The 127,089-nt window shown below is 42.7% G+C and overlaps 13 non-coding genes and 1 pseudogene across 13 annotated transcripts; 7 read left to right on the top strand and 7 right to left on the bottom strand.

Moving 5' to 3' along the window:
* The first annotated feature begins 11,822 nt into the window (after positions 1-11,822).
* LOC140276076 (U2 spliceosomal RNA) lies at positions 11,823-12,013 on the top strand. The gene has a single exon (XR_011908763.1). It is a non-coding gene; the product is annotated as a U2 spliceosomal RNA (small nuclear RNA).
* A 401-nt stretch (positions 12,014-12,414) lies between these two features.
* LOC140275844 (U5 spliceosomal RNA) lies at positions 12,415-12,528 on the top strand. Its single transcript, XR_011908554.1, has one exon. It is a non-coding gene; the product is annotated as a U5 spliceosomal RNA (small nuclear RNA).
* A 275-nt stretch (positions 12,529-12,803) lies between these two features.
* Positions 12,804-12,994, top strand: LOC140275894 (U2 spliceosomal RNA). The gene has a single exon (XR_011908598.1). It is a non-coding gene; the product is annotated as a U2 spliceosomal RNA (small nuclear RNA).
* A 13,940-nt stretch (positions 12,995-26,934) lies between these two features.
* LOC140276062 (U2 spliceosomal RNA) lies at positions 26,935-27,122 on the bottom strand. The gene has a single exon (XR_011908751.1). It is a non-coding gene; the product is annotated as a U2 spliceosomal RNA (small nuclear RNA).
* A 298-nt stretch (positions 27,123-27,420) lies between these two features.
* Positions 27,421-27,534, bottom strand: LOC140276415 (U5 spliceosomal RNA). The gene has a single exon (XR_011909011.1). It is a non-coding gene; the product is annotated as a U5 spliceosomal RNA (small nuclear RNA).
* Positions 27,535-27,945: 411 nt separating this feature from the next.
* LOC140276187 (U2 spliceosomal RNA) lies at positions 27,946-28,136 on the bottom strand. The gene has a single exon (XR_011908861.1). It is a non-coding gene; the product is annotated as a U2 spliceosomal RNA (small nuclear RNA).
* A 24,886-nt stretch (positions 28,137-53,022) lies between these two features.
* LOC140275901 (U2 spliceosomal RNA) lies at positions 53,023-53,213 on the top strand. The gene has a single exon (XR_011908604.1). It is a non-coding gene; the product is annotated as a U2 spliceosomal RNA (small nuclear RNA).
* Positions 53,214-61,494: 8,281 nt separating this feature from the next.
* On the bottom strand, positions 61,495-61,685 carry LOC140275771 (U2 spliceosomal RNA). The gene has a single exon (XR_011908488.1). It is a non-coding gene; the product is annotated as a U2 spliceosomal RNA (small nuclear RNA).
* An 8,454-nt stretch (positions 61,686-70,139) lies between these two features.
* Positions 70,140-70,332, top strand: LOC140276200 (U2 spliceosomal RNA). Its single transcript, XR_011908870.1, has one exon. It is a non-coding gene; the product is annotated as a U2 spliceosomal RNA (small nuclear RNA).
* A 388-nt stretch (positions 70,333-70,720) lies between these two features.
* LOC140276326 (U5 spliceosomal RNA) lies at positions 70,721-70,834 on the top strand. Its single transcript, XR_011908929.1, has one exon. It is a non-coding gene; the product is annotated as a U5 spliceosomal RNA (small nuclear RNA).
* A 298-nt stretch (positions 70,835-71,132) lies between these two features.
* On the top strand, positions 71,133-71,320 carry LOC140276159 (U2 spliceosomal RNA). The gene has a single exon (XR_011908839.1). It is a non-coding gene; the product is annotated as a U2 spliceosomal RNA (small nuclear RNA).
* A 26,509-nt stretch (positions 71,321-97,829) lies between these two features.
* On the bottom strand, positions 97,830-98,018 carry LOC140276256 (U2 spliceosomal RNA). The gene has a single exon (XR_011908887.1). It is a non-coding gene; the product is annotated as a U2 spliceosomal RNA (small nuclear RNA).
* A 4,847-nt stretch (positions 98,019-102,865) lies between these two features.
* Positions 102,866-103,040, bottom strand: LOC140276283 (U2 spliceosomal RNA; annotated as a pseudogene).
* Positions 103,041-120,606: 17,566 nt separating this feature from the next.
* LOC140275851 (U2 spliceosomal RNA) lies at positions 120,607-120,797 on the bottom strand. The gene has a single exon (XR_011908561.1). It is a non-coding gene; the product is annotated as a U2 spliceosomal RNA (small nuclear RNA).
* Between the last annotated feature and the right edge of the window lie 6,292 nt (positions 120,798-127,089).

The following is a 127,089-nucleotide window of genomic DNA, read 5'->3' as shown; positions in this document are numbered from 1 at the left end:
CAAAACGTGAAAAATCACAAATGTTTCAAAAGCATTAACATCAGCACCTCTCTGACAGCCTGGTGGGAATTTCTTAAAATAACAAAGTCTTCACTTGTCCCGTGTAAGCTTACACCCATCTGGAACAATCCTGACATCCTGCAAAACAAAAAAATGCTAAACTTTACTCTGTGGAAGATCAAAGGAATCAAACATCTGGAACATATAATCCAAAATGGACATTTTATTTCATTTGATGAGCTCATATCACAACATGAGATAGGCAGCAATAAATTCCTAGAATATCAACAACTTAAGTCTATAATAACAAAGAAATATATCCTCCACCAACCAGACTTACAACTCCCGATTAGGGAAGCAGAATTTCTAAGCATCTGCACCCCAAAACTACTATCAAAAATATATAAATTATTGTCTAAGATAGATGACACAATGTCTCTACCGTCCTCAAAATGGGAGGCAGATTTATCCATCAGTTCTAGTCATAGCTTCTGGCCACAAATATGTTTGAACACCTTCAGAATGACTCGAAATCCTAATTTACAGCTCATACAATACAAAATTCTTCATAGAACACACTATACAGGACAAAGGATGTTCAGGATGGGTCTAACACACTCAAACATCTGCTCACATTGCACAGATGATTATGCACACGCTTTGTGGTTTTGTGCGCCTGTTCAGAAGTTCTGGCTTGAAGTCTGTGCGGACCTATCAACATGGCTAAAGTGTAGCATTCCTGCATGCCCCACACTGTGCATACTGGGTGACTTAGACAACATCAACGTGGAATTTAGCTTAGCACACATGATCCTCACAGTGTTATGTATAGCAAAGAAAACTATTCTCATGAACTGGAAAGCGAAGAACAATCTGTGTATTAACCAGTTTAGAAATTTTCTTTTAGATTATATTAGCATGGAAACAATGTCTGCCTCCTCAAAACATCAATTGGCTGAATTTAATTCTCTCTGGTCCCCTCTGATTAGCTTGATCACATAGTGTTGGTGGTGGGTTGCTGTCCCGTCGCTCTGGGCGGTTGGTCATTGCTGGGGGGACTGTGTGTCGGGCTTGGAGGGCAGTTTTGGGGGCTTGCGGGTGGGGCTGTCTTGCGGTGTGGGGCGGGGTCCCTTAGGGGCCTTGGGGTGGTGGCTGCTGGCTCTGTACCGGGTGACGGGGCCGCTCTGGCGTGGGTGGTGGAGCTGGGCCTGGACCTGGTGGCTTGCCGCTGCCTTGTGCCCGGGGCGGGTCCCTGCCTGTGCCTGGGGGGTCTGGGTTGCCCTGGACATGCCACAGCATGCGTGGGTTGGTGCAGGTCCTGGTGCCGGCCTTGTTGCTCTGGGAACTCCAAGGTGTCCGCAGGTGGTTATTTTTTTTAGGGTGTTGGGGCGTGCGGTGAGGAGGAGGGGGTCTGTATGGGGGTGTGCTTTTCCCCTGTTGGGGGGGGCCTGGGGGGGCCTGGGTGATGGTGGGTCTCAGGCCCGGGCTGCTGCGACTGGTGTAACCGGGTGATTTGTTTGTTTGTTTGTTTGATTTTTGTTGTTGTTTGTTTGTTTTTGTAGAGGTCCTCCGGGGTGGGGTTGGGTTGAGTGGGGTGGGGCGGGATGGGTTCCTTCTGGGGGTACAGTAGCTCCCGGAATATGGTGACTGCAGGCCCCGAGCCTGGTGGACATCAGGCCCTCCTGCCCTGTGTTGGGTCCCAGGTAGCGGGGATGCCTATTGCAGCCAGTCTCTGGCTGCCCTCTCCGGGGTGGGAGGGACCAGGAGGATGAATTAATTATTCTGCTAGTTTATATATTGTAAACATAAACAATAAACAATTATAAAACTTCCCTTGGCAAAGCAAATATGTTTGGCATAAAGGTATTCAGACTACAATTCTGCTGCCATAATGCACAATTCCGGATTTTGATATAAAATGAATTCCTTCACTCAAACCAAGTTAAAACTGCTTTTCCTTCATATTTATCCATGTCTAAATAGCTTTAAACAAAAAAGAACGTTGTACTTTGCAGGATAGGAAACAACAACACTAAACCTTTAGGAATCCGAGAATAAGCTTATTTTCACGAGTTCTACACAATTTTTGATTTTGATATAAAATGAATTCCTTCACTCAAACTAAGTTAAAACTGCTTTGTCCTTCATATTTATCCATGTCCAAATAGCTTTAAACAAAAAAGAACGTTGTACTTTGCAGGATAGGAAAGAACAACACTAAACCTTTTCAGGAATCCGAGAATAAGCGTCGTTTGACGAGTTCTACACAATATCGGATTTTGATATAAAATTAATTCCTTCACTCAAACCAAGTTAAAACTGCTTTGTCCTTCATATTTATCCATGTCTAAATAGCTTTAAACAAAAAAGAACGTTGTACTTTGCAGGATAGGAAAGAACAACACTGAACCTTTAGGAATCCGAGAATAAGCTTATTTTCACGAGTTCTACACAATTTCAGATTTTGTTATAAAATGAATTCCTTCACTCAAACCAAGTTAAAACTGCTTTGTCCTTCATATTTTTGCATGTCTAAATAGGTTTCAGGCATAAAATTCTTCATATTACCCTGTATGTGAAAGAAGCATACTTGTGATGGAGCAATACACTCCTTTTGGGTAACCTAAACTGATGGTTGGGGAGGAAAGTTAGAAGAACAATCAACTATCAACCAAAGACAGATGACGTGATGAGCGGGCAATATAACTGTGTGTTTTTGCTTCAGTGGTCAGAGCAACTCTGTATTCTGTACTGTGTTGTTCTCTCTTTCAAGATATTATTATTAAAGCCTCTTATCTCCTCAGAAGAAAATAACTGACTCTGTGCGTTACTAAATTTCCACCACAATTTTGGCGTCACGAACAGGATCCCTCGACTGGTGTCTCTGGACCGGATCGCAGTGCATGGCCAGCCTGGACTGAAGTAGCTGTTCCAGCCTCATACCTCCAAGGCCTTTTCTGAGAGAGAGGACTGGCAGGTCCTTTTCTTGAATACCAGCGCTGGGATCATTTTTGAAATATGATAGTCTGAGACGATAGGACTGCTTTTTAGTTTTTATTTGAATAAAAGAGGGTTTCCCGGTTGTGTCATTAGTGAGACAGAGATTTCATGGGTAAGTGAAACTTTTGAAGCAGTCCGAAGAAGTGTGAAGTACTCCGAAGAAGTGTGAGTACAGATTAAGGTCCTCATTGGAGACGTCCTTTGAGTGAAGGAATATATTTCCCCATTCCAAGTCTGAGAATTGGAAACAGTAGGTCTCAGACTTTTGACCCTACCGGGGGACCTAAGCATGATGAAATGAAAAAGACATATGGTCCAGAGGTTTTCCACCAGAAGGTTCTTTTAGTATGTTAGAAATAAGAAAATTAGAAGAAAAATTTTGCAAATATGAGAAAGAGATGAAGCAAAAAAAAAGAAAATTAAGTTTAAGTAAGAAGTAAGAAAGGTATAGAATTTTGGAAAAAATAAAGTGTATTAAGAGAAAGAAAGGAAAATGTTAAACAAATGCCATGACAGAATGATGATAATAATTTAGTATTAGCTGTGCCGGATCCAGACCTGGACTCCTGCCCTCCAAGACGCCTGCAACAACAACAGCCAGCCCTGCCACAAGCCTCTGGCTCTCGGGAAGAAGGGACTTCTTCCATCCTCCCTCGGGAAGAAATTCCATCATTCTCACAACATCAGCTACATAGGTCTGATGATGAGGAAAAGGAAGACGTTTGGTTCTCCAGCGTACCTGCCCAAGAACTTTTAACGCAAGTGACAAAAATCCTTTACCCACAATCTGGACTTCAGAGATCTAAACGTGAGAAAAAACAAAACCAGATTCAAACCATGCCTCTGGTTAAAGTTGCAGTTCCCACTGGACCATTACTGGTTTATCGACCCTGGACTGAGACTGACATCATGGAAGCATAACAATGCTTACCAGATCCAGAGATTTCTGGACCCCATTTTGCTGACGAGTTGCGAGATTTCTGCGCACAATTCTGCCCGACTGGGGTTGAATTGCGTCGCATATTGGCAAAAAAGTTCAAACCGTCCGACCTCTGCAAAATAGAGGCCAGTATGCTACAACTGGATTTGCGACCTACCAACAGTGAACGAGGACATAATGATAACGCTCAATATGAAGCAGCCAACCAAAGACTGTGTCAAGCCATCACCACTCAATTTCCAACCAAAATCAATATGTCCCACATTTACACCTGCAAACAGAAACCCGGTGAAGGGACTGATGATTTTGTACACCGCATCCTTGAGGAAGTCAGCAAGCACAGCGGTCATCAGAGACCAAGGGATTTGGGTAATGAATCAGCACCATGGGAGAGTATTGCATGCAATGCAATAATTAAAGGCCTCATGCCAGATGTCGCCACTGAAGTAAAGAACATTTACGTGGGATGGTGTGAGGGTCCTCGTTTGGCTGACGTTCGCCGATATGCTCGCCATGCTCATAACCAAGTTGAGACGCGTAAGACAACCAAAAGGGACAAGTGTGAAAAGGAGCTGCATTTGGCAGCCATGACCATGTATTACGCAGTTGGTGTAAACAGAGGACGAGGCCGAAATCGAAGACGTGGACGTGTGGGATCAGAGCTATGATCCGAATATTTGTTTTTACTGTGGCCAGACTGGACACTGGAAGGACTGTCCACAGCTGAAAAGTGATGAAATTGGGCAAAAGGCTGACTGAGGGTGGGAGGCAGGTTCTGGACGTCACGCGGCAGCGGAGCCTCCACTAATGGGTGATAGCACAAACACACTCACACATTTTTCCTGCTCTGTGTAGTGAAGAAACGCTTGCCGACTGTGATTCACGTAGTAAAGTTTTGCATGCTATTTCCGTCCTAGAGCAAAGATATTTCTCTCAGAATATGGGAACTTATGTTCATCAGTAGTGACGTCAGGGGAGTTTTATTGTCCTCCAAAGTTAAGTGGAAACCATGTTTACTGTATGTCTGCCTCAGGCCAGGTTGTGAAGGAGAAAATTACAATGCCCATTGCGTGTTGTCACTCCCGATGAGCTCTCCTTCAAACACTCATTTTTGTTATCAGAGTTGTGTCCCATTAACCTGATGGGCTGTGATCTCATGTGTAAATTAGGCATTATTTTAACTTCTACACCAGAGGGTGTTAAGGTTATGTTACAGCCTGACAAAGTTTTCACAGCAGTGCAGTTTGATTCATTGGCACTTACATATGCTTATGAGTGGAAACTTCCCAGCTCTCCTTTTTCACAACAACTAGTGAAAGAAGCAAAAGTGTTAGTTTCACCCCTTTCTGATTTCATGCAACCTACTGATTTGCACTGCACATCACACATTTCTTTGGGGCCTGACAATGACTATGAGAAGAAGTGAAAAAATATGTGCGCCTACTTTATTGGCTGTGTCGCTCACTCCAGAGCACTTCGATTTTTTTAATGTTTGTGGTACTCGCCCTCACATTTCCTTGGCCAAACCTACACACTGGCATTGACAAGGTGTGGGAGAGTTTGTTGCTACATGTCAGAAAGAAACAGATTGGACCGTTTCACCTGCTGATCCAAATTTGATGTTTTCTGAACGATTGTCAGCATACAAAAAAACATTTTTGAGTACAATGCATTGTCAAAGAACTGTGTAATTAATTCCTACCACAGAATCACATTTTGAAGCATGTTTTTTATCTGAAAAAGATTTGTCTTCGATACCCATGTTGGCTGAAGTGCCCAATGATCTTTGGGCGAAGAGCAAATATGATGTGGGGTTGTTTATTGTTGAAACTAGATTAGAAGTAGATAAATATGAAGGACAAAGCAGTTTGAACTTGGTTTGAGAGAAGGAATTAATTTTATTGCAAAATCCGAATTCATGCATAACTCGTCAAATAGATAGTGATGTGTCGTTCGTGAGCGATTCGTTCGATATGAACAAATTTTTTATATGACTCGGGAGTAACGAGTTGTCTCAGTGAGTGATTCGTTCATTTTCATGCAGTACCCTTCCTCACCACATGGCAGGCGGCAGCTTCATAAGCTCAGTCAGCAGGACAGGAAACAGTATTGATTCGTTCATGACTCAACTCCTCGACTGACGGGTCCTCGCACAGGAAACAGTATTGATTAGTTTACGACTCAACTCCTTGGGTCTTCGTTCATTTGTCACGTTTTAAATTCTACATTTCATTTGACAGGCTGAAGAGCAGTAGGCACAACAGTTCGTTCACAAACCGGATCATTAATCTCATAGACTATTCTACCATCAACAACTTGGAAACCACAATCGACTCTCTAGATGCAGAAATAGCATTTAATGGAGTGAACTGGAAATTTTTATTCGCAGCATAAAACAAATTCGGGTTTGGGTCACACTTCATCAACTGGATAAGGATATTATATAGCTCCCCAAATGCAAGTGTCAGGACAAATGATCAAACTTCTCCAAGCTTCAGTCTGCAGAGAGGTACAAGACAGGGTTGCTCACTTTCTCCCTCACTTTTTGCTATTTTCATCAAACCTTTAGCAGCTGCTATCAGACAAGATAGAAATATTAAAGGCATCCAACCCCAAAATATTGAGCATAAAATAAGTTTTCATGCTGATGATGTATTATTTTTCCTTCAGAACTCAGAGACGTCTCTCACTCACACGATCACACTCATAAATAAATTCTCGGCACTTTCTGACTACTCTATCTACTGGTCTAAGACCACAGTTCTGCCCATTAACTGTAGGGTCCAGAATATACCTGCGATCACTTTACAGTCAGGAAATATTAGATATTTAGGCATAAACATTTCCTCCAGGCTCTCAGAGCTAACAAAGCTAAATTATGTGCAATTATTAAAGAGAGTAGAGGACGATCTCTCTCGTTGGAAGTCCTTACCTATATCACTTATGGGGAGAGTTACAACCATTAAAATGATGATACTACCAAAAGTTAACTATTTGTTCTCAATGATCCCCATAAAACCATCTGCTACTTGGTTTAAGTCACTAGATTCATGCATCTCCAAATTTCTGTGGAAAAACAAACCACCACGTATTAGTTTAAAAACCCTACAGAAGACCAAGGACAGTGGTGGATTAGATTTACTTCATTTTCAGCACTATTCCTTAGCCAATAGGTTACAATATATATCAAAATGGTTTAAACCTTGTTGTTGTCACAGTTCCCAGAGACGTTGTAATCGTTGAGGATTCTATATTCACCCCCTCATTAGAGGCACGTGTTGCAGATTGATGACACTGAATCTTCTTCTCTGTTCATTGCTGGCATCATTCCCAGCATCGTAAGTGTTCGTGGCATTGTTAGCCTCTTCTTCTGGATCTTGATATCGAGCATCCTTTTGTATTTCTGGTTTGTAAGTCCTCTCTCTTCGTTCACCGGAGTCTTCGTCTCTTTGTCCTTGAGTTTGGTGATTTTTTCTTCTTTTGATGCCTTGACACAGTGTGACAGGTGATACCACCTGGGAGATCCTTTAACTTGGACTGCTGTCCCTGTGCTGCGAAATGGCTGTGCTGCTCAAATGGTCTCTCCTTCATCATATACACAGTTATTTATACATCACCTTCCACCATGAAGCGTTGTCCCTTTTTGTTTCTCTCTTTGTTCTTAAAATGCTGTTATGCATGTCTAAACCAATCCATTAAACTAGATCATTTTGGCAGTAAAGCGATCTACAATGTGCTTGGTCGCAAAGCTGCTCATCTGTGGTAAACAGCTCTTCAGAAAGGCATTCTTCAATTGATTTCACTAATTTTATGTAATAATTTTGTGATTTCCTACAAAACTACACTTCTTCTCCCATCTGTCTGAGTATTTAATATTGTCTGGGTCCCGTTAAAACATGTATTTTTCCCATCTAATTCCTTGTTTGCTTTAAAACAAGTATTCCCCATTTTCTATCCCTTCAGTAGCCAACCAGTTTGTATGGAGTACACTGGAGCAACTTGACTGATCAGTAAAACACTGCTTTTGTTGTCACCGCAAGGCTTCCCCCGTCGGTTGTTTCACTGAGACACTACTGAGTAACTACAACTCAACACAGTTTATACACATAACATTCATATACATACTAACAAACAAACAAACAATAATTTATCGCAATTTTCTCATCTCTGTTTGAACGTACACCCAGGTAAATATTCCTGTAGTCTTCTCATACCGACTATGGACCCATTCATTGTTTAACTTCACTGTTTTGCAAATCCTAATTGAATATTACACATTGACATTGAACTTTACTGGATAAGCAGGTCTTCATTGCATTCAGCAGCCTATATGTGAGCATTTATGTATAAGCTGTTCTTCTTTGCATTTATCAGCAGCAAGCAATTCTTCACTGCACATGCATATGTAAATAGTAAAACAATTCCAATGTGTTAGCGAAACCTTCTATATCACAGTGGTTTCTAAGGTCTATTTTAAGTTCTTTGCCATCAGTGAGATGACATTGTTTACAAAGTGTGTCAAATTATCACTGAAGATCTTTTCAGGAATTTCAAATCTAGAAATGAGTTATTTTACGCGTGATTTTGCTACTGAGAGTGCATCTGCTTGTGCACATGGAAATATTTCAGACCATTTGGTAAAAACCTCTGTTGTCACTGAGCAGAATCGTTTCCCTTAACATTAATTTAGTTCAATGAAATCTACAAAATAATGAAATAATGAAATCCAAACAAATATGTTGAAAAAGATACACTGGCTTAGGGAATTATCTTCGTTTTGGTCTTAGATTGCCCTGTGGAATGTATTTTGCACATATTTGACCTGCTAGACAAAACTTTATTCATTTATTTATTCTAAAAAAATTTTTTTAATAATTAGTAAAACCATATGCTGTAAAAACCTGGTTCATTATTGCTTCCATCCCTCCTGTTGAGACATGACATGGTCCGTGGCTCAATACTGCAGCATATTTAAACAAATTCTTTGGCAGTATGGTTTTCCTTCCGGTCATTCATACGAGTCTATTGTAGATGGCAATTGAATAACATCTTATAATGCTAAAATATTTGTAGTTTATACATTTAGCTGTGGATGTCAACATACCTGTTTTTCCAATGCTGTGTTAACACATGTACAGTTGAGAAGGCATACTGACTGTCAGTGTAAACGTTAACAACCTTTTTGTTATTTAATTTACAAGCTTCAGTTAAAGCTACCAATTCGACTGCTTGAACAGAGTAATTTTTTGGTAGTGGTTGTTTTAAGAAAACTTCAGTTTCTGTTACTACTGCAAATCCTGTAGCATTTGTGCCATCAGGATTTTTTTCCTTGATCTGTTGAATAAATATAGTTATTTCTGCATTTTCATAACGTATATCAGTTAAGTCTGGCCTGGGTAAAACACTGATGGTTATTTCTGACATGCAATCATGAGGCTTTCCATCTGTGGGGTAGGTAGCAGTGTGGATGGATTAAGTGTAGCACATCTCTCGACAACAAGGTGTGGCTGTGAAAGAAGAACTGTTATGTAGGAGAGATGTCTGGTAAAGATATTTTGTTAAGTAACCATATCACAGCCACTGCATGAGGTACCTTAAGTGTTAATGGGTGAAATAACACCATTATTGTTGATGCCTGCACTGCCAATGGCTTCTGGCCATTGATTCAAAAGTACGATCTCGTCCCTTTTTCCCCCTTTCAGTGGACACTGGCCCCTAATTACCGCAATTCAGCAGGGGGTCTTTCATTAGGAGTACTGGACTCCCCCGTTTCAGCTCCGACCCTGGACAGCGGAAAAAAACGTTGAGATCTGGTTTGAGGACCCAATTGTTGAGAAAAGTCTCTCAATGAGACTCAGAGTTGCTGGAGTCAGTTAATGCAAAGGTTTAATCTTGCAGCAAGTTCAAGAATGTGTGTGTGTATGGGTGTATGTGTGCGAACGTGTGTGAGTTTGTGTGTGTGAGAGTTTAAAGAACCTGTTATCTACAGGCAGGCCTTAACTAGTATGGCACGGGTCCAGCCTGTCTCATCTTTTTTGGAAGGTCCAGCGCTCGGCCGTAACCCTTCTGTCTGTTTGGACTCTCACATACATTCGGTTAATCATAGAAAAACGAGAACAAAACTTTTTAGCCCCTTAAATTCATAAAGGTGCAGTTAAAGGTGCAGTTATTTCCATTCTAGAAAATAAGAGTAATCACCACCATTCCTATAAATTCTGGATATTCTAACAATCTGAATCTTTTTTAAATGTTCGATGAAGCCCTTTGCTGGTCTGTTTAGAGACTCAGCTGATCATAAACCAAGTTTTGCTCTTGAACCAAGCTTCTAAACTCTTCACCTTTTTCATTTCTCAGTTAGTATTCACTTTAAAACTGATTAAAAGAAAAATTAAATGAATGCCTATCAACAAATGTGGGATCTAAACTCTAGTGCTTCCTCTAAAATAATTTCCTTTCTCAATTCAGAAATGTGTGTGTGTAAGTCACAACACCCGTGACACCAAAACGGCTTTCTTTTCTCTCTTTTCTCTACACTCTGCACTGTGAGCACACACAACAAATCAGAAAGGCTTTTTTCTCTCTTTTCTACATTATGGACTGTGGGGACACAAAACCGCTCTCTCTTTTTTTTTTTTTTATTGTGTGCCAGGGCGTTGTCTCACGTATTAGATTATGCTTAAGATACGAATGGGTTTATCAGTCACATCAGAATCCATACATACTGATCCTCCCGTAATAAAATGGTCGGATCTTATCAAACACACTTTGTTTCTTGTGACAAGTCAGCGAAACAGCGTATACACGTCAAGACACTGAATCAAGTTTGCCACAAGAACTCATAAGTTTGGCAGTATTGCTCTGCCGTCAGCAATCATACACCCATTTTATTTTCATGAGACATGTGCAGGCACCTGTTCATCTACTGTTCTATCACTATGAATTAGTTTATCTATTATCAATAAGGATACTTCTACAACTACTATCAAAGTATGTCCGGACTTCTTATGTTGTCAGTTGCTATATATGAATAAGTGGGTTGCTACTGAAAAGCATTAAGCATGTCACACAGCCCAAACATATAACATTTCAGGACACACCACACAGTTAACAACCACAGTGAAGCGTGTCAAAGCCCAAACATGTAACATTCAACAGGACACTTACACAACACATTCAAATCAAACAGTCAGACAACATACAAGAACCTATACCCCAGCCGGCATTGCTCCCTGCCTATTTTCCTACAACTCACTATGTGTGCGCACACCTTTATTCACAAACTCTTCAACTTATACTCTTTTACCGAAGCTGCTACAGCTCGATTGGCCAAATACCCTTAGATCCTATTTCGGTGAATTTGACATCTGCCTTGCATGTAACAGATTAGCGGTTTAGCAGTTTTAATTTAGTTTGAGTGAAGGAATTCATTTCATAGCAAAATCCGAAATCGTGAAGAACTCATGGAAGTAAGCTTATTCTCGGATTCCTGAATCTTTAGATTTGCTCTTTCTTTTACTGCAAAGTACAACATTGAGCAGCACTAATGAGTTGTTTCTATTTTTGGCAGGCTTTACCTTTGCGGATGAAGCCCTTTCTGTCTGTGCAAAAGAAATCTTGTTACTGTGCAGAGTGACTTCTCTGAGTAGAGTCGCCTTACTTGTTCACTGTGCCGATGTTCGAAGCTGGGAGTGCAAAGTTGTTGCTTGAATGGTGCTCGCTGGAGCGTGCGGTAGTGTAAAGTTATACCATTTAAAAGGGCTGAAGAGTGCTCAGTGCAGCGGGTGGGCGGAGGTGCAAAGTGACACTATGGCCATAAAAAGAACACCGCTACAAGTGCGCATTGTGCCAGGAAGGGCCCTCGGACGTGAACCAGTGGACAGTTATCGCTTCTCGGCCTTTTGGCTAAGATCAAGTGTAGTATCTGTTCTTATCAGTTTAATGTCTGATATGTCCTCTATGCGAGGACTACATATTAAATGGATTTTTATCAATAGGAGTTGAAAAAGGAGCTTGCTCCGTTCACTCCAAGCATCGACCCGGTACTGCAGTGCCGCTGGGAACGATGCGCTCTCCTCTGCTCTTGTGAAAAAGCAAACAGCGGTGCAGGATGGAAGTTTCTTTTAGTCTGCTGAGAAAAGAGAGTGAATGCGAAGTAGACTTTAACACGGCTCTGGGAGCGAGCCGAGTGCGGGCTAACCGTGAGAATTGCTTGAAAGAAACGCGACACCGAATGAGCGGTCAGAACAAAGCCTCAATACGGTGTTCCCGTGTTGTTTGTGGCTGCCTTGTCTTTTGCACAGAGTAAAAGACAAGGCAGCCATCGAATAGGGCCCGATTGTTCCTACTTGGTCAGCCGAGGAGCAAGGGGGGGGAGCAAGCGTCTCAACCAAGCGTCTCAACCAAGCAAAGCTCACCATGGGGAAGGTGGCTATGCCAACTAGCCTGATGCCCTGCTCCCGCAGTGATGGATAATCGTACTCTGGTTTATCTTCATAATGTACAAGTCTTTCGCCTTTTACTAAAGACTTCCGTGGAGAGCAGCACTAATGAATTGTTTCTATTTTTGGCAGTCTTTACCTTTGCGGGTGAAGCCCTTTCTGTCCGTGCAAAAGAAATCTTGTTACTGTGCAGAGTGACTTCTCTGAGTAGAGTCGCCTTACTTGTTGCGACTGTGCCGATGTTGCTTGAATGGTGCTCGCTGGAGCGTGCGGTAGTGTAAAGTTATACCATTTAAAAGGGTTGAAGAGTGCTCAGTGCAGCGGGTGGGTGGAGGTGCACAGTGACACTATGGCCATAAAAAGAACACCGCTACAAGTGCGCATTGTGCCAGGAAGGGCCCTCGGACATGAACCAGTGGACAGTTATCGCTTCTCGGCCTTTTGGCTAAGATCAAGTGTAGTATCTGTTCTTATCAGTTTAATGTCTGATATGTCCTCTATGCGAGGACTACATATTAAATGGATTTTTATCAATAGGAGTTGAAAAAGGAGCTTGCTCCGTTCACTCCAAGCATCGACCCGGTACTGCAGTGCCGCTGGGAACGGTGCGCTCTCCTCTGCTCTTGTGAAAAAGCAAACAGAGGTGCAGGATGGAAGTTTCTTTTAGTCTGCTGAGAAAAGAGAGTGAATAAGAAGTAGACTTTAACACGGTTCTGGGAGCGAGCCGAATGCGGGCTAACCAGGAGAATTGCTTGAAAGAAACGCGACACCGAATGAGCGGTCAGAACAAAGCCTCAATACGGTGTTCCTGTGGTGTTTTTATAAAATGCGGTGAAAATAAAGGTGTGAATGCCCCATAGAAAACTAAAAGGTGGAGAGGAAGTGTTTCGGCTGCAAGAAGGTGTGAATGTCCGGCTATATTTGGTGAAAAGCAGGTGAAGCAAGGTCTGAATACCCAACCTTACATCATCAAAAGCGAGATCAGAGGTTTTTGAATGCAAGAAGGCCATAGTTTGCCAAAAGCGGGTAAGGTGCGAATGACCGACTAAATATCATAAAAGTATGGTGGAGAGGAAGCTGTGAATGGCCGACCATAGTTTGCAAAAAGCGGGTGAGAAAAGGTGCGAATGTCCAACCATACATGATCAAAACAGGGACCGCTCCCTGTTTTGGCTGCGACAAGGTGTGAATGTCCACCCATAATTAATGAAAAGCGGGCAACAAGTAGGTTCGAATGCCCAACCATACATCAACAAAAGCAGGAGTGGATGTGTTTGGCTACAAGAAGGTTTGAATGTCCGAGCATAGTTTGTAAAAAGCGGGTAAGAAAAGGTGCGAATGCCCGACAAAGTATTATCAAAAGAGGGAGTGGAGGTTTTCGGCTACAAGAAGGTTTGAATGTCCGACCATAGTTTGTAAAAAGCGGGTAAGAAAAGGTGCGAATGCCCGAACATACACCATCAAAAGAGGGAGCGGAGGTGTTACGCTGAAAGACGGTGTGAATGTCAGACCATAGTTGGTAAAAAGCGGGTAACAAAAGGTTCGAATGCCCGAATATATACCATCAAAAGCGGAAGCGGAGGTGTTCGGCTGCAAGAAGGTGTGAACGTCCGACCAAAGTTTGTAAAAAGCAGTTAAGAAAAGGTTCGAATATCCAACCAAACATAATGAAAAGTGGGAGCAGAGCTTTTCGACTGCAAGTAGGTGTGAATGTCCACCCATAATTCCTGAAAAATGGGTAAGAAAAGGTGCGAATGCCCAACCATACATCATCAAAAGAAGAAGTGGATGTGTTCTGCTACAAGAAGGTTTGAATGTCCGACCATAGTTTGTAAAAAGCGGGTAAGAAAAAGTTCGAATGCCCGAACATACACCATCAAAAGAGGGAGCGGAGGTGTTCCGCTCTAAGATGCTGCGAATGTCCGACCATAGTTGGTAAAAAGCGGGTAAGAAAAGGTTAAAAAACCCGACTGTACACAATCAATAGCGGGAGCGGAGTTGTTCGGCTACAAGAAGGTGTGAAAGTCCGACCATGGTTTGTAAAACGCGGGTAAGACAAGGTGCGAATGCCCGACAATGTATGATCAAAAGAGGGAGCGGAGTTGTTCGGCTGCAAGGTCTAAATTTCCAACCATAATTTGTAAACACCGTTGAAGAAAAGCCTCGAAAGCCCGACTATACACCATCAAAAGCGGGAGCGGAGGTGTTCAGCTGCAAGAAGGTCTGAATGTCCACCAATAATTACTGAAAAATGGGTAAGAAAAGGTGTGAATGCCCAACTATACATCATCAAAAGCAGAAGTGGATGTGTTCGGCCACAAGAAGGTTTGAATATCCGACCATAGTTTGTAAAAGGCGGGTAAGAAAAGGTTCGAATGCCCGAACATACACAATCAAAAGAGGGAGCGGAGGTGTTTCGCTGCAAGAAGGTGTGAATGTCCGAGCATAGTTTGTAAAAAGTGGGTAAGAAAAGGTTCGAATGCCAGAACATACACCATCAAAAGAGGGAGCGGAGGTGTTCCGCTGTAAGATGCTGCGAATGTCCGACCATAGTTGGTAAAAAGCGGGTAAGAAAAGGTTAAAATACCCGACTCTACACAATCAATAGCGGGAGCGGAGTTGTTCGGCTAAAAGAAGGTGTGAAAGTCCGACCATGGTTTGTAAAAAGCGGGTAAGAAAAGGTTCGAATGCCAAAATATACACCATCAAAAGCGGAAGCCGAGGTGTTCGGCTGCAAGTAGGTGTGAATGTCAGATCATAATTTGCAAAAAGCTGATGAGAAAGGTGTGAATGACCGACAATAATTGCTGAAAAATGTGTTAGAAAAGGTAAGAATGCCGGACCATTCATCATCAAAAGCGGGAGAAGAGGTGTTCGGCTGCAAGAAGCTGTGAATGTCCAGCCATAATTACTCAAAACAGGTAAGAAAAGGTAGTATTGCCAGACCATAAATGATCAAAACAGGGAGCGGAGGTGTTCCGCTGTAAGAAGGTGTGAATGTCCGACCATAATTGGTAAAAAGCGGGTAAGATAAGGTTAAAATACCCGACTGTACACAATCAATAGCGGGAGCGGAGTTGTTTGGCTACTAAAATGTGTGAAAGTCCGACCATGGTTTGTAAAAAGCGGGTAAGAAAAGGTGCGAATGCCGGACAATGTATGATCAAAAGAGGGAGCGGAGGTTTTCGGCTGCAAGAAGGTCTAAATGTCCAACCATAATTTGTAAAAACCGGGGAAGAAAAGGCTCGAAAGCCCGACTATACACCATCAAAAGCGGGAGCAGAGGTGTTCAGCTGCAAGAAGGTCTAAATGTCCATCAATAATTGCTAGAAAACATGAAAGAAAATTTTCGAATATCAAACTGCACATGATCATAAGCGGGAGAAGAGGTGTTCAGATGCAAGAAGGTGTGAATGTCTACCCATAATTCCTCAAAAATGGGTAAAAAAAGGTGCGAATGCCCAACCATACAACATCAAAAGCAGGTGTGAATGTCAGATCATAATTTTCAAAAACCTGATGAGAAATGGTGAGAATGCCCGACTATACACCATCAAATGCGGGCGCGGAGGTGTTCGGCTGTGAGTAGGTGTGAATGTCCGACCATACTTGCTGAAAAATATGACAAAGCAGTTTTCACTTGGTTTGAGTGAAGGAATTCATTTTATATCAAAATCCGAAATTGTGTAGAACTGGTGAAAAGAAGCTTATTCTCGGATTACTAAAGGTTTAGTGTTGTTCTTTGGTATACTGCAAAGTAATACTTTCTTTTTTGTTGAAACCTATTCAGACATGGATAAATATTAAGGACAAAGCAGTTTTAACTTGGTTTGAGTGAAGGAATTCATTTTATATCAAAATCCGGAATTGTGTAGAACTCGTGAAAAGAAGCTTATTCTCGGATTCCTGAAAAAAATTAGTGATGTTCTTTCCTATCCTGCAAAGTACAACGTTCTTTTTTTGTTTAAAGCTATTTAGACATGGATAAATATGAAGGACAAAGCAGTTCCTTCTGTGGGTACAGTAGCTCCCGGAATATGGTGACTGCAGGCCCTGAGCCTGGTGGACATAAGGCCCTCCTGCCCTGTGTTGGGTCCCAGGTTGCGGGGATGCCTATTGCAGCCAGTCTCTGGCTGCCCTCTCCGGGGTGGGAGGGACCAGGCGGATGAATGAATTATTCTGCTAGTTTATATATTTTAAACATAAACAATAAACATTTATAAAACTTCCCTTGGCAAGGCAAATCTATTTGGCATAAAAGGTATTCAGACTACAATTCTGCTGCCATAATGCACAACTCTGGATTTTGATATAAAATGAATTCCTTCACTCAAACCAAGTTAAAACTGCTTTGTCCTTCATATTTATCCATGTCATAATAGCTATAAACAAAAAAGAACGTTGTACTTTGCAGGATAGGAAAGAACAACTCTAAACCTTTTCAGGAATCCGAGAATAAGCGTCGATTGACGAGTTCTACACAATTTCGGATTTTGATATAAAATGAATTCCTTCACTCAAACCAAGTTAAAACTGCTTTGTCCTTCATATTTATCCATGTCTGAATAGCTTTCAACAAAAAAGAAAGTATTACTTTGCAGTATACCAAAGAACAACACTAAACCTTTAGGAGTCCGAGAATAAGCTTCTTGTCACCAGTTCTAAACAATTTCGGATTTTGATATAAAATTAATTTCTTCACTCAAACCAAGTTAAAACTGCTTTGTCCTTCATATTTATCCATGTCTGAATAGCTTTCAACAAAAAAGAAAGTATTACTTTGCAGTATACCAAAGAACAACACTAAACCTTTAGGAGTCCGAGAATAAGCTTCTTGTCACCAGTTCTACACAATTTCGGATTTTGATATAAAATTAATTTCTTCACTCAAACCAAGTTAAAACTGCTTTGTCCTTCATATTTATCCATGTCTGAATAGCTTTCAACAAAAAAGAAAGTATTACTTTGCAGTATACCAAAGAACAACACTAAACCTTTAGGAGTCCGAGAATAAGCTTCTTGTCACCAGTTCTAAACAATTTCGGATTTTGATATAAAATTAATTTCTTCACTCAAACCAAGTTAAAACTGCTTTGTCCTTCATATTTATCCATGTCTGAATAGCTTTCAACAAAAAAGAAAGTATTACTTTGCAGTATACCAAAGAACAACACTAAACCTTTAGGAGTCCGAGAATAAGCTTCTTGTCACCAGTTCTACACAATTTCGGATTTTGATATAAAATTAATTTCTTCACTCAAACCAAGTTAAAACTGCTTTGTCCTTCATATTTACCCATGTCTAAATAGCTTTAAACAAAAAAGAACGTAGTACTTTGCAGGATAGGAAAGAACAACACTAATTTTTTTCAGGAATCCGAGAATAAGCTTCTTTTCACGAGTTCTACACAATTCCGGATTTTGATATAAAATGAATTCCTTCACTCAAACCAAGTTAAAACTGCTTTGTCCTTAATATTTATCCATGTCTGAATAGGTTTCAACAAAAAAAGAAAGTATTACTTTGCAGTATACCAAAGAACAACACTAAACCTTTAGTAATCGGGGAATAAGCTTCTTTTCACCAGTTCAACACAATTTCGGATTTTGATATAAAATGAATTCCTTTACTCAAACCAAGTTAAAACTGCTTTGTCCTTCATATTTATCCATGTCTGAATGGGTTTCAACAAAATAGAAAGTATTACTTTTCAGTATACCAAAGAACAACACTAAACCTTTAGGAATCCGAGAATAAGCTTCTTGTCACCAGTTCTACACAATTTCGGATTTTGATATAAAATTAATTTCTTCACTCAAACCAAGTTAAAACTGCTTTGTCCTTCATATTTATCCATGTCTGAATAGCTTTCAACAAAAAAGAAAGTATTACTTTGCAGTATACCAAAGAACAACACTAAACCTTTAGGAGTCCGAGAATAAGCTTCTTGTCACCAGTTCTACACAATTTCGGATTTTGATATAAAATTAATTTCTTCACTCAAACCAAGTTAAAACTGCTTTGTCCTTCATATTTATCCATGTCTGAATAGCTTTCAACAAAAAAGAAAGTATTACTTTGCAGTATACCAAAGAACAACACTAAACCTTTAGGAGTCCGAGAATAAGCTTCTTGTCACCAGTTCTACACTATTTCGGATTTTGATATAAAATTAATTTCTTCACTCAAACCAAGTTAAAACTGCTTTGTCCTTCATATTTACCCATGTCTAAATAGCTTTAAACAAAAAAGAACGTAGTACTTTGCAGGATAGGAAAGAACAACACTAATTTTTTTCAGGAATCCGAGAATAAGCTTCTTTTCACGAGTTCTACACAATTCCGGATTTTGATATAAAATGAATTCCTTCACTCAAACCAAGTTAAAACTGCTTTGTCCTTAATATTTATCCATGTCTGAATAGGTTTCAACAAAAAAAGAAAGTATTACTTTGCAGTATACCAAAGAACAACACTAAACCTTTAGGAATCCGAGAATAAGCTTCTTGTCACCAGTTCTACACAATTTCGGATTTTGATATAAAATTAATTTCTTCACTCAAACCAAATTAAAACTGCTTTGTCCTTCATATTTATCCATGTCTGAATAGCTTTCAACAAAAAAGAAAGTATTACTTTGCAGTATACCAAAGAACAACACTAAACCTTTAGTAATCGGGGAATAAGCTTCTTTTCACCAGTTCAACACAATTTCGGATTTTGATATAAAATGAATTCCTTTACTCAAACCAAGTTAAAACTGCTTTGTCCTTCATATTTATCCATGTCTGAATGGGTTTCAACAAAATAGAAAGTATTACTTTGCAGTATACCAAAGAACAACACTAAACCTTTAGGAATCCGAGAATAAGCTTCTTTTCACCAGTTCTACACAATTTCGGATTTTGATATAAAATGAATTCCTTCACTCAAACCAAGTTAAAACTGCTTTTTCCTTCATATTTATCCATGTCTGAATCGGTTTCAACAAAATAGAAAGTATTACTTTGCAGTATACCAAAGAACAACACTAAACCTTTAGGAATCCGAGAATAAACTTATTTCCACGAGTTCTACACAATTTCGGATTTTGATATAAAATGAATTCCTTCACTCAAACCAAGTGAAAACTGCTTTGTCATATTTTTCAGCAAGTATGGTTGGACATTCACACCTACTCACACAGCCGAACACCTCCGCTCCCGCATTTGATGGTGTATAGTCGGGCATTCTCACCATTTCTCATCAGGTTTTTGCAAATTATGATCTGACATTCACACCTGCTTTTGATGATGTATGGTTGGGCATTCGCACCTTTTTTTTACCCATTTTTCAGGAATTATGGGTGGACATTCGCACCATCTTGTAGCCGAACATATCCAGTCCTGCTTTTGATGATGTATGGTTGGGCATTTGCACCTTTTTTTTTTACCCATTTTTGAGGAATTATGGGTGGACATTCACACCTTCTTGCAGCTGAACACCTCCGCTCCCACTTATGATCATGTGTGGTTTGATATTCGAAAATTTTCTTTCATGTTTTCTAGCAATTATTGATGGACATTCAGACCTTCTTGCAGCTGAACCCCTCTGCTCCCGCTTTTGATGGTGTATAGTCGGGCTTTCGAGCCTTTTCTTCCCCGGTTTTTACAAATTATGGTTGGACATTCAGACCTTCTTTTGGTCGAAAACCTCCGCTCCCTCTTTTGATCATACATTGTCGGGCATTCGCACCTTATCTTACCCGCTATTTACAAAACATGGTCGGACTTTCACACCTTCTTGTAGCCGAACACATTCGCTCCCGCTATTGATTGTGCACAGACGGGTATTTTAACCTTTTCTTACCCACTTTTTACCAACTACGGTCGGACATTCACACCTTCTTATGGCGGAACACCTCCGCTCCCTCTTTTGATGGTGTATGTTCGGGCATTCGAACCTTTTCTTACCCGCTTTTTACAAACTATGCTCGGACATTCAAACCTTCTTGTAGCCGAACACATCCAGTCCTGCTTTTGATGATGTATGGTTGGGCATTCGCACCTTTTTTTTTACCCATTTTTGAGGAATTATGGGTGGACATTCACACCTTCTTGCAGCTGAACACCTCCTCTCCCACTTATGATCATGTGCGGTTGGATATTCGAACATTTTTTTTCATGTTTTCTAGCAATTATTGATGGACATTCAGACCTTCTTGCAGCTGAACACCTCCGCTCCCGCTTTTGATGGTGTATAGTCGGGCTTCCGAGCCTTTTCTTCCCCGGTGTTTACAAATTATGGTTGGACATTTAGACCTTCTTGCAGTTGAAAACCTCCGTTCCCTCTTTTGATCATACATTGTCCGACAATTGCACCTTTTCTTACCCGCTTTTTACAAACCATGGTCGGACTTTCACACCTTTTAGTAGCCAAACAACTCCGCTCCCGCTATTGATTGTGTACAGTCGGGTATTTTAACCTTTTCTTACCCGCTTTTAACCAATTATGGTCCGACATTAACACCTTCTTACAGCGGAAAACCTCCGCTCCCTGTTTTGATCATTCATGGTCTGGCAATACTACCTTTTCTTACCCGTTTTTGAGTTATTATGGCTGGACATTCACAGCTTCTTGCAGCCGAACACCTCTTCTCCCGCTTTTGATGATGAATGGTCCGGCATTCTTACCTTTTCTAACACATTTTTCAGCAATTATTGTCGGTCATTCACACCTTTCTCATCAGCTTTTTGCAAATTATGATCTGACATTCACACCTACTTGCAGCCGAACACCTCGGCTTCCGCTTTTGATGGTGTATATTTTGGCATTCGAACCTTTTCTTACCCGCTTTTTACAAACCATGGTCGGACTTTCACACCTTCTTTTAGCCGAACAACTCCGCTCCCGCTATTGATTGTGTATGTTCGGGTATTTCAACCTTTTCTTACCCGCTTTTTACCAACTATGGTCGGACATTCACACCTTCTTACAGCGGAACCCCTCCGCTCCCTCTTTTGATGGTGTATGTTCTGGCATTCGAACCTTTTCTTACCTACTTTTTACAAACTATGCTCGGACATTCACACCTTCTTGCAGCGAAACACCTCCGCTCCCTCTTTTGATTGTGTATGTTCGGGCATTCGAACCTTTTCTTACCCGCCTTTTACAAACTATGGTCGGACATTCAAACCTTGTGGCCGAACACATCCACTTCTGCTTGTGATGATGTATAGTTGGGCATTCACACCTTTTCTTACCCATTTTTCAGTAATTATTGGTGGACATTCAGACCTTCTTGCAGCTGAACACCTCTGCTCCCGCTTTTGATGGTGTATAGTCGGGCTTTCGAGCCTTTTCTTCAATGGTGTTTACAAATTATGGTTGGAAATTCAGACCTTGCAGCCGAACAACTCCGCTCCCTCTTTTGATCATACATTGTCGGGCATTCGCACCTTGTCTTACCCACGTTTTACAAACCATGGTCGGACTTTCACACCTTCTTGTAGCCGAACAACTCCGCTCCCACTATTGATTGTGTACAGTCGGGTTTTTTTAACCTTTTCTTACCCGCTTTTTACCAACTATGGTTGGACATTCGCAGCATCTTACAGCGGAACACCTCCGCTCCCTCTTTTGATGGTGTATGTTCGGGCATTCGAACCTTTTCTTACCCGCTTTTTACAAACTATGCTCGGACATTCAAACCTTCTTGTAGCCGAACACATCCAGTCCTGCTTTTGATGATGTATGGTTGGGCATTCGCACCTTTTTTTTTACCCATTTTTGAGGAACTATGGGTGGACATTCACACCTTCTTGCAGCTGAACACCTCCTCTCCCACTTATGATCATGTGCGGTTGGATATTCGAAAATTTTTTTTCATGTTTTCTAGCAATTATTGATGGACATTCAGACCTTCTTGCAGCTGAACACCTCCGCTCCCGCTTTTGATGGTGTATAGTCGGGCTTCCGAGCCTTTTCTTCCCCGGTGTTTACAAATTATGGTTGGAAATTCAGACCTTGCAGCCGAACAACTCCGCTCCCTCTTTTGATCATACATTGTCGGGCATTCGCACCTTGTCTTACCCGAGTTTTACAAACCATGGTCGGACTTTCACACCTTCTTGTAGCCGAACAACTCCGCTCCCGCTATTGATTGTGTACAGTCGGGTTTTTTAACCTTTTCTTACCCGCTTTTTACCAACTATGGTCGGACATTCGCAGCATCTTACAGCGGAACACCTCCGCTCCCTCTTTTGATGGTGTATGTTCGGGCATTCAAACTTTTTCTTACCCGCTTTTTACAAACTATCGTCGGACATTCAAACCTTCTTGTAGCAGAACACATCCACTTCTTCTTTTGATGATGTATGGTTGGGCATTCGCACCTTTTCTTACCCATTTTTCAGTAATTATGGGTAGACATTCACACCTTCTTGCAGCTGAACACCTCCTCTCCTGCTTATGATCATGTGCAGTTTGATATTCGAAAATTTTCTTTCATGTTTTCTAGCAATCATTGATGGACATTCAGACCGTCTTGAAGCTGAACACCTCCGCTCCCACTTTTGATGGTGTATGTTCGGGCATTCGAACCTTTTCTTACCCGCATTTTACTAACTATGGTCGGACATTCAAACCTTCTTTTAGCCGAACACATCCACTCCTGCTTTTGATGATGTATGGTTGAGCATTCGCACCTTTTCTTACCCATTTTTTACAAACTATGGTCGGACATTTACACCTTCTTGCAGCTGAACACCTCCTCTCCCGCTTATGATGATGTGTGGTTTGATATTCGAAAATTTTCTTTCATGTTTTCTAGCAATTATTGATGGACATTCAGACCTTCTTGCAGCTGAACACCTCCGCTCCCGCTTTTGATGGTGTATAGTCGGGCTTCCGAGCCTTTTCTTCCCCGGTGTTTACAAATTATGGTTGGACATTTAGACCTTCTTGCATTTGAAAACCTCCGTTCCCTCTTTTGATCATACATTGTCCGACAATTGCACCTTTTCTTACCCGCTTTTTACAAACCATGGTCGGACTTTCACACCTTTTAGTAGCCAAACAACTCCGCTCCCGCTATTGATTGTGTACAGTCGGGTATTTTAACCTTTTCTTACCCGCTTTTAACCAATTATGGTCGGACATTAACACCTTCTTACAGCGGAAAACCTCCGCTCCCTGTTTTGATCATTCATGGTCTGGCAATACTACCTTTTCTTACCCGTTTTTGAGTTATTATGGCTGGACATTCACAGCTTCTTGCAGCCGAACACCTCTTCTCCCGCTTTTGATGATGAATGGTCCGGCATTCTTACCTTTTCTAACACATTTTTCAGCAATTATTGTCGGTCATTCACACCTTTCTCATCAGCTTTTGGCAAATTATGATCTGACATTCACACCTACTTGCAGCCGAACACCTCGGCTTCCGCTTTTGATGGTGTATATTTTGGCATTCGAACCTTTTCTTACCCGCTTTTTACAAACCATGGTCGGACTTTCACACCTTCTTTTAGCCGAACAACTCCGCTCCCGCTATTGATTGTGTATGTTCGGGTATTTCAACCTTTTCTTACCCGCTTTTTACCAACTATGGTCGGACATTCACACCTTCTTACAGCGGAACCCCTCCGCTCCCTCTTTTGATGGTGTATGTTCTGGCATTCGAACCTTTTCTTACCCACTTTTTACAAACTATGCTCGGACATTCACACCTTCTTGCAGCGAAACACCTCCGCTCCCTCTTTTGATTGTGTATGTTCGGGCATTCGAACCTTTTCTTACCCGCCTTTTACAAACTATGGTCGGACATTCAAACCTTGTGGCCGAACACATCCACTTCTGCTTGTGATGATGTATAGTTGGGCATTCACACCTTTTCTTACCCATTTTTCAGTAATTATTGATGGACATTCAGACCTTCTTGCAGCTGAACACCTCCGCTCCCGCTTTTGATGGTGTATAGTCGGGCTTCCGAGCCTTTTCTTCCCCGGTGTTTACAAATTATGGTTGGAAATTCAGACCTTGCAGCCGAACAACTCCGCTCCCTCTTTTGATCATACATTGTCGGGCATTCGCACCTTGTCTTACCCGAGTTTTACAAACCATGGTCGGACTTTCACACCTTCTTGTAGCCGAACAACTCCGCTCCCGCTATTGATTGTGTACAGTCGGGTTTTTTAACCTTTTCTTACCCGCTTTTTACCAACTATGGTCGGACATTCGCAGCATCTTACAGCGGAACACCTCCGCTCCCTCTTTTGATGGTGTATGTTCGGGCATTCGAACTTTTTCTTACCCGCTTTTTACAAACTATCGTCGGACATTCAAACCTTCTTGTAGCAGAACACATCCACTTCTTCTTTTGATGATGTATGGTTGGGCATTCGCACCTTTTCTTACCCATTTTTCAGGAATTATGGGTGGACATTCACACCTACTTGCAGTCGAACAGCTCTGCTCCCACTTTTGATTATGTTTGGTTGGATATTCTAACCTTTTCTTGCCCGCTTTTTACCAACTATGGTCGGACATTCACACCGTCTTTCAGCGTAACACCTCCGCTCCCTCTTTTGATGGTGTATGTTCGGGCATTCGCACCTTTTCTTACCCGCTTTTTACAAACTATGGTCGGACATTCAAACCTTCTTGTAGCCGAAAACCTCCACTCCCTCTTTTGATCATACTTTGTCGGGCATTCGCACCTTTTCTTACCCGCTTTTTACAAACTATGCTCGGACATTCAAACCTTTTTGTAGCCAAACACATCCACTCCTACTTTTGTTGATGTATGGTTGGGCATTCGAACCTACTTGTTGCCCGCTTTTCATTAATTATGGGTGGACATTCACACCTTGTCGCAGCCAAACACCTCCGCTCCCTGTTTTGATCATGTATGTTTGGACATTCGCACCTTTTCTCACCCGCTTTTTGCAAACTATGGTCGGCCATTCAAGGCTTCCTCTCCACCATACTTGTATGGTGGGATATTCAGACCCACTTGCATCCGAAGACCTCCGCCCCCACTTTTGTTGATATTTAGTCGGTCATTCACACCTTACCCGTTTTCTTGCAGCCAAACACCTCTGATCTCGCTTTTGATGATGTAAGATTGGGCATTCAGACCTTGCTTTTCCTGCTTTTCACCAACTATAGACGGACATTCACACCTTCTTGCAGCCGAACACTTCCGCTCCACCTTTTAGGTTTCTATCACACCTTTTTTTTCACCGCATTTTATAGATTATGGTTGGAAATTCTCAACCACTCATCCGAAGACCTCTCCTCCCGCTTTTGTTAATATATTTGAACTTTAGTCAGACATTCACACCTACTTGCAGCCGAACACCACCTCTCTAGCTTTTGATGATGTATGGTCCGGCATTCTTACCGTTTCTAACACATTTTTCAGCAATTATGGTAGGACATTCACACCTTCTTGCAGCTGAACACCTCCTCTCCCATTTATTATCATGTGCGGATTGATTTTCGAAAATTTTCTTTCATGTTTTCTAGCAATTAATGATGGACATTTAGACCTTCTTGCAGCTGAACACCTCCGCTCCCGCTTTTGATAATACATTGTCAGGCATTCGCACCTTGTCTTACCCGCTTTTTACAAACTTTAGTCAAACATTCACACCTTTTTGCAGCCGAACACAGTTTTTTGCAGCCGAATTTGGGCATTCGAACCTTTTCATACCCACTTTTTACCAACTATGGTCGGACATTCACACCGTCTTACAGCGGAACACCTCCGCTCCCTCTCTTGATGGTGTATGTTCGGGCATTCGAACCTTTTCTTACCCGCTTTTTACAAACTATGCTCGGACATTCAAACCTTCTTGTAGCCGAACACATCCACTCCTGCTTTTGATGATGTATGGTTGGGCATTCGAACCTACTTGTTGCCCGCTTTTCATTAATTATGGGTGGACATTCACACCTTGTCGCAGCCAAACACCTCCGCTCCCTGTTTTGATCATGTATGGTTGGACATTCGCACCTTTTCTCACCCGCTTTTTGCAAACTATGGTCGGCCATTCACAGCTTCCTCTCCACCATACTTGTATGGTGGGATATTCAGACCCACTTGCATCCGAAGACCTCCGCCCCCACTTTTGTTGATATTTAGTCGGTCATTCACACCTTACCCGTTTTCTTGCAGCCAAACACCTCTGATCTCGCTTTTGATGATGTAAGATTGGGCATTCAGACCTTGCTTTTCCTGCTTTTCACCAACTATAGATGGACATTCACACCTTCTTGCAGCCGAACACTTCCGCTCCACCTTTAAGTTTTCTATGGGGCATTCGCACCTTTTTTTTCACCGCATTTTATAAAAACACCACAGGAACACCGAGGCTTTGTTCTGACCGCTCATTCGGTGTCGCGTTTCTTTCAAGCAATTCTCCCGGTTAGCCCGCACTCGGCTCGCTCCCAGAGCCGTGTTAAAGTCTACTTCGCATTCACTCTCTTTTCTCAGCAGACTAAAAGAAAGTTTCATCTTGGGCTCCCTGAAACTTCCATCCTGCACCACTGTTTGCTTTTTCACAAGAGCAGAGGAGAGCGCACCGTTCCCAGCGGCACTACAGTACCGGGTCGATGCTTGGAGTGAACGGAGCAAGCTCCTTTTTCAACTCCTATTGATACAAATCCATTTAATATGTAGTCCTTCCATAGACATATCACATATTAAACTGATAAGTACAGATACTACACTTGATCTTAGCCAAAAGGCCGAGAAGCGATATCTGTCCACTGGTTCACGTCCGAGGGCCCTTCCTGGCACAATGCGCACTTGTAGCGGTGTTCTTTTTATGGCCATAGTGTCTCTTTGCACCTCCGCCCACCCGCTGCACTGAGCACTCTTCAGCCCTTTTAAATGGTATAACTTTACACTACCGCACGCTCCAGCGAGCACAATTCAAGCAACAACTTTGCACTCCAGCTTCGAACATCGGCACAGTCCCAACAAGTAAGGCGACTCTACTCAGAGAAGTCACTCTGCACAGTAACAAGATTTCTTTTGCACAGACAGAAAGGGCTTCACCTCCAAAGGTAAAGCCTGCCAAAAACAGAAACAATTCATTAGTGCTGCTCTCCACAGAAGTCTTTAGTAAAAGGCGAAAGACTTGTACGTTATGAAGAGAAACCAGAGTACGATTATCCATCACTGCGGGAGCAGGGCATCAGGCTAGTTGGCATAGCCACCTTCCCCATGGTGAGCTTTGCTTGGTTGAGACGCTTGCTACCCCCCCTTGCTCCTCGGCTGACCAAGTAGGAACAATCTGGCCCTATTCGATGGCTGCCTTGTCTTTTACTCTGTGCAAAAGACAAGGCAGCCACAAACAACACGGGAACACCGTATTGAGGCTTTGTTCTGACCGCTCATTCGGTGTCGCATTTCTTTCAAGCAATTCTCCCGGTTAGCCCGCACACGGCTCGCTCCCAGAGCCGTGTTAAAGTCTGCTTCGCATTCACTCCCTTTTCTCAGCAGATTAAAAGAAAGTTTCATCTTGGGCTCCCTGAAACTTCCATCCTGCACCGCTGTTTGCTTTTTCACAAGAGCAGAGGAGAGCGCATCGTTCCCAGCGGCACTGCAGTACCGGGTCGATGCTTGGAGTGAACGGAGCAAGCTCCTTTTTCAACTCCTATTGATAAAAATCCATTTAATATGTAGTCCTCGCATAGAGGACATATCAGACATTAAACTGATAAGAACAGATACTACACTTGATCTTAGCCAAAAGGCAGAGAAGCGATAACTGTCCACTGGTTCACGTCCGAGGGCCCTTCCTGGCACAATGTGCATCTGCTTATGCACGTGGAAATATTTCAGACCATTTGGTAAAAACCTCTGTTGTCACTGAGCAGAATCGTTTCCCTTAACATTAATTTAGTTCAATGAAATCTACACAATAATGAAATAATGAAATTCAAACAATTATGTTGAAAAAGATACACTGGCTTAGGGAATTATCTTCGTTTTGGTCTTAGATTGCCCTGGGGAATGTATTTTGCACATATTTGACCTGCTAGACAAAACTTTATTCATTTATTTATTCTAAAAAAAAAATTTCAATAATTAGTAAAACCATATGCTGTAAAAACCTTGTTCATTATTGCTTCCATCCCTCCTGTTGAGACATGACATGGTCCGTGGCTCAATACTGCAGCATATTTATACAAATTCTTTGGCAGTATGGTTTTCCTTCCGGTCATTCATACGAGTCTATTGTAGATGGCAATTGAATAACATCTCATAATGCTAAAATATTTGTAGTTTATACATTTAGCTGTGGATGTCAACATACCTGTTTTTCCAATGCTGTGTTAACACATGTACAGTTGAGAAGGCATACTGACTGTCAGTGTAAACGTTAACAACCTTTTTGTTATTTAATTTACAAGCTTCAGTTAAAGCTACCAATTCGACTGCTTGAACAGAGTAATTTTTTGGTAGTGGTTGTTTTAAGAAAACTTCAGTTTCTGTTACTACTGCAAATCCTGTAGCATTTGTGCCATCAGGGTTTTTTTCCTTGATCTGTTGAATAAATATAGTTATTTCTGCATTTTCATAACGTATATCAGTTAAGTCTGGCCTGGGTAAAACACTGATGGTTATTTCTGACATGCAATCATGAGGCTTTCCATCTGTGGGGTAGGTAGCAGTGTGGATGGATTAAGTGTAGCACATCTCTCGACAACAAGGTGTGGCTGTGAAAGAAGAACTGTTATGTAGGAGAGATGTCTGGTAAAGATATTTTGTTAAGTAACCATATCACAGCCACTGCATGAGGTACCTTAAGTGTTAATGGGTGAAATAACACCATTATTGTTGATGCCTGCACTGGCCATTGATTCAAAAGTACGATCTCGTCCCTTTTTCCCCCTTTCAGTGGACACTGGCCCCTAATTACCGCAATTCAGCAGGGGGTCTTTCATTAGGAGTACTGGACTCCCCCGTGCACGATTTCAGCTCCGAACCTGGACAGCGGAATAAACGTTGAGATCTGGTTTGAGGACCCAATTGTTGAGAAAAGTCTCTCAATGAGACTCAGAGTTGCTGGAGTCAGTTAATGCAAAGGTTTAATCTTGCAGCAAGTTCAAGAATGTGTGTGTGTATGGGTGTATGTGTGCGAACGTGTGTGAGTTTGTGTGAGTTTAAAGAACCTGTTATCCACAGGCAGGTCTTAACTAGTATGGCACGGGTCCAGCCTGTCTCATCTTTTTTGGAAGGTCCAGCGCTCGGCCGTAACCCTTCTGTCTCTTTGGACTCTCACATACATTCGGTTAATCATAGAAAAACGAGAACAAAACTTTTTAGCCCCTTAAATTCATAAAACAGACATGGTGCAGTTATTTCCATTCTAGAAAATAAGAGTAATCACCACCATTCCTATAAATTCTGGATATTCTAACAATCTGAATCTTTTTTAAATGTTCGATGAAGCCCTTTGCTGTTCTGTTTAGAGACTCAGCTGATCATAAACCAAGTTTTGCTCTTGAACCAAGCTTCTAAACTCTTCACCTTTTTCATTTCTCAGTTAGTATTCACTTTAAAACTGATTAAAAGAAAAATTAAATGAATACCTATCAACAAATGTGGGATCTAAACTCTAGTGCTTCCTCTAAAATAATTTCCTTTCTCAATTCAGAAATGTGTGTGTGTAAGTCAAAACACCCGTGACACCAAAACGGCTTTCTTTTCTCTCTTTTCTCTACACTCTGCACTGTGAGCACACACACCAAATCAGAAAGGCTTTTTTCTCTCTTTTCTACATTATGGACTGAGGGGACACAAAACCGCTCTCTCTTTTTTTTTTTGATTGTGTGCCAGGGCGTTGTCTCACGTATTAGATTATGCTTAAGATACGAATGGGTTTATCAGTCACATCAGAATCCATACATACTGATCCTCCCGTAATAAAATGGTCGGATCTTATCAAACACACTTTGTTTCTTGTGACAAGTCAGCGAAACAGCGTATACACGTCAAGACACTGAATCAAGTTTGCCACAAGAACTCATAAGTTTGGCAGTATTGCTCTGCCGTCAGCAATCATACACCCATTTTATTTTCATGAGACATGTGCAGGCACCTGTTCATCTACTGTTCTATCACTATGAATTAGTTTATCTATTATCAATAAGGATACTTCTACAACTACTATCAAAGTATGTCTGGACTTCTTATGTTGTCAGTTGCTATATATGAATAAGTGGGTTGCTACTGAAAAGCATTAAGCATGTCACACAGCCCAAACATATAACATTTCAGGACGCACCACACAGTTAACAACCACAGTGAAGCGTGTCAAAGCCCAAACATGTAACATTCAACAGGACACTTACACAACACATTCAAATCAAACAGTCAGACAACATACAAGAACCTATACCCCAGCCGGCATTGCTCCCTGCCTATTTTCCTACAACTCACTATGTGTGCGCACACCTTTATTCACAAACTCTTCAACTTATACTCTTTTACCAAAGCTGCTACAGCTCGATTGGCCAAATACCCTTAGATCCTATTTTGGTGAATTTGACATCTGCCTTGCATGTAACAGATTAGCGGTTTAGCAGTTTTAATTTAGTTTGAGTGAAGGAATTCATTTTATAGCAAAATCCGAAATCGTGAAGAACTCATGGAAGTAAGCTTATTCTCGGATTCCTGAATCTTTAGATTTGCTCTTTCTTTTACTGCAAAGTACAATGTTGAGCAGCACTAATGAGTTGTTTCTATTTTTGGCAGGCTTTACCTTTGCGGATGAAGCCCTTTCTGTCTGTGCAAAAGAAATCTTGTTACTGTGCAGAGTGACTTCTCTGAGTAGAGTCGCCTTACTTGTTGCGACTGTGCCGATGTTCGAAGCTGGGAGTGCAAAGTTGTTGCTTGAATGGTGCTCGCTGGAGCGTGCGGTAGTGTAAAGTTATACCATTTAAAAGGGCTGAAGAGTGCTCAGTGCAGCGGGTGGGCGGAGGTGCGGAATGCGAAGTAGACTTTAACACGGCTCTGGGAGCGAGCCGAGTGCGGGCTAACCAGGAGAATTGCTTGAAAGAAACGAGACACCGAATGAGCGGTCAGAACAAAGCCTCAATACGGTGTTCCTGTGGTGTTTTTATAAAATGCGATGCAAAAAAAGCTGTGAATGCCCCATAGAAAACTAAAAGGTGGAGCGGAAGTGTTCGGCTGCAAGAAGGTGTGAATGTCCGACTATATTTGGTTAAAAGCAGGTGAAGCAAGGTCTGAATATCCAACCTTACATCATCAAATGCGAGATCAGAGGTTTTTGGCTGCAAGAAGGCCATAGTTTGCCAAAAGTGGGTAAGGTGCGAATGACCGACTAAATATCAACAAAAGTGGGGGCGGAGGTCTTCGGATGCAAGTGGGTCTGAATATCCCACCATAGAAGTATGGTGGAGAGGAAGCTGTGAATGGCCGACCATAGTTTGCAAAAAGCGGGTGAGAAAAGGTGCGAATGTCCAACCATACATGATCAAAACAGGGAGCGGAGGTGTTTGGCTGTGACAAGGTGTGAATGTCCACCCATAATTAATGAAAAGCGGGCAGCAAGTAGGTTCGAATGCCCAACCATACATCAACAAAAGCAGGAGTGGATGTGTTTGGCTACAAGAAGGTTTGAATGTCCGAGCATAGTTTGTAAAAAGCGGGTAAGAAAAGGTGCGAATGCCCGACAAAGTATGATCAAAAGAGGGAGTGGAGGTTTTCGGCTACAAGAATGTTTGAATGTCCAACCATAGTTTGTAAAAAGCGGGTAAGAAAAGGTGCGAATGCCCGAACATACACCATCAAAAGAGGGAGCGGAGTTGATACACTGAAAGACGGTGTGAATGTCCGACCATAGTTGGTAAAAAGCGGGTAAGAAAAGGTTCGAATGCCCGAATATATACCATCAAAAGCGGAAGCGGAGGTGTTCGGCTGCAAGAAGGTGTGAACGTCCGACCAAAGTTTGTCAAAAGCAGTTAAGAAACGGTTCGAATATCCAACCAAACATAATCAAAAGTGGGAGCAGAGCTGTTCGACTGCAAGTAGGTGTGAATGTCTACCCATAATTCCTGAAAAATGGGTAAGAAAAGGTGCGAATGCCCAACCATACATCATCAAAAGAAGAAGTGGATGTGTTCGGCCACAAGAAGGTTTGAATGTCCGACCATAGTTTGTAAAAAGTGGGTAAGAAAAAGTTTGAATGCCCGAACATACACCATCAAAAGAGGGAGCGGAGGTGTTCCGCTGTAAGATGCTGCGAATGTCCGACCATAGTTGGTAAAAAGCGGGTAAGAAAAGGTTAAAAAACCCGACTGTACACAATCAATAGCGGGAGCGGAGTTGTTCGGCTGCAAGGTCTGAATTTCCAACCATAATTTGTAAACACCGTTGAAGAAAAGCCTCGAAAGCCCGACTATACACCATCAAAAGCGGGAGCGGAGGTGTTCAGCTGCAAGAAGGTCTGAATGTCCACCAATAATTACTGAAAAATGGGTAAGAAAAGGTGTGAATGCCCAACTATACATCATCAAAAGCAGAAGTGGATGTGTTCGGCCACAAGAAGGTTTGAATGTCCGACCATAGTTTGTAAAAGGCGGGTAAGAAAAGGTTCGAATGCCCGCACATACACAATCAAAAGAGGGAGCAGAGGTGTTTCGCTGCAAGAAGGTGTGAATATCCGAGCATAGTTTGTAAAAAGTGGGTAAGAAAAGGTTCGAATGCCAGAACATACACCATCAAAAGAGGGAGCGGAGGTGTTCCGCTGTAAGAAGGTGTGAATGTCCGACCATAGTTGGTAAAAAGCGGGTAAGAAAAGGTTAAAATACCCGACTCTACACAATCAATAGTGGGAGCGGAGTTGTTCGGCTAAAAGAAGGTGTGAAAGTCCGACCATCGTTTGTAAAAAGCGGGTAAGAAAAGGTTCGACTGCCAAAATATACACCATCAAAAGCGGAAGCCGAGGTGTTTCGGCTGCAAGTAGGTGTGAATGTCAGATCATAATTTGCAAAAAGCTGATGAGAAAGGTGTGAATGACAGACAATAATTGCTGAAAAATGTGTTAGAAAAGGTAAGAATGCCGGACCAATCATCATCAAAAGCGGGAGAAGAGGTGTTCGGCTGTATGAAGGTGTGAATGTCCGACCATAATTGGTAAAAAGCGGGTAAGAAAAGGTTAAAATACCCGACTGTACACAATCAATAGCGGGAGCGGAGTTGTTTGGCTACTAAAAGGTGTGAATGTCCGACCATAATTGGTAAAAAGCGGGTAAGAAAAGGTTAGAATGCCCGAACATACACCATCAAAAGAGGGAGCGGAGGTGTTCCGCCATAAGAAGGTGTGAATGTCCGACCGTAGTTGGTAAAAAGTGGGTAAAAAAAGGTTAAAATACCTTACTGTGCACAATCAATAGCGGGAGCGAATGTGTTCGGCTACAAGAAGGTGTGAAAGTCCGACCATGTTTTGTAAATAGCGGGTAAGAAAAGGTGAGAATGCCCGACAATGTATGATCAAAAGAGGGAGCAGAGGTTTTCGGCTAAAAGAAGGTCTGAATGTCCAACTATAATTTGTAAAAACCGGGGAAGAAAAGGCTCGAAAGCCCGACTATACACCATCAAAAGCGGGAGCAGAGGTTTTCAGCTGCAAGAAGGTCTCAATGTCCATCAATAATTGCTAGAAAACATGAAAGAAAATTTTCGAATATCAAACCGCACATGATCATATGCGGGAGAGGAGGTGTTCAGCTGCAAGATGGTGTGAATGTCCACCCATAATTCCTGAAAAATGGGTAAAAAAAAGGTGCGAATGCCCAACCATACAACATCAAAAGCAGGTGTGAATGTCAGATCATAATTTGCAAAAACCTGATGAGAAATGGTGAGAATGCCCGACTATACACCATCAAATGCGGGAGCGGAGGTGTTCGGCTGTGAGTAGGTGTGAATGTCCGACCATACTTGCTGAAAAATATGACAAAGCAGTTTTCACTTGGTTTGAGTGAAGGAATTCATTTTATATCAAAATCCGAAATTGTGTAGAACTCGTGAAAATAAGTTTATTCTCGGATTCCTAAAGGTTTAGTGTTGTTCTTTGGTATACTGCAAAGTAATACTTTCTATTTTGTTGAAACCTATTCAGACATGGATAAATATTAAGGACAAAGCAGTTTTAACTTGGTTTGAGGGAAGGAATTCATTTTATATCAAAATCCGGAATTGTGTAGAACTCGTGAAAAGAAGCTTATTCTCGGATTCCTGAAAAAAAATAGTGTTGTTCTTTCCTATCCTGCAAAGTACTACGTTCTTTTTTGTTTAAAGCTATTTAGACATGGGTAAATATGAAGGACAAAGCAGTTTTAACTTTGTTTGAGTGAAGGAATTAATTTTATATCAAAATCCGAAATTGTGTAGAACTGGTGACAAGAAGCTTATTCTCGGATTCCTGAAAAGGTTTAGTGTTGTTCTTTGGTATACTGCAAAGTAATACTTTCTTTTTTGTTGAAACCGATTCAGACATGGATAAATATGAAGGACAAAGCAGTTTTAACTTGGTTTGAGTGAAGGAATTCATTTTATATCAAAATCCGAAATTGTGTAGAACTGGTGACAAGAAGCTTATTCTCGGATTACTAAAGGTTTAGTGTTGTTCTTTGATATACTGCAAAGTAATACTTTCTTTTTTGTTGAAACCTATTCAGACATGGATAAATATTAAGGACAAAGCAGTTTTAACTTCGTTTGAGTGAAGGAATTCATTTTATATCAAAATCCGGAATTGTGTAGAACTCGTGAAAAGAAGCTTATTCTCGGATTCCTGAAAAATATTAGTGTTGTTCTTTCCTATCCTGCAAAGTACTACGTTCTTTTTTGTTTAAAGCTATTTAGACATGGGTAAATATGAAGGACAAAGCAGTTTTAACTTGGTTTGAGTGAAGGAATTCATTTTATATCAAAATCCGAAATTGTGTAGAACTGGTGACAAGAAGCTTATTCTCGGATTCCTAAATGTTTAGTGTTGTTCTTTGGTATACTGCAAAGTAATACTTTCTTTTTTGTTTAAAGCTATTATGACATGGATAAATATGAAGGACAAAGCAGTTTTAACTTGGTTTGAGGGAAGGAATTCATTTTATATCAAAATCCGGAATTGTGTAGAACTCGTGAAAAGAAGCTTATTCTCGGATTCCTGAAAAAAAATAGTGTTGTTCTTTCCTATCCTGCAAAGTACTACGTTCTTTTTTGTTTAAAGCTATTTAGACATGGGTAAATATGAAGGACAAAGCAGTTTTAACTTTGTTTGAGTGAAGGAATTAATTTTATATCAAAATCCGAAATTGTGTAGAACTGGTGACAAGAAGCTTATTCTCGGATTCCTGAAAAGGTTTAGTGTTGTTCTTTGGTATACTGCAAAGTAATACTTTCTTTTTTGTTGAAACCTATTCAGACATGGATAAATATTAAGGACAAAGCAGTTTTAACTTGGTTTGAGTGAAGGAATTCATTTTATATCAAAATCCGGAATTGTGTAGAACTCGTGAAAAGAAGCTTATTCTCGGATTCCTGAAAAAAATTAGTGTTGTTCTTTCCTATCCTGCAAAGTACTACGTTCTTTTTTGTTTAAAGCTATTTAGACATGGGTAAATATAAAGGACAAAGCAGTTTTAACTTGGTTTGAGTGAAGGAATTCATTTTATATCAAAATCCGAAATTGTGTAGAACTGGTGACAAGAAGCTTATTCTCGGATTCCTAAAGGTTTAGTGTTGTTCTTTGGTATACTGCAAAGTAATACTTTCTTTTTTGTTTAAAGCTATTATGACATGGATAAATATGAAGGACAAAGCAGTTTTAACTTGGTTTGAGTGAAGGAATTCATTTTATATCAAAATCCAGAGTTGTGCATTATGGCAGCAGAATTGTAGTCTTTTATGCCAAACAGATTTGCCTTGCCAAGGGAAGTTTTATAAATGTTTATTGTTTATGTTTAAAATATATAAACTAGCAGAATAATTAATTCATCCGCCTGGTCCCTCCCACCCCGGAGAGGGCAGCCAGACACTGGCTGCAATAGGCATTTCCGCAACCTGGGACCCAACACAGGGCAGGAGGGCCTTATGTCCACCAGGCTCAGGGCCTGCAGTCACCATATTCCGGGAGCTACTGTACCCACAGAAGGAACTGCTTTGTCCTTCATATTTATCCATGTCTAAATAGCTTTAAACAAAAAAAGAACGTTGTACTTTGCAGGATAGGAAAGAACAACTCTAAACCTTTTCAGGAATCCGAGAATAAGCGTCGATTGACGAGTTCTACACAATTTCGGATTTTGATATAAAATGAATTCCTTCACTCAAACCTTTGTCATATTTTTCAGCAAGTATGGTCGGACATTCACACCTTTTTATGGCGGACCACCTCCGCTCCCTCTTTTGATGGTGTATGTTCGGGCATTCGAACCTTTTCTTACCCGCTTTTTACAAACTATATTCGGACATTCAAACCTTCTTGTAGCCAAACACATCCAGTCCTGCTTTTGATGATGTATGGTTGGGCATTCGCACCTTTTTTTTTAACCCATTTTTGAGGAATTATGGGTGGACATTCACACCTTCTTGTAGCTGAACACCTCCGCTCCCACTTATGATCATGTGCGGTTTGATATTCGAAAATTTTCTTTCATGTTTTCTAGCAATTATTGATGGACATTCAGACCTTCTTGAAGCTGAACCCCTCTGCTCCCGCTTTTGATGGTGTATAGTCGGGCTTTCGAGCCTTTTCTTCCCCGGTTTTTACAAATTATGGTTGGACATTCAGACCTTCTTTAGCCGAAAACCTCCGCTCCCTCTTTTGATCATACATTGTCGGGCATTTGCACCTTTTCTTACCCGCTATTTACAAAACATGGTCGGACTTTCACACCTTCTTGTAGCCGAACACATTCGCTCCCGCTATTGATTGTGTACAGTCGGGTATTTTAACCTTTTCTTACCCGCTTTTTACCAATTATGGTCGGACATTCACACCTTCTTACAGCGGAACACCTCCGCTCCCTGTTTTGATCATTTATGGTCTGGCAATACTACCTTTTCTTACCCGTTTTTGAGTAATTATGGCTGGACATTCACAGCTTCTTGCAGCCAAACACCTCTTCTTCCGCTTTTGATGATGAATGGTCCGGCATTCTTATCTTTTCTAACAGATTTTTCAGCAATTATTGTCGGTCATTCACACCTTTCTCATCAGCTTTTTGCAAAGTATGATCTGACATTCACACCTACTTGCAGACGAACAGCTCGGCTTCCGCTTTTGGTGGTGTATATTTTGGCATTCGAACCTTTTCTTACCCGCTTTTTCAGGAATTATGGGTGGACATTCACACCTACTTGCAGTCGAACAGCTCTGCTCCCACTTTTGATTATGTTTGGTTGGCATTCGAACCTTTTCTAACCCGCTTTTTACAAACCATGGTCGGACTGTCACACCTTCTTTTAGCCGAACAACTCCGCTCCCGCTATTGATTGTGTAGAGTCGGGTATTTTAACCTTTTCTTACCCGCTTTTTACCAACTATGGTCGGACATTCACACCTTCTTACAGCGGAACACCTCCGCTCCCTCTTTTGATGGTGTATGTTCTGGCATTCGAACCTTTTCTTACCCACTTTTTACAAACTATGCTCGGATATTCACACCTTCTTGCAGCGAAACACCTCCGCTCCCTCTTTTGATTGTGTATGTTCGGGCATTCGAACCTTTTCTTACCCGCCTTTTACAAACTATGGTCGGACATTCAAACCTTCTTGTTGCCGAACACATCCACTTCTGCTTTTGATGATGTATAGGTGGGCATTCACACCTTTTCTTACCCATTTTTCAGTAATTATTGGTGGACATTCAGACCTTCTTGCAGCTGAACACCCCCGCTCCCGCTTTTGATGGTGTATAGTCGGGCTTTCGAGGCTTTTCTTCAACGGTGTTTACAAATTATGGTTGGAAATTCAGACCTTGCAGCCGAACAACTCCGCTCCCTCTTTTGATCATACATTGTCGGGCATTCGCACCTTGTCTTACCCGTGTTTTACAAACCATGGTCGGACTTTCACACCTTCTTGTAGCCGAACAACTCCGCTCCCGCTATTGATTGTGTACAGTCGGGTTTTTTAACTTTTTCTTACTCGCTTTTTACCAACTATGGTCGGACATTCGCAGCATCTTACAGCGGAACACCTCCGCTCCCTCTTTTGATGGTGTATGTTCGGGCATTCGAACTTTTTCTTACCCACTTTTTACAAACTATGGTCGGACATTCAAACCTTCTTGTAGCAGAACACATCCACTTCTTCTTTTGATGATGTATGGTTGGGCATTCGCACCTTTTCTTACCCATTTTTCAGGAATTATGGGTGGACATTCACACCTACTTGCAGTCGAACAGCTCTGCTCCCACTTTTGATTAGGTTTGGTTGGATATTCGAACCTTTTCTTAACTGCTTTTTACAAACTTTGGTCGGACGTTCACACCTTCTTGCAGCCGAACACCTCCGCTTCCGCTTTTGATGGTATATATTCGGGCATTCAAACCTTTTCTTACCCGCTTTTTACCAACTATGGTCGGACATTCACACCGTCTTGTGGCCGAACACATCCACTTCTGCTTTTGATGATGTATAGTTGGGCATTCACACCTTTTCTTACCCATTTTTCAGTAATTATTGGTGGACATTCAGTCCTTCTTGCAGCTGAACACCCCCGCTCCCGCTTTTGATGGTGTATAGTCGGGCTGTCGAGGCTTTTCTTCAACGATGTTTACAAATTATGGTTGGAAATTCAGACCTTGCAGCCGAACAACTCCGCTCCCTCTTTTGATCATACATTGTCGGGCATTCGCACCTTGTCTTACCCGCGTTTTACAAACCATGGTCGGACTTTCACACCTTCTTGTAGGCGAACAACTCCGCTCCCGCTATTGATTGTGTACAGTCGGGTTTTTTAACCTTTTCTTACCCGCTTTTTACCAACTATAGGTCGGACATTCGCAGCATCTTACAGCGGAACACCTCCGCTCCCTCTTTTGATGGTGTATGTTCGGGCATTCAAACTTTTTCTTACCCACTTTTTACAAACTATGGTCGGACATTCAAACCTTCTTGTAGCAGAACACATCCACTTCTTCTTTTGATGATGTATGGTTGGGCATTCGCACCTTTTCTTACCCATTTTTCAGGAATTATGGGTGGACATTCAAACCTACTTGCAGTCGAACAGCTCTGCTCCCACTTTTGATTATGTTTGGTTGGCATTCGAACCTTTTCTTACCCGCTTTTTACAAACCATGGTCGGACTGTCACACCTTCTTTTAGCCGAACAACTCCGCTCCCGCTATTGATTGTGTAGAGTCGGGTATTTTAACCTTTTCTTACCCGCTTTTTACCAACTATGGTCGGACATTCACACCTTCTTACAGCGGAACACCTCCGCTCCCTCTTTTGATGGTGTATGTTCTGGCATTCGAACCTTTTCTTACCCACTTTTTACAAACTATGCTCGGACATTCACACCTTCTTGCAGCGAAACACCTCCGCTCCCTCTTTTGATTGTGTATGTTCGGGCATTCGAACCTTTTCTTACCCGCCTTTTACAAACTATGGTCGGACATTCAAACCTTCTTGTTGCCGAACACATCCACTTCTGCTTTTGATGATGTATAGTTGGGCATTCACACCTTTTCTTACCCATTTTTCAGTAATTATTGGTGGACATTCAGACCTTCTTGCAGCTGAACACCCCCGCTCCCGCTTTTGATGGTGTATAGTCGGGCTTTCGAGGCTTTTCTTCAACGGTGTTTACAAATTATGGTTGGAAATTCAGACCTTGCAGCCGAACAACTCCGCTCCCTCTTTTGATCATACATTGTCGGGCATTCGCACCTTGTCTTACCCGTGTTTTACAAACCATGGTCGGACTTTCACACCTTCTTGTAGCCGAACAACTCCGCTCCCGCTATTGATTGTGTACAGTCGGGTTTTTTAACTTTTTCTTACTCGCTTTTTACCAACTATGGTCGGACATTCGCAGCATCTTACAGCGGAACACCTCCGCTCCCTCTTTTGATGGTGTATGTTCGGGCATTCGAACTTTTTCTTACCCACTTTTTACAAACTATGGTCGGACATTCAAACCTTCTTGTAGCAGAACACATCCACTTCTTCTTTTGATGATGTATGGTTGGGCATTCGCACCTTTTCTTACCCATTTTTCAGGAATTATGGGTGGACATTCACACCTACTTGCAGTCGAACAGCTCTGCTCCCACTTTTGATTATGTTCGGTTGGATATTCGAACCTTTTCTTAACTGCTTTTTACAAACTTTGGTCGGACGTTCACACCTTCTTGCAGCCGAACACCTCCGCTTCCGCTTTTGATGGTATATATTCGGGCATTCAAACCTTTTCTTACCCGCTTTTTACCAACTATGGTCGGACATTCACACCGTCTTTCAGCGTAACACCTCCGCTCCCTCTTTTGATGGTGTATGTTCGGGCATTCGCACCTTTTCTTACCCGCTTTTTACAAACTATAGTCGGACATTCAAACCTTCTTGTAGCCGAAAACCTCCACTCCCTCTTTTGATCATACTTTGTTGGGCATTCGCACCTTTTCTTACCCGCTTTTTACAAACTATGCTCGGACATTCAAACCTTCTTGTAGCCAAACACATCCACTCCTGCTTTTGTTGATGTATGGTTGGGCATTCGAACCTACTTGTTGCCCGCTTTTCATTAATTATGGGTGGACATTCACACCTTGTCGCAGCCAAACACCTCCGCTCCCTGTTTTGATCATGTATGGTTGGACATTCGCACCTTTTCTCACCCGCTTTTTGCAAACTATGGTCGGCCATTCACAGCTTCCTCTCCACCATACTTGTATGGTGGGATATTCACACCCACTTGCATCCGAAGATCTCCGCCCCCACTTTTGTTGATATGTAGTCGGTCATTCACACCTTACCCGTTTTCTTGCCGCCAAACACCTCCGCTTCCGCTTTTGATGGTATATATTCGGGCATCGCACCTTTTCATTCCCGCTTTTTACAAACCATGGTCGGACTTTCACACCTTCTTGTAGCCGAACAACTCCGCTCCCGCTATTGATTGTGTACAGTCGGGTATTTTAACCTTTTCTTACCCACTTTTTACCAACTATGGTCGGACATTCACACCTTCCTACAGCGGAAAACCTCCCCTCCCTCTTTTGATGGTGTATGTTCGGGCATTCAAACATTCAAAGGTCAGGCGGTGGAGGTATGTGGAGGGGGCGTGGTGCATCAGCTGCAGGAGTGAGCTGTGGAGAGAGCTCTGGGGAGCAGGACTAGGTGAGTGATTAGTACACCGGCAGTCACTTGTCTAATCACTCTCCTCTTTTAAAAACTCAGTAGCGTGCTGGAGCTGGAAGAAGGATTGAAGTGGAGTCGGCAGAACAAACAGGGAGGGAAGGCCTGCGAACGACTCCACATTCGTGAAAAAGGGTTATATAAACGATACGTTGAACCATCCGCTGTCTCTGAGTCTCTCTGAAAGAACCCGCAGTGGCAGGAGGACCAAACTGGGCCCCACGGACCGTCCGTTCACCTATGCGCAGCAGTTGACCGACGCAGCGACACGGTGGCTGCTGCCAGGGGACTCGAATGGAGAGTGGAGGATGCTGGGACAAATCGTCCTTGAACAGTTCGTGGAGGGGGTTCCAAGTGGTACGGCGGAGTGGATATGCTGCCACCGACCTGACCTGGAGGCCGCGATCACCCTTGCGTAGGACCATCTGGCTGTTTTTTTCCAGGGCCGAACACCGGAGGCTCGGCCAGCATCGTTGGGCCGGCCAACACCAGCGCCCCGGAGGAGGCTGTCAACAGCTGGCTCTCAGCTGGCAACAGCACGACCGTCTCCTCTTCCCCGCACTAACCTTTCCTGCCCTCTCTTTCCACCCCAGGTTCCAGCCGCTACAAATCCTGCTCCCGACCCACAGAGGGTCCCTCAGGTGGCGGGGCAGGAGTGTTGGAGGTGCGGGCAGCCCGGTCATTTACGCCGCGAGTGCCCGCTCATGGAGGTCGGACAGGTGATTCGGGTTGTTGGCCCTCCAGCGCCCAGGAGGGACGTACAGCGTTCCGGTAAGGATTCAGGGGGGTACACATCAGGCAATGGTGGACTCGGGCTGCACACAATATAGTTCACCAGAATCTGATTCGACCTGGGGCTTTGATAGAGGCAGAATGAGTGGATATTAGGTGTGTGCATGGGGATATTCACAGATACCCCGTGGTCCCGGTTGAAATTCGCTGTAAGGGGAAAAAGCATAGTGTGAAGGCCGCGGTTAGCTCCTGCCTGGCGCACCCCCTGATTTTGGGAACCCATTGGCCCGGGTTAGATAGATTAGTGGGGCAGTGTGTGGGGGTGCGCTCACGACCGTCAGGGTCATGGGATATGTGTGCTGTCCTCAGCGGTGACACGAGGTTGTCCGACACTGCAGATGGGGAGGGGGAACCGACGGTACCTTCACAGGAGGCTCCGTCGGTTCCCGTGTTCGACTCCATGGAGGCCAAGGTCAGGCGGTGGAGGTATGTGGAGGGGGCGTGGTGCATCAGTTGCAGGAGAGAGCTGTGGAGAGAGCTCTGGGGAGCAGGACTAGGTGAGTGATTAGTACACCGGCAGTCACTTGTCTAATCACTCTCCTCTTTTAAAAACTCAGTAGCGTGCTGGAGCTGGAAGGAGGATTGAAGTGGAGTCGGCAGCACGAACAGGGAGGGAAGGCCTGCAAACGACTCCACATTCGTTAAAAAGGGTTAAATAAACGATACGTTGAACCGTCCGCTGTCTCTGAGTCTCTCTGAAAGAACACGCAGTGGCAACAGGCCGTCACAATGTGCAATTATTAAAGACAGTAGAGGACGATCTCTCCCGTTGGAAGTCCTTACCTATATCACTTATGGGGAGAGTTACAACCATTAAAATGATGATACTACCAAAAGTTAACTATTTGTTCTCAATGATCCCCATAAAACCACCTGCTACTTGGTTTAAGTCACTAGATTCATGTATCTCCAAATTTCTGTGGAAAAACAAACCACCACGTATTAGTTTAAAAACCCCACAGAAGACCAAGGACAGTGGTGGATTAGATATACCTAATTTTCAGCACTATTCCTTAGCCAATAGGTTACAGTATATATCAAAATGGTTTAAACCTAGCCCAATAGATGAACATGGATAAATATAGAACAAGCATTGTGTGATAATCTGGAAATCTCTGACCTGCCACTTATTAGTCAAAACGTAAAAAATCACAAATGTTTCAAAAGCATTAACATCAGCACCTCTCTGACAGCCTGGTGGGAATTTCTTAAAATAACAAAGTCTTCACTTGTCCCGTGTAAGCTTACACCCATCTGGAACAATCCTGACATCCTGCAAAACAAGAAAATGCTAAACTTTACTCTGTGGAAGATCAAAGGAATCAAACATCTGGAACATATAATCCAAAATGGACATTTTATTTCATTTGATGAGATCATATCACAACATGAGATAGGCAGCAATAAATTCCTAGAATATCAACAACTTAAGTCTATAATAACAAAGAAATATATCCTCCACCGACCAGACTTACAACTCCCGATTAGGGAAGCAGAATTTCTAAGCATCTGCATCCCAAAACTACTATCAAAAATATATAAATTATTGTCTAAGATAGATGACACAATGTCTCTACCGTCCTCAAAATGGGAGGCAGATTTATCCATCAGTTCTAGTCATAGCTTCTGGCCACAAATATGTTTGAACACCTTCACAATGACTCGAAATCCTAATTTACAGCTCATACATTACAAAGTTCTTCATAGAACACACTATACAGGACAAAGGATGTTCAGGATGGGTCTAACACACTCAAACATCTGCTCACATTGCACAGATAACACACCTGATGATTATGCACACGCTTTGTGGTTTCGTGCGCCTGTCCAGAAGTTCTGGCTTGAAGTCTGTGCGGACCTATCAACATGGCTAAAGTGTAGCATTCCTTCATGCCCCACACTGTGCATACTGGGTGACTTGGACAACATCAACGTGGAATTTAGCTTAGCACACATGATCCTCACAGTGTTATGTATCGCAAAGAAAACTATTCTCATGAACTGGAAAGCGAAGAACAATCTGTGTATTAACCAGTTTAGAAATGTTCTTTTAGATTATATTAGCATGGAAACAATGTCTGCCTACTCAAAACATCAATTGGCTGAATTTAATTCTCTCTGGTCCCCTCTGATTAGCTTGATCACATTGTGGTGGTGGTAGGTTGCTGTCCCGTCGCTCTGGGCGGTTGGGTGTGTGCTGGGGGGGGCAGTGTGGCTTCGGGCGTCTGGTGGTCTCTCGGGTCGTGGGGACCGGGTTGGTCATTGCGGGGGGGGACTGTGTGTCGGGCTTGGAGGGCAGTTTTGGGGGCTTGCGGGTGGGGCTGTCTTGCAGTGTGGGGCGGGGTCCCTTAGGGGCCTTGGGGTGGTGGCTGCTGGCTCTGTACCGGGTGACTGGGCCGCTCTGGCGTGGGTGGTGGTGCTGGGCCTGGGCCCTGGTGGCTGGCCGCTGCCTTGCGCCCGGGGCGGGGCCCTGCCTGTGCCTGGGGGGTCTGGGTTGCCCTGGACATGTCAGAGTATCTCTACTGTTGGTGCAGGTCCTGGTGCCGGGCTTGTTGCTCTGGGAACTCCAAGGTGTCCGGCGGTTGTTTTTTTTAGGATGTTGGGGCGTGCGGTGGGGGGGAGTGGGTCTGTGTGGGGGTGTGCTTTTCCCCTGTTGGGGGGGGGCCTGGGTGATGGTGGATCTCAGGCCCGGGCTGCTGCGACTGGTGTGACCGGGTGATTTGTTTGTTTGTTTGTTTGATTTTTGCTGTTGTTTGTTTGTTTTTGTAGAGGTCCTCCGGGGTGGGGTTGGGTTGAGTGGGGTGGGGCGGGATGGGTTCCTTCTGGGGGTACAGTAGCTCCCGGAATATGGTGACTGCAGGCCCCGAGCCTGGTGGTCATCAGGCCCTCCTGCCCTGTGTTGGGTCCCAGGTAGAGGGGATGCCTATTGCAGCCAGTCTCTGGCTGCCCTCTCCGGGGTGGGAGGGGCCAGGAGGATGAATTAATTATTCTGCTGGTTTATATATTGTAAACATAAACAATAAACATTTATAAAACTTCCCTTGGCAAAGCAAATCTGTTTGGCATAAAAGGTATTCAGACTACAATTCTGCTGCCATAATGCTGAACAGGACAAGGGAAAAAAAACTAAAAGAAAATAACTGACTCTGTGCGTTACTAAATATCCTCACCAATAAAAAAGAACAACACTAAACCTTTTCAGGAATCCGAGAATAAGCTTCTTTTCACGAGTTCTACACAATTTCGGATTTTGATATAAAATGAATTCCTTCACTCAAACCAAGTTAAAATTGCTTTGTCCTTTTTATTTATCCACGTCTAAATAGCTTTAAACAAAAAAGAACGTAGTACTTTGCAGGATAGGAAAGAACAACACTAAACCTTTTCAGGAATCCGAGAATAAGCTTCTTTTGACGAGTTCTACACAATTTCGGATTTTGATATAAAATGAATTCCTTCACTCAAACCAAGTTAAAACTGCGTTGTCCTTCATATATATTTCGGAATAGGTTTCAACAAAAAAGAAAGTATTACTTTGCAGTATACAAAAGAACAACACTAAACCTTTAGGAGAGAATAAGCTTCTTTTCACGAGTTCTACACAATTTTAGATTTTGATATAAAATGAATTCTTTCACTCAAACCAAGTTAAAACTGATCTGTCCTTCATGTTTTTGCATGTCTAAATAGGGTTCAGGCATAAAATCCTTCATATTACCCTGTATGAGAAAGAAGCATACTTGTGATGGAGCAATACACTCCTTTTGGGTAACCTAAACTGATGGTTGGGGAGGAAAGTTAGAAGAACAATCAACTATACCCAAAAACAGATGACGTGATGAGCGGGCAATATAACTCTGTGTTTTTGCTTCAGTGATAAGAGCAACTCTGTATTCTGTATTGTGTTGTTCTCTCTTTCAAGATATTATTATTAAAGCCTCTTATCTCCTCAGAAGAAAATAACTGACTCTGTGCGTTACTAAATTTCCACCAGAATTTTGGCGTCACGAACAGGATCCCTCGACTGGTGTCTCTGGACCGGACCGCAGTGCATGGCCAGCCTGGACTGAGGTAGCTGTTTCCCGCCTCATACCTCCAAGGCCTTTTCTGAGAGAAAGGACTGGCGACCTGCCAGATGAAATTGGGCAAAAGGCTGACTGAGGGTGGGAGGCAGGTTCTGGACGTCACGCGGCAGCGGAGCCTCCACTAATGGGTGATAGCACAAACACACTCACACATTTTTCCTGCTCTGTGTAGTGAAGAAACGCTTGCCGACTGTGATTCACGTAGTAAAGTTTTGCATGCTTTTTCCGTCCTAGAGCAAAGATATTTCTCTCAGAATATAGGAACTTATGTTCATCAGTAGTGACGTCAGGGGAGTTTGATTGTCCTCCAAAGTTAAGTGGAAACCACGTTTACTCTATGTCTGCATCAGGCCAGGTTTTGAAGGAGAAAATGACATCGCCCATTGCGTGTGTCACTCCCGATGGGCTCTCCTTCAAACACTCATTTTTGTTATCAGAGTTGTGTCCCATTAACCTGATGGGCTGTGATCTCATGTGTAAATTAGGCATTATTTTAACTTCTACACCAGAGGGTGTTAACGTTATGTTACAGCCTGACAAAGTTTTCACAGCAGTGCAGTTTGATTCATCTGCACTTACATATGCTTATGAGTGGAAACTTCCCAGCTCTCCTTTTTCACAACAACTAGTGGAAGAAGCAAAAGCGTTAGTTTCACCCCTTTCTGATTTCATGCAACCTGCTGATTTGCACTGCACATCACACATTTCTTTGGGGCCTGACAATGACTATGAGAAGAAGTGAAAAAATATGTGCGCCTACTTTATTGGCTGTGTCGCTCACTCCAGAGCAATTCGATTTTTTTAATGTTTGTGGTACTCGCCCTCACATTTCCTTGGCCAAACCTACACACTGGCATTGACAAGGTGTGGGAGAGTTTGTTGCTACATGTCAGAAAGAAACAGATTGGACCGTTTCACCTGCTGATCCAAATTTGATGTTTTCTGAACGATTGTCAGCATACAAAAAAACATTTTTGAGTACAATGCATTGTCAAAGAACTGTGGAATTAATTCCTACCACAGAATCACATTTTGAAGCATGTTTTTTATCTGAAAAAGATTTGTCTTCGATACCCATGTTGGCTGAAGTGCCCAATGATCTTTGGGCGAAGAGCAAATATGATGTGGGGTTGTTTATTGTTGAAACTAGATTAGAAGTAGATAAATATGAAGGACAAAGCAGTTTGAACTTGGTTTGAGAGAAGGAATTAATTTTATTGCAAAATCCGAATTCATGCATAACTCGTCAAATAGATAGTGATGTGTCGTTCGTGAGCGATTCGTTCGATATGAACAAATTTTTATATGACTCGGGAGTAACGAGTCGTCTCAGTGAGTGATTCGTTCATTTTCATGCAGTACCCTTCCTCACCACATGGCAGGCGGCAGCTTCATAAGCTCAGTCAGCAGGACAGGAAACAGTATTGATTCGTTCATGACTCAACTCCTTGGGTCTTCGTTCATTTGTCACGTTTTAAATTCTACGTTTCATTTGACAGGCTGAAGAGCAGTAGGCACAACAGTTCGTTCACAAACCGGATCATTAATCTCATAGACTATTCTACCATCAACAACTTGGAAACCACAATCGACTCTCTAGATACAGAAAAAGCATTTAATGGAGTGAACTGGAAATTTTTATTCGCAGCATAAAACAAATTCGGGTTTGGGTCACACTTCATCAACTGGATAAGGATATTATATAGCTCCCCAAATGCAAGTGTCAGGACAAATGATTCAACTTCTCCAAGCTTCAGTCTGCAGAGAGGTACAAGACAGGGTTGCTCACTTTCTCCCTCACTTTTTGCTATTTTCATCAAACCTTTAGCAGCTGCTATCAGACAAGATAGAAATATTAAAGGCATCCAAACCCAAAATATTGAGCATAAAATAAGTCTTTATGCTGATGATGTATTATTTTTCCTTCAGAACTCAGAGACGTCTCTCACTCACACGATCACACTTTTTTCTTCTTTTGATGCCTTAACACAGTGTGACAGGTGATACCACGTGGGAGATCCTTTAACTTGGACTGCTGTCCCTGTGCTGCGAAATGGCTGTGCTGCTCAAATGGTCTCTCCTTCATCATATACACAGTTATTTATACATCACCTTCCACCATGAAGCGTTGTCCCTTTTTGTTTCTCTCTTTGTTCTTAAAATGCTGTTATGCATGTCTAAACCAATCCATTAAACTAGATCATTTTGGCAGTAAAGTGATCTACAATGTGCTTGGTCGCAAAGCTGCTCATCTGTGGTAAACAGCTCTTCAGAAAGGCATTCTTCAATTGATTTCACTAATTTTATGTAATAATTTTGTGATTTCCTACAAAACTACACTTCTTCTCCCATCTGTCTGAGTATTTAATATTGTCTGGGTCCCGTTAAAACATGTATTTTTCCCATCTAATTCCTTGTTTGCTTTAAAACAAGTATTCCCCATTTTCTATCCCTTCAGTAGCCAACCAGTTTGTATGGAGTACACTGGAGCAACTTGACTGATCAGTAAAACACTGCTTTTGTTGTCACCGCAAGGCTTCCCCCGTCGGTTGTTTCACTGAGACACTACTGAGTAACTACAACTCAACACAGTTTATACACATAACATTCATATACATACTAACAAACAAACAAACAATAATTTATCGCAATTTTCTCATCTCTGTTTGAACGTACACCCAGGTAAATTTTCCTGTAGTCTTCTCATACCGACTATGGACCCATTCATTGTTTAACTTCACTGTTTTGCAAATCCTAATTGAATATTACACATTGACATTGAACTTTACTGTATAAGCAGGTCTTCATTGCATTCAGCAGCCTATATGTGAGCATTTATGTGTAAGCTGTTCTTCTTTGCATTTATCAGCAGCAAGCAATTCTTCACTGCACATGCATATGTAAATAGTAAAACAATTCCAATGTGTTAGCGAAACCTTCTATATCACAGTGGTTTCTAAGGTCTATTTTAAGTTCTTTGCCATCAGTGAGATGACATTGTTTACAAAGTGTGTCAAATTATCACTGAAGATCTTTTCAGGAATTTCAAATCTAGAAATGAGTTATTTTACGCGTGATTTTGCTACTGAGAGTGCATCTGCTTGTGCACATGGAAATATTTCAGACCATTTGGTAAAAACCTCTGTTGTCACTGAGCAGAATCGTTTCCCTTAACATTAATTTAGTTCAATGAAATCTACAAAATAATGAAATAATGAAATCCAAACAAATATGTTGAAAAAGATACACTGGCTTAGGGAATTATCTTCGTTTTGGTCTTAGATTGCCCTGTGGAATGTATTTTGCACATATTTGACCTGCTAGACAAAACTTTATTCATTTATTTATTCTAAAAAAATTTTTTTAATAATTAGTAAAACCATATGCTGTAAAAACCTGGTTCATTATTGCTTCCATTCCTCCTGTTGAGACATGACATGGTCCTTGGCTCAATACTGCAGCATATTTAAACAAATTCTTTGGCAGTATGGTTTTCCGTCCGGTCATTCATACGAGTCTATTGTAGATGGCAATTGAATAACATCTAATAATGCTAAAATATTTGTGGTTTATACATTTAGCTGTGGATGTCAACATACCTGTTTTTCCAATGCTGTGTTAACACATGTACAGTTGAGAAGGCATACTGACTGTCAGTGTAAACGTTAACAACCTTTTTGTTATTTAATTTACAAGCTTCAGTTAAAGCTACCAATTCGACTGCTTGAACAGAGTAATTTTTTGGTAGTGGTTGTTTTAAGAAAACTTCAGTTTCTGTTACTACTGCAAATCCTGTAGCATTTGTGCCATCAGGGTTTTTTTCCTTGATCTGTTGAATAAATATAGTTATTTCTGCATTTTCATAACGTATATCAGTTAAGTCTGGCCTGGGTAAAACACTGATGGTTATTTCTGACATGCAATCATGAGGCTTTCCATCTGTGGGGTAGGTAGCAGTGTGGATGGATTAAGTGTAGCACATCTCTCGACAACAAGGTGTGGCTGTGAAAGAAGAACTGTTATGTAGGAGAGATGTCTGGTAAAGATATTTTGTTAAGTAACCATATCACAGCCCCTGCATGAGGTACCTTAAGTGTTAATGGGTGAAATAACACCATTATTGTTGATGCCTGCACTGCCAATGGCTTCTGGCCATTGATTCAAAAGTACGATCTCGTCCCTTTTTCCCCCTTTCAGTGGACACTGGCCCCTAATTACCGCAATTCAGCAGGGGGTCTTTCATTAGGAGTACTGGACTCCCCCGTGCACGGTTTCAGCTCCGACCCTGGACAGCGGAAAAAACGTTGAGATCTGGTTTGAGGACCCAATTGTTGAGAAAAGTCTCTCAATGAGACTCAGAGTTGCTGGAGTCAGTTAATGCAAAGGTTTAATCTTGCAGCAAGTTCAAGAATGTGTGTGTGTATGGGTGTATGTGTGCGAACGTGTGTGAGTTTGTGTGTGTGAGAGTTTAAAGAACCTGTTATCCACAGGCAGGTCTTAACTAGTATGGCACGAGTCCAGCCTGTCTCATCTTTTTTGGAAGGTCCAGCGCTCGGCCGTAACCCTTCTGTCTGTTTGGACTCTCACATACATTCGGTTAATCATAGAAAAACGAGAACAAAACCTTTTAGCCCCTTAAATTCATAAAAGAGACATGGTGCAGTTATTTCCATTCTAGAAAATAAGAGTAATCACCACCATTCCTATAAATTCTGGATATTCTAACAATCTGAATCTTTTTTAAATGTTCGATGAAGCCCTTTGCTGTTCTGTTTAGAGACTCAGCTGATCATAAACCAAGTTTTGCTCTTGAACCAAGCTTCTAAACTCTTCACCTTTTTCATTTCTCAGTTAGTATTCACTTTAAAACTGATTAAAAGAAAAATTAAATGAATGCCTATCAACAAATGTGGGATCTAAACTCTAGTGCTTCCTCTAAAATAATTTCCTTTCTCAATTCAGAAATGTGTGTGTGTAAGTCACAACACCCGTGACACCAAAACGGCTTTCTTTTCTCTCTTTTCTCTACACTCTGCACTGTGAGCACACACACCAAATCAGAAAGGCTTTTTTCTCTCTTTTCTACATTATGGACTGTGGGGACACAAAACCGCTCTCTCTTTTTTTTTTTTTGATTGTGTGCCAGGGCGTTGTCTCACGTATTAGATTATGCTTAAGATACGAATAGGTTTATCAGTCACATCAGAATCCATACATACTGATCCTCCCGTAATAAAATGGTCGGATCTTATCAAACACACTTTGTTTCACAAGTCAGCGAAACAGCGTATACACGTCAAGACACTGAATCAAGTTTGCCACAAGAACTCATAAGTTTGGCAGTATTGCTCTGCCGTCAGCAATCATACACCCATTTTATTTTCATGAGACATGTGCAGGCACCTGTTCATCTACTGTTCTATCACTATGAATTAGTTTATCTATTATCAATAAGGATACTTCTACAACTACTATCAAAGTATGTCCGGACTTCTTATGTTGTCAGTTGCTATATATGAATAAGTGGGTTGCTATTGAAAAGCATTAAGCATGTCACACAGCCCAAACATATAACATTTCAGGACACACCACACAGTTAACAACCACAGTGAAGCGTGTCAAAGCCCAAACATGTAACATTCAACAGGACACTTACACAACACATTCAAATCAAACAGTCAGACAACATACAAGAACCTATACCCCAGCCGGCATTGCTCCCTGCCTATTTTCCTACAACTCACTATGTGTGCGCACACCTTTATTCACAAACTCTTCAACTTATACTCTTTTACCGAAGCTGCTACAGCTCGATTGGCCAAATACCCTTAGATCCTATTTCGGTGAATTTTACATCTGCCTTGCATGTAACAGATTAGCGGTTTAGCAGTTTTAATTTAGTTTGAGTGAAGGAATTCATTTTATAGCAAAATCCGAAATCGTGAAGAACTCATGGAAGTAAGCTTATTCTCGGATTCCTGAATCTTTAGATTTGCTCTTTCTTTTACTGCAAAGTACAATGTTGAGCAGCACTAATGAGTTGTTTCTATTTTTGGCAGGCTTTACCTTTGCGGATGAAGCCCTTTCTGTCTGTGCAAAAGAAATCTTGTTACTGTGCAGAGTGACTTTTCTGAGTAGAGTCGCCTTACTTGTTGCGACTGTGCCGATGTTCGAAGCTGGAGTGCAAAGTTGTTGCTTGAATGGTGCTCGCTGGAGCGTGCGGTAGTGTAAAGTTATACCATTTAAAAGGGCTGAAGAGTGCTCAGTGCAGCGGGTGGGCGGAGGTGCAAAGTGACACTATGGCCATAAAAAGAACACCGCTACAAGTGCGCATTGTGCCAGGAAGGGCCCTCGGACGTGAACCAGTGGACAGTTATCGCTTCTCGGCCTTTTGGCTAAGATCAAGTGTAGTATCTGTTCTTATCAGTTTAATGTCTGATGTGTCCTCTATGCGAGGACTACATATTAAATGGATTTTTATCAATAGGAGTTGAAAAAGGAGCTTGCTCCGTTCACTCCAAGCATCGACCCGGTACTGCAGTGCCGCTGGGAATGGTGCGCTCTCCTCTGCTCTTGTGAAAAAGCAAACAGCGGTGCAGGATGGAAGTTTCAGGGAGCCCAAGATGAAACTTTCTTTTTGTCTGCTGAGAAAAGAGAGTGAATGCGAAGTAGACTTTAACACGGCTCTGGGAGCGAGCCGAGTGCGGGCTAACCAGGAGAATTGCTTGAAAGAAACGCGACACCGAATGAGCGGTCAGAACAAAGCCTCAATACGGTGTTCCCGTGTTGCTTGTGGCTGCCTTGTCTTGACTTGTTGCGACTGTGCCGATGTTCGAAGCTGGAGTGCAAAGTTGTTGCTTGAATGGTGCTCGCTGGAGCGTGCGGTAGTGTAAAGTTATACCATTTAAAAGGGCTGAAGAGTGCTCAGTGCAGCGGGTGGGCGGAGGTGCGGAATGCGAAGTAGACTTTAACACGGCTCTGGGAGCGAGCCGAGTGCGGGCTAACCAGGAGAATTGCTTGAAAGAAACGCGACACCGAATGAGCGGTCAGAACAAAGCCTCAATACGGTGTTCCTGTGGTGTTTTTATAAAATGCGATGCAAAAAAAGGTGGGAATGCCCCATAGAAAACTAAAAGGTGGAGCGGAAGTGTTCGGCGGCAAGAAGGTGTGAATGTCCGACTATATTTGGTGAAAAGCAGGTGAAGCAAGGTCTGAATATCCAACCTTACATCATCAAATGCGAGATCAGAGGTTTTTGGCTGCAAGAAGGCCATAGTTTGCCAAAAGTGGGTAAGGTGCGAATGACCGACTAAATATCAACAAAAGTGGGGGCGGAGGTCTTCGGATGCAAGTGGGTGTGAATATCCCACCATACAAGTATGGTGAAGAGGAAGCTGTGAATGGCCGACCATAGTTTGCAAAAAGCGGGTGAGAAAAGGTGCGAATGTCCAACCATACTTGATCAAAACAGGGAGCGGAGGTGGTTGGCTGCGACAAGGTGTGAATGTCCACCCATAATTAATAAAAAGCGGGCAACAAGTAGGTTCGAATGCCCAACCATACATCATCAAAAGCAGGAGTGGATGTGTTCGGCTACAAGGAGGTTTGTATGTCCGAGCATAGTTTGTAAAAAGCGGGTAAGAAAAGGTTCGAATGCCCGAACATACACCATCAAAAGAGGGAGCGGAGGTGTTCCGCTGTAAGACGGTGTGAATGTCCGACCATAGTTGGTAAAAAGTGGGTATGAAAAGGTTCGAATGCCGAAATTCGGCTGAAAAAAACTGTGTTCGGCTGCAAAAAGGTGTGAATGTTTGACTAAAGTTTGTAAAAAGCGGGTAAGACAAGGTTCGAATGCCTGACAATGTATGATCAAAAGCGGGAGCGGAGGTGTTCAGCTGCAAGAAGGTCTAAATGTCCATCATTAATTGCTAGAAAACATGAAAGAAAATTTTCGAAAATCAGTCCGCACATGATCATAAGTGGGAGAGGAGGTGTTCAGCTGCAAGAAGGTGTGAATGTCCTACCATAATTGCTGAAAAATGTGTTAGAAACGGTAAGAATGCCGGACCATACATCATCAAAAGCTAGAGAGGTGGTGTTCGGCTGCAAGTAGGTGTGAATGTCTGACTAAAGTTCAAATATATTAACAAAAGCGGGAGGAGAGGTCTTCGGATGAGTGGTAGAGAATTTCCAACCATAATCTATAAAATGCGGTGAAAAAAAAAGGTGTGATAGAAACCTAAAAGGTGGAGCGGAAGTGTTCGGCTGCAAGAAGGTGTGAATGTCCGTCTATAGTTGGTGAAAAGTGGGAAAAGCAAGGTCTGAATGCCCAATCTTACATCATCAAAAGTGAGATCAGAGGTGTTTGGCTGCAAGAAAACGGGTAAGGTGTGAATGACCGACTAAATATCAACAAAAGTGGGGGCGGAGGTCTTCGGATGCAAGTGGGTGTGAATATCCCACCATACAAGTATGGTGGAGAGGAAGCTGTGAATGTGCGACCATGGTTTGTAAAACGCGGGTAAGACAAGGTGCGAATGCCCGACAATGTATGATCAAAAGAGGGAGCGGAGGTGTTTGGCTACAAGGTCTGAATTTCCAACCATAATTTGTAAACACCGTTGAAGAAAAGCCTCGAAAGCCCGACTATACACCATCAAAAGCGGGAGCAGAGGTGTTCAGCTGCAAGAAGGTCTGAATGTCCACCAATAATTACTGAAAAATGGGCAAGAAAAGGTGTGAATGCCCAACTATACATCATCAAAAGCAGAAGTGGATGTGTTCGGCCACAAGAAGGTTTGAATGTCCGACCATAGTTTGTAAAAGGCGGGTAAGAAAAGGTTCGAATGCCCGAACATACACAATCAAAAGAGGGAGCGGAGGTGTTTCGCTGCAAGAAGGTGTGAATGTCCGAGCATAGTTTGTAAAAAGTGGGTAAGAAAAAGTTCGAATGCCAGAACATACACCATCAAAAGAGGGAGCGGAGGTGTTCCGCTGTAAGAAGGTGTGAATGTCCGACCATAGTTGGTAAAAAGCGGGTAAGAAAAGGTTAAAATACCCGACTCTACACAATCAATAGCGGAAGGGGAGTTGTTCGGCTAAAAGAAGGTGTGAAAGTTTAGAGTTGTTCTTTCCTATCCTGCAAAGTACAACGTTCTTTTTTTTGTTTAAAGCTATTTAGACATGGATAAATATGAAGGACAAAGCAGTTCCTTCTATGGGTACAGTAGCTCCCGGAATATGGTGACTGCAGGCCCTGAGCCTGGTGGACATAAGGCCCTCCTGCCCTGTGTTGGGTCCCAGGTTGCGGGGATGCCTATTGCAGCCAGTCTCTGGCTGCCCTCTCCGGGGTGGGAGGGACCAGGCGGATGAATTAATTATTCTGCTAGTTTATATATTTTAAACATAAACAATAAACATTTATAAAACTTCCCTTGGCAAGGCAAATCTGTTTGGCATAAAAGGTATTCAGACTACAATTCTGCTGCCATAATGCACAACTCTGGATTTTGATATAAAATGAATTCCTTCACTCAAACCAAGTTAAAACTGCTTTGTCCTTCATATTTATCCATGTCATAATAGCTTTAAACAAAAAAAGGACGTTGTACTTTGCAGGATAGGAAAGAACAACACTAAACCTTTAGGAATCCGAGAATAATCTTATTTTCACGAGTTCTACACAATTTCGGATTTTGATATAAAATGAATTCCTTCACTCAAACCAAGTTAAAACTGCTTTGTCCTTCATATTTATCCATGTCTAAATAGCTTTAAACAAAAAAAAGAACGTTGTACTTTGCAGGATAGGAAAGAACAACTCTAAACCTTTTCAGGAATCCGAGAATAAGCGTCGATTGACGAGTTCTACACAATTTCGGATTTTGATATAAAATGAATTCCTTCACTCAAACCAAGTTAAAACTGCTTTGTCCTTCATATTTATCCATGTCTGAATAGGTTTCAACAAAAAAGAAAGTATTACTTTGCAGTATACCAAAGAACAACACTAAACCTTTAGGAATCCGAGAATAAGCTTCTTGATACCAGTTCTACACAATTTCGGATTTTGATATAAAATGAATTCCTTCACTCAAACCAAGTTAAAACTGCTTTGTCCTTCATATTTATCCATGTCATAATAGCTTTAAACAAAAAAAGAACGTTGTACTTTGCAGGATAGGAAAGAACAACACTAAACCTTTAGGAATCCAAGAATAATCTTATTTTCACGAGTTCTACACAATTTCGGATTTTGATATAAAATGAATTCCTTCACTCAAACCAAGTTAAAACTGCTTTGTCCTTAATATTTATCCATGTCTGAATAGGTTTCAACAAAAAAGAAAGTATTACTTTGCAGTATACCAAAGAACAACACTAAACCTTTAGTAATCCGAGAATAAGCTTCTTTTCACCAGTTCTACACAGTTTCGGATTTTGATATAAAATGAATTCCTTCACTCAAACCAAGTTAAAACGGCTTTGTCCTTCATATTTATCCATGTCTGAATCGGTTTCAACAAAATAGAAAGTATTACTTTGCAGTATACCAAAGAACAACACTAAACCTTTAGTAATCCGAGAATAAACTTATTTCCACGAGTTCTACACAATTTCGGATTTTGATATAAAATTAATTCCTTCACTCAAACCAAGTGAAAACTGCTTTGTCATATTTTTCAGCAAGTATGGTCGGACATTCACACCTACTCACAGCCGAACACCTCCGCTCCCGCATTTGATGGTGTATAGTCGGGCATTCTCTCCATTTCTCATCAGGTTTTTGCAAATTATGATCTGACATTCACACCTGCTTTTGATGTTGTATGGTTGGGCATTCGCACCTTTTTTTACCCATTTTTCAGGAATTATGGGTGGACATTCACACTATCTTGCAGCTGAACACCTCCTCTCCCGCATATGATCATGTGCGGTTTGATATTCGAAAATTTTCTTTCATGTTTTCTAGCAATTATTGATGGACATTGAGACCTTCTTGCAGCTGAACACATCTGCTCCCGCTTTTGATGGTGTATAGTCGGGCTTTCGAGCCTTTTCTTCCCCGGTTTTTACAAATTATGGTTGGACATTCAGACCTTGCAGCCGAAAACCTCCGCTCCCTCTTTTAATCTTACATTGTCGGGCATTCGCACCTTTTCTTAACCGCTTTTTACAAAACATGGTCGGACTTTCACACCTTCTTGTAGCCGAACACATCCCTTCCCGCTATTGATTGTGTACAGTCGGGTATTTTAACCTTTTCTTACCCGCTTTTTACAAACTATGCTCGGACATTCAAACCTTCTTGTAGCCGAACACATCCAGTCCTGCTTTTGATGATGTATGGTTGGACATTCAGACCTTCTTTTAGCCGAAAACCTCCGCTCCCTCTTTTGATCATACATTGTCGGGCATTCGCACCTTTTCCTACCCGCTATTTACAAAACATGGTCGGACTTTCACACCTTCTTGTAGCCGAACACATTCGCTCCCGCTATTGATTGTGTACAGTCGGGTATTTTAACCTTTTCTTACCCACTTTTTACCAACTACGGTCGGACATTCATACCTTCTTATGGCGGAACACCTCCGCTCCCTCTTTTGATGGTGTATGTTCGGGCATTCGAACCTTTTCTTACCCGCTTTTTACTAACTATGCTCGGAAATTCAAACCTTCTTGTAGCCGAACACATCCAGTCCTGCTTTTGATGATGTATGGTTGGGCATTCGCACCTTTTTTTTTACCCATTTTTGAGGAATTATGGGTGGACATTCACACCTTCTTGCAGCTGAACACCTCCTCTCCCACTTATGATCATGTGCGGTTGGATGTTCGAACATTTTTTTTCATGTTTTCTAGCAATTATTGATGGACATTCAGACCTTCTTGCAGCTGAACACCTCCGCTCCCGCTTTTGATGGTGTATAGTCGGGCTTCCGAGCCTTTTCTTCCCCGGTTTTTACAAATTATGGTTGGACATTTAGACCTTCTTGCAGCCGAAAACCTCCGTTCCCTCTTTTGATCATACATTGTCCGGCATTCGCACCTTTTCTTACCCGCTTTTTACAAACCATGGTCGGACTTTCACACCTTTTAGTAGCCAAACAACTCCGCTCCCGCTATTGATTGTGTACAGTCGGGTATTTTAACCTTTTCTTACCCGCTTTTTACCAATTATGGTTGGACATTAACACCTTCTTACAGCGGAACACCTCCGCTCCCTCTTTTGATGGTGTATGTTCTGGCATTCGAACCTTTTCTTACCCACTTTTTACAAACTATGCTCGGACATTCACACCTTCTTGCAGCGAAACACCTCCGCTCCCTCTTTTGATTGTGTATGTTCAGGCATTCGAACCTTTTCTTACCCGCCTTTTACAAACTATGGTCGGACATTCAAACCTTCTTGTGGCCGAACACATCCACTTGTGCTTGTGATGATGTATAGTTGGGAATTCACACCTTTTCTTACCCATTTTTCAGTAATTATTGGTGGACATTCAGACCTTCTTGCAGCTGAACACCTCCGCTCCCGCTTTTGATGGTGTATAGTCGGGCTTTCGAGCCTTTTCTTCAACAGTGTTTACAAATTATGGTTGGAAATTCAGACCTTGCAGCCGAACAACTCCGCTCCCTCTTTTGATCATACATTGTCGGGCATTCGCACCTTGTCTTACCCGAGTTTTACAAACCATGGTCGGACTTTCACACCTTCTTGTAGCCGAACAACTCCACTCCCGCTATTGATTGTGTACAGTCGGGTTTTTTTACCTTTTCTTACCCGCTTTTTACCAACTATGGTCGGACATTCACACCGTCTTTCAGCGTAACACCTCCGCTCCCTCTTTTGATGGTGTATGTTCGGGCATTCGCACCTTTTCTTACCCGCTTTTTACAAACTATGGTCGGACATTCAAACCTTCTTGTAGCCGAACACCTCCGCTCCCTCTTTTGATCATACTTTGTCGGGCATTCGCACCTTTTCTTACCCGCTTTTTACAAACTATGCTCGGACATTCAAACCTTCTTGTAGCCAAACACATCCACTCCTGCTTTTGTTGATGTATGGTTGGGCATTCGAACCTACTTGTTGCCCGCTTTTCATTAATTATGGGTGGACATTCACACCTTGTCGCAGCCAAACACCTCCGCTCCCTGTTTTGATCATGTATGGTTGGACATTCGCACCTTTTCTCACCCGCTTTTTGCAAACTATGGTCGGCCATTCACAGCTTCCTCTCCACCATACTTGTATGGTGGGATATTCACACCCACTTGCATCCGAAGATCTCCGCCCCCACTTTTGTTGATATTTAGTCGGTCATTCACACCTTACCCGTTTTCTTGCCGCCAAACACCTCTGATCTCGCTTTTGATGATGTAAGATTGGGCATTCAGACCTTGCTTTTCCTGCATTTTACCAACTATAGATGGACATTCACACCTTCTTGCAGCCGAACACTTCCGCTCCACCTTTTAGGTTTCTATCACACCTTTTTTTTCACCGCATTTTATAGATTATGGTTGGAAATTCTCAACCACTCATCCGAAGACCTCTCCTCCCGCTTTTGTTAATATATTTGAACTTTAGTCAGACATTCACACCTACTTGCAGCCGAACACCACCTCTCTAGCTTTTGATGATGTATGGTCCGGCATTCATACCGTTTCTAACACATTTTTCAGCAATTATGGTAGGACATTCACACCTCCTTGCAGCTGAACACCTCCTCTCCCACTTATGATCATGTGCGGATTGATTTTCGAAAATTTTCTTTCATGTTTTCTAGCAATTAATAATGGACATTTAGACCTTCTTGCAGCTGAACACCTCCGCTCCCGCTTTTGATCATACATTGTCAGGCATTCGCACCTTGTCTTACCCGCTTTTTACAAACTTTAGTCAAACATTCACACCTTTTTGCAGCCGAACACAGTTTTTTGCAGCCGAATTTGGGCATTCGAACCTTTTCATACCCACTTTTTACCAACTATGGTCGGACATTCACACCGTCTTACAGCGGAACTCCTCCGCTCCCTCTTTTGATGGTGTATGTTCGGGCATTCGAACCTTTTCTTACCCGCTTTTTACAAACTATGCTCGGACATTCAAACCTTCTTGTAGCCGAACACATCCACTCCTGCTTTTGATGATGTATGGTTGGGCATTCGAACCTACTTGTTGTCCGCTTTTCATTAATTATGGGTGGACATTCACACCTTGTCGCAGCCAAACACCTCCGCTCCCTGTTTTGATCATGTATTGTTGGACATTCGCACCTTTTCTCACCCGCTTTTTGCAAACTATGGTCGGCCATTCAAGCTTCCTCTCCACCATACTTGTATGGTGTGATATTCACACCCACTTGCATGAACACCACAGGAACACCGTATTGAGGCTTTGTTCTGACCGCTCATTCGGTGTCGCGTTTCTTTCTTTCGCGTTGCTTCTTCAGGGCATCAGGCTAGTTGGCATAGCCACCTTCCCCATGGTGAGCTTTGCTTGGTTGAGATGCTTGCTACCCCCCCTTGCTCCTCGGCTGACCAAGTAGGAACAATCTGGCCCTATTCGATGGCTGCCTTGTCTTTTACTCTGTGCAAAAGACAAGGCAGCCACAAACAACACGGGAACACCGTATTGAGGCTTTGTTCTGACCGCTCATTCGGTGTCGCATTTCTTTCAAGCAATTCTCCCGGTTAGCCCGCACACGGCTCGCTCCCAGAGCCGTGTTAAAGTCTGCTTCGCATTCACTCTCTTTTCTCAGCAGATTAAAAGAAAGTTTCATCTTGGGCTCCCTGAAACTTCCATCCTGCACCGCTGTTTGCTTTTTCACAAGAGCAGAGGAGAGCGCACCGTTCCCAGCGGCACTGCAGTACCGGGTCGATGCTTGGAGTGAACGGAGCAAGCTCCTTTTTCAACTCCTATTGATAAAAATCCATTTAATATGTAGTCCTCGCATAGAGGACATATCAGACATTAAACTGATAAGAACAGATACTACACTTGATCTTAGCCAAAAGGCCGAGAAGCGATAACTGTCCACTGGTTCACGTCCGAGGGCCCTTCCTGCCACAATGTGCATCTGCTTGTGCACATGGAAATATTTCAGACCATTTTGTAAAAACCTCTGTTGTCACTGAGCAGAATCGTTTCCCTTAACATTAATTTAGTTCAATGAAATCTACAAAATAATGAAATAATGAAATCCAAACAAATATGTTGAAAAAGATACACTGGCTTAGGGAATTATCTTCGTTTTGGTCTTCGGTTGCCCTGTGAAATGTATTTTGCACATATTTGACCTGCTAGACAAAACTTTATTCATTTATTTATTCTAAAAAAAAAAATTCAATAATTAGTAAAACCATATGCTGTAAAAACCTTGTTCATTATTGCTTCCATCCCTCCTGTTGAGACATGACATGGTCCGTGGCTCAATACTGCAGCATATTTAAACAAATTCTTTGGTAGTATGGTTTTCCTTCCGGTCATTCATACGAGTCTATTGTAGATGGCAATTGAATAACATCTAATAATGCTAAAATATTTGTAGTTTATACATTTAGCTGTGGATGTCAACATACCTGTTTTTCCAATGCTGTGTTAACACATGTACAGTTGAGAAGGCATACTGACTGTCAGTGTAAACGTTAACAACCTTTTTGTTATTTAATTTACAAGCTTCAGTTAAAGCTACCAATTCGACTGCTTGAACAGAGTAATTTTTTGGTAGTGGTTGTTTTAAGAAAACTTCAGTTTCTGTTACTACTGCAAATCCTGTAGCATTTGTGCCATCAGGGTTTTTTGCTTGACCTGTTGAATAAATATAGTTATTTCTGCATTTTCATAACGTATATCAGTTAAGTCTGGCCTGGGTAAAAAACTGATGGTTATTTCTGACATGCAATCATGAGGCTTTCCATCTGTGGGGTAGGTAGCAGTGTGGATGGATTAAGTGTAGCACATCTCTCGACAACAAGGTGTGGCTGTGAAAGAAGAACTGTTATGTAGGAGAGATGTCTGGTAAAGATATTTTGTTAAGTAACCATATCACAGCCACTGCATGAGGTACCTTCAGTGTTAATGGGTGAAATAACACCATTATTGTTGATGCCTGCACTGCCAATGGCTTCTGGCCATTGATTCAAAAGTACGATCTCGTCCCTTTTTCCCCCTTTCAGTGGACACTGGCCCCTAATTACCGCAATTCAGCAGGGGGTCTTTCATTAGGAGTACTGGACTCCCCCGTGCACGGTTTTAGCTCCGACCCTGGAAAGCGGAAAAAACGTTGAGATCTGGTTTGAGGACCCAATTGTTGAGAAAAGTCTCTCAATGAGACTCAGAGTTGCTGGAGTCAGTTAATGCAAAGGTTTAATCTTGCAGCAAGTTCAAGAATGTGTGTGTGTATGGGTGTATGTGTGCGAACGTGTGTGAGTTTGTGAGAGTTTAAAGAACCTGTTATCCACAGGCAGGTCTTAACTAGTATGGCACGGGTCCAGCCTGTCTCATCTTTTTTGGAAGGTCCAGCGCTCGGCCGTAACCCTTCTGTCTGTTTGGACTCTCACATACATTCGGTTAATCATAGAAAAACGAGAACAAAACTTTTTAGTCCCTTAAATTCATAAAACAGACATGGTGCAGTTATTTCCATTCTAGAAAATAAGAGTAATCACCACCATTCCTATAAATTCTGGATATTCTAACAATCTGAATCTTTTTTAAATGTTCGATGAAGCCCTTTGCTGTTCTGTTTAGAGACTCAGCTGATCATAAACCAAGTTTTGCTCTTGAACCAAGCTTCTAAACTCTTCACCTTTTTCATTTCTCAGTTAGTATTCACTTTAAAACTGATTAAAAGAAAAATTAAATGAATGCCTATCAACAAATGTGGGATCTAAACTCTAGTGCTTCCTCTAAAATAATTTCCTTTCTCAATTCAGAAATGTGTGTGTGTAAGTCACAACACCCGTGACACCAAAACGGCTTTCTTTTCTCTCTTTTCTCTACACTCTGCACTGTGAGCACACACACCAAATCAGAAAGGGTTTTTCTCTCTTTTCTACATTATGGACTGTGGGGACACAAAACCGCTCTCTCTTTTTTTTTTTTTTGATTGTGTGCCAGGGCGTTGTCTCACGTATTAGATTATGCTTAAGATACGAATGGGTTTATCAGTCACATCAGAATCCATACATACTGATCCTCCCGTAATAAAATGGTCGGATCTTATCAAACACACTTTGTTTCTTGTGACAAGTCAGCGAAACAATGTATACACGTCAAGACACTGAATCAAGTTTGCCACAAGAACTCATAAGTTTGGCAGTATTGCTCTGCCGTCAGCAATCATACACCCATTTTATTTTCATGAGACATGTGCAGGCACCTGTTCATCTACTGTTCTATCACTATGAATTAGTTTATCTATTATCAATAAGGATACTTCTACAACTACTATCAAAGTATGTCCGGACTTCTTATGTTGTCAGTTGCTATATATGAATAAGTGGGTTGCTACTGAAAAGCATTAAGCATGTCACACAGCCCAAACATATAACATTTCAGGACACACCACACAGTTAACAACCACAGTGAAGCGTGTCAAAGCCCAAACATGTAACATTCAACAGGACACTTACACAACACATTCAAATCAAACAGTCAGACAACATACAAGACCATATACCCCAGCCGGCATTGTTCCCTGCCTATTTTCCTACAACTCACTATGTGTGCGCACACCTTTATTCACAAACTCTTCAACTTATACTCTTTTACCGAAGCTGGTACAGCTCCATTGGCCAAATACCCTTAGATCCTATTTCGGTGAATTTGACATCTGCCTTGCATTTAACAGATTATTAGTTTAGCAGTTTTAATTTAGTTTGAGTGAAGGAATTCATTTTATAGCAAAATCCAAAATCCAAAATCGTGAAGAAGAAAGAAGAAAGTAAGCTTATTCTCGGATTCCTGAAACTTTAGATTTGCTCTTTCTTTTACTGCAAAGTACAAGGTTGAGCAGCACTAATGAGTTGTTTCTATTTTTGGCAGGCTTTACCTTTGCGGATGAAGCCCTTTCTGTCTGTGCAAAAGAAATCTTGTTACTGTGCAGAGTGACTTTTCTGAGTAGAGTCGCCTTACTTGTTGCGACTGTGCCGATGTTCGAAGCTGGAGTGCAAAGTTGTTGCTTGAATGGTGCTCGCTGGAGCGTGCGGTAGTGTAAAGTTATACCATTTAAAAGGGCTGAAGAGTGCTCAGTGCAGCGGGTGGGCGGAGGTGCAAAGTGACACTATGGCCATAAAAAGAACACCGCTACAAGTGCCCATTGTGCCAGGAAGGGCCCTCGGACGTGAACCAGTGGACAGTTATCGCTTCTCGGCCTTTTGGCTAAGATCAAGTGCAGTAAGTGGTTTAAGTTACCAGAGCCAAGCGATGTAAGGAGCCTGGATGATTTAGGTGTATCGTTTTTTTTTGGAGGAAAAATGGTCATTAAACATCCATCCCAGACAGCATTTTATGCTGGTCTGCGCAATTCTTTGAGGTTTGTTTTAAAAGACAAGAAAAGTCATTTTGGAGATCGGGTTCGTCAGAACTGTCATCGTCGCAGGTTTGAAAGTTGATCCTGCACAGATTTTCTGTTTGCAATGGAACGCAGCCGATGGGGGATATGATCTCACTTTGAACAGCCAGCTGCAGTACGATCAGATCCAAGCAACATTTCAGGAAAAGGCAGAGAGGGAGCCCTTTTCCAGGTTCAGAGTGGTGCCTCTTTGCCAGAGGAATTTGAGGATTGTGACTATCCACGTTTACAACCCATACGTCGGGGACGAGGCAGTGGCTTGGTTCCTCAGGAGGTACGGGAAAGTGGACATGCAGCCGAAATATCTGCGGGACAGTTTTGGGATCTGGACATGTCGGAGGCAGTTCAGGGTGCTGTTGGGGGAGGATCCAGACAGCATGGACAGATTAAAGCACCCCCCTGCATACTTTTCAATTGGGGCGGACAGGGGATTTCTTTTTTACTCCGGGCAGCCACTGTTTTGCAGACAATGTCGCAGGTTTGGACACCTGGCGACGGGCTGCGTCCAAGTTTGCTGCCGGAACTGTGGGGGAAGTGGGCACGGTGCTGCCACCTGTGATGCACCCCGGCACTGTCATGGGTGCGGGGATGCGGGGCACCTGCTTCGGGACTGCCCCAAACGTACCCGCACATACGCCACAGTGGCTGGAGGTTTGGAGATCCGGAGGCAGAGGCCGCAGGTGGAGTTGCGTCAGGAGGTCCACGAGGCAAAGATGGGCCTTGGGACGGGGGCTGCTGTCCGGATTGCGGAGGCGGCCGCAGCCTCGCCAGCTGGGGAAGGGCTCATGGCAGATGGAGATGTCCCAGGGAAGAGCAACGTAGAAGGAGCGGCAGACCCATCGGACTTGGGAGGTGATCGTGAAGGTGTGAGTGTTATGGTGAGCTTTGGAGACTGTCTGCCGCTGATAGGATCCTGGGCAGATTGTGCGGCGAGTTCGGAGGAGGAGACGGTGGAGATGGTGATGGCAGCGATCGGTGGAGTGAGGAGGCAGAGGGTCTCTTCAGGTGAGGACTACACAGAGTCCTCAGCTGAAGCGGTCCGTGCTGAAACACAGGTGAAGGGAAGAAGGAGGAGGAAGAAACAGCGAGAGGGTGCCGTTCAGTCGATGGACAGTGCGTGTGAAGGAGAGGTGCCTTCGACTTCACCAGGACATTCGGGGTCATTGGGTGTGGACTTGGGGCCAAAGGGTGCCTGCAGGGGGTCTGATGTAATGGAGGGGGTACCTGCGGCCTCCGAGAGGCATCAAGGAGTAAGCAGGGGTGCGGAAGGGGACGGCGGGGCCTCCGTGGGCACCCAAGATGGTGCGAGGGCTGATAACATAGATGGGGGGACTGGGCCAGGGGAGGGGGGGGCTGTTTCACCCCTGAGCTCGTCACGCTCTGTTTTTGAGGCCAGGTCGCCCAGCAGTGTGGCCTACCTTGAGGAGTGCGAGGTCTACGGATCGGGGGGGAACCACTCCCCACAGACCCCCCAATGTGACCCCAGTCAATGTGAGGGGGATGAGAGATAAGGGGAAGAGGGGGGGGATTTTTCATTATTTGGCCCAGGTCCCTTTCCAGGTTTATTTTTTACAGGAGGTTCATTTAAGGGATGGGGGAGATGTAAAGGTCTTCTCTGATGGATGGAAGAGGGGGATTTCAAGGTGGGGGGTGGGAGGGGTTCACTCTTGTGGGGTGGGTATTTTATTTGGGGATAGGGATTTTCATGTGTTGGGGAGTTTTTCTGTGGTACAGGGGAGGGTACTAGTGGTTGATGCGGACAGGAAGGGGGTCTATTTTCGGTTTATCACTGTTTATGCCCCAGCAGAACCACAGGGACGGAGGGATCTTTTTTTGGTGTTGCCTGATGTTTGTGTTACCAACAGGGTTTTGGTTGTGGGGGGGGATTTTAATGTCTCTTTTGAAGGCATTGGGGATTTTAGTTTGCCTTATTTGAGGGATGTAGTGATGGACTTTAATTTACAGGATAGTTTCAGGGTGGTGGATAAGTCAGGGGAAGGATTCACATGGTCAAATTCTAGGGGTTCACGCAGTAGGATAGATTTTGTTTTTTTGCCAAATGTGGTGGAGGTGAAAGATGCTGCAGTGTCGCCCCTCTGGTTCACAGATCACGGCCAACTCCGGGTGACCTTTGAGGTGGAGGCACCCCTTTTTGGGAGGGGGTTTTGGAGGCTAAATTGTGAAATCTTGAAGGAAAAGGCTTTCCGGAAAAGTTTTTCTTTCCATTATGGGGTGTGGGTACAGCTTAAGCCTTGTTTCGGATCAGTGGTGGACTGGTGGGAGGGGGTAAAACACAATACTCGCCTATTGGCGATCTCATATAGCACAGTGAGAGCACGGGAGAGGAGAAGGGAGTTTGTGCACTTACAGAGGAGACTACCATTTTTGCTGACAGCAGGGAATAAGGGGGAGACGTTGGATAGGGAGGCAGTTGAAGCGGTAAAGGGTAAGTTAGGGATTTATTTTAGGGAGAGGGCTAGGGTGTTTTTATTTCGGTGTAGAAAGGAGAAGTTTGAGTTGGGGGAACGCTGCAGTGCATACTTTTTCAAGCAGGTTAAGACAGCCCAGGCAAGGGCATGTATCCCGCAGCTGCGTGGGAAAGGTGGGGGTTCTGTGACAGACCCACTGGAGATGGTGGAGGTAGCTTCTCTGTTTTTTGGGGAAGTTTTTGGGGAGGGGGCTGTGGGTGAGGAAGGCCTGGGAAGGTTTTTAGGGTCTCTGCAGAGAAGGGTTCCTGGAGATATAGTTGAGGGGATGGAGGGCCCAGTGACCATGGCAGAGGTGGAGGAGGCCATGAAGGGGCTGCCATCAGGCAAGGTGCCTGGGATTGATGGGCTGCCCAAGGAATTTTTTTTTGTTTTTTGGGGGGATTTTGGGGAGGGATGTGTGGGAGGTGGTTAAATCTGTTTTGGAAGGGAGGGGCTTAGGGAAAACAATGAGGGAGGGTGTCATATCTCTCTTGTATAAGAAAGGGGACAGGGAGCGAATGGAAAGCTATAGGCCGATCACGTTGCTCTGTGTGGACTACAAAATTGTGGCTCGAGTCCTAGTTGGTCGTCTTCGGAAGGCTCTACCTCATGTAATCCATGAGGATCAGACGTGTGGGGTGGAGGGAAGGCTAATACAGTGGAATCTGGGATTGGTGAGGGACTGTATTCATTGGGTGGAGGAGCGGGGGATCAATATGAGTTTGGTGGGGTTAGATATGGAGAAAGCGTTTGACAGGGTGAACCACAGGTTTCTTTTTGCAGTTTTGGAGAGGATGGGATTTGGGCCCCGTTTCATAGAGTGGTTGGAGATCATGTACAAGGGGGTGGGGAGCAGAGTTATGGTGAACGGGCACTTGGGTACAGTGGTGGCACAAAGAACTGGGGTGAGGCAGGGATGCCCACTCTCCCCGCTGCTCTTTGTGGCTTACATGGAGCCGCTGGGTTCGGTGGTGCGGGGGGACCCGGGTGTGGTGGGTCTGCACCTTCCTGGAGCAGGTCCAGACAAGTTGACAGTGATGCAGTATGCGGATGACATGACCTTTTTTTGACAACAAGAGAGGTCGGTCACACGGCTGTTGGAAGTGGTGGAGAGTTTTTCGATAGTGTCGGGGGCCAAGGTAAACTTAGGGAAGTCCACCATTAAGTTTTTTGGACCATGGGCTGGTAGGGTGGGAGGCCTAGCTGGTCTGCCCCAGTGCCAGGGCCCAGTGAGAGTCCTGGGGGTAGAGTTTCAGGGAGAGGGGAGTGCAGAATTAAATTGGGGAAGGCGTCTGGCTGCAGCCCGTTCGCGGATGGGGCTGTGGAAATCCGGGCAACTTTCCTTAAGTGGTAGAGTGCTGGTTTTGAAGGCTGATATTTTGCCATTTTTGGTATACCTAGCGTATGTTTTTCCTTTACCTCCTCAATATAGGAGAAGTTTCATGAGAGATGTTTTTTCCTTTGTATGGGGGGGGTATGAATATGTGAGAAGGGAGTGGATGTACCAGGAAGTTCGGATGGGAGGGAGGGGTGTGCCGGACATCCCACTTAAGTTTGATGTGGTTTTCTTTTCCTTTTTGTGCAGGTCTGTGCAACAGACAAGTGGCCATCATTTTCAGGCACTTTTGCTGTTTTGGTTGTCATTCCCCTTCAGGAGATTGGTGTCATGGGACAATAGAAAGCCAAAGGGGGATGTCTTACCCCCGTATTATAGGCAGGTGGTATGCTGGGGGAAAAAGCACCCAGAGTGTCAGGAGGGGGACCTGTGCTTCAGTCACCGGCGCCTGTACAGGGCTCTGGTGGAAAAAAGGGGGCCGTTGGGGGTGTATGGGGTGGGGCAACAAGGGTGGGTTTTCACACAGCAGAAAGGTCTCACAAACAGGGCGAGGGATATAAATTGGCTCGCCTTACACAGGAGGTTGCCAGTCAGGGAAGTTTTAAATAGACACGGGTTGACACGGGGGAGTTTGTGCCCAAGGGAGGGGTGTGGGGCTGATGAGACAATTGAGCATGTGTTTTGGGAATGTGGGTTTGCAACAAAAGTGTGGGTTGAGTTGGTTCTTTTTTTTTCAAGATTGGGGTCTTTAAAGTATGACATGATAATGCTGGGCTTGGGTTTAAGGGGGAAAGGTAGGGAGGGTTTTCTGTTATGGTTGGTTCTGTCTATGGGAAAGGTGGCGCTGTGGGATGCAAGGACGGCGTTGATTAAAAACAATGTGGATTGGCAGGTGGGAAGGGTGGTGGCAAGGGTGAGGGCAGAGATTGGATGCATGAGAAGAATGGAGGAGGAAAAGTACGGGTATCACGCTGCAAGAGAGCGATGGAAGACTTTATTTTCATGAGCGGGTAGTGTTTCTTTGTGGTTGTTTCTAATGTTTGTATGGTTTTTGTGTCGGACATGTAAAGCATTGCTTTGACTGTTTTGTCATGTTGTTCTAAATGTTTCTTGGAAGTTTTGTAATAAAAAAAAAAAAAAAAATCTGTTCTTATCAGTTTAATGTCTGATATGTCCTCTATGCGAGGACTACATATTAAATGGATTTTTATCAATAGGAGTTGAAAAAGGAGCTTGCTCCGTTCACTCCAAGCATCGACCCGGTACTGCAGTGCCGCTGGGAACGGTGCGCTCTCCTCTGCTCTTGTGGAAAAGCACACAGCGGTGCAGGATGAAACTTTCTTTTAATCTGCTGAGAAAAGAGAGTGATTGCGAAGCAGACTTTAACACGGCTCTGGGAGCGAGCCGAGTGCGGGCTAACCGGGAGAATTACTTGAAAGAAACGCGACACCGAATGAGCGGTCAGAACAAAGCCTCAATACGGTGTTCCCGTGTTGTTTATGGCTGCCTTGTCTTTTGCACAGAGTAAAAGACAAGGCAGCCATCGAATAGGGCCAGATTGATCCTACTTGGTCAGCCGAGGAGCAATGGGGGGGAGCAAGCGTCTCAACCAAGCAAAGCTCACCATGGGGAAGGTGGCTATGCCAACTAGCCTGATGCCCTGCTCCCGCAGTGATGGATAATCGTACTCTGGTTTCTCTTCATAATGTACAAGTCTTTCGCCTTTTACTAAAGACTTCCGTGGAGAGCAGCACTAATGAATTGTTTCTATTTTTGGCAGGCTTTACCTTTGTGGGTGAAGCCCTTTCTGTCTGTGCAAAAGAAATCTTGTTACTGTGCAGAGTGACTTCTCTGAGTAGAGTCGCCTTAATTGTTGCGACTGTGCCGATGTTCAAAGCTGGAGTGCAAAGTTGTTGCTTGAATGGTGCTCGCTGGAGCGTGCGGTAGTGTAAAGTTATACCATTTAAAAGGGTTGAAGAGTGCTCAGTGCAGCGGGTGGGTGGAGGTGCAAAGTGACACTATGGCCATAAAAAGAACACCGCTACAAGTGCGCATTGTGCCAGGAAGGGCCCTCGGACGTGAACCAGTGGACAGATATCGCTTCTCGGCCTTTTGGCTAAGATCAAGTGAAGTATCTGTACTTATCCGTTTAATATGTGATATGTCTATGCAAGGACTACATATTAAATTGATTTTTATCAATAGGAGTTGAAAAAGGAGCTTGCTCCGTTCACTCTGAGCATCGACCCGGTACTGCAGTGCCGCTGGGAACGGTGCGCTCTCCTCTGCTCTTGTGAAAAAGCAAACAGCGGTGCAGGATGGAAGTTTCTTTTAGTCTTCTGAGAAAAGAGAGTGAATGCGAAGTAGACTTTAACACGGCTCTGGGAGCGAGCCGAGTGCGGGCTAACCAGGAGAATTGCTTGAAAGAAACGCGACACCGAATGAGCGGTCAGAACAAAGCCTCAATACGGTGTTCCTGTGGTGTTTTTATAAAATGCGGTGAAAAAAAAGGTGTGAATGCCCCATAGAAAACTAAAAGGTGGAGCGGAAGTGTTCGGCTGCAAGAAGGTGTGAATGTCCGACTATATTTGGTGAAAAGCAGGTGAAGCAAGGTCTGAATGCCCAACCTTACATCATCAAAAGCGAGATCAGAGGTTTTTGGCTGCAAGAAGGCCATAGTTTGCCAAAAGCGGGTAAGGTGCGAGTGACCGACTAAATATCAACAAAAGTGGGGGCGGAGGTCTTCGGATGCAAGTGGTTGTGAATATCCCACCATACAAGTATGGTGGAGAGGAAGCTGTGAATGGCCGACCATAGTTTGCAAAAAGCGGGTGAGAAAAGGTGCGAATGTCCAACCATACATGATCAAAACAGGGAGCGGAGGTGTTTGGCTGCGACAAGGTGTGAATGTCCACCCATAATTAATGAAAAGCGGGCAACAAGTAGGTTCGAATGCCCAACCATACATCATCAAAAGCAGGAGTGGATGTGTTCGGCTACAAGAAGGTTTGAATGTCCGAGCATAGTTTGTAAAAAGCGGGTAAGAAAAGGTTCGAATGCCCGAACATACACCATCAAAAGAGGGAGCGGAGGTGTTCCGCTGTAAGACGGTGTGAATGTCCGACCATAGTTGGTAAAAAGTGGGTATGAAAAGGTTCGAATGCCCAAATTTGGCTGCAAAAAACTGTGTTCGGCTGCAAAAAGGTCTGAATGTTCGACTAAAGTTTGTAAAAAGCGGGTAAGACAAGGTGCGAATGCCTGACAATGTATGATCAAAAGCGGGAGCGGAGGTGTTCAGCTGCAAGAAGGTCTAAATGTCCATTATTAATTGCTATAAAACATGAAAGAAAATTTTCGAAAATCAATCCGCACATGATCATCAGTGGGAGAGGAGGTGTTCAGCTGCAAGAAGGTGTGAATGTCCTACCATAATTGCTGAAAAATGTGTTAGAAACGGTAAGAATGCCGGACCATACATCATCAAAAGCTAGAGAGGTGGTGTTCGGCTGCAAGTAGGTGTGAAAGTCTGACTAAAGTTCAAATATATTAACCAAAGCGGGAGGAGAGGTCTTCGGATGAGTGGTTGAGAATTTCCAACCATAATCTATAAAATGCGGTGAAAAAAAAGGTGTGATAGAAACCTAAAAGGTGGAACGGAAGTGTTCGGCTGAGAGAAGGTGTGAATGTCCATCTATAGTTGGTGAAAAGCAGGAAAAGCAAGGTCTGAATGCCCAATCTTACATCATCAAAAGCGAGATCAGAGGTGTTTGGCGGCAAAAAAACGGATAAGGTGTGAATGACCGACTAAATATCAACAAAAGTGGGGGCGGAGATCTTCGGATGCAAGTGGGTGTGAATATCCCACCATACAAGTATGGTGGAGAGGAAGCTGTGAATGGCCGACCATAGTTTGCAAAAAGTGGGTGAGAAAAGGTGCGAATGTCCAACCATACATGATCAAAACAGGGAGCGGAGGTGTTTGGCTGCGACAAGGTGTGAATGTCCACCCATAATTAATGAAAAGCGGGCAACAAGTAGGTTCGAATGCCCAACCATACATCAACAAAAGCAGGAGTGGATGTGTTTGGCTACAAGAAGGTTTGAATGTCCGAGCATAGTTTGTAAAAAGCGGGTAAGAAAAGGTGCGAATGCCCGACAAAGTATGATCAAAAGAGGGAGTGGAGGTTTTCGGCTACAAGAAGGTTTGAATGTCCTACCATAGTTTGTAAAAAGCGGGTAAGAAAAGGTGCGAATGCCCGAACATACACCATCAAAAGAGGGAGCGGAGGTGTTACACTGAAAGACGGTGTGAATGTCCGACCATAGTTGGTAAAAAGCGGGTAAGAAAAGGTTCGAATGCCCGAATATATACCATCAAAAGCGGAAGCGGAGGTGTTCGGCTGCAAGAAGGTGTGAACGTCCGACCAAAGTTTGTAAAAAGCAGTTAAGAAAAGGTTCGAATATCCAACCAAACATAATCAAAAGTGGGAGCAGAGCAGTTCTACTGCAAGTAGGTGTGAATGTCCACCCATAATTCCTGAAAAATGGGTAAGAAAAGGTGCGAATGCCCAACCATACATCATCAAAAGAAGAAGTGGATGTGTTCTGCTACAAGAACGTTTGAATGTCCGACCATAGTTTGTAAAAAGTGGGTAAGAAAAAGTTCGAATGCCCGAACATACACCATCAAAAGAGGGAGCGGAGGTGTTCCGCTGTAAGATGCTGCGAATGTCCGACCATAGTTGGTAAAAAGCGGGTAAGAAAAGGTTAAAAAACCCGACTGTACACAATCAATAGCGGGAGCGGAGTTGTTCGGCTACAAGAAGGTGTGAAAGTCCGACCATGGTTTGTAAAACGCGGGTAAGACAAGGTGCGAATGCCCGACAATGTATGATCAAAAGAGGGAGCGGAGTTGTTCGGCTACAAGGTCTGAATTTCCAACCATAATTTGTAAACACCGTTGAAGAAAAGCCTCGAAAGCCCGACTATACACCATCAAAAGCGGGAGCGGAGGTGTTCAGCTGCAAGAAGGTCTGAATGTCCACCAATAATTACTGAAAAATGGGTAAGAAAACGTGTGAATGCCCAACTATACATCATCAAAAGCACAGTGGATGTGTTCGGTCACAAGAAGGTTTGAATGTCCGACCATAGTTTGTAAAAGGCGGGTAAGAAAAGGTTCGAATGCCCGCACATACACAATCAAAAGAGGGAGCGGAGGTGTTTCGCTGCAAGAAGGTGTGAATGTCCGAGCATAGTTTGTAAAAAATGGGTAAGAAAAGGTGTGAATGCCCAACTATACATCATCAAAAGCAGAGTGGATGTTTTCTGTCACAAGAAGGTTTGAATGTCCGACCATAGTTTGTAAAAGGCGGGTAAGAAAAGGTTCGAATGCCCGCACATACACAATCAAAAGAGGGAGCGGAGGTGTTTCGCTGCAAGAAGGTGTGAATGTCTGAGCATAGTTTGTAAAAAATGGGTAAGAAAAGGTGTGAATGCCCAACTATACATCATCAAAAGCACAGTGGATGTGTTCGGTCACAAGAAGGTTTGAATGTCCGACCATAGTTTGTAAAAGGCGGGTAAGAAAAGGTTCGAATGCCCGCACATACACAATCAAAAGAGGGAGCGGAGGTGTTCCACTGTAAGAAGGTGTGAATGTCCAACCATAGTTGGTAAAAAGTGGGTAAGAAAAGGTTAAAATACCCGACTCTACACAATCAATAGCGGGAGCGGAGTTGTTCGGCTAAAAGAAGGTGTGAAAGTCCGACCATGGTTTGTAAAAAGCGGGTAAGAAAAGGTTCGAATGCCAAAATATACACCATCAAAAGCGGAAGCCGAGGTGTTTCGGCTGCAAGTAGGTGTGAATGTCAGATCATAATTTGCAAAAAGCTGATGAGAAAGGTGTGAATAACCGACAATAATTGCTGAAAAATGTGTTAGAAAAGGTAAGAATGCCGGACCATTCATCATCAAAAGCGGGAGAAGAGGTGTTCGGCTGCAAGAAGCTGTGAATGTCCACCCATAATTCCTGAAAAATGGGTAAAAAAAGGTGCGAATGCCCAACCATACAACATCAAAAGCAGGTGTGAATGTCAGATCATAATTTGCAAAAACCTGATGAGAAATGGTGAGAATGCCCGACTATACACCATCAAATGCGGGAGTGGAGGTGTTCGGCTGTGAGTAGGTGTGAATGTCCGACCATACTTGCTGAAAAATATGACAAAGCAGTTTTCACTTGGTGAAGGAATTAATTTTATATCAAAATCCGAAATTGTGCAGAACTCGTGGAAATAAGTTTATTCTCGGATTCCTAAAGGTTTAGTGTTGTTCTTTGGTATACTTCAAAGTAATACTTTCTATTTTGTTGAAGCCGATTCAGACATGGATAAATATGAAGGACAAAGCAGTTTTAACTTGGTTTGAGTGAAGGAATTCATTTTATATCAAAATCCGAAATTGTGTAGAACTGGTGAAAAGAAGCTTATTCTCGGATTCCTAAAGGTTTAGTGTTGTTCTTTGGTATACTGCAAAGTAATACTTTCTTTTTTGTTTAAACCTATTCAGACATGGATAAATATTAAGGACAAAGCAGTTTTAACTTGGTTTGAGTGAAGGAATTCATTTTATATCAAAATCCGGAATTGTGTAGAACTCGTCAAAAGAAGCTTATTCTTGGATTCCTGAAAAAAATTAGTGTTGTTCTTTCCTATCCTGCAAAGTACTACGTTCTTTTTTGTTTAAAGCTATTTAGACATGGGTAGATATGTAGGACAAAGCAGTTTTAACTTGGTTTGAGTGAAGGAATTCATTTTATATCAAAATCCGAAATTGTGTAGAACTGGTAACAAGAAGCTTATTCTCGGATTCCTAAAGGTTTAGTGTTGTTCTTTGGTATACTGCAAAGTAATACTTTCTTTTTTGTTGAAACCTATTCAGACATGGATAAATATGAAGGACAAAGCAGTTTTAACTTGGTTTGAGTGAAGGAATTAATTTTATATCAAAATCCGAAATTGTGTAGAACTCGTCAATCGACGCTTATTCTCTGATTCCTGAAAAGGTTTAGAGTTGTTCTTTCCTATCCTGCAAAGTACAACGTTCTTTTTTTGTTTAAAGCTATTTAGACATGGATAAATATGAAGGACAAAGCAGTTTTAACTTGGTTTGAGTGAAGGAATTCATTTTATATCAAAATCCGAAATTGTGTAGAACTCGTGAAAATAAGATTATTCTCGGATTCCTAAAGGTTTAGTGTTGTTTTTTCCTATCCTGCAAAGTACAACGTTCTCTTTTGTTTAAAGCTATTATGACATGGATAAATATGAAGGACAAAGCAGTTTTAACTTGGTTTAAGTGAAGGAATTCATTTTATATCAAAATCCAGAGTTGTGCATTATGGCAGCAGAATTGTAGTCTGAATACCTTTTATGCCAAACAGATTTGCCTTGCCAAGGGAAGTTTTATAAATGTTTATTGTTTATGTTTAAAATATATAAACTAGCAGAATAATTAATTAATCCGCCTGGTCCCTCCCACCCCGGAGAGGGCAGCCAGAGACTGGCTGCAATAGGCATCCCCGCAACCTGGGACCCAACACAGGGCAAGAGGGCCTTATGTCCACCAGGCTCAGGGCCTGCAGTCACCATATTCCGGGAGCTACTGTACCCACAGAAGGAACTGCTTTGTCCTTCATATTTATCCATGTCTATATAGCTTTAATCTAAAAAGAACGTTGTACTTTGCAGGATAGGAAAAAACAACACTAAACCTTTTCAGGAATCCGAGAATAAGCGTCGATTGACGAGTTCTACACATTTTCGGATTTTGATATAAAATGAATTCCTTCACTCAAACCAAGTTAAAACTGCTTTGTCCTTGATATTTATCCATGTCTGAATCGGTTTCAACAAAATAGAAAGTATTACTTTGCAGTATACCAAAGAACAACACTAAACCTTTAGGAATCCGAGAATAAAATTATTTCCACGAGTTCTACACAATTTCGGATTTTGATATAAAATGAATTCCTTCACTAGAACCAAGTAAAAACTGCTTTGTCATATTTTTCAGCAAGTATGGTCGGACATTCACACCTACTCACAGCCGAACACCTCCGCTCCCGCATTTGATGGTGTATAGTCGGGCATTCTCACCATTTCTCATCAGGTTTTTGCAAATTATGATCTGACATTCACACCTGCTTTTGATGATGTATGGTTGGGCATTCGCACCTTTTTTTACCCATTTTTCAGGAATTATTCACACCTTCTTGCAGCTGAACACCTCTGCTCCCGCTTTTGATGGTGTATAGTCGGGCTTCCGAGCCTTTTCTTCCCCGGTTTTTACAAATTATGGTTGGACATTCAGACCTTCTTGCAGCCGAAAACCTCCGCTCCCTCTTTTGATCGTACATTGTCGGGCATTCGCACTTTTTCTTAACCGCTTTTTACAAAACATGGTCGGACTTTCACACCTTCTTGTAGCCGAACACATTCCTTCCCGCTATTGATTGTGTACAGTCAGCCATTTTAACCTTTTCTTACCCGCTTTTTACCAACTACGGTCGGACATTCACACCTTCTTATGGCGGAACACCTCCGCTTCCTCTTTTGATGGTGTATGTTCGGGCATTCGAACCTTTTCTTACCCGCTTTTTACAAACTACCCTCGGACATTCAAACCTTCTTGTAGCCGAACACATCCAGTCCTGCTTTTGATGATGTATGGTTGGGCATTCGCACCTTTTTTTTTACCCATTTTTGAGGAATTATGGGTGGACATTCACACCTTCTTGCAGCTAAACACCTCCTACAACCTTCTTGTAGCCGAACACATCCAGTCCTGCTTTTGATGATGTATGGTCGGACTTTCACTCCTTTTAGTAGCCAAACAACTCCGCTCCCGCTATTGATTGTGTACAGTCGGGTATTTTAACCTTTTCTTACACACTTTTTACCAATTATGGTCGGACATTCACACCTTCTTACAGCGGAACACCTCCGCTCCCTGTTTTGAACATTTATGGTCTGGCAATACTACCTTTTCTTACCCGTTTTTGAGTAATTATGGCTGGACATTCACAGCTTCTTGCAGCCGAACACCTCTTCTCCGCTTTTGATGATGTATACACCGGCATTCTTACCTTTTCTAACACATTTTTCAGCAATTATTGTCGGTCATTCACACCTTTCTCATCAGCTTTTTGCAAATTATGATCTGACATTCACACCTACTTGCAGCCGAACACCTCGGCTTCCGCTTTTGATGGTGTATATTTTGGCATTCGAACCTTTTCTTACCCACTTTTTTGAAACTATGCTCGGACATTCACACCTTCTTGCAGCGAAACACCTCCGCTCCCTCTTTTGATTGTGTATGTTCGGGCATTCAAACCTTTTCTTACCCGCCTTTTACAAACTATGGTCGGACATTCAAACCTTCTTGTGGCCGAACACATCCACTTCTGCTTTTGATGATGTATAGTAGGGCATTCACACCTTTTCTTACCCATTTTTCAGTAATTATTGGTGGACATTCAGACCTTCTTGCAGCTGAACACCTCTGCTCCCGCTTTTGATGGTGTATAGTTTGGCTTTCGAGGCTTTTCTTCAACGGTGTTTACAAATTATGGTTGGAAATTCAGACCTTGCAGCCGAACACCTCCGCTCCCTCTTTTGATCATACATTGTTGGGCATTCGCACCTTGTCTTACCCGCGTTTTACAAACCATGGTCGGACTTTCACACCTTCTTGTAGCCGAACAACTCCGCTCCCACTATTGATTGTGTACAGTCGGGTATTTTAACCTTTTCTTACCCGCTTTTTACCAATTATGGTCGGACATTCACACCGTCTTACAGCGGAACACCTCCGCTCCCTCTTTTGATGGTGTATGTTCGGGCATTCGAACTTTTTCTTACCCACTTTTTACAAACTATGGTCGGACATTCAAACCTTCTTGTAGCAGAACACATCCATTTCTTCTTTTGATGATGTATGGTTGGGCATTCGCACCTTTTCTCACCCATTTTTCAGGAATTATGGGTGGACATTCACACCTACTTGCAGTCGAACAGCTCTGCTCCCACTTTTGATTATGTTTGGTTGGATATTCGAAACTTTTCTTAACTGCTTTTTAAAAACTTTGGTCGGACGTTCACACCTTCTTGCAGCCGAACACCTCCGCTTCCGCTTTTGATGGTATATATTCGGGCATTCGAACCTTTTCTTACCCGCTTTTTACCAACTATGGTCGGATATTCGCACCATCTTACAGCGGAACACCTCCGCTCCCTCTTTTGATGGTGTATGTTCGGGCATTCGCACCTTTTCTTACCCGCTTTTTACAAACTATGGTCGGACATTCAAACCTTCTTGTAGCCGAAAACCTCCACTCCCTCTTTTGATCATACATTGTCGGGCATTCGCACCTTTTCTTACCCGCTTTCTACAAACTATGCTCGGACATTCAAACCTTCTTGTAGCCAAACACATCCACTCCTGCTTTTGTTGATGTATGGTTGGGCATTCGAACCTACTTGTTGCCCGCTTTTCATTAATTATGGGTGGACATTCACACCTTGTCGCAGCCAAACACCTCCGCTCCCTGTTTTGATCATGTATGGTTGGACATTCGCACCTTTTCTCACCCGCTTTTTGCAAACTATGGTCGGCCATTCACAGCTTCCTCTCCACCATACTTGTATGATGGGATATTCACACCCACTTGCATCCGAAGACCTCCGCCCCCACTTTTGTTGATATTTAGTCGGTCATTCACACCTTACCCGTTTTCTTGCAGCCAAACACCTCTGATCTCGCTTTTGATGATGTAAGATTGGGCATTAAGACCTTGCTTTTCCTGCTTTTCACCAACTATAGACGGACATTCACACCTTCTTGCAGCCGAACACTTCCGCTCCACCTTTTAGGTTTCTATCACACCTTTTTTTTCACCGCATTTTATAGATTATGGTTGGAAATTCTCAACCACTCATCCGAAGACCTCTCCTCCCGCTTTTGTTAATATATTTGAACTTTAGTCAGACATTCACACCTACTTGCAGCCGAACACCACCTCTCTAGCTTTTGATGATGTATGGTCCGGCATTCTTACCGTTTCTAACACATTTTTCAGCAATTATGGTAGGACATTCACACCTTCTTGCAGCTGAACACCTCCTCTCCCACTTATGATCATGTGCGGAGTGATTTTCGAAAATTTTCTTTCATGTTTTCTAGCAATTAATGATGGACATTTAGACCTTCTTGCAGCTGAACACCTCCGCTCCCGCTTTTGATCATACATTGTCAGGCATTCGCACCTTGTCTTACCCGCTTTTTACAAACTTTAGTCAAACATTCACACCTTTTTGCAGCCGAACAGTTTTTTTCAGCCGAATTTGGGCATTCGAACATTTTCATACACACTTTTTACCAACTATGGTCGGATATTCACACCGTCTTACAGTGGAACACCTCCGCTCCCTCTTTTGATGGTGTATGTTCGGGCATTCGAACCTTTTCTTACCCGCTTTTTACAAACTATGCTCGGACATTCAAACCTTCTTGTAGCCGAACACATCCACTCCTGCTTTTGATGATGTATGGTTGGGCATTCGAACCTACTTGTTGCCCGCTTTTCATTAATTATGGGTGGACATTAACACCTTGTCGCAGCCAAACACCTCCGCTCCCTGTTTTGATCATGTATGGTTGGACATTCGCACCTTTTCTCACCCGCTTTTTGCAAACTATGGTCGGCCATTCACAGCTTCCTCTCCACCATACTTGTATGGTGGGATATTCACACCCACTTGCATCCGAAGACCTCCGCCCCCACTTTTGTTGATATTTAGTCGGTCATTCGCACCTTACCCGCTTTTGGCAAACTATGGCCTTCTTGCAGCCAAAAACCTCTGATCTCGCTTTTGATGATGTAAGGTTGGGCATTCAGACCTTGCTTCACCTGCTTTTCACCAAATATAGTCGGACATTCACACCTTCTTGCAGCCGAACACTTCCGATCCACCTTTTAGTTTTCTATGGGGAATTCACACCTTTTTTTTCACCGCATTTTATAAAAACACCACAGGAACACCGTATTGAGGCTTTGTTCTGACCGCTCATTCGGTGTCGCGTTTCTTTCAAGCAATTCTCCTGGTTAGCCCGCACTCGGCTCGCTCCCAGAGCCGTGTTAAAGTCTACTTCGCATTCCGCACCTCTGCCCACCCGCTGCATTGAGCACTCTTCAGCCCTTTTAAATGGTATAACTTTACACTACCGCACGCTCCAGCGAGCACCATTCAAGCAACAACTTTGCACTCCAGCTTCGAACATCGGCACAGTCGCAACAAGTAAGGCGACTCTACTCAGAGAAGTCACTCTGCACAGTAACAAGATTTCTTTTGCACAGACAGAAAGGGCTTCATCCGCAAAGGTAAAGCCTGCCAAAAATAGAAACAACTCATTAGTGCTGCTCAACGTTGTACTTTGCAGTAAAAGAAAGAGCAAATCTAAAGATTCAGGAATCCGAGAATAAGCTTACTTCCATGAGTTCTTCACGATTTCGGATTTTGCTATAAAATTAATTCCTTCACTCAAACTAAATTAAAACTGCTAAACCGCTAATCTGTTACATGCAAGGCAGATGTCAAATTCACCGAAATAGGATCTAAGGGTATTTGGCCAATCGAGCTGTAGCAGCTTCGGTAAAGGAGCATAAGTTGAAGAGTTTGTGAATAAAGGTGTGCGCACACATAGTGAGTTGTAGGAAAATAGGCAGGGAGCAATGCCGGCTGGGGTATAGGTTCTTGTATGTTGTCTGACTGTTTGATTTGAATGTGTTGTGTAAGTGTCCTGTTGAATGTTACATGTTTGGGCTTTGACACGCTTCACTGTGGTTGTTAACTGTGTGGTGTGTCCTGAAATGTTATATGTTTGGGCTGTGTGACATGCTTAATGCTTTTCAGTAGCAACCCACTTATTCATATATAGCAACTGACAACATAAGAAGTCCGGACATACTTTGATAGTAGTTGTAGAAGTATCCTTATTGATAATAGATAAACTAATTCATAGTGATAGAACAGTAGATGAACAGGTGCCTGCACATGTCTCATGAAAATAAAATGGGTGTATGATTGCTGACGGCAGAGCAATACTGCCAAACTTATGAGTTCTTGTGGCAAACTTGATTCAGTGTCTTGACGTGTATACGCTGTTTCGCTGACTTGTCACAATAAACAAAGTGTGTTTGATAAGATCCGACCATTTTATTACGGGAGGATCAGTATGTATGGATTCTGATGTGACTGATAAACCCATTCGTATCTTAAGCATAATCTAATACGTGAGACAACGCCCTGGCACACAATCAAAAAAAAAAAAAGAGAGAGCGGTTTTGTGTCCCCACAGTCCATAATGTAGAAAAGAGAGAAAAAAGCCTTTCTGATTTGGTGTGTGTGCTCACAGTGCAGAGTGTAGAGAAAAGAGAGAAAATAAAGCCGTTTTGGTGTCACGGGTGTTGTGACTTACACACACACATTTCTGAATTGAGAAAGGAAATTATTTTAGAGGAAGCACTAGAGTTTAGATCCCACATTTGTTGATAGGCATTCATTTAATTTTTCTTTTAATCAGTTTTAAAGTGAATACTAACTGAGAAATGAAAAAGGTGAAGAGTTTAGAAGCTTGGTTCAAGAGCAAAACTTGGTTTATGATCAGCTGAGTCTCTAAACAGAACAGCAAAGGGCTTCATCGAACATTTAAAAAAGATTCAGATTGTTAGAATATCCAGAATTTATAGGAATGGTGGTGATTACTCTTATTTTCTAGAATGGAAATAACTGCACCATGTCTGTTTTATGAATTTAAGGGGCTAAAAAGTTTTGTTCTCGTTTTTCTATGATTAACCGAATGTATGTGAGAGTCCAAAGAGACAGAAGGGTTACGGCCGAGCGCTGGACCTTCCAAAAAAGATGAGACAGGCTGGACCCGTGCCATACTAGTTAAGACCTGCCTGTGGATAACAGGTTCTTTAAACTCTCACACACACAAACTCACACACGTTCGCACGCATACACCCATACACACACACATTCTTGAACTTGCTGCAAGATTAAACCTTTGCATTAACTGACTCCAGTAACTCTGAGTCTCATTGAGAGACTTTTCTCAACAATTGGGTCCTCAAACCAGATCTCAACGTTTTTCCCGCTGTCCAGGGTCGGAGCTGAAACCGTGCACGGGGGAGTCCAGTACTCCTAATGAAAGACCCCCTGCTGAATTGCGGTAATTAGGGGCCAGTGTCCACTGAAAGGGGGAAAAAGGGACGAGATCGTACTTTTGAATCAATGGCCAGAAGCCATTGGCAGTGCAGGCATCAACAATAATGGTGTTATTTCACCCATTAACACTTAAGGTACCTCATGCAGTGGCTGTGATATGGTTACTTAACAAAATATCTTTACCAGACATCTCTCCTACATAACAGTTCTTCTTTCACAGCCACACCTTGTTGTCGAGAGATGTGCTACACTTAATCCATCCACACTGCTACCTACCCCACAGATGGAAAGCCTCATGATTGCATGTCAGAAATAACCATCAGTGATTTACCCAGGCCAGACTTAACTGATATACGTTATGAAAATGCAGAAATAACTATATTTATTCAACAGATCAAGGAAAAAAATCCCTGATGGCACAAATGCTACAGGATTTGCAGTAGTAACAGAAACTGAAGTTTTCTTAAAACAACCACTACCAAAAAATTACTCTGTTCAAGCAGTCGAATTGGTAGCTTTAACTGAAGCTTGTAAATTAAATAACAAAAAGGTTGTTAACGTTTACACTGACAGTCAGTATGCCTTCTCAACTGTACATGTGTTAACACAGCATTGGAAAAACAGGTATGATGACATCCACAGCTAAATGTATAAACTACAAATATTTTAGCATTATTAGATGTTATTCAATTGCCATCTACAATAGACTCGCATGAATGACTGGAAGGAAAACCATACTGCCAAAGAATTTGTTTAAATATGCTGCAGTATTGAGCCACGGACCATGTCATGTCTCAACAGGAGGGATGGAAGCAATAATGAACCAGGTTTTTACAGCATATGGTTTTACTAATTATTAAAAAAAAAATTTTAGAATAAATAAATGAATAAAGTTTTGTCTAGCAGGTCAAATATGTGCAAAATACATTCCACAGGGCAATCTAAGACCAAAACGAAGATAATTCCCTAAGCCAGTGTATCTTTTTCAACATATTTGTTTGGATTTCATTATTTCATTATTTTGTAGATTTCATTGAACTAAATTAATGTTAAGGGAAACGATTCTGCTCAGTGACAACAGAGGTTTTTACCAAATGGTCTGAAATATTTCCATGTGCACAAGCAGATGCACTCTCAGTAGCAAAATCACGTGTAAAATAACTCATTTCTAGATTTGAAATTCCTGAAAAGATCTTCAGTGATAATTTGACACACTTTGTAAACAATGTCATCTCACTGATGGCAAAGAACTTAAAATAGACCTTAGAAACCACTGTGATATAGAAGGTTTCGCTAACACATTGGAATTGTTTTACTATTTACATATGCATGTGCAGTGAAGAATTGCTTGCTGCTGATAAATGCAAAGAAGAACAGCTTACACATAAATGCTCACATATAGGCTGCTGAATGCAATGAAGACCTGCTTATCCAGTAAAGTTCAATGTCAATGTGTAATATTCAATTAGGATTTGCAAAACAGTGAAGTTAAACAATGAATGGGTCCATAGTCGGTATGAGAAGACTACAGGAATATTTACCTGGGTGTACGTTCAAACAGAGATGAGAAAATTGCGATAAATTATTGTTTGTTTGTTTGTTAGTATGTATATGACTGTTATGTGTATAAACTGTGTTGAGTTGTAGTTACTCAGTAGTGTCTCAGTGAAACAACCGACGGGGGAAGCCTTGCGGTAACAACAAAAGCAGTGTTTTACTGATCAGTCAAGTTGCTCCAGTGTACTCCATACAAACTGGTTGGCTACTGAAGGGATAGAAAATGGGGAATACTTGTTTTAAAGCAAACAAGGAATTAGATGGGAAAAATACATGTTTTAACGGGACCCAGACAATATTAAATACTCAGACAGATGGGAGAAGAAGTGTAGTTTTGTAGGAAATCACAAAATTATTACATAAAATTAGTGAAATCAATTGAAGAATGCCTTTCTGAAGAGCTGTTTACCACAGATGAGCAGCTTTGCGACCAAGCACATTGTAGATCGCTTTACTGCCAAAATGATCTAGTTTAATGGATTGGTTTAGACATGCATAACAGCATTTTAAGAACAAAGAGAGAAACAAAAAGGGACAACGCTTCATGGTGGAAGGTGATGTATAAATAACTGTGTATATGATGAAGGAGAGACCATTTGAGCAGCACAGCCATTTCGCAGCACAGGGACAGCAGTCCAAGTTAAAGGATCTCTCACGTGGTATCACCTGTCACACTGTGTCAAGGCATCAAAAGAAGAAAAAATCACCAAACTCAAGGACAAAGAGACGAAGACTCCGGTGAACGAAGAGAGAGGACTTACAAACCAGAAATACAAAAGGATGCTCGATATCAAGATCCAGAAGAAGAGGCTAACAATGCCACGGACACTTACGATGCTGGGAATGATGCCAGCAATGAACAGAGAAGAAGATTCAGTGTCATCAATCTGCAACACGTGCCTCTAATGAGGGGGTGAATATAGAATCCTCAACGATTACAACGTCTCTGGGAACTGTGACAACAACAAGGTTTAAACCATTTTGATATATATTGTAACCTATTGGCTAAGGAATAGTGCTGAAAATGAGGTAAATCTAATCCACCACTGTCCTTGGTCTTCTGTAGGGTTTTTAAACTAATGTTTGTTTTTCCACAGAAATTTGGAGATGCATGAATCTAGTGACTTAAACCAAGTAGCAGATGGTTTTATGGGGATCATTGAGAACAAATAGTTAACTTTTGGTAGTATCATCATTTTAATGGTTGTAACTCTCCCCATAAGTGATATAGGTAAGGACTTCCAACGAGAGAGATCGTCCTCTACTCTCTTTAATAATTGCACATAATTTAGCTTAGAGTGTCCGGTGGTTGTTTTTTTTAGGGTGTTGGGGCGTGCGGTGGGGGGGAGTGGGTCTGTGTGGGGGTGTGCTTTTCCCCTGTTGGGGGGGGGCCTGGGTGATGGTGGATCTCAGGCCCGGGCTGCTGCGACTGGTGTGACCGGGTGATTTGTTTGTTTGTTTGTTTGATTTTTGCTGTTGTTTGTTTGTTTTTGTAGAGGTCCTCCGGGGTGGGGTTGGGTTGAGTGGGGTGGGGCGGGATGGGTTCCTTCTGGGGGTACAGTAGCTCCCGGAATATGGTGACTGCAGGCCCCGAGCCTGGTGGTCATCAGGCCCTCCTGCCCTGTGTTGGGTCCCAGGTAGCGGGGATGCCTATTGCAGCCAGTCTCTGGCTGCCCTCTCCGGGGTGGGAGGGGCCAGGAGGATGAATTAATTATTCTGCTGGTTTATATATTGTAAACATAAACAATAAACATTTATAAAACTTCCCTTGGCAAAGCAAATCTGTTTGGCATAAAAGGTATTCATACTATAATTCTGCTGCCATAATGCTGAACAGGACAAGGGAAAAAAAACTAATAACTAAAAGAAAATAACTGACTCTGTGCGTTACTAAATATCCTCACCAATAAAAAAGAACAACACTAAACCTTTTCAGGAATCCGAGAATAAGCTTCTTTTCACGAGTTCTACACAATTTCGGATTTTGATATAAAATGAATTCCTTCACTCAAACCAAGTTAAAATTGCTTTGTCCTTTTTATTTATCCACGTCTAAATAGCTTTAAACAAAAAAGAACGTAGTACTTTGCAGGATAGGAAAGAACAACACTAAACCTTTTCAGGAATCCGAGAATAAGCTTCTTTTGACGAGTTCTACACAATTTCGGATTTTGATATAAAATGAATTCCTTCACTCAAACCAAGTTAAAACTGCTTTGTCCTTCATATTTATCCATGTCTAAATAGCTTTAAACAAAAAAGAACGTTGTACTTTGCAGGATAGGAAAGAACAACACTAAACCTTTTCAGGAATCCGAGAATAAGCTTCTTTTGACGAGTTCTACACAATTTCGGAATTTGATATAAAATGAATTCCTTCACTCAAACCAAGTTAAAACTGCGTTGTCCTTCATATATATTTCGGAATAGGTTTCAACAAAAAAGAAAGTATTACTTTGCAGTATACAAAAGAACAACACTAAACCTTTAGGAGAGAATAAGCTTCTTTTCACGAGTTCTACACAATTTTAGATTTTGATATAAAATGAATTCTTTCACTCAATCCAAGTTAAAACTGATCTGTCCTTCGTGTTTTTGCATGTCTAAATAGGGTTCAGGCATAAAATCCTTCATATTACCCTGTATGAGAAAGAAGCATACTTGTGATGGAGCAATACACTCCTTTTGGGTAACCTAAACTGATGGTTGGGGAGGAAAGTTAGAAGAACAATCAATTATACCCAAAAACAGATGACGTGATGAGCGGGCAATATAACTCTGTGTTTTTGCTTCAGTGATAAGAGCAACTCTGTATTCTGTATTGTGTTGTTCTCTCTTTCAAGATATTATTATTAAAGCCTCTTATCTCCTCAGAAGAAAATAACTGACTCTGTGCGTTACTACTACTGTGCGTGAAGTACTCCGAAGAAGTGTGAGTACAGATTAAGGTCCTCATTGGAGACGTCCTTTGAGTGAAGGAATATATTTCCCCATTCCAAGTCTGAGAATGGGAAACAGTAGGTCTCAGACTTTTGACCCTACCGGGGGACTTAAGCATGATGAAATGAAAAAGACATATGGTCCAGAGGTTTTCCACCTGAAGGTTCTTTTAGTATGTTAGAAATAAGAAAATTAGAAGAAAAGTTTTGCAAATATGAGAAAGAGATGAAGCAAAAAAAAGAAAATTAAGTTTAAATAAGAAGTAAGAAAGGTATAGAATTTTGGAAAAAATAAAGTGTATTAAGAGAAAGAAAGGAAAATGTTAAACAAATGCCATGACGGAATGATGATAATAATTTAGTATTAGCTGTGCCGGATCCAGACCTGGACTCCTGCCCTCCACGACGCCTGCAACAACAACAGCCAGCCCTGCCACAAGCCTCTGGCTCTCGGGAAGAAGGGACTTCTTCCATCCTCCCTCGGAAAGAAATTCCATCATTCTCACAACATCAGTTACATAGGTCTGATGATGAGGAAAAGGAAGACGTTTGGTTCTCCAGCGTACCTGCCCAAGAACTTTTAACGCAAGTGACAAAAATCCTTTACCCACAATCTGGACTTCAGAGATCTAAACGTGAGAAAAAACAAAACCAGATTCAAACCATGCCTATGGTTAAAGTTGCAGTTCCCACTGGACCATTACTGGTTTATCGACCCTGGACTGAGACTGACATCATGGAAGCATAACAATGCTTACCAGATCCAGAGATTTCTGGACCCCATTTTGCTGACGAGTTGCGAGATTTCTGCGCACAATTCTGCCCGACCGGGGTTGAATTGCGTCGCATATTGGCAAAAAAGTTCAAACTGACCGACCTCTGCAAAATAGAGGCCAGTATGCTACAACTGGATTTGCGACCTACCAACAGTGAACGAGGACATAATGATAACGCTCAATATGAAGCAGCCATCCAAAGACTGTGTCAAGCCATCACCACTCAATTTCCAACCAAAATCAATATGTCCCACATTTACACCTGCAAACAGAAACCCAGTGAAGGGACTGATGATTTTGTACACCGCATCCTTGAGGAAGTCAGCAAGCACAGCGGTCATCAGAGACCAACGGATTTGCGTAATGAATCAGGACCATGGGAGAGTATTGCATGCAATGCAATAATTAAAGGCCTCATGCCAGATGTCGCCACTGAAGTAAAGAACATTTACGTGGGATGGTGTGAGGGTCCTCGTTTGGCTGACGTTCGCCGATATGCTCGCCATGCTCAGAACCAAGTTGAGACGCGTAAGATATAGGACAAGTGTGAAAAGGAGCTGCATTTGGCAGCCATGACCATGTATTACGCAGTTGGTGTAAACAGAGGACGAAGTCGAAGACGTGGACGTGTGGGAGAGGAGGTCGAAATGGGCCACGCCAGAGCTATGATCCGAATATTTGTTTTTACTGTGGCCAGACTGGACACTGGCAAAAGCGTTAGCAAAAGCGTCGCAAATCCAGTTGTAGCATACTGGTTGGAGATGCATGAATCTAGTGACTTAAACCAAGTAGCAGATGGTTTTATGGGGATCATTGAGAACAAATAGTTAACTTTTGGTAGTATCATCATTTTAATGGTTGTAACTCTCCCCATAAGTGATATAGGTAAGGACTTCCAACGGGAGAGATCGTCCTCTACTGTCTTTAATAATTGCACATTGTGACGGCCTGTTGCCACTGCGTGTTCTTTCAGAGAGACTCAGAGACAGCGGACGGTTCAACGTATCGTTTATTTAACCCTTTTTAACGAATGTGGAGTCGTTTGCAGGCCTTCCCTCCCTGTTCGTGCTGCCGACTCCACTTCAATCCTCCTTCCAGCTCCAGCACGCTACTGAGTTTTTAAAAGAGGAGAGTGATTAGACAAGTGACTGCCGGTGTACTAATCACTCACCTAGTCCTGCTCCCCAGAGCTCTCTCCACAGCTCTCTCCTGCAGCTGATGCACCACGCCCCCTCCACATACCTCCACCGCCTGACCTTGGCCTCCATGGAGTCGAACACGGGAACCGACGGAGCCTCCTGTGAAGGTACCGTCGGTTCCCCCTCCCCATCTGCAGTGTCGGACAACCTCGCGTCAACGCTGAGGACAGCACACATATCCCATGACCCTGACGGTCGTGAGCGCACGCCCACACACTGCCCCACTAATCTATCTAACCCGGGACAATGGGTTCCCAAAATCAGGGGGTGCGCCAGGCAGGAGCTAACCGCGGCCTTCACACTATGCTTTTTCCCCTTATAGCGAATTTCAACCGGGACCATCTGTGAATATCCCCATGCACACACCTAATATCCACTCATTCTGCCTCTATCAAAGCCCCAGGTCGAATCAGATTCTGGTGAACTATATTGTGTGCAGCCCGAGTCCACCATTGCCTGATGTGTACCCCCCTGAATCCTTACCGGAACGCTGTACGTCCCTCCTGGGCGCTGGAGGGCCAACAACCCGAATCACCTGTCCGACCTCCATGAGCGGGCACTCGCGGCGTAAATGACCGGGCTGCCCGCACCTCCAACACTCCTGCCCCGCCACCTGAGGGACCCTCTGTGGGTCGGGAGCAGGATTTGTAGCGGCTGGAACCTGGGGTGGAAAGAGAGGGCAGGAAAGGTTAATGCGGGGAAGAGGAGACGGTCGTGCTGTTGCCAGCTGAGAGCCAGCTGTTGACAGCCTCCTCCGGGGAGCTGGTGTTGGCCGGCCCAACGATGCTGGCCGAGCCTCCGGTGTCCGGCCCTGGAAAAAAACAGCCAGATGGTCCTATGCAAGGGTGATCGCGGCCTCCAGGTCAGGTCGGTGGCAGCGTATCCACTCCGCCGTACCACTTGGAACCCCCTCCACGAACTGTTCCAGGACGATTTGTCCCAGCATCCTCCACTCTCCATTCGAGTCCCCTGGCAGCAGCCACCGTGTCGCTGCGTCGGTCAACTGCTGCGCATAGGTGAACGGACGGTCCGTGGGGCCCAGTTTGGTCCTCCTGCCACTGCGGGTTCTTTCAGAGAGACTCAGAGACAGCGGATGGTTCAACGTATCGTTTATTTAACCCTTTTTCACGAATGTGGAGTCGTTCGCAGGCCTTCCCTCCCTGTTTGTTCTGCCGACTCCACTTCAATCCTTCTTCCAGCTCCAGCAAGCTACTGAGTTTTTAAAAGAGGAGAGTGATTAGACAAGTGACTGCCGGTGTACTAATCACTCACCTAGTCCTGCTCCCCAGAGCTCTCTCCACAGCTCACTCCTGCAGCTGATGCACCACGCCCCCTCCACATACCTCCACCGCCTGACCTTTGAATGTTTGAATGCCCGAACATACACTATCAAAAGAGGGAGGGGAGGTTTTCCGCTGTAAGAAGGTGTGAATGTCCGACCATAGTTGGTAAAAAGCGGGTAAGAAAAGGTTAAAATACCCGACTGTACACAATCAATAGCGGGAGCGGAGTTGTTTGGCTACTAAAAGGTGTGAAAGTCCGACCATGGTTTGTAAAAAGCTGGTAAGAAAAGGTGCGAATGCCGGACAATGTATGATCAAAAGAGGGAACGGAGGTTTTCGGCTGCAAGAAGGTCTAAATGTCCAACCATAATTTGTAAAAACCGAGGAAGAAAAGGCTCCAAAGCCCAACTATACACCATCAAAAGCGGTAGCAGAGGTGTTCAGCTGCAAGAAGGTCTCAATGTCCATCAATAATTGCTAGAAAACATGAAAGAAAATTTTCGAATATCAAACCGCACATGATCAAATGCGGGAGAGGAGGTGTTCAGCTGCAAGAAGGTGTGAATGTCCACCCATAATTCCTCAAAAATGGGTAAGAAAAGGTGCGAATGCCCAACCATACATCATCAAAAGAAGAAGTGGAGGTGTTTCGCTGCAAGAAGGTGTGAATGTCCGAGCATAGTTTGTAAAAAGTGGGTAAGAAAAGGTTCGAATGCCAGAACATACATCATCGAAAGAGGGAGTGGAGGTGTTCCGCTGTAAGATGCTGCGAATGTCCGACCATAGTTGGTAAAAAGCGGGTAAGAAAAGGTTAAAAAACCCGACTGTACAAAATCAATAGCGGGAGCGGAGTTGTTCGCCTACAAAAAGGTGTGAAAGTCCGACCATGGTTTGTAAAACGCGGGTAAGACAAGGTGCGAATGCCCGACAATGTATGATCAAAAGAGGGAGCGGAGTTGTTCGGCTGCAAGGTCTGAATTTCCAACCATAATTTGTAAACATCGTTGAAGAAAAGCCTCGAAAGCCCGACTATACACCATCAAAAGCGGGAGCGGGGGTGTTCAGCTGCAAGAAGGTCTGAATGTCCACCAATAATTACTGAAAAATGGGTAAGAAAAGGTGTGAATGCCCAACTATACATCATCAAAAGAAGAAGTGGATGTGTTCTGCTACAAGAAGGTTTGAATGTCCGACCATAGTTTGTAAAAAGTGGGTAAGAAAAAGTTCGAATGCCCTAACATACACCATCAAAAGAGGGAGCGGAGTTGTTCGGCTGCAAGGTCTGAATTTCCAACCATAATTTGTAAACATCGTTGAAGAAAAGCCTCGAAAGCCCGACTATACACCATCAATAGCGGGAGTGGAGTTGTTCGGCTAAAAGAAGGTGTGAAAGTCCAACCATGGTTTGTAAAAATAGGGTAAGAAAAGGTTCAAATGCCAAAATATACACCACCAAAAGCGGAAGCTGAGCTGTTCGTCTGCAAGTAGGTGTGAATGTCAGATCATAATTTGCAAAAAGCTGATGAGAAAGGTGTGAATGACCGACAATAATTGCTGAAAAATGTGTTAGAAAAGATAAGAATGCCGGACCATTCATCATCAAAAGCGGGAGAAGAGGTGTTCGGCTGCAAGAAGCTGTGAATGTCCAGCCATAATTACTCAAAAACGGGTAAGAAAAGGTAGTATTGCCAGACCATAAATGATCAAAACAGGGAGCGGAGGTGTTCCGCTGTAAGAAGGTGTGAATGTCCGACCATAATTGGTAAAAAGCGGGTAAGAAAAGGTTAAAATACCCGACTGTACACAATCAATAGCGGGAGCGGAGTTGTTTGGCTACTAAAAGGTGTGAAAGTCCGACCATGGTTTGTAAAAAGCTGGTAAGAAAAGGTGCGAATGCCGGACAATGTATGATCAAAAGAGGGAACGGAGGTTTTCGGCTGCAAGAAGGTCTAAATGTCCAACCATAATTTGTAAAAACCGAGGAAGAAAAGGCTCCAAAGCCCAACTATACACCATCAAAAGCGGTAGCAGAGGTGTTCAGCTGCAAGAAGGTCTCAATGTCCATCAATAATTGCTAGAAAACATGAAAGAAAATTTTCGAATATCAAACCGCACATGATCAAATGCGGGAGAGGAGGTGTTCAGCTGCAAGAAGGTGTGAATGTCCACCCATAATTCCTCAAAAATGGGTAAGAAAAGTTGCGAATGCCCAACCATACATCATCAAAAGAAGAAGTGGAGGTGTTTCGCTGCAAGAAGGTGTGAATGTCCGAGCATAGTTTGTAAAAAGTGGGTAAGAAAAGGTTCGAATGCCAGAACATACATCATCGAAAGAGGGAGTGGAGGTGTTCCGCTGTAAGAAGGTGTGAATGTCCGACCATACTTGCTGAAAAATATGACAAAGCAGTTTTCACTTGGTTTGAGTGAAGGAATTCATTTTATATCAAAATCCGAAATTGTGTAGAACTGGTGACAAGAAGCTTATTCTCGGATTCCTAAAGGTTTAGTGTTGTTCTTTCCTATCCTGCAAAGTACTACGTTCTTTTTTGTTTAAAGCTATTTAGACATGGGTAAATATGAAGGACAAAGCAGTTTTAACTTGGTTTGAGTGAAGGAATTCATTTTATATCAAAATCCGAAATTGTGTAGAACTGGTGACAAGAAGCTTATTCTCGGATTCCTAAAGGTTTAGTGTTGTTCTTTGGTATACTGCAAAGTAATACTTTCTTTTTTGTTGAAACCTATTCAGACATGGATAAATATGAAGGACAAAGCAGTTTTAACTTGGTTTGAGTGAAGGAATTCATTTTATATCAAAATCCGAAATTGTGTAGAACTCGTCAATTGACGCTTATTCTCGGATTTCTTAAAAAGTTTAGAGTTGTTCTTTCCTATCCTGCAAAGTACAACGTTCTTTTTTTGTTTAAAGCTATTTAGACATGGATAAATATGAAGGACAAACCAGTTTTAACTTGGTTTTAGTGAAGGAATTCATTTTATATCAAAATCCGAAATTATGTAGAACTCGTCAATCGACGCTTATTCTCGGATTCCTGAAAAGGTTTAGAGTTGTTCTTTCCTATCCTGCAAAGTACAACGTTCTTTTTTTGTTTAAAGCTATTTAGACATGGATAAATATGAAGGACAAAGCAGTTCCTTCTGTGGGTACAGTAGCTCCCGGAATATGGTGACTGCAGGGGATGCCTATTGCAGCAAGTCTCTGGCTGCCCTCTCCGGGGTGGGAGGGGCAGGCGGATGAATTAATTATTCTGCTAGTTTATATATTTTAAACATAAACAACAAACATTTATAAAACTTCCCTTGGCAAGGCAAATCTGTTTGGCATAAACGGTATGCAGACTACAATTCTGCTGCCATAATGCACAACTCTGGATTTTGATATAAAATGAATTCCTTCACTCAAACCAAGTTAAAACTGCTTTGTCCTTCATATTTTGTCCATGTCTAAATAGCTTTAAATCAAAAAAGAACGTTGTACTTTGCAGGATAGGAAAGAACAACTCTAAACCTTTTAAGGAATCCGAGAATAAGCGACGATTGACGAGTTCTACACAATTTCGGATTTTGATATAAAATTAATTCCTTCACTCAAACCAAGTTAAAACTGCTTTGTCCTTCATATTTATCCATGTCTGAATAGGTTTCAACAAAAAAGAAAGTTTTACTTTGCAGTATACCAAAGAACAACACTAAACCTTTAGGAATCCGAGAATAAGCTTCTTGTCACCAGTTCTACACAATTTCGGATTTTGATATAAAATGAATTCCTTCACTCAAACCAAGATAAAACTGCTTTGTCCTTCATATTTACCCATGTCTAAATAGCTTTAAACAAAACAGAACGTAGTACTTTGCAGGATAGGAAAGAACAACACTATTTTTTTTCAGGAATCCGAGAATATGCTTCTTTTCACGAGTTCTACACAATTTCAGATTTTGATATAAAACGAATTCCTTCACTCAAACCAAGTGAAAACTGCTTTGTCATATTTTTCAGCAAGTATGGTCGGACATTCACACCTACTCACAGCCGAAAACCTCCGCTCCCGCCTTTGATGGTGTATAGTCGGGCATTTTCACCATTTGTCATCAGGTTTTTGCAAATTATGATCTGACATTAAAACCTGCTTTTGATGTTGTATGGTTGGGCATTCGCACCTTTTTTTTTTACCCATTTTTGAGGAATTATGGGTGGACATTCACACCTTCTTGCAGCTGAACACCTCCTCTCCCGCATATGATCATGTGCGGTTTGATATTCGAAAATGTTCTTTAATGTTTTCTAGCAATTATTGATGGACATTGAGACCTTCTTGCAGCTGAACACCTCTGCTCCCGCTTTTGATGGTGTATAGTCGGGCTTTCGAGCCTTTTCTTCCCCGGTTTTTACAAATTATGGTTGGACATTCAGACCTTCTTGCAGCCGAAAACCTCCGTTCCCTCTTTTGATCATACATTGTCCGGCATTCGCACCTTTTCTTACCCGCTTTTTACAAACCATGGTCGGACTTTCACACCTTTTAGTAGCCAAACAACTCCGCTCCCGCTATTGATTGTGTACAGTCGGGTATTTTAACCTTTTGTTACCCGCTTTTTACCAACTACAGTCGGACATTCACACCTTCTTATGGCGGAACACCTCCGCTCCCTCTTTTGATGGTGTATGTTCGGGCATTCGAACCTTTTCTTACCCGCTTTTTACAAACTATGGTTGGACATTTAGACCTTCTTGCAGCCGAAAACCTCCGTTCCCTCTTTTGATCATACATTGTCCGGCATTCACACCTTTTCTTACCCGCTTTTTACAAACCATGGTCGGACTTTCACACCTTTTAGTAGCCAAACAACTCCGCTCCCGCTATTGATTGTGTACAGTCGGGTATTTTAACCTTTTCTTACCCGCTTTTTACCAATTATGGTCGGACATTCACACCTTCTTACAACGGAACACCTCCGCTCCCTGTTTTGCTCATTTATGGTCTGGCAATACTACCTTTTCTTACCCGTTTTTGAGTAATTATGGCTGGACATTCACAGCTTCTTGCAGCCGAACACCTCTTCTCCCGCTTTTGATGATGAATGGTCCGGCATTCTTACCTTTTCTAACACATTTTTCAGCAATTATTGTCGGTCATTCACACCTTTCTCATCAGCTTTTTGCAAATTATGATCTGACATTCACACCTACTTGCAGCCGAACACCTCGGCTTCCGCCTTTGATGGTGTATATTTTGGGATTCGCACCTTGTCTTACCCGCATTTTACAAACCATGGTCGGACTTTCACACCTTCTTGTAGCCGAACACATTCGCTCCCGCTATTCATTGTGCACAGTCGGGTATTTTAACCTTTTCTTACCCACTTTTTACCAACTACGGTCGGACATTCACACCTTCTTATGGCGGAACACCTCCGCTCCCTCTTTTGATGGTGTATGTTCGGGCATTCGAACCTTTTCTTACCCGCTTTTTACAAACTATGGTCGGACATTCAAACCTTCTTGTAGCCGAACACATCCACTCCTGCTTTTGATGATGTATGGTTGGGCATTCGCACCTTTTTTTTTACCCATTTTTGAGGAATTATGGGTGGACATTCACACCTTCTTGCAGCTGAACACCTCCTATCCCACTTATGATCATGTGCGGTTGGATATTCGAACATTTTTTTTCATGTTTTCTAGCAATTATTGATGGACATTCAGACCTTGCAGCTGAACACCTCCGCTCCCGCTTTTGATCATACATTGTCAGGCATTCGCACCTTGTCTTACCCGCTTTTTACAAACTTTAGTCGAACATTCACACCTTTTTGCAGCCGAACACAGTTTTTTGCAGCCGAATTTGGGCATTCGAACATTTTCATACACACTTTTTACCAACTATGGTCGGACATTCACACCGTCTTACAGCGGAACACCTCCGCTCCCTCTTTTGATGGTGTATGTTCGGGCATTCGAACCTTTTCTTACCCGCTTTTTACAAACTATGCTCGGACATTCAAACCTTCTTGTAGCCGAACACATCCACTCCTGCTTTTGATGATGTATGGTTGGGCATTCGAACCTACTTGTTGCCCGCTTTTCATTAATTATGGGTGGACATTCACACCTTGTCGCAGCCAAACACCTCCGCTCCCTGTTTTGATCATGTATGGTTGGACATTCGCACCTTTTCTCACCCGCTTTTTGCAAACTATGGTCGGCCATTCACAGCTTCCTCTCCACCATACTTGTATGGTGGGATATTCACATCCACTTGCATCCGAAGACCTCCGCCCCCACTTTTGTTGATATTTAGTCGGTCATTCGCACCTTACCCGCTTTTGGCAAACTATGGCCTTGCAGCAAAAAACCTCTGATCTCGCTTTTGATGATGTAAGGTTGGGCATTCAGACCTTGCTTCACCTGCTTTTCACCAAATATAGTCGGACATTCACACCTTCTTGCAGCCGAACACTTCCGCTCCACCTTTTAGTTTTCTATGGGGCATTCACACCTTTTTTTTCACCGCATTTTATAAAAACACCACAGGAACACCGGATTGAGGCTTTGTTCTGACCGCTCATTCGGTGTCGCGTTTCTTTCAAGCAATTCTCCTGGTTAGCCCGCACTCGGCTCGCTCCCAGAGCCGTGTTAAAGTCTACTTCGCATTCACTCTCTTTTCTCAGCAGTCTAAAGGAAACTTCCATCCTGCACCGCTGTTTGCTTTTTCACAAGAGCAGAGGAGAGCGCACCGTTCCCAGCGGCACTGCAGTACCGGGTCGATGCTTGGAGTGAACGGAGCAAGCTCCTTTTTCAACTCCTATTGATAAAAATCCATTTAATATGTAGTCCTTGCATAGACATATCACATATTAAACTGATAAGTACAGATTATTTTTTTTTATTATTATTACAAAACTTCCAAGAAACATTTAGAACAACATTACAAAACAGTCAAAGTAATGCTTTACATGTCCGACACAAAAACCATACAAACATAAGAAAACAACCACAAAGAAACACTACCCGCTCATGAAAATAAAGTCTTCCATCGCTCTCTTGCAGCGTGAAACCCATACTTTTCCTCCTCCATTCTACTCATGCATCCAATCTCTGCCCTCACCCTCGCCACCACCCTTCCCACCTGCCAGTCCACATTGTTTTTAATCAACGCCGTCCTTGCATCCCACAGCGCCACCTTTCCCATAGACAGAACCAACCATAACAGAAAACCCTCCCTACCTTTCCCCCTTAAACCCAAGCCCAGCATTATCATATCATACTTTAAAGACCCCAATCTTGGAAAAAAAAGAACCAACTCAACCCACACTTTTGTTGCAAACCCACATTCCCAAAACACATGCTCAATTGTCTCATCAGCCCCACACCCCTCCCTTGGGCACAAACTCCCCCGTGTCAACCCGTGTCTATTTAAAACTTCCCTGACTGGCAACCTCCTGTGTAAGGCGAGCCAATTTATATCCCCCGCCCTGTTTGTGAGACCTTTCTGCTGTGTGAAAACCCACCCTTGTTGCCCCACCCCATACACCCCCACCGGCCCCCTTTTTTCCACCAGAGCCCTGTACAGGCGCCGGTGACTGAAGCACAGGTCCCCCTCCTGACACTCTAGGTGCTTTTTCCCCCAGCATACCACCTGCCTATAATACGGGGGTAAGACATCCCCCTTTGGCTTTCTATTGTCCCATGACACCAATCTCCTGAAGGGGAATGACATCCAAAACAGCAAAAGTGCCTGAAAATGATGGCCACTTGTCTGTTGCACAGACCTGCACAAAAAGGAAAAGAAAACCACATCAAACTTAAGTGGGATGTCCGGCACACCCCTCCCTCCCATCCGAACTTCCTGGTACATCCACTCCCTTCTCACATATTCATACCCCCCCCATACAAAGGAAAGAACATCTCTCATGAAACTTCTCCTATATTGAGGAGGTAAAGGAAAAACATACGCTAGGTATAACAAAAATGGCAAAATATCAGCCTTCAAAACCAGCACTCTACCACTTAAGGAAAGTTGCCGGGATTTCCACAGCCCCATCCGCGAACGGGCTGCAGCCAGACGCCTTCCCCAATTTAATTCTGCACTCCCCTCTCCCTGAAACTCTACCCCCAGGACTCTCACTGGGCCCTGGCACTGGGGCAGACCAGCTAGGTCTCCCACCCTACCAGCCCATGGTCCAAAAAACTTAATGGTGGACTTCCCTAAGTTCACCTTGGCCCCCGACACTATCGAAAAACTCTCCACCACTTCCAACAGCCGTGTGACCGACCTCTCTGTTGTCAAAAAAAAGGTCATGTCATCCGCATACTGCATCACTGTCAACTTGTCTGGACCTGCTCCAGGAAGGTGCAGACCCACCACACCCGGGTCCCCCCGCACCACCGAACCCAGTGGCTCCATGTAAGCCACAAAGAGCAGCGGGGAGAGTGGGCATCCCTGCCTCACCCCAGTTCTCTGTGCCACCACTGTACCCAAGTGCCCGTTCACCATAACCCTGCTCCCCACCCCCTTGTACATGATCTCCAACCACTCTATGAAACGGGGCCCGAATTCCATCCTCTCCAAAACTGCAAAAAGAAACCTGTGGTTCTCCCTGTCAAACGCTTTCTCCATATCTAACCCCACCAAACTCATATTGATCCCCCGCTCCTCCACCCAGTGAATACAGTCCCTCACCAATCCCAGATTCCACTGTATTAGCCTTCCCTCCACCCCACACGTCTGATCCTCATGGATTACATGAGGTAGAGCCTTCCGAAGACGACCAACTAGGACTCGAGCCACAATTTTGTAGTCCACACAGAGCAACGTGATCGGCCTATATCTTTCCATTCGCTCCCTGTCCCCTTTCTTATACAAGAGAGATATGACCCCCTCCCTCATTGTTTTCCCTAAGCCCCTCCCTTCCAAAACAGATTTAACCACCTCCCACACATCCCTCCTCAAAATCCCCCAAAAAACCAAAAAAAATTCCTTGGGCAGCCCATCAATCCCAGGCACCTTGCCTGATGGCAGCCCCTTCATGGCCTCCTCCACCTCTGCCATGGTCACCGGGCCCTCCATCCCCTCAACTATATCTCCAGGAACCCTTCTCTGCAGGGTTGCCTGGGCTGTCTTAACCTGCTTGAAAAAGTAAGCACTGCAGCGTTCCCCCAACTCAAACTTCTCCTTTCTACACCGAAATAAAAACACCCTAGCCCTCTCCCTAAAATAAATCCCTAACTTACCCTTTACCGCTTCAACTGCCACCCTATCCAACGTCTCCCCCTTATTCCCTGCTGTCAGCAAAAATTGTAGTCTCCTCTGTAAGTGCACAAACTCTCTTCTCCTCTCCCGTGCTCTCACTGTGCTATATGAGATCGCCAATAGGCGAGTATTGTGTTTTACCCCCTCCCACCAGTCCACCACTGATCCGAAACAAGCCTTAAGCTGTTCCCACACCCCGTAATGGAAAGAAAAACTTTTCCGGAAAGCCTTTTCCTTCAAGATTTCACAATTTAGCCTCCAAAACCCCCTCCCAAAAAGGGGTGCCTCCACCTCAAAGGTCACCCGGAGTTGGCCGTGATCTGTGAACCAGAGGGGCGACACTGCAGCATCTTTCACCTCCACCACATTTGGCAAAAAAACAAAATCTATCCTACTGCGTGAACCCCTAGAATTTGACCATGTGAATCCCTCCCCTGACTTATCCACCACCCTGAAACTATCCTGTAAATTAAAGTCCATCACTACATCCCTCAAATAAGGCAAACTAAAATCCCCAATGCCTTCAAAAGAGACATTAAAATCCCCCCCCACAACCAAAACCCTGTTGGTAACACAAACATCAGGCAACGCCAAAAAAAGATCCCTCCATCCCTGTGGTTCTGCTGGGGCATAAACAGTGATGAACCGAAAATAGACCCCCCTCCAGTCCGCATCAACCACTAGTACCCTCCCCTGTACCACAGAAAAACTCCCCGACACATGAAAATCCCTATCCCCAAATAAAATACCCACCCCACAAGAGTGAACCCCTCCCAACCCCCACCTTGAAATCCCCCTCTTCCATCCATCAGAGAAGACCCTTACATCTTCCCCATCCCTTAAATGAACCTGTAAAAAACAAACCTGGAAAGGGACCTGGGCCAAATAATGAAAAATCCCCCCCCTCTTCCCCTTATCTCTCATCCCCCTCACATTGACTGTTAAAACTGTAAAGGTCCCTTTCAGGCCTTCTCTTTCTCTCCCAGTAGGCCCTCGGAACCACTCCCCACAGACCCCCCCGATCCGTAGACCTCACACTCCTCAAGGTAGGCCACACTGCTGGGCGACCTGGCCTCAAAAACAGAGCGTGACGAGCTCAGGGGTGAAACAGCCCCCCCCTCCACTGGCCCAGTCCCCCCATCTATGTCATCAGCCCTCGCACCATCTTGGGTGCCCACGGAGGCCCCGCCGTCCCCTTCCGCACCCCCGCTTACTCCTTGATGCCTCTCGGAGGCCGCAGGTACCCCCTCCATTACATCAGACCCCCTGCAGGAACCCTTCGGCCCCAAGTCCACACCCAATGACCCCGAATGTCCTGGTGAAGTCGAAGGCACCTCTCCTTCACACGCACTGTCCATCGACTGAACGGCACCCTCTCGCTGTTTCTTCCTCCTCCTTCTTCCCTTCACCTGTGTTTCAGCACGGACCGCTTCAGCTGAGGACTCTGTGTAGTCCTCACTTGAAGAGACCCTCTGCCTCCTCACTCCACCGATTGCTGCCATCACCATCTCCACCGTCTCCTCCTCCGAACTCGACGCACAATCTGCCCAGGATCCTATCAGCGGCAGACAGTCTCCAAAGCTCACCATAACACTCACACCTTCACGATCACCTCCCAAGTGCGATGGGTCTGCCGCTCCTTCTACGTTGCTCTTCCCTGGGACATCTCCATCTGCCATGAGCCTTTCCCCAGCCGGCGAGGCTGCGGCCGCCTCCGCAATCCGGACAGCAGCCCCCGTTCCAAGGCCCATCTTTGCCTCGTGGACCTCCTGACGCAACTCCACCTGCGGCCTCTGCCTCCGGATCTCCAAACCTCCAGCCACTGTGGCGTATGTGCGGGTACGTTTGGAGCAGTCCCGAAGCAGGTGCCCCGCTTCCCCGCACCCATGACAGTGCCGGGGTGCATCACAGGTGGCAGCACCGTGCCCACTTCCCCCACAGTTCCGGCAGCAAACTTGGACGCAGCCCGTCGCCAGGTGTCCAAACCTGCGACATTGTCTGCAAAACAGTGGCTGCCCGGAGTAAAAAAGAAATCCCCTGTCCGCCCCAATTGAAAAGTATGCAGGGGGGTGCTTTAATCCGTCCATGCTGTCTGGATCCTCCCCCAACAGCACCCTGAACTGCCTCCGACCTGTCCAGATCCCAAAACTGTCCCGCAGATATTTTGGCTGCATGTCCACTTTCCCGTACCTCCTGAGGAACCCAGCCACTGCCTCGTCCCCGACGTATGGGTTGTAAACGTGGATAGTCACAATCCTCAAATTTCTGTGGCAAAGAGGCACCACTCTGAACCTGGAAAAGGGCTCCATCTCTTCCTTTTCCTGAAATGTTGCTTGGATCTGATCGTACTGCTGGCTGTTCAAAGTGAGATCATATCCCCCATCGGCTGCGTTCCATTGCAAACAGAAAATCTGTGCTGGATCAACTTTCAAACCTGCGACGATGACAGTTCTGACGAACCACTCCCGATCTCCAAAATTACTTTTCTTGTCTTTTAAAACAAACCTCAAAGAATTTCGCAGACCAGCATAAAATGCTGTCTGGGATGGATGTTTAATGACCACTTTTTCCTCCAAAAAAAAAAAAACGATACACCTAAATCATCCAGGCTCTTTACATCGCTTGGCTCTGGTAACTTAAACCACTTACTGCACTTGATCTTAGCCAAAAGGCCGAGAAGCGATATCTGTCCACTGGTTCACGTCCGAGGGCCCTTCCTGGCACAATGAGCACTTGTAGCGGTGTTCTTTTTATGGCCATAGTGTCACTTTGCACCTCCACCCACCCGCTGCACTGAGCACTCTTCAACCCTTTTAAATGGTATAACTTTACACTACCACACGCTCCAGCGAGCACCATTCAAGCAACAACTTTGCACTCCAGCTTCGAACATCGGCACAGTCGCAACAAGTAAGGCGACTCTACTCAGAGAAGTCACTCTGCACAGTAACAAGATTTCTTTTGCACAGACAGAAAGGGCTTCATCCGCAAAGGTAAAGCCTGCCAAAAATAGAAACAACTCATTAGTGCTGCTCAACGTTGTACTTTGCAGTAAAAGAAAGAGCAAATCTAAAGTTTCAGGAATCCGAGAATAAGCTTACTTTCTTCTTTCTTCTTCACGATTTTGGATTTTGCTATAAAATGAATTCCTTCACTCAAACTAAATTAAAACTGCTAAACCGCTAATCTGTTAAATGCAAGGCAGATGTCAAATTCACCGAAATAGGATCTAAGGGTATTTGGCCAATCAAGCTGTAGCAGCTTCGGTAAAAGAGTATAAGTTGAAGAGTTTGTGAATAAAGGTGTGCGCACACATAGTGAGTTGTAGGAAAATAGGCAGGGAGCAATGCCGGCTGGGGTATATGTTCTTGTATGTTGTCTGACTGTTTGATTTGAATGTGTTGTGTAAGTGTCCTGTTGAATGTTACATGTTTGGGCTTTGACACGCTTCACTGTGGTTGTTAACTGTGTGGTGTGTCCTGAAATGTTATATGTTTGGGCTGTGTGACATGCTTAATGCTTTTCAGTAGCAACCCACTTATTCATATATAGCAACTGACAACATAAGAAGTCCGGACATACTTTGATAGTAGTTGTAGAAGTATCCTTATTGATAATAGATAAACTAATTCATAGTGATAGAACAGTAGATGAACAGGTTTCTGCACATGTCTCATGAAAATAAAATGGGTGTATGATTGCTGACGGCAGAGCAATACTGCCAAACTTATGAGTTCTTGTGGCAAACTTGATTCAGTGTCTTGACGTGTATACGCTGTTTCGCTGACTTGTCACAATAAACAAAGTGTGTTTGATAAGATCCGACCATTTTATTACGGGAGGATCAGTATGTATGGATTCTGATGTGACTGATAAACCCATTCGTATCTTAAGCATAATCTAATACGTGAGACAACGCCCTGGCACACAATCAAAAAAAAAAAAAGAGAGAGCGGTTTTGTGTCCCCACAGTCCATAATGTAGAAAAGAGAGAAAAAAGCCTTTCTGATTTGTTGTGTGTGCTCACAGTGCAGAGTGTAGAGAAAAGAGAGAAAAGAAAGCCGTTTTGGTGTCACGGGTGTTGTGACTTACACACACACATTTCTGAATTGAGAAAGGAAATTATTTTAGAGGAAGCACTAGAGTTTAGATCCCACATTTGTTGATAGGCATTCATTTAATTTTTCTTTTAATCAGTTTTAAAGTGAATACTAACTGAGAAATGAAAAAGGTGAAGAGTTTAGAAGCTTGGTTCAAGAGCGAAACTTGGTTTATGATCAGCTGAGTCTCTAAACAGAACAGCAAAGGGCTTCATCGAACATTTAAAAAAGATTCAGATTGTTAGAATATCCAGAATTTATAGGAATGGTGGCGATTACTCTTATTTTCTAGAATGGAAATAACTGCACCATGTCTGTTTTATGAATTTAAGGGGCTAAAAAGTTTTGTTCTCGTTTTTTTATAATTAACCGAATGTATATGAGAGTCCAAACAGACAGAAGGGTTACGGCCGAGCGCTGGACCTTCCAAAAAAGATGAGACAGTCTGGACCCGTGCCATACTAGTTAAGACATGCCTGTGGATAACAGGTTCTTTAAACTCTCACACACACAAACTCACACACGTTCGCACACATACACCCATACACACACACATTCTTGAACTTGCTGCAAGATTAAACCTTTGCATTAACTGACTCCAGCAACTCAGAGTCTCATTGAGAGACTTTTCTCAACAATTGGGTCCTCAAACCAGATCTCAACGTTTTTCCCGCTGTCCAGGGTCGGAGCTGAAACCGTGCACGGGGGAGTCCAGTACTCCTAATGAAAGACCCCCTGCTGAATTGCGGTAATTAGGGGCCAGTGTCCACTGAAAGGGGGAAAAAGGGACGAGATCGTACTTTTGAATCAATGGCCAGAAGCCATTGGCAGTGCAGGCATCAACAATAATGGTGTTATTTCACCCATTAACACTGAAGGTACCTCATGCAGTGGCTGTGATATGGTTACTTAACAAAATATCTTTACCAGACATCTCTCCTACATAACAGTTCTTCTTTCACAGCCACACCTTGTTGTCGAGAGATGTGCTACACTTAATCCATCCACACTGCTACCTACCCCACAGATGGAAAGCCTCATGATTGCATGTCAGAAATAACCATCAGTGTTTTACCCAGGCCAGACTTAACTGATATACGTTATGAAAATGCAGAAATAACTATATTTATTCAACAGATCAAGGAAAAAAACCCTGATGGCACAAATGCTACAGGATTTGCAGTAGTAACAGAAACTGAAGTTTTCTTAAAACAACCACTACCAAAAAATTACTCTGTTCAAGCAGTCGAATTGGTAGCTTTAACTGAAGCTTGTAAATTAAATAACAAAAAGGTTGTTAACGTTTACACTGACAGTCAGTATGCCTTCTCAACTGTACATGTGTTAACACAGCATTGGAAAAACAGGTATGTTGACATCCACAGCTAAATGTATAAACTACAAATATTTTAGCATTATTAGATGTTATTCAATTGCCATCTACAATAGACTCGTATGAATGACTGGAAGGAAAACCATACTGCCAAAGAATTTGTTTAAATATGCTGCAGTATTGAGCCACGGACCATGTCATGTCTCAACAGGAGGGATGGAAGCAATAATGAACCAGGTTTTTACAGCATATGGTTTTACTAATTATTAAAAAAAAAAAATTAGAATAAATAAATGAATAAAGTTTTGTCTAGCAGGTCAAATATGTGCAAAATACATTCCACAGGGCAATCTAAGACCAAAACGAAGATAATTCCCTAAGCCAGTGTATCTTTTTCAACATATTTGTTTGGATTTCATTATTTCATTATTTTGTAGATTTCATTGAACTAAATTAATGTTAAGGGAAACGATTCTGCTCAGTGACAACAGAGGTTTTTACCAAATGGTCTGAAATATTTCCATGTGCACAAGCAGATGCACTCTCAGTAGCAAAATCACGCGTAAAATAACTCATTTCTAGATTTGAAATTCCTGAAAAGATCTTCAGTGATAATTTGACACTCTTTGTAAACAATGTCATCTCACTGATGGCAAAGAACTTAAAATAGACCTTAGAAACCACTGTGATATAGAAGGTTTCACTAACACGTTGGAATTGTTTTACTATTTACATATGCATGTGCAGTGAAGAATTGCTTGCTGCTGATAAATGCAAAGAAGAACAGCTTACACATAAATGCTCACATATAGGCTGCTGAATGCAATGAAGACCTGCTTATCCAGTAAAGTTCAATGTCAATGTGTAATATTCAATTAGGATTTGCAAAACAGTGAAGTTAAACAATGAATTGGTCCATAGTCGGTATGAGAAGACTACAGGAATATTTACCTGGGTGTACGTTCAAACAGAGATGAGAAAATTGCGATAAATTATTGTTTGTTTGTTTGTTAGTATGTATATGAATGTTATGTGTATAAACTGTGTTGAGTTGTAGTTACTCAGTAGTGTCTCAGTGAAACAACCGACGGGGGAAGCCTTGCGGTGACAACAAAAGCAGTGTTTTACTGATCAGTCAAGTTGCTCCAGTGTACTCCATACAAACTGGTTGGCTACTGAAGGGATAGAAAATGGGGAATACTTGTTTTAAAGCAAACAAGGAATTAGATGGGAAAAATACATGTTTTAACGGGACCCAGACAATATTAAATACTCAGACAGATGGGAGAAGAAGTGTAGTTTTGTAGGAAATCACAAAATTATTACATAAAATTAGTGAAATCAATTGCAGAATGCCTTTCTGAAGAGTTGTTTACCACAGATGAGCAGCTTTGCGACCAAGCACATTGTAGATCGCTTTACTGCCAAAATGATCTAGTTTAATGGATTGGTTTAGACATGCATAACAGCATTTTAAGAACAAAGAGAGAAACAAAAAGGGACAACGCTTCATGGTGGAAGGTGATGTATAAATAACTGTGTATATGATGAAGGAGAGACCATTTGAGCAGCACAGCCATTTCGCAGCACAGGGACAGCAGTCCAAGTTAAAGGATCTCCCACGTGGTATCACCTGTCACACTGTGTCAAGGCATCAAAAGAATTTCTTCAACAATCTCAAGGACAAAGAGACGAAGACTCCGGTGAACGAAGAGAGAGGACTTACAAACCAGAAATACAAAAGGATGCTTGATATCAAGATCCAGAAGAAGAGGCTAACAATGCCACGGACACTTACGATGCTGGGAATGATGCCAGCAATGAACAGAGAAGAAGATTCAGTGTCATCAATCTGCAACACGTGCCTCTAATGAGGGGGTGAATATAGAATCCTCAATGATTACAACGTCTCTGGGAACTGTGACAACGACAAGGTTTAAACCATTTTGATATATATTGTAACCTATTGGCTAAGGAATAGTGCTGAAAATGAGGTAAATCTAATCCACCACTGTCCTTGGTCTTCTGTAGGGTTTTTAAATTAATACGTGGTGGTTTGTTTTTCCACAGAAATTTGGAGATGCATGAATCTAGTGACTTAAACCAAGTAGCAGATGGTTTTATGGGGATCATTGAGAACAAATAGTTAACTTTTGGTAGTATCATCATTTTAATGGTTGTAACTCTCCCCATAAGTGATATAGGTAAGGACTTCCAACGAGAGAGATCGTCCTCTACTCTCTTTAATAATTGCACATAATTTAGCTTTGTTAGCTCTGAGAGCCTGGAGGAAATGTTTATGCCTAAATATCTAATATTTCCTGACTGTAAAGTGATCGCAGGTATATTCTGGACCCTACAGTTAATGGGCAGAACTGTGGTCTTAGACCAGTTGATAGAGTAGTCAGAAAGTGCCGAGAATTTATTTATGAGTGTGATCGTGTGAGTGAGAGACGTCTCTGAGTTCTGAAGGAAAAATAATACATCATCAGCATAAAGACTTATTTTATGCTCAATATTTTGGGGTTGGATGCCTTTAATATTTCTATCTTGTCTGATAGCAGCTGCTAAAGGTTTGATGAAAATAGCAAAAAGTGAGGGAGAAAGTGAGCAACCCTGTCTTGTACCTCTCTGCAGACTGAAGCTTGGAGAAGTTTGATCATTTGTCCTGACACTTGCATTTGGGGAGCTATATAATATCCTTATCCAGTTGATGAAGTGTTACCCAAACCCGAATTTGTTTTATGCTGCGAATAAAAATTTCCAGTTCACTCCATTAAATGCTTTTTCTGCATCTAGAGAGTCGATTGTTGTTTCCAAGTTGTTGATGGTAGAATAGTCTATGAGATTAATGATCCGGTTTGTGAACGAACTGTTGTGCCTACTGCTCTTCAGCCTGTCAAATGAAACGTAGAATTTAAAACGTGACAAATGAACGAAGACCCAAGGAGTTGAGTCGTAAACTAATCAATACTGTTTCCTGTGCGAGGACCCGTCAGTCGAGGAGTTGAGTCATGAACGAATCAATACTGTTTCCTGTCCTGCTGACTGAGCTTATGAAGCTGCCGTCTGCCATGTGGTGAGGAAGGGTACTGCATGAAAATGAACGAATCACTCACTGAGACAACTCGTTACTCCCGAGTCATATAAAAAATTTGTTCATATCGAACGAATCGCTCACGAACGACACATCACTATCTATTTGACGAGTTATGCATGAATTCGGATTTTGCAATAAAATTAATTCCTTCTCTCAAACCAAGTTCAAACTGCTTTGTGCTTCATATTTATCTACTTTTAATCTAGATTCAACAATAAACAACCCCACATCATATTTGCTCTTCGCCCAAAGATCATTGGGCACTTCAGCCAACATGGGTATCGAAGACAAATCTTTTTCAGATTAAAAACATGCTTCAAAATGTGATTCTGTGGTAGGAATTAATTCCACAGTTCTTTGACAATGCATTGTACTCAAAAATGTTTTTTTGTATGCTGACAATCGTTCAGAAAACATCAAATTTGGATCAGCAGGTGAAACGGTCCAATCTGTTTCTTTCTGACATGTAGCAACAAACTCTCCCACACCTTGTCAATGCCAGTGTGTAGGTTTGGCCAAGGAAATGTGAGGGGGAGTACCACAAACATTAAAAAAATCTAATTGCTCTGGAGTGAGCGACACAGCCAATAAAGTAGGCGCACATATTTTTTCACTTCTTCTCATAGTCATTGTCAGGCCCCAAAGAAATGTGTGATGTGCAGTGCAAATCAGCAGGTTGCATGAAATCAGAAAGGGGTGAAACTAACGCTTTTGCTTCTTCCACTAGTTGTTGTGAAAAAGGAGAGCTGGGAAGTTTCCACTCATAAGCATATGTAAGTGCAGATGAATCAAACTGCACTGCTGTGAAAACTTTGTCAGGCTGTAACATAACGTTAACACCCTCTGGTGTAGAAGTTAAAATAATGCCTAATTTACACATGAGATCACAGCCCATCAGGTTAATGGGACACAACTCTGATAACAAAAATGAGTGTTTGAAGGAGAGCCCATCGGGAGTGACACACGCAATGGGCGATGTCATTTTCTCCTTCACAACCTGGCCTGATGCAGACATAGAGTAAACGTGGTTTCCACTTAACTTTGGAGGACAATCAAACTCCCCTGACGTCACTACTGATGAACATAAGTTCCTATATTCTGAGAGAAATATCTTTGCTCTAGGACGGAAATAGCATGCAAAACTTTACTACGTGAATCACAGTCGGCAAGCGTTTCTTCACTACACAGAGCAGGAAAAATGTGTGAGTGTGTTTGTGCTATCACCCAATAGTGGAGGCTCCACTGCCGCGTGACGTCCAGAACCTGCCTCCCACCCTCAGTCAGCCTTTTGCCCAATTTCATCACTTTTCAGCTGTGGACACAGCCACAGTAAAAACAAATATTCGGATCATAGCTCTGGCGTGGCCCATTTCGACCTCCTCTCCCACACGTCCACGTCTTCGACTTCGGCCTCGTCCTCTGTTTACACCAACTGCGTAATACATGGTCATGGCTGCCAAATGCAGCTCCTTTTCACACTTGTCCTATATCTTACGCGTCTCAACTTGGTTCTGAGCATGGCGAGCATATCGGCGAACGTCAGCCAAACGAGGACCCTCACACCATCCCACGTAAATGTTCTTTACTTCAGTGGCGACATCTGGCATGAGGCCTTTAATTATTGCATTGCATGCAATACTCTCCCATGGTCCTGATTCATTACGCAAATCCGTTGGTCTCTGATGACCGCTGTGCTTGCTGACTTCCTCAAGGATGCGGTGTACAAAATCATCAGTCCCTTCACTGGGTTTCTGTTTGCAGGTGTAAATGTGGGACATATTGATTTTGGTTGGAAATTGAGTGGTGATGGCTTGACACAGTCTTTGGATGGCTGCTTCATATTGAGCGTTATCATTATGTCCTCGTTCACTGTTGGTAGGTCGCAAATCCAGTTGTAGCATACTGGCCTCTATTTTGCAGAGGTCGGTCAGTTTGAACTTTTTTGCCAATATGCGACGCAATTCAACCCCGGTCGGGCAGATTTGTGCGCAGAAATCTCGCAACTCGTCAGCAAAATGGGGTCCAGAAATCTCTGGATCTGGTAAGCATTGTTATGCTTCCATGATGTCAGTCTCAGTCCAGGGTCGATAAACCAGTAATGGTCCAGTGGGAACTGCAACTTTAACCATAGGCATGGTTTGAATCTGGTTTTGTTTTTTCTCACGTTTAGATCTCTGAAGTCCAGATTGTGGGTAAAGGATTTTTGTCACTTGCGTTAAAAGTTCTTGGGCAGGTACGCTGGAGAACCAAACGTCTTCCTTTTCCTCATCATCAGACCTATGTAACTGATGTTGTGAGGATGATGGAATTTCTTCCCGAGGGAGGATGGAAGAAGTCCCTTCTTCCCGAGAGCCAGAGGCTTGTGGCAGGGCTGGCTGTTGTTGTTGCAGGCGTCGTGGAGGGCAGGAGTCCAGGTCTGGATCCGGCACAGCTAATACTAAATTATTATCATCATTCCGTCATGGCATTTGTTTAACATTTTCCTTTCTTTCTCTTAATACACTTTATTTTTTCCAACATTCTATACCTTTCTTACTTCTTATTTAAACTTAATTTTCTTTTTTTTGCTTCATCTCTTTCTCATATTTGCAAAACTTTTCTTCTAATTTTCTTATTTCTAACATACTAAAAGAATCTTCAGGTGGAAAACCTCCGGACCATATTTCTTTTTCATTTCAACATGCTTAGGTCCCCCGGTAGGGTCAAAAGTCTGAGACCTACTGTTTCCCATTCTCAGACTTGGAATGGGGAAATATATTCCTTCACTCAAAGGACGTCTCCAATGAGGACCTTAATCTGTACTCACACTTCTTCGGAGTACTTCACACTTCTTCGGACTGCTTCAAAAGTTTCACTTACCCATGAAATCTCTGTCTCACTAATGACACAACCGGGAAACCCTCTTTTATTCAAATAAAAACTAAAAAGCAGTCCTATCGTCTCAGACTATCATATTTAAAAAATGATCCCAGCGCTGGTATTCAGGAAAAGGACCTGCCAGTCCTCTCTCTCAGAAAAGGCCTTGGAGGTATGAGGCTGGAACAGCTACTTCAGTCCAGGCTGGCCATGCACTGCGGTCCGGTCCAGAGACACCAGTCGAGGGATCCTGTTCGTGACGCCAAAATTGTGGACATTGAAGGGCTTGTTGAAGGTGTGAATGTCCGAACATAGTTGGTAAAAAGCGGGTAAGAAAAGGTTGAAATACCCGACTCTACACAATCAATAGCGGGAGCGGAGTTGTTCGGCTAAAAGAAGGTGTGAAGTCCGACCATGGTTTGTAAAAAGCGGGTAAGAAAAGGTTCGAATGCCAAAATATACACAATCAAAAGCGGAAGCCGAGGTGTTCGGCTGCAAGTAGGTGTGAATGTCAGATCATAATTTGCAAAAAGCTGATGAGAAAGGTGTGAATGACCGACAATAATTGCTGAAAAATGTGTTAGAAAAGGTAAGAATGCCGGACCATTCATCATCAAAAGCGGGAGAAGAGGTGTTCCGCTGTAAGATGGTGCGAATGTCCGACCATAGTTGGTAAAAAGCGGGTAAGAAAAGGTTCGAATGCCCGAATATATACCATCAAAAGCGGAAGCGGAGGTGTTCGGCTGCAAGAAGGTGTCAACGTCCGACCAAAGTTTGTAAAAAGCAGTTAAGAAAAGGTTCGAATATCCAACCAAACATAATCAAAAGTGGGAGCAGAGCTGTTCGACTGCAAGTAGGTGTGAATGTCCACCCATAATTCCTGAAAAATGGGTAAGAAAAGGTACGAATGCCCAACCATACATCATCAAAAGAAGAAGTGGATGTGTTCTGCTACAAGAAGGTTTGAATGTCCGACCATAGTTTGTAAAAAGTGGGTAAGAAAAAGTTCGAATGCCCGAACATACACCATCAAAAGAGGAGCGGAGGTGTTCCGCTGCAAGAAGGTGTGAATGTCCGAGCATAGTTTGTAAAAAGTGGGTAAGAAAAGGTTTGAATGCTAGAACATACACCATCAAAAGAGGGAGCGGAGGTGTTCCGCTGTAAGAAGGTGTGAATGTCCGACCATAGTTGGTTAAAAGCGAGTAAGAAAAGGTTGAAATACCCGACTCTACACAATCAATAGCGGGAGCGGAGTTGTTCGGCTAAAAGAAGGTGTGAAAGTCCGACCATTGTTTGTAAAAAGCGGGTAAGAAAAGGTTCGAATGCCAAAATATACACCATCAAAAGCAGAAGCCGAGGTGTTCGGCTGCAAGTAGGTGTGAATGTCCACCCATAATTAATGAAAAGCGGGCAACAAGTAGGTTCGAATGCCCAACCATACATCAACAAAAGCAGGAGTGGATGTGTTTGGCTACAAGAAGGTGCGAATGTCCGACCATAGTTGGTAAAAAGCGGGTAAGAAAAGGTTCGAATGCCCGAATATATACCATCAAAAGCGGAAGCGGAGGTGTTCGGCTGCAAGAAGGTGTGAACGTCCGACCAAAGTTTTTAAAAAGCAGTTAAGAAAAGGTTCGAATATCCAACCAAACATAATCAAAAGTGGGAGCAGAGCTGTTCGACTGCAAGTAGGTGTGAATGTCCACCCATAATTCCTGAAAAATGGGTAAGAAAAGGTGCGAATGCCCAACCATACATCATCAAAAGAAGAAGTGGATGTGTTCTACTACAATAAGGTTTGAATGTCCGACCATAGTTTGTAAAAAGTGGGTAAGAAAAAGTTTGAATGCCCGAACATACACCATCAAAAGAGGGAGCGGAGGTGTTCCGCTGTAAGACGGATGTAAGAATGTCCGACCATAATTGGTAAAAAGCGGGTAAGAAAAGGTTAAAATACCCGACTGTACACAATCAATAGCGGGAGCGGAGTTGTTCGGCTACAAGAAGGTGTGAAAGTCCGACCATGGTTTGTAAAACGCGGGTAAGACAAGGTGCGAATGCCCGACAATGTATGATCAAAAGAGGGAGCGGAGGTGTTCGGCTGCAAGGTCTGAATTTCCAACCATAATTTGTAAACACCGTTGAAGAAAAGCCTCGAAAGCCCGACTATACACCATCAAAAGCGGGAGCGGAGGTGTTCAGCTGCAAGAAGGTCTGAATGTCCACCAATAATTACTGAAAAATGGGTAAGAAAAGGTGTGAATGCCCAACTATACATCATCAAAAGCAGAAGTGGATGTGTTCGGCAACAAGGAGGTTTAAATGTCCGACCATAGTTTGTAAAAGGCGGGTAAGAAAAGGTGCGAATGCCAGAACATACACCATCAAAAGAGGGAGCGGAGGTGTTCCGCTGTAAGAACGTGTGAATGTCCGACCATAGTTGGTAAAAAGCGGGTAAGAAAAGGTTAAAATACCCGACTGTGCACAATCAATAGAGGGAGCGAATGTGTTCGGCTACAAGAAGGTGTGAAAGTCCGACCATGTTTTGTAAATAGCGGGTAAGAAAAGGTGCGAATGCCCGACAATGTATGATCAAAAGAGGGAGCGGAGGTTTTCGGCTAAAAGAAGGTCTGAATGTCCAACTATAATTTGTAAAAACCGGGGAAGAAAAGGCGCGAAAGCCCGACTATACACCATCAAAAGCGGGAGCAGAGGGGTTCAGCTGCAAGAAGGTCTGAATGTCCATCAATAATTGCTAGAAAACATGAAAGAAAATTTTCGAATATCAAACTGCACATGATCATAAGTGGGAGCGGAGGTGTTCAGCTGCAAGAAGGTGTGAATGTCCACCCATAATTCCTCAAAAATGGGTAAAAAAAAAGGTGCAAATGCCCAACCATACATCATCAAAAGCATGACTGGATGTGTTCAGCTACAAGAAGGTTTGAATGTCCGAGCATAGTTTGTAATAAGCGGGTAAGAAAAGGTGCGAATGCCCGAACATACACCATCAAAAGAGGGAGCGGAGGTGTTCCGCCATAAGAAGGTGTGAATGTCCGACCGTAGTTGGTAAAAAGCGGGTAAGAAAAGGTTAAAATACCCGACTGTACACAATCAATAGCGAGAAGGGATGTGTTCGGCTACAAGAAGGTGTGAAAGTCCGACCATGTTTTGTAAAAAGCGGTTAAGAAAAGGTGCGAATGCCCGACAATGTATGATCAAAAGAGGGAGCGGAGGTTTTCGGCTGCAAGAAGGTCTGAATGTCCAACCATAATTTGTAAAAACTGGGGAAGAAAAGGCTCGAAAGCCCGACTATACACCATCAAAAGCGAGAGCAGAGGTGTTCAGCTGCAAGAAGGTCTCAATGTCCATCAATAATTGCTAGAAAACATTAAAGAACATTTTCGAATATCAAACCGCACATGATCACATGCGGGAGAGGAGGTGTTCAGCTGCAAGATGGTGTGAATGTCCACCCATAATTCCTGAAAAATGGGTAAAAAAAAGGTGCGAATGCCCAACCATACAACATCAAAAGCAGGTGTGAATGTCAGATCATAATTTGCAAAAACCTGATGAGAAATGGTGAGAATGCACGACTATACACCATCAAATGCGGGAGCGGAACTGTTCGGCTGTGAGTAGGTGTGAATGTCCGACAATACTTGCTGAAAAATATGACAAAGCAGTTTTCACTTGGTTTGAGTGAAGGAATTCATTTTATATTAAAATCCGAAATTGTGTAGAACTCGTGAAAATAAGTTTATTCTCGGATTCCTAAAGGTTTAGTGTTGTTCTTTGGTATACTGCAAAGTAATACTTTCTATTTTGTTGAAACCGATTCAGACATGGATAAATATGAAGGACAAAGCAGTTTTAACTTGGTTTGAGTGAAGGAATTAATTTTATATCAAAATCCGAAATTGTGTAGAACACGTGAAAAGAAGCTTATTCTCCGATTCCTGAAAAAAATTAGTGTTGTTCTTTCCTATCCTGCAAAGTACTACGTTCTTTTTTGTTTAAAGCTATTTAGACATGGGTAAATATGAAGGACAAAGCAGTTTTAACTTGGTTTGAGTGAAGGAATTCATTTTATATCAAAATCCGAAATTGTGTAGAACTGGTGAAAAGAAGCTTATTCTCGGATTCCTGAAAAGGTTTAGTGTTGTTCTTTGGTATACTGCAAAGTAATACTTTCTTTTTTGCTGAAACCGATTCAGACATGGATAAATATGAAGGACAAAGCAGTTTTAACTTGGTTTGAGTGAAGAAATTCATTTTATATCAAAATCCGAAATTGTGTAGAACTGGTGAAAAGAAGCTTAGTCTCGGATTACTAAAGGTTTAGTGTTGTTCTTTGGTATACTGCAAAGTAATACTTTCTTTTTTGTTGAAACCTATTCAGACATGGATAAATATTAAGGACAAAGCAGTTTTAACTTGGTTTGAGTGAAGGAATTCATTTTATATCAAAATCCGGAATTGTGTAGAACTCGTGAAAAGAAGCTTATTCTCGGATTCCTGAAAAAAATTAGTGTTGTTCTTTCCTATCCTGCAAAGTACAACGTCCTTTTTTGTTTAAAGCTATTATGACATGGATAAATATGAAGGACAAAGCAGTTTTAACTTGGTTTGAGTGAAGGAATTCATTTTATATCAAAATCCAGAGTTGTGCATTATGGCAGCAGAATTGTAGTCTGAATACCTTTTATGCCAAACAGATTTGCCTTGCCAAGGGAAGTTTTATAAATGTTTATTGTTTATGTTTAAAATATATAAACTAGCAGAATAATTAATTCATCCGCCTGGTCCCTCCCACCCCGGACAGGGCAGCCAGAGACTGGCTGCAATAGGCATCCCCGCAACCTGGGACCCAACACAGGGCAAGAGGGCCTTATGTCCACCAGGCTCAGGGCCTGCAGTCACCATATTCCGGGAGCTACTGTACCCACAGAAGGAACTGCTTAGTCCTTCATATTTATCCATGTCTAAATAGCTTTAAACAAAAAAAGAACGTTGTACTTTGCAGGATAGGAAAGAACAACTCTAAACCTTTTCAGGAATCCGAGAATAAGCGTCGATTGACGAGTTCTACACAATTTCGGATTTTGATATAAAATGAATTCCTTCACTCAAACCAAGTGAAAACTGCTTTGTCATATTTTTCAGCAAGTATGGTCGGACATTCACACCTACTCACAGCCGAACACCTCCGCTCCCGCATTTGATGGTGTATAGTCGGGCATTCTCATCATTTCTCATCAGGTTTTTGCAAATTATGATCTGACATTCACACCTGCTTTTGATGATGTATGGTTGGGCATTCGCACCTTTTTTTACCCATTTTTCAGGAATTATGGGTGGACATTCACACCTTCTTGCAGCTGAACACCTCCTCTCCCGCATATGATCATGTGCGGCTTGATATTCGAAAATTTTCTTTCATGTTTTTTAGCAATTATTGATGGACATTGAGAACTTCTTGCAGCTGAACACCTCTGCTCCCGCTTTTGATGTTGTATAGTCGGGCTTCCGAGCCTTTTCTTCCCCGGTTTTTACAAATTATGGTTGGACATTCAGACCTTCTTGCAGCCGAAAACCTCCGCTCCCTCTTTTGATCATACATTGTCGGGCATTCGCACCTTTTCTTAACCGCTTTTTACAAAACATGGTCGGACTTTCACACCTTCTTGTAGCCGAACACATCCAGTCCTTCTTTTGATGATGTATGGTCGGACTTTCACACCTTTTAGTAGCCAAACAACTCCGCTCCCGCTATTGATTGTGTACAGTCGGGTATTTTAACATTTTCTTACCCGCTTTTTACCAATTATGGTCGGACATTCACACCTTCTTACAGCGGAACAATTCCGCTCCCTGTTTTGATCATTTATGGTCTGGCAATACTACCTTTTCTTACCCGTTTTTGAGTAATTATGGCTGGACATTCACAGCTTCTTGCAGCCGAACACCTCTTCTCCGCTTTTGATGATGAATGGTCCGGCATTCTTACCTTTTCTAACACATTTTCAGCAATTATTGTCGGTCATTCACAACTTTCTCATCAGCTTTTTGCAAATTATGATCTGACATTCACACCTACTTGCAGCCGAACACCTCGGCTTCCGCTTTTGATGGTGTATATTTTGGCATTCGAACCTTTTCTTACCCGCTTTTTACAAAACATGGTCGGACTTTCACACCTTCTTGTAGCCGAACACATCCAGTCCTTCTTTTGATGATGTATGGTCGGACTTTCACACCTTTTAGTAGCCAAACAACTCCGCTCCCGCTATTGATTGTGTACAGTCGGGTATTTTAACATTTTCTTACCCGCTTTTTACCAATTATGGTCGGACATTCACACCTTCTTACAGCGGAACACCTCCGCTCCCTGTTTTGATCATTTATGGTCTGGCAATACTACCTTTTCTTACCCGTTTTTGAGTAATTATGGCTGGACATTCACAGCTTCTTGCAGCCGAACACCTCTTCTCCGCTTTTGATGATGAATGGTCCGGCATTCTTACCTTTTCTAACACATTTTCAGCAATTATTGTCGGTCATTCACAACTTTCTCATCAGCTTTTTGCAAATTATGATCTGACATTCACACCTACTTGCAGCCGAACACCTCGGCTTCCGCTTTTGATGGTGTATATTTTGGCATTCGAACCTTTTCTTACCCGCTTTTTACAAATCATGGTCGGACTTTCACACCTTCTTTTAGCCGAACAACTCCGCTCCCGCTATTGATTGTGTAGAGTCGGGTATTTTAACCTTTTCTTATCCGCTTTTTACCAACTATGGTCGGACATTCACAACTTCTTACAGCGGAACACCTCCGCTCCCTCTTTTGATGGTGTATGTTCTGGCATTCGAACCTTTTCTTACCCACTTTTTACAAACTATGCTCGGACATTCACACCTTCTTGCAGCGAAACACCGCTCCCTCTTTTGATTGTGTATGTTCGGGCATTCGAACCTTTTCTTACCCGCCTTTTACAAACTATGGTCGGACATTCAAACCTTCTTGTGGCCGAACACATCCACTTCTGCTTTTGATGATGTATAGTTGGGCATTCACACCTTTTCTTACCCATTTTTCAGTAATTATTGGTGGACATTCAGACCTTCTTGCAGCTGAACACCTCTGCTCCCGCTTTTGATGGTGTATAGTCGGGCTTTCGAGGCTTTTCTTCAATGGTGTTTACAAATTATGGTTGGAAATTCAGACCTTGCAGCCGAACACCTCCGCTCCCTCTTTTGATCATACATTGTCGGGCATTCGCACCTTGTCTTACCCGCGTTTTACAAACCATCGTCGGACATTCACAGCTTCCTCTCTGCCATACTTGTATGGTGGGATATTCACACCCACTTGCATCCGAAGACCTCTGCCCCCACTTTTGTTGATATTTAGTCGGTCATTCACACCTTACCCGTTTTCTTGCAGCCAAACACCTCTGATCTCGCTTTTGATGATGTAAGATTGGGCATTCAGACCTTGCTTTTCCTGCTTTTCACCATCTATAGACGGACATTCACACCTTCTTGCAGCCGAACACTTCCACTCCACCTTTTAGGTTTCTATCACACCTTTTTTTTCACCGCATTTTATAGATTATGGTTGGAAATTCTCAACCACTCATCCGAAGACCTCTCCTCCCGCTTTTGTTAATATATTTGAACTTTAGTCAGACATTCACACCTACTTGCAGCCGAACACCACCTCTCTAGCTTTTGATGATGTATGGTTCGGCATTCTTACCGTTTCTAACACATTTTTCAGCAATTATGGTAGGACATTCACACCTTCTTACAGCTGAACACCTCCTCTCCCACTTATGATCATGTGCGGATTGATTTTCGAAAATTTTCTTTCATGTTTTCTAGCAATTAATGATGGACATTTAGACCTTCTTGCAGCTGAACACCTCCGCTCCCGCTTTTGATCATACATTGTCAGGCATTCGAACCTTGTCTTACCCGCTTTTTACAAACTTTAGTCAAACATTCACACCTTTTTGCAGCCGAACACATTTTTTTTCAGCCGAATTTGGGCATTCGAACCTTTTCATACCCACTTTTTACCGACTATGGTCGGACATTCACACCGTCTTACAGCGGAACACCTCCGCTCCCTCTTTTGATGATGTATGGTTGGGCATTCGAACCTACTTGTTGCCCGCTTTTCATTAATTATGGGTGGACATTCACACCTTGTCGCAGCCAAACACCTCCGCTCCCTGTTTTGATCATGTATGGTTGGACATTCGCACCTTTTCTCACCAGCTTTTTGCAAACTTTGGTCGGCCATTCACAGCTTCCTCTCCACCATACTTCTATGGTGGGATATTCACACCCACTTGCATCCGAAGACCTCCGCCCCCACTTTTGTTGATATTTAGTCGGTCATTCGCACCTTACCCACTTTTGGCAAACTATGGCCTTCTTGCAGCCAAAAACCTCTGATCTCGCTTTTGATGATGTAAGGTTGGGCATTCAGACCTTGCTTCACCTGCTTTTCACCAAATATAGTCGGACATTCACACCTTCTTGCAGCCGAACACTTCCGCTCCACCTTTTAGTTTTCTATGGGGCATTCACACCTTTTTTTTCACCGCATTTTATAAAAACACCACAGGAACACCGTATTGAGGCTTTGTTCTGACCGCTCATTCGGTGTGTCGCGTTTCTTTCAAGCAATTCTCCTGGTTAGCCCGCACTCGGCTCGCTCACAGAGCCGTGTTAAAGTCTACTTCGCATTCACTCTCTTTTCTCAGCAGACTAAAAGAAAGTTTCATCTTGGGCTCCCTGAAACTTCCATCCTGCGCCGCTGTTTGCTTTTTCACAAGAGCAGAGGAGAGCGCACCGTTCCCAGCGGCACTGCAGTACCGGGTCGATGCTTGGAGTGAACGGAGCAAGCTCCTTTTTCAACTCCTATTGATAAAAATCCATTTAATATGTAGTCCTCGCATAGAGGACACATCAGACATTAAACTGATAAGAACAGATACTACACTTGATCTTAGCCAAAAGGCCGAGAAGCGATAACTGTCCACTGGTTCACGTCCGAGGGCCCTTCCTGGCACAATGCGCACTTGTAGCGGTGTTCTTTTTATGGCCATAGTGTCACTTTGCACCTCCGCCCACCCGCTGCACTGAGCACTCTTCAGCCCTTTTAAATGGTATAACTTTACACTACCGCACGCTCCAGCGAGCACCATTCAAGCAACAACTTTGCACTCCAGCTTCGAACATCGGCACAGTCGCAACAAGTAAGGCGACTCTACTCAGAGAAGTCACTCTGCACAGTAACAAGATTTCTTTTGCACAGACAGAAAGGGCTTTATCCGCAAAGGTAAAGCCTGCCAAAAATAGAAACAACTCATTAGTGCTGCTCAATGTTGTACTTTGCAGTAAAAGAAAGAGCAAATCTAAAGATTCAGGAATCCGAGAATAAGCTTACTTCCATGAGTTCTTCACGATTTCGGATTTTGCTATAAAATGAATTCCTTCACTCAAACTAAACTAAAACTGCTAAACCGCTAATCTGTTACATGCAAGGCAGATGTTAAATTCACCGAAATAGGATCTAAGGGTATTTGGCCAATCGAGCTGTAGCAGCTTCAGTAAAAGAGTATAAGTTGAAGAGTTTGTGAATAAAGGTGTGCACACACATAGTGAGTTGTAGTAAAATAGGCAGGGAGCAATGCCGGCTGGGGTATAGGTTCTTGTATGTTGTCTGACTGTTTGATTTGAATGTGTTGTGTAAGTGTCCTGTTGAATGTTACATGTTTGGGCTGTGTGACATGCTTAATGCTTTTCAGTAGCAACCCACTTATTCATATATAGCAACTGACAACATAAGAAGTCCGGACATACTTTGATAGTAGTTGTAGAAGTATCCTTATTGATAATAGATAAACTAATTCATAGTGATAGAACATTAGATGAACAGGTGCCTGCACATGTCTCATGAAAATAAAATGGGTGTATGATTGCTGACGGCAGAGCAATACTGCCAAACTTATGAGTTCTTGTGACAAACTTGATTCAGTGTCTTGACGTGTATACGCTGTTTCGCTGACTTGTCACAAGAAACAAAGTGTGTTTGATAAGATCCGACCATTTTATTACGGGAGGATCAGTATGTATGGATTCTGATGTGACTGATAAACCCATTCGTATCTTAAGCATAATCTAATACGTGAGACAACGCCCCTGCACATAATCAAAAAAAAAAAAAAGAGAGAGAGAGCGGTTTTGTGTCCCCACAGTCCATAATGTAGAAAAGAGAGAAAAAAGCCTTTCTGATTTGTTGTGTGTGCTCACAGTGCAGAGTGTAGAGAAAAGAGAGAAAAGAAAGCCGTTTTGGTGTCACGGGTGTGTGACTTACACACACACATTTCTGAATTGAGAAAGGAAATTATTTTAGAGGAAGCACTAGAGTTTAGATCCCACATTTGTTGATAGGCATTCATTTAATTTTTCTTTTAATCAGTTTTAAAGTGAATACTAACTGAGAAATGAAAAAGGTGAAGAGTTTAGAAGCTTGGTTCAAGAGCAAAACTTGGTTTATGATCAGCTGAGTCTCTAAACAGAACAGCAAAGGGCTTCATCGAACATTTAAAAAAGATTCAGATTGTTAGAATATCCAGAATTTATAGGAATGGTGGTGATCACTCTTATTTTCTAGAATGGAAATAACTGCACCATGTCTGTTTTATGAATTTAAGGGGCTAAAAAGTTTTGTTCTCGTTTTTCTATGATTAACCGAATGTATGTGAGAGTCCGAACAGACAGAAGGGTTACGGCCGAGCGCTGGACCTTCCAAAAAAGATGAGAGAGGCTGGACCCGTGCCATACTAGTTAAGACCTGCCTGTGGATAACAGGTTCTTTAAACTCTCACACACACAAACTCACACACGTTCGCACACATACACCCATACACACACACATTCTTGAACTTGCTGCAAGATTAAACCTTTGCATTAACTGACTCCAGCAACTCTGAGTCTCATTGAGAGACTTTTCTCAACAATTGGGTCCTCAAACCAGATCTCAACGTTTTTTCTGCTGTCCAGGGTCGGAGCTGAAACCGTGCACGGGGGAGTCCAGTACTCCTAATGAAAGACCCCCTGCTGAATTGCGGTAATTAGGGGCCAGTGTCCACTGAAAGGGGGAAAAAGGGACGAGATTGTACTTTTGAATCAATGGCCAGAAGTGCAGGCATCAACAATAATGGTGTTATTTCACCCATTAACACTTAAGGTACCTCATGCAGTGGCTGTGATATGGTTACTTAACAAAATATCTTTACCAGACATCTCTCCTACATAACAGTTCTTCTTTCACAGCCACACCTTGTTGTCGAGAGATGTGCTACACTTAATCCATCCACACTGCTACCTACCCCACAGATGGAAAGCCTCATGATTGCATGTCAGAAATAACCATCAGTGTTTTACCCAGGCCAGACTTAACTGATATACGTTATGAAAATGCAGAAATAACTATATTTATTCAACAGATCAAGGAAAAAAACCCTGATGGCACAAATGCTACAGGATTTGCAGTAGTAACAGAAACTGAAGTTTTCTTAAAACAACCACTACCAAAAAATTACTCTGTTCAAGCAGTCGAATTGGTAGCTTTAACTGAAGCTTGTAAATTAAATAACAAAAAGGTTGTTAACGTTTACACTGACAGTCAGTATGCCTTCTCAACTGTACATGTGTTAACACAGCATTGGAAAAACAGGTATGTTGACATCCACAGCTAAATGTATAAACCACAAATATTTTAGCATTATTAGATGTTATTCAATTGCCATCTACAATAGACTCGTATGAATGACCAGACGGTCAAATACGTGCAAAATACATTCCACAGGGCAATCTAAGACCAAAACGAAGATAATTCCCTAAGCCAGTGTATTTTTTTCAACATATTTGTTTGGATTTCATTATTTCATTATTTTGTAGATTTCATTGAACTAAATTAATGTTAAGGGAAACGATTCTGCTCAGTGACAACAGAGGTTTTTACCAAATGGTCTGAAATATTTCCATGTGCACAAGCAGATGCACTCTCAGTAGCAAAATCACGCGTAAAATAACTCATTTCTAGATTTGAAATTCCTGAAAAGATCTTCAGTGATAATTTGACACACTTTGTAAACAATGTCATCTCACTGATGGCAAAGAACTTAAAATAGACCTTAGAAACCACTGTGATATAGAAGGTTTCGCTAACACATTGGAATTGTTTTACTATTTACATATGCATGTGCAGTGAAGAATTGCTTGCTGCTGATAAATGCAAAGAAGAACAGCTTACACATAAATGCTCACATATAGGCTGCTGAATGCAATGAAGACCTGCTTATCCAGTAAAGTTCAATGTCAATGTGTAATATTCAATTAGGATTTGCAAAACAGTGAAGTTAAACAATGAATGGGTCCATAGTCGGTATGAGAAGACTACAGGAATATTTACCTGGGTGTACGTTCAAACAGAGATGAGAAAATTGCGATAAATTATTGTTTGTTTGTTTGTTAGTATGTATATGAATGTTATGTGTATAAACTGTGTTGAGTTGTAGTTACTCAGTAGTGTCTCAGTGAAACAACCGACGGGGGAAGCCTTGCGGTGACAACAAAAGCAGTGTTTTACTGATCAGTCAAGTTGCTCCAGTGTACTCCATACAAACTGGTTGGCTACTGAAGGGATAGAAAATGGGGAATACTTGTTTTAAAGCAAACAAGGAATTTGATGGGAAAAATACATGTTTTAACGGGACCCAGACAATATTAAATACTCAGACAGATGGGAGAAGAAGTGTAGTTTTGTAGGAAATCACAAAATTATTACATAAAATTAGTGAAATCAATTGAAGAATGCCTTTCTGAAGAGCTGTTTACCACAGATGAGCAGCTTTGCGACCAAGCACATTGTAGATCGCTTTACTGCCAAAATGATCTAGTTTAATGGATTGGTTTAGACATGCATAACAGCATTTTAAAAACAAAGAGAGAAACAAAAAGGGACAACGCTTCATGGTGGAAGGTGATGTATAAATAACTGTGTATATGATGAAGGAGAGACCATTTGAGCAGCACAGCCATTTCGCAGCACAGGGACAGCAGTCCAAGTTAAAGGATCTCCCACGTGGTATCACCTGTCACACTGTGTCAAGGCATCAAAAGAAGAAAAAATCACCAAACTCAAGGACAAAGAGACGAAGAAACCGGTGAACGAAGAGAGATGACTTACAAACCAGAAATACAAAAGGATGCTCGATATCAAGATCCAGAAGAAGAGGCTAACAATGCCACGAACACTTACGATGCTGGGAATGATGCCAGCAATGAACAGAGAAGAAGATTCAGTGTCATCAATCTGCAACACGTGCCTCTAATGAGGGGGTGAATATAGAATCCTCAACGATTACAACGTCTCTGGGAACTGTGACAACAACAAGGTTTAAACCATTTTGATATATATTGTAACCTATTGGCTAAGGAATAGTGCTGAAAATGAGGTAAATCTAATCCACCACTGTCCTTGGTCTTCTGTAGGGTTTTTAAACTAATGTTTGTTTTTCCACAGAAATTTGGAGATGCATGAATCTAGTGACTTAAACCAAGTAGCAGATGGTTTTATGGGGATCATTGAGAACAAATAGTTAACTTTTGGTAGTATCATCATTTTAATGGTTGTAACTCGCCCCATAAATGATATAGGTAAGGACTTCCAACGAGAGAGATCGTCCTCTACTCTCTTTAATAATTGCACATAATTTAGCTTTGTTAGCTCTGAGAGCCTGGAGGAAATGTTTATGCCTAAATATCTAATATTTCCTGACTGTAAAGTGATCGCAGGTATATTCTGGACCCTACAGTTAATGGGCAGAACTGTGGTCTTAGACCAGTTGATAGAGTAGTCAGAAAGTGCCGAGAATTTATTTATGAATGTGATCGTTTGAGTGAGAGACGTCTCTGAGTTCTGAAGGAAAAATAATACATCATCAGCATAAAGACTTATTTTATGCTCAATATTTTGGGGTTGGATGCCTTTAATATTTCTATCTTGTCTGATAGCAGCTGCTAAAGGTTTGATGAAAATAGCAAAAAGTGAGGGAGAAAGTGAGCAACCCTGTCTTGTACCTCTCTGCAGACTGAAGCTTGGAGAAGTTTGATCATTTGTCCTGACACTTGCATTTGGGGAGCTATATAATATCCTTATCCAGTTGATGAAGTGTGACCCAAACCCGAATTTGTTTTATGCTGCGAATAAAAATTTCCAGTTCACTCCATTAAATGCTTTTTCTGCATCTAGAGAGTCGATTGTGGTTTCCAAGTTGTTGATGGTAGAATAGTCTATGAGATTAATGATCCGGTTTGTGAACGAACTGTTGTGCTTACTGCTCTTCAGCCTGTCAAATGAAACGTAGAATTTAAAACGTGACAAATGAACGAAGACCCAAGGAGTTGAGTCGTAAACTAATCAATACTGTTTCCTGTGCGAGGACCCGTCAGTCGAGGAGTTGAGTCATGAACGAATCAATACTGTTTCCTGTCCTGCTGACTGAGCTTATGAAGCTGCCGCCTGCCATGTGGTGAGGAAGGGTACTGCATGAAAATGAACGAATCACTCACTGAAACAACTCGTTACTCCCGAGTCATATAAAAAATTTGTTCATATCGAACGAATCGCTCACGAACGACACATCACTATCTATTTGACGAGTTATGCATGAATTCGGATTTTTGCAATAAAATTAATTCCTCTCAAACCAAGTTCAAACTGCTTTGTCCTTCATATTTATCTACTTCTAATCTAGTTTCAACAATAAACAACCCCACATCATATTTGCTCTTCGCCCAAAGATCATTGGGCACTTCAGCCAACATGGGTATCGAAGACAAATCTTTTTCAGATTAAAAACATGCTTCAAAATGTGATTCTGTGGTAGGAATTAATTCCACAGTTCTTTGACAATGCATTGTACTCAAAAATGTTTTTTTGTATGCTGACAATCGTTCAGAAAACATCAAATTTGGATCAGCAGTTGAAACGGTCCAATCTGTTTCTTTCTGACATGTAGCAACAAACTCTCCCACACCTTGTCAATGCCAGTGTGTAGGTTTGGCCAAGGAAATGTGAGGGTGAGTACCAGAAACATTAAAAAAATCGAATTGCTCTGGAGTGAGCGACACAGCCAATAAAGTAGGCGCACATATTTTTTCACTTCTTCTCATAGTCATTGTCAGGCCCCAAAGAAATGTGTGATGTGCAGTGCAAATCAGCAGGTTGCATGAAATCAGAAAGGGGTGAA

This window comes from Leuresthes tenuis, unplaced genomic scaffold (assembly GCF_036924035.1).
Source record: "Leuresthes tenuis unplaced genomic scaffold, fLeuTen1.0.hap1 SCAF_18, whole genome shotgun sequence".
NCBI lineage: Eukaryota > Metazoa > Chordata > Actinopteri > Atheriniformes > Atherinopsidae > Leuresthes > Leuresthes tenuis.
The sequence above is the reverse complement of the archived record's forward strand: the minus strand, read 5'-3'. Positions and strand labels throughout refer to the sequence as shown.